The sequence below is a fragment of the Gymnoscopelus braueri genome, assembly GCF_963280865.1.
Source record: "Gymnoscopelus braueri genome assembly, chromosome: 24".
In the NCBI taxonomy this organism is placed as follows: domain Eukaryota; kingdom Metazoa; phylum Chordata; class Actinopteri; order Myctophiformes; family Myctophidae; genus Gymnoscopelus; species Gymnoscopelus braueri.
In genome coordinates, this window is record NC_137626.1 from 38,918,162 (window position 1) to 39,055,574 (window position 137,413).

At 40.6% G+C, this 137,413-nt stretch overlaps 2 protein-coding genes across 3 annotated transcripts; one reads left to right on the forward strand and one right to left on the reverse strand.

Annotated features, from left to right (window-relative positions):
- Nucleotides 1–16,125: 16,125 nt before the first annotated feature.
- On the reverse strand, nt 16,126–27,723 carry LOC308080930 (FUN14 domain-containing protein 1). Of its 2 annotated transcripts, none has more exons than XM_080423042.1 (5): nt 27,569–27,723; nt 24,837–25,002; nt 23,508–23,583; nt 22,186–22,314; nt 16,126–18,288 (listed from the first exon to the last, which is right to left on the reverse strand). In XM_080423042.1, exons 1-5 carry the CDS (start codon nt 27,591–27,593, stop codon nt 18,211–18,213), a joined length of 474 nt encoding a protein of 157 aa, XP_080279168.1. In that variant the 5' UTR covers nt 27,594–27,723; the 3' UTR covers nt 16,126–18,210. The 2 variants fall into 2 exon arrangements, with proteins under 2 accessions (XP_080279168.1, XP_080279167.1); XM_080423041.1 differs by having other exon boundaries at nt 22,180–22,314.
- A 1,903-nt stretch (nt 27,724–29,626) lies between these two features.
- On the forward strand, nt 29,627–120,920 carry LOC308080927 (lysine-specific demethylase 6A-like). Its single transcript, XM_080423034.1, has 29 exons — nt 29,627–30,274; nt 30,484–30,553; nt 60,425–60,533; nt 62,817–62,866; nt 64,229–64,287; nt 65,861–65,981; nt 66,704–66,758; nt 71,656–71,690; nt 74,347–74,440; nt 76,567–76,693; nt 78,889–78,987; nt 80,661–80,880; nt 89,245–89,376; nt 89,711–89,782; nt 90,108–90,215; nt 92,120–92,536; nt 94,012–94,910; nt 97,253–97,382; nt 99,623–99,728; nt 101,489–101,694; nt 102,840–102,901; nt 104,767–104,841; nt 105,628–105,776; nt 107,783–107,897; nt 108,383–108,570; nt 110,715–110,856; nt 111,831–111,957; nt 115,670–115,840; nt 118,633–120,920. The coding sequence occupies exons 1-29, from the start codon at nt 30,024–30,026 to the stop codon at nt 118,660–118,662; spliced, it is 4,419 nt and encodes a 1,472-aa protein (XP_080279160.1). The 5' UTR covers nt 29,627–30,023; the 3' UTR covers nt 118,663–120,920.
- Nucleotides 120,921–137,413: the final 16,493 nt, after the last annotated feature.

The window sequence follows — 137,413 nt, forward strand, 5'->3', positions numbered from 1 at the left end:
CAAGCAAGAAGATGTAGAGTGCAAAATAAATAAGATGCAGAGAGTAAAATAAGAATATGCAGAGTAAAATAAATAAGAATATGCAGAGAGTTAGATAAATAAAGAAGATTCAAAGAGTACAATAAAAAAATAATGCAGAAAGTAAAATAAATAAGTGATGTAGAAATGAAAACAGAAGGTAGACTACAAAATACGGCAGGTTATGCACTGCATAACCTGTCGTATTGAGTCTGCATAATATGCAGACTGACTGCCATGGTCAACTGTTTAAACAGCCATTTAGAATTTCTTCAACATGGTCCCTTCCTAAAAAGTTTAAGAAACAAGCAAACAAACAAATAAATAACCCCTTCTAGGATATATACTGTATATCTGTACTTTTTGCAGATGATACAAATTTATTTATTTCACATCCTGATTTTTCTGTTCTTATGGCAAAAGCTAATCACGATTTAGAAAATATTTCAAAATGGTTCACATTAAACAAATTATCTCTCAATATAAAAAAATCAAATTTTATTATATTTACATCAAAAAACAAAAAATATTGTAAATCTAACACCTGTCTGTCTATAGGAGATAACCCAATCACTCAGGTTTCATCAACAACTTTCCTTGGAGTAATTATCCATGAAAGACTAAGCTGGAAAAGCCACATTAGCCATGTCTGTAAAAGAATATCTAAATCTGTCGGCATTATTGGCAAATTCCGTAGTTGTGTTCATCATAAGTGTCTCCTAACCCTTTATTATAGTTTAATTTATCCGTATCTTATATATTGCAATATCATTTGGGGAGCTACTTATCCTTCACATCTAAACAAACTCCATATGTTGCAAAAAAGATTCTGCAGGATTGCTACGTGTAGTGATTGGTCTGCTCATTCTGCCCCACTTTTCAAACAACTTAATATTTTATCCATTTTTAATTTACATAAATACCAAACCTGTAACTTTATTTTCAAAATACTGCTTCAGCCAGATTCATTTTCTATGCCCTGTAAAGCCTTCTTCCAGTTCAACAGTGATGTACACCATTTTAATACAAGACAGGCAAATCATTTACATATCCCAAAGTTCCGTACTGGTCTGTGTCAATTTTCCATCAGGTATAGGGGGGCTCAGCTATGGAACAGCTATATTAAAATCTCATCGAAGGCTGCTTTGCCAAATCATTTTAAATATAAGCTAAAAGCCCATTTGATTAATCAAATTTAACAACTCCCAGAGACATCCACTCTTACGCCCACCCACTCACACACTTGCACCTACACCATTTTATACTAAAATGTGTTTTCTCTAGTATTCATACTGTGTATCTATTGTTGTATTTGTATTTTTGTATAATTGTATGTATGTTGCCAAATAATTTATTTTTGGTTTCTATTACTTTGTATTTCTTTCTTGTATTTCTCAAGTGAGGTGAGATTAACTTTATAAACCCGAAAGGGTTTTCTAAATCTCACCTGCACATCCAACACAATATTATGCTGTTGCTTTGTTTGTTGTGTTGTTTTAAATGTGCAAATAAATAATAAATAAATAAATAGATATATTAAGAAGCACTCAATGTACGTACCAAATTATACACTTTTATGACGTCCCTTTATGTTTTCTTTTGTGTCAACTGCTTTAGGCGGTCACTTCCTGTTTAAAACCTTTTTGGGCACCCCTTGTAGGATGCGTTCAGATCACCCAAGGGACATTTGTACCACATTTCATGCTTTTATGAGATTCTTTAGGTATCTTGCATCATCTTTCAACACTGTAGGCGGCCATTTTCAATTTAGTCAATAACTCACTTCCTGTTTCAGATTATTTTGGGCACCCCTTCTAGGATGTGTTAGGATGACCCAAGGGACATGTGTGCCAAATTGTATGCTTTTTGGAGATTCTATAGGCTTTTTGAGTCAATCGCCAACACTGTAGGCGGCCATTTTCAATTTAGTCAATAACTCACTTCCTGTTGAAGATTTTTTGGGCACCCCTTCTAGGATGTCTTAGGATGACCCAAGGGACATGTGTGACACATTTTATACTTTTTGGAGATTCTTTAGTTGTCTTTTGAGTCAATCGACAACACTAGGCGGCCATTTTCAATTTGGTCAATAACTCACTTCCTGTTTCAGATCTTTTTGGGCACCCCTTCTAGGATGTCTTAGGATGACCCAAGGGACATGTGTGCCACATTTTATGCTTTTTGGTGATTAGTTTGGTGTCTTTTGAGTCAACGGTCAACAGTTTAGGTGGCCATTTTGGATTTTGTCCATAACTCACTTCCTGTTTAAGATTTTTTTGGGCACCCCTTCTAGGATGTTTTAGGATGACTCAAGGGACATCTGTATCAAATTTCATGCTTTTATCCGCCGCGTAACGATTTTTCACTTAGTGCCCCCTACTATTTGGCCTTTGTGCACTGAAAACATTGACCAAGTGTATTTGGCTCTAAAATGACGTGTCTGATAAAATGAATATCAAATATCTAAATACTGAATCAAGCAACTTAAAAACTGTCCGGGGTGCTCCCAATAGCCTGAGTAGACGATAAAAGGACCCAAAATTAGTTTGAAAGTGAAATATCCCTTTAATTAACACTATGGATATTATTGTGTAAGAGAGGATGAGTTATTGTTGGTTATATTCTCCCTAGTTATAGTTATAGTTTTTGTTAAAATAACCGTTAAATAACTCAACTATATTCCCATAGTAATCATAGCTATGGATGTTTGCTTGGGCACACACAGGACTACAAATCTTACACCCACAATTGAGACAGTGCACCCACGCAAGGTCCGTTAGAACGATGTACTGCAGCTGTCCATGCAAGGACCTATGCCGACAGGACTACAAATTTTTTTTTTTTTTTTTTTTTTTTAATCTTTATTTATCTTGAACAATTTAAAATTACAAACAACTCCATACATCATCATCACAATTTTCAAAACATTTGTTCAAGAAGGGACAGAAAGAAGCAAATGCTTATCTAGTCCGGCCCCCTTCTTACCATGACAAATAACCTATTGTAAAACATGTTGTAATACAAATTGATATACCATAAAATGAGTACACAATTTACATACAATACATATAAATCGATCCTACTAAAAGTAATAAAAGATCATATAAAGTAAAGAAAATAGTCAATAAAAATAACAATTCATATAAAGCAAATAATCATAGTAACTTATTAAATCAGCAAATCAGTATAAAATTATCTGACCATAATGTTGTATAAATGACTGCTTATAGCATCGCTTGAACTGTTTAACATTTCTGCAGTTTTTGATACTTATATCAAGATTATTCCAAAGATTAATACCTGATATTGAAATGCACATTTGTTTCAGTGTTGAATGAATAAATATCATCTGTTTAAAATTATGTTTGTTTCTCAAATCATATTTTCCATCACTCTCCTTAAAAAGCTTTTGTATGTTTCCAGGTAAACTCTTATTCCAGGCTTTAAACATGATTTGTGCCGTTTTAAATTTCACTAGATCTGGAAACTTTAGAATATAAGATTGTAAAAACAGATTATTAGTATGATCAAGGTATCCTGCTCCATTAATTATCCTTACTGCTCGTTTTTGTAAAATACAAATCTTAGTTAAAGTGCTTTTATAGTTATTTCCCCATACTTCTACACAGTACGACAAATAAGGGTCAACCAGTGCACAATACAGAGTGTGTAGTGATTTCCTATCTAGAATGTGTTTGGCTTTACCCAGTATCCCTATTGTTCTTGCCAGTTTGGAGCACACATATTTTGTATGGGATTTCCAGCTGAGTCTGTGGTCAATTTGGACACCCAGAAACTTGATCTCATACACTCTTTCAATCTTTACCTGGTCTATTTCTACATTTATTTCTATATTTATTTGACGATTTCCAAAAATCATAAACTTGGTTTTACTCAAGTTTAGTGATAATTTATTACTGTCAAACCAGTGTTTCAATTTGAGGTAGCTCACTCTTGACTTCTGTTATGAGTTGATTTAAATCATCTCCTGAACAGAAAATATTTGTGTCGTCCGCAAAAACAACTAACTTCAGAATGTCTGATACCTTAAAAATATAATTTATGTATAATATATGTATAAAATGAACAATTTGGGTCCTAATACTGACCCCTGTGGGACACCGCAGGTAATGTTTAAGCTATGTGACTTAGAATTTCCAATTTGAACAAATTGTTGTCTATCATTTATGTAACTATGCAGCCAGTCAAGTGCTACCCCTCTAATACCGTACCTCTCCATCTTATTTAACAGCAACCCATGATCAATCGTGTCAAAGTCCTTTTTGAGGTCAATGAACACACCCACTGCATATTTCTTATTGTCAATACAACCTGTAATCTCTTCAACTACCTCCAACAAAGCCATAGAAGTTGATCTTGATGATCTAAAGCAAGTTATTGCTGTCTATGAATTTGTCCAGTCTTTTAACAAAAACTTTTTCCAGTATCTTGGAGAACTGCGACAGCAGGGAAACAGGCCTGTAATTGGTATAAAGATGCTTATCACCCGGCCGTCTTATATAAAGGAATAACCTTAGCCAGTTTCCTTTTCTCTGGAAATATTCCAGATCTAAATGACAGATTACATAAGTGAGACAGAGGATCAACGATTCCTTCAATGATGCTTTTTATCAGTACCATGTCAATATCATTTCCGTCGGTAGATGTTTTGTTAGCGAAATTTCTTACAATCTCTTTAATTTCCCCTTTGTCAACAGCTGCCAGAGAGAATGAGTTTGAGTCTCTCTCCCCCCAGTCCTCCACCTCAACTTTCTTCCCTGTTACCTTTATTTATTTGGCTAGATTTGGACCAACATCAACAAAAAAGTTATTAAACCCATCAACAATATCCTTCATATTTGTGATATTCCTATCCCTGTCCTCAAAACGGTCAGGGTATGTGAGATCAGTTTTTTTGTTTCTAATGATACTATTTAATATGCTCCATATTCCTTTAATGTTGTTTTTATTCTTGTCTAATAATTTTGAATAGTAATCTTTCTTACAAGACCTCATAATATGTATTAGTTTATTTTTATATTTTTTATATTTTAACTCTGCTTCTACTGATTTGTGCTTGATAAATAATCTATACAAGGAATTCTTTTTTGTACACGCATTTTGCAATCCTTTGGTCATCCACGGGTTTTCTGCATATTTATTCTTGTTAATGTATTGTTTAATAGGGCAATTCTTATTATATAATTCGATAAATACATCTAAAAATAATTTATATGCTATATCAACCTCTGTTTCCTCACATACCTCTTTCCAGTTATAGTTCAACAGTTCATTTCTGAATGCAGATAAAGTTTCAGCAGATCTGTATCGCCTATATTTGATTTCGTTTGACACCCTCTTCTTCTTATAATTACATTCATAAATTGCAAAAACAGGCAGGTGATCGCTGATGTCATTCATCAATATACCACATTTGTTTCTATCAATATTATTAGTAAATATGTTATCAATTAGGGATGCACTGTGGGTTGTTATCCTGGTAGGTTTAGATATAGTTGGAAATATACTCATACTGTACATTACATCAATAAAATCATCTGTACTTTTATGTTTTTGGGGATTCAATAAATCAATGTTGAAATCCCCACAGACATAAATAACTTTCTGCTTTGATGTGCTAAACAACATTTCCATATTGGTGATAAAGGTTTCAATATTTGAACCTGGTTTTCTGTACACACAGCTAACAATTACCTTTTTCGTTCTCTCAGTGTCAATCTCAATAGTGATACACTCCATTACATTGTCAACAGCTAATGACATATTATCAATAACTTTGTGAGCTAACCCTTCATCAACAAACAGGGCAACACCACCATACTGTCCAGATTCTCTGCTGATGTAATGAAAATCATAACCATTTAAAACAAAATCTGCACCTTTCTCATTGCCAATCCAGGTTTCTGAGACAGCAACAATATTGAAAGCATGTTTAAATACTTTCAAATATTCTTTTATGTCTTTAAAATTTGCATTGAGACTTCTGCTATTAAAATGAATAATTGATATGCCCTTTTCATATGAAATATTTGCATTAAACTGACTCTCTGTATAATAGACAGTTATCACTGATGGTTTCAAGCAGGTTAAGGTCTGGATCTAAGTCCTGTTCAATCTCCATCATGAGTAGATGTTAAGTACACAAATATTAACAAGCAAAACAGCAGCATTATTGGTCTCTATCAAACTTCTCTAGCTGGTCAATGCTTGTGATGCAAACCCCACCAGCGTTCTCTGCTGCACCATTAGATTTGATAAAGACTTTACAGCTGATGGTCCAAGTGGACTGGATTTTACCATGCTTTTTGAGAGCCCTTGCCTTTCTGGCAATGTCTGCATTTTTTTTTTGTGAGATGTTCGTTTATGTAAACATCTGAGCCCTTTAGCTTCCTACCCTGTTTCAGCAGATTGACTTTATGTTTCCTATTTGCAAATCGAATGATTATTGATAGTATTGTTGGCCTGTCGTTCAGCCTCCTGGATGGCAGCGTGTGACATGCCTCAATATTGTCAATGTCAATGTCAATGTCTTTATCAAAGAGGAATGCTTTTACCTGTTCCTCAGTTGACTCCTCGTGTTCAGGACTGCTCGCTGATGCAGGGCCTTTCACCGCCTGGACAAAGCTCCGTGGTTTGATCTTCAAACCTGAGATGATGACATCGTTCATCCTTGAATATTGCTCTAAACTGTCCAATCTATTTTCCAGGAAAACAATTTTCTTACGCCCACAATTGAGACAGTGCACCCACGCAAGTCCGTTAGAACGATCTACTGCAGCTGTCCATGCAAGGACCTATGCCGACAAAACGTTAGTCGCTGATTATGGACTCACAGGAGAGGTAAGCCTGTGAGTCCATAGGACACTGGTTCGATCCCTGTCCCCAACAATGTGTTGAGGTGGTCATCATTTGGGATTCTTAGTTTTACAAATAGTGTTTCTTGAGGTTAGGTTTAGGCGTTGTTTTACTGAGGTTAAGGTTAGTGAGGGTGGGTGTAGAAAAGAGTCATCTAGTCAGCAACCTTCCCCCTATTCCCATGGATTGGATCCACCCCTCTCACCTGCTCTCACTCATCACCAATTGCACACAGCCATTGACCATTACCATGTGCACGGAAGCTGTGCAGCGAAGCTTGTTTTTCGATTTCACCAAATCTCAGCTGTTTATTAGCGTTTTTGTGTAAAAGAATGTCGCCATGGTTACGGGGCTGCCCAGCTGTGGGATGGCCCCGCGAGCTATGGGACGAACTGCCTCCCGGGTTGCCAGATCATGTGCGCATATCCCCCCACGGATGCGTCGACCGGGTATGGACTAGTGTTAATGAATGCATATGCATTTTTTTAAGATAACATGAAATGCCTTTTTGAGAGTAGTTATTTTCAATGTATACCCTATTTCCTTGTGAAAATAGCCGATCTACAAGCTCACAACTTTTTGGATACCAACGCTTAGTGAGCTTGTACTAGTAGCTACTTTCACTAGTTTTGGTACAGAGGAGACATCACATTTCTCTATTGATAAATGCTTTGTGAACCACTGATCTTAGTTTTAGTGAAACAGGGGCTCGGTTCATGGCAGAAGGCAAGAGTCTATGATCTTCAACAGACACCGTCAGGCTGGATGAAGCCTTAGCTCCATCACTAGTGTGACAGTGAGTCCGAAGGTTGAACGTTCGATTCCTGTCTATGGCCATGGGTTGAGGTGTCCATGAGTGAGGTCCTTAACCCTGGATTGCTAGCCACCATCCCTCAGCACTCTGCTCAGCTATTGAGAATGCTCATTTGTTAGTTGCATGGGCTGCTTTGTCTCAAGTTCAATCCATTCTGTTTCTATGTCTTATTGTGCTATTGTTCCATATCGCTTTTTGCCTATCATGTCTCAAACCCGTTTATTGCTGCTTGCAGCTATATTTATTATTTTATTTCAGGCGAAAACCGGGACAATTCTGTATAGTGAATGTTGAAAACCGGGACAAAAATTTGTGTTTTAGAGATATTTGTCGCCAGCGGCGTAACGAGGAAACAGTGGGCCCAGACACGGGGTGGTCACCGTGGGCCCTCAGATTTGTATATATATTTCCAATATTTCCAAATATTCCGCATTTGATTTCGAGATTACAAGCTCCCAACGCGCCTCGATGCGACACGTTGTGAGCTTGTACATCGGCTATTTTCAAATAGCCGATGTATACAGTAGGCCTATTAATATTGTAGGTTTAAAGTGCTCTATAGTAGCTTCTTTTGGGCTTGTTTTCCTAGACCTGGTTGCTTATTTCTAGAGTAGGGATTCACACTCTTTGCAGCTTGCAGCTTTGCAGCTATACAAGCTCAAAACATGGCTCAAAACGCGTCGGATTAAAGACAGATATTATGCTTTGTTGTGTGCCGGTGTGGTGCTACACAAATAGCCGATCTAAAAGCTCACAATGCGTCGCAGCTTCTAGCTCTGCTATTTTCGGCGCAACAAAGTATACTGTTTAACAGGGAATATTTCATAGCAAGCTGACCCCCCCCACCCCACACACACACACACACACACACACACACACACACACACGTACACACGTACACACGTACACACGCACACACACACACACACACACACACACACACACACACACACACACACAAACACACACACACACACACACACACACACACACACACACACACACACACACACACACACACACACGAACACCCACACGTACACACACACACACACACACACACACACACACACACACACACACACACACACACACACACACACACACACACGCCTATTCAAATTCATTCAACATTCGTATTGAATCTGATGGACTTAAAACTTATTTTAACATATTTTTTGATACATTTCACAAGGGGACAATAGGCCAGTGGTTCTCAACCTGTGGGTCGGGACCCCTAGGGGATCCCCACATGATGTGGGCGGGTCCCCAGATGATAGTGGAGTGAAAATTTAAGGGCAAGTGCTTATCAGGGTGGGGGGTCCCCAGTTCAAATATGATTATGATTATTTTTTTTCACCTTTATTTATTCAGGAAGGACAATTGAGAGCCAGCTCTCTTTTCCAATGATGCCCTGATTACAGTGTACAAAGCATACAATTTAAACACAATACATTACAGGATAATAAACATTAGTACAGTTAGAACTCAGAGTATTTCTCATAAGTATTTTACTTTTTAAAGCGATCAAGTGAGATCAAGTTCTCAAATTTTAGAACTGATTGTAGAGAGTTCCACATGTGAGGGGCATAGTAACGAAAGGCTGTCTTACCCAGTTCAGAACTAGCAGAGGAAATTTCTAAAATAAAGTAATCCTGAGAAGTTGGTGATGGCCAACTTTGGGTTCTAATAGGCTGTTAAGATAGTTAGGTAATTTCTTGAGTAAGGCTTTGTAGATATAAACAGTGCAGTGCTGTTCTCGTCTATAGCCAATGATGGGCAACCGACCTTTTCGTAAAGCCTACTACAGTGATGGGTAAGAAACCCATCTCCAGTTATAAACCGGAGGGCTGAGTGGTAGACTGCATCAAGTGGCTTTAGTGATGAGGGAGCAGAATGCATGTAAATAATATCACCGTAATCTAGAACTGACAAAATTGTGGCTTGAATTAACAGTTTTTTTTACTGTTGGAGTCAAAGCAAGCTTTGTTTCTATAGAGAAATGCTAATTTTGGTTTACATTTTGTGATGAGTTCTGAAATGTGAGTTTTGAAGGATAGTTTGTCATCTATCCATATCTTTAAATGTGATTATTTTGGGGGGTCCCCAGCTCAAATATGATTATTTTTGGGGTCGCGGCCTGAAAAGGTTGAGAACCACTGCAAAGGCTATGTACAGTATATTGTCGCTGTCGGGTGGAAACCTTGTATTTCCAGATCCATACTTGAAACAAACATTTTCAGAAGTAGTGAAAATAGCAGATCTACAAGCTCACAATGTGTCTCACAATTGTAGATCGGCTATTTTCACTCTTATCGCTTGACACTCTCGTATGATGAATTAGGGTATAATGACAAAACAAGTTGACATTTAGAGATACAAGGTTTCTGCCCGACAGTGAAGACATTTTAAATCATTTTCCAATGGACCACCTGTAATTGTGCCATAGTCTGTGGCAGTGTAGGGCCTTCGTCCTACTCCTCCCGCCCAACACTCCCTGCTGACAGGTACTGCCCCCTGCCTGTTAGGAGTATGTGCAGTGACAGATATCACCCTCCCTGACTGGCAGTGGTGGAAAGTAACTAAGTACTGTACTGTAATTAAGTACAATTTTGAGGTACTTTAACTTTACTGGAGTATTTTTAATTTTCAATACTTTAACTTCTACTCCACTACATCTCAGAGGCAAATATTGTACTTTTACTCCACTACAATTATTTGAAAACTTTAGTTACTAGTTACTTTGTAAATTTTTGATTATTATTACAAAACATACATTACCCACTTCAGGCCTATTTAAACATTGGCTATTTGAAAATAGCCGATCTACAAGCTCACAACACGTCGCGATGCGACACGTCGTGAGCTTGTAGATTTGCTATTTTCAAAATAATTAATTAGTTTTAATACATAATGATACCTTGTGAAACATTCTGCATAATGAGTATTTTTTACTTTTTCGTCATAGTTGTAGTCGAGGAAAGGAACACTGGTCCGTGGTAGGCCACTGGTTGAGAACCATGCAGGCTCAGGCTGGGTGGTGTAATGACATCAGGTGCCACTAGAGGGTGCTATGCTCCTGCGGCAGAGCCCTGCAGTTTGTCCAGACAGCCTTCCCATTGGTGGAGCTATTGATGGAACCGATTGGCTGATGATGTGGTCATCGCATGTACTTGCAACACACACACACACACACACACACACACAGATGCACACTCACTCCCACACACACACACGCATGCACGCGCACACACACGCACACACACACACACACACACGCGCACGCACACACGCACACGCACATGCACACACACACACACACACACTCTTGCGAAGACACCTTTTTCTTTACCATCAAACAAGGATTTCTCTTGTGAAGACATACATAGTCTACATACATGCATGCATGCATGCATGCATATTGTGTACATACATACGTACGTACGTACATACATACATACATACATACATACATACATACATACATACATACATACATACATACATACATAGGCTACATACATACATACATACATACATACATACATACATACATACATACATACATACATACATACATACATACAGTACTGTGGACTTTCGGGTAAGGGTATCGCTGAGGACAGAAGCAAAACTAAAAAACTAAAATAGAGATAAATCAATCAAAATGAATAAAGCAACAAAGTGAGATAGCCTCCCCCAACAGTGAGAGAGTGAAACTGGAAGAGTGCAGTAGTTTCCATAGTAACAGGGAGGGGCGTACGTGGTTGTGGTCATGAAACCAGCACACACATGCACACACACACATGTGCACGCACACACATACACGCACGCACGCACGCACGCACACGCACACACAGAGTACGGATATTCACTATTTTCTTAGAGATGATTCTATCCATTACTTTTTCGATTAATCAAATCATCAAGAAGCACGTTTTTATTTTATTTTTTATGTATCGATAAATCAATCCAAAACATATCTAAGTGATTTTGTTCTAATAATAGCTTAAATTGATGAACCACTTAATCGCTATGTTATACTTTATTGTGGGATCGCTAAAGCGATCACACTAATGTTATTGCCACTATTTCTTATTATTATTATATCTTCCCACCGTTTTTTGACGGCTAACTAGTCCTTCATACTTTTAGCTACAAACTCCATTCCAACTCTACAACGTTCGGCCTACTTAGGACATATCGGCTACCATTTGAATTTTTGAAATCATTTGTACTTTTAGAGATATTTCACTTTTTACTTCTAAAAAACTCCCATTCATTTCAATGGAGAAATTCATACTTTTAGCTAGAAACTCCGTTCCAACTCTATAACGTTCAGTTCAAGTGACTAAAAATACTTTAAAGTAAATACCTTGAGTAAAAATACTTAAGAGTACTTATATTGAGTAAAAATACTTAAAAGTACTCAAAATGAGTAAAAATACTTAAAAGTTGAAAAAAATAGTAAAAATACTTAAAAGTTGAAACCTTTCAAACCTTTCAAACCTTTCAAACCTTTCAAACCTTTAGAACCTTTCAAACCTTTAGAACCTCTTAAACCTTTCAAACCTCTTAAACCTTTCAAACCTTTCAAACCTTTCAAACCTTTCAAACCTTTCAAACCTTTAGAACCTTTCAAAGCTTTAGAACCTTTCAAACCTTTCAAACCTTTCAAACATTTAACTCTACTAACACTATCAATACTCAATACCATCAACATTCTTAGCGATCCCACACTGTTTCTTCAGGAACAGTACCTTCTAGTTGTAGAATAGTATTGCACAAAAACGGCTGAAATGGTCGAGCTTGTAGATCTGCTATTTTGACTATTGATTTGATTATTTATTTTAATTAAATAGATTAGTTGGAGTTCCACCCCTACAAAGAGTAGAGATATTCAATTTACCTCTGCACATAAGCCTAATGATTTCAAATCCACACCTCTTCTTTTGGTATCCCATCATTCATTAATGTATGTTTTGTAATATTAATCAAAATCTACAAAGTTTTCAAATAATTGTAGAAGTACGATATTTGTCTCTGAGATGTAGTGGAGTAGAAGTAAAAGTATAGAAATTTGGGAATACGCCAGTAAAAGTACCTCAAAATTGTACTTAAGTACAGTGCTTGAGTACATGTACTTAGTTGGCTGGGGGATGTACTTGTATCAAGCTGCCTCATGCTACAGAAACAGGAGATAGGCAGTACGTGGTTCTCAACCTTTTCAGGCTGTGACCCCCCAAAATAATCATATTTGAGCAGGCGACCCCCCCACCCTGAAAAGCACTTGGAATTGAATGTGTTGAGGCATTACATTTTGTTTGACTCGGTTCCACCCTCGACTCGGTTCCACCCCTGCTCATTTTGCTAGGGTTGGATGGCTCAGGGTTGAGGACAGAGTACAGCAACTTGCTATGGGCCTGGTCTACAAGATTCGACACAACATTGGGATATGTTGGGATGTATTTTTCAAAATACTTCCAAAACGTAAATGAAGTCCACGATCATAACACCAGAGGTAGCTCCACTGATCATGTTCAACCCAGATTTGGCACAAACAAAGGAATGAACTCTTTCTCATGCTATACAACAAAAATGTGGAATGCCCTACCCAAAGGAGTAAAGGAGTGTAAAAGTAAAACCCTACTCACTTTCAAAACTGCCCTAAAGAATCACCTTCAGGAGGCTGCAATTCCAAACTGGCCCCTGTCAAAGTCTTAACCTACCCCCCCCCTCCTCCTCCTAAAACTGTCTATTGTACATATTTCTTGTCTTTCATACCAGTAACCTGTAAGCTGATTGTATGACGTTCTGCATAGTAGTGTATATTTGTATGTCTTCTTAAATGTCATCATGATTTCAGTGCATGGGGATCTCATTTTAAATAAGCCACTGTGCTTTTATGAGCGATCCAGTTTAGATGACCTTGTATTGTGAATTGTACTTCCATGTATTGTTTCCATGTCTTTCTAAATAAAGTATTCAATCAATCAATCAATCAATCCACAGATAAATATTGTGAAAATAGCCGATCTACAAGCTCACAACGTCTCGCGTTGAGCTTGTATGTCGGCTATTTTCAAAATGCTTGCTTCTTATATTATTTGACAATTTGTCCAATGTTTGATCAGTTTTTATAGTATAGTTTGTCGATTGCGTTTCATGCAGTAATGGTCTTTTTTTCTTTTCTTTCTTTCTTTTTCGAGGTATTGAAAAGGTCTTAAAAGTCCTTCAACTGTCACTTCACTGTCATCTTGGGGACACCCCCGGGGGTCCCGATCCTCAGGTTGAGAACCACTGCTCTAAGGGCCAACATGGCTCGGCAAGGCTTACTTTTTTCTCTCCCTTCTGGTCAGACTGAATTAAATACTCACATTTCCTTTATGTTTTATTATCCCTGGTGTCTCTTTTATGTTTATGTATTGCTTCTGTTATTAGCGATACCCTAACCAGATTGTCCTGCATGTATGTACTTCTATTATTACTATACTCATGAGGGCCAAAAGAGGGGACATTTTTCAAAAAGTGTCACTAATATATTTTTATGTTTCAATTCAAATATAGCGAAAATAGCAGATCTACAATCTGCAGAACAAGTCACACCTTTCACCAATTGTCGTTCAAAGAACAGTATACAGGGTTTAAAGGGCCATTTCACTTTATAAAACCCTTCTGGGCTCATTTCACATATTCACGTTCTAATCAGCAAAATGGTGGGAAACATACATCTCAGCCTTCGCTCAAAAACAAACCAAAACCGAATTTGCTGTATTATCATCTGGTGAGACACAGGGCATATGCAGTAGTAGTACCACTTAAACGCCATATGGGTGAGCGGACGGAGTACCTCAGGGTTCTATACTGGTGTATGTTCTGTTTTTATACTGGTGTCTTTTCTGAAAATAGCTGATCGACAAGCTCACAACGCGTCACAGCGCGACGTGTTTTGAGCTTGTCAATCTGCTATTTTCAGCGAAAGCTTTCCCCACGATACGGACGCTGGGGTTTAATTGGTTAGGCCTTATATACTTTGTCTTGCAACAAATACTGGAAATAACTGGTCTGGTCAACAGCTATTTTATTAATGTCTTCGCCAGAAGGAAAGGATGTTTTGCACCCTATCCGTCCGTGTGTGCGTCCGTGTGTGTGTGTGTGTTTGTGTGTCCGTCGCCCCCTCCGTCTGTAAACAGCTAATCTCCGGCACCGTTGGCATGATCGCAGTGAAACTGTAATTATTCAAATCAGCCTCATGGTAGCGCTATAACAGGCCAATTCGTGTTTTTAGCTATAACTGCACCGATTAGTGTAAAACTTTGTATGCATGCGCACTCCCTAGAGGCCAAGGAAAAACCTTTGCCCTGCATTTTTCACATGTACCTTTTATAGCGCCACCAGGAGGCCAACTTATGTAAACACATTTTTGGATATTACTCCTTCAGATCTTATCCAAATTTCACGCAAATCGGTATTTTTCATATTCCTTCCTGATTGGCTAAAGTTTGCAGGAGTGGCCTGTTTTGAACAAAATGCCTCAATTCATGAATGCACACCGATTGTCCGATTGAGGTGAAACTTTGCACGCGCATTTGCACTCGGTTGAGGAACAAATGCCACCCTTTCAACATTGCCCTATTATAGCGCCACCAGGCGGGCGATTTTTAGCAAAACATGTTTTTTAATATTACTCCTACAAATGTTGCCCAAGCATCAAGCAAATCGGTTATCTCTTAAGTCAAGTGATCAAGACGGATCCGTCCGATTTTTCACATTCCAGCCTGATTGGTGAATTCCGAACATTACTGGCCACACTAACCTACCTGATCTGGCGGAGATCTGTGCTCCGAGGAGCACCCTTTCTAGTTATAATTATTTTTATTTATTTTTGAAAATTGTAAACGTTTTGTAATGTTGTGAAATTGCTCAAGGGATGCAAATACAAAAAGTTGTTAATAAAGAGAACAGTCTGGCGATCAGGTGCAGGATAAAACAGAAGATCAGCACGAAGACTATGAGTCTGTGTAGACTGTCTCGTAATCCATATACAATAGATAGCATCGTTTCTTAACAGCTTTCACCAAACTTGCTTTGGCAAGGTTTTATCCTAGAAGAATCTACACCACTGGTTTTCAACCCTTTTCATATCAAGGTCCAAAAGATACAAATTGGTACCCTGACCTGAAAATGCATTTTCTGTCCGGGGACAATGAGTACTAGCGGCACATAGAGCTATTTAACATTAGTTTTAACCAAAGAAAAATCACTTACCGTACCTTTAAAGCTTCTCCCTTCAGATAATCAATATTAATTCAATATCCTAACACCAAACCAATTTACTCCTAACACTAAATATTACCAAGTCAGCATTGTGCACAGTGAAATCCTAAGAACAAAATAACTCAAACTAATGCAGTCAGTTAGTCGAAACCAAATCAGGCAGCTTTATTTCAAAATGGAGTGAACAAAGCAAATCAAGACCTTATCAAAACAAAAACACTACAAGAAACAATGTTAAAAAAAAGAAAAAGCCCAGTACAATAAGACACTATTAACACAAACTGAAAAGTACAGTGTGCAGTACAGAGGTAACAAAAAACAGACAGCGTATATCTGAGACATATTGCACCGTTAGAGAAAGGCAAAACGATCTAACCGATAAGCAACTCAACTTATTGATCTCGTATAATCTATAGATATATCCAATATAATACACGAATGCAGCATCAATGTTGTCTTGTTGCTACAGCAACCCTGCTGACTGTACAATGCCAAGAACCACTGGCTGGTTCCCTGGCGTTCTCCTTGACCAGTAGTTATCAAAGTGGGGTCCCGGGACCTCCAGGGGTCCTTGAGGGGGTTCCACGTGGGCCCCCAGCTAAATGATTGGTAATTAGGAACACAATGGACCCATACAGGTCTGTAACACTGAGAGCGGGCAAATGTTACGGGTCCGTTTGGTTCCATTTGTACACTCTCAGAGTTATAGGGGGTCCGTGGCTTAATGGATAGCAAACTGGGGAGGGGGGGGGGGGGTCGTTGACATTAAAAGCGTTTTGGGAATCACTGCCCTTGACGACAGGACTGGCATCACCTTTGGCGAGTAGCTTGTGAGAGGGGGATGGGGAGATGCTGGCGTGTGAAAGATGTTCGTCCGGTAAATAAAGAGCATGTGAGGATTTCGAGGGCCGGAAGAACAAACAAATGAATCAATCCACAGTTTAACATTGTAAGCTACATGCCCCACCGAGTTGAGGGCTGTTGTGTTTGCGTCGTGGTTTGCACATGTCGTTGCAGTTGGTCAGAAACCTAACATCTCAAAATGTCAACGTTTTCTCCCCCATATATTTATACCGTACTTAGTTGTACAACAGTGTTGTTTTTTTTCCATTTCCTGAAAAGTAATGGTTCTGGTTTCCACCCGACAGTGACGACATGTGTTGTATTATACTGTAATGTAAAACTGTCATTCGGTGCACAAATGTTCGTTCAGCCACCAGCCACAGCAGTTAGAAGATTCTGATACTGGCGAGCCGTTTGCTAAACTGCTTCTTTGGCTGGTAGAACACACACGTTCATAATCCTCAGTTCAGGATTGGCCCAACTGGTACCAAAGCCCAAATTCCATCCTGCTGCCATTTGTAGTTATTGTTGATTTATTTAGTGTCACTTTGTGGATTTATGTAGCTTTTTATTTAAAGGATCACTTCACCCATTTTCAGTCCATGTTCATATAATTGGTCCTCGCTAATGCTCATTAGAAATTAATGGCACCATTTCTGTCTACTCACTCTTTATATTGCCTGTCGTGTTTCTTTTTTTAAAACATTGTACACATTTCTATGGACCCGAGTCCGCTAATAAAGACTAATACAGATTGAATTGTCTCAAAGGAGGGCTGTGGACAGTTCATAAACCCTCCTACCAATGACATCATATTAGTGAGGACCAATTATATGAAGATACATTTGAAAATAGGTAAAGTCTCAAAAGCTAGGGGGGGGAAGAAAAGTCAGATTGGTGGAGAACAAGCAAGGAAACTTAACGTACAGAGAGGAACATGGTCTGGTGACGTCATACGGACAAATTCACCAGCCTGGCACATTTCTACATTATAACATCTCTCAGCGGAGACGTGGAAGAGAAGAGTGTTCCCTAAAACAATCCAAGCACTCCAGTCCTTCAACACCAATTCCAAAAGATATTTTAAAAACTAAACATCCAATTCCAAAGTCCTCCTCGCTTTAAACACAAGCCTTGGACCAAATAACAGAATGGTCAACGGAACAACAAAGTCACATCATTATAGCACTGTTACAACAAACCATGCTCAAAATGTTTAATTCCAAACGCAGTATTCAAATGGATTCCACATGTTTTTGGGGTAGTGAGGTAAACAATTGAATAACAATGACAGTGTGTCCTATGAGTGTAGTGAGCGGATTCACAGTATGAATGATAACTTATTGTGGTCTTCGGGGGTTTGATGGGGACGGACAGCGACCTCATGAGGCCAGGCCGAGTAGGAAGCCCCCACAAAAGCCACTGGAGACCACGATGTTCCTCTTTATGAAGTCTGTCGCCTGGGGAAGAGGAGAGGAAGACGGAAGCATTAGAGAAATGACAGTGTGTACAGTAACTAAGTACATTTACTCGAGTACTGTACTTAAGTACAATTTTTAGGTATTTTTTACTTTACTTGAGTATTTCCTATTTTCAATACTGCAACCTCTAGTGGCGTATTGCTTTATTCTCAAACTTTGTAATTTCAAGGTTCAAGTTTGATATGCATTAGGCCACGGACCCCCATTTGATACCATTGTTTTCATCTCATGGACCCCAATCTGCAGTAAACTCCTCACCACAGTGTCAATTTAACGGTGTGAGTGTAGGAATGGAACCAAATAGACCCTTACCTTACTGGTCATTGGTTCCATTCCAACACTCTCACAGTTATAAACCTGTAAGGGTCCATTTGGTTCCATTTGCACTCTCTCAGAGTTACAGACCTGTAAGGGTCCATTTGGTTCCATTTGCACTCTCTCAGAGTTACAGACGTGTAAGGGTCCATTTGGTTCCTAACTATCATTTGGTTCCATTCGTAAACTCTCACAGTTAGACCCGTAAGGGTCCATTTAGTTCCTAAGTAACTATCAATAATCATTCAGACACTAACCACCATACGGTGAACAACTCAAACCCCAGAAAGCTCACAACGCGTCACAGTGTCAGCTTGTCGATCGGCCATTTTCAGCGCAAGCCTTCCACACAGTAACAGAAAAGACACCAGTATAGGGTCGACCATATTGGGGTTTAAGTTGTTAAAAGTGAACAGTCTATGAAACAAAACAAAAAAAAGTCTAATTCAGAGGTTCTCAAACTATGGGTCAGGACCCCAAGTGGGGTAGTGGGAAGGTAATGGTGGTGTCACACACTGACAACTGAAGGGGGAAAAAAAGAAGACGACAAATGATTCTTCACATGAAGTCCATTTCATTTGTTTTTGAAAGGCATAGCCTGTGAATGTACGAACAAATACACGCTATATACAGTGGTGGAAAGTTACTAAGTACATTTACTTAAGTACTGTACAATTTTTAGGTATTTGTACTTTACTTCGAGTATTTCCAATTTCCAATACTTTTACTTCTACTCCACTACATCTCAGAGTCAAATATTGTACTTTTACTCCACTACAATTATTTGAAAACTTTAGTTACTAGTTACTTTTCAGTAATAGCAGTTCTAAAGTTCACAACGTGTCGTGATGCGACGCGTTGTGAGCTTGTAGAACTGCTATTTTCAAATACTTTAGTACTTTTACTTTTGGTACTTCAAGTACATTTTGATACCAAAACTTTTGTACTTTTACTCTAAGTAAAATTTTGAATTCCGAATTTTTACTTGTAACAGAGTACTTCTACATTGCAGTATTGATACTTGTACTTAAGTGAAACATTTGAGTAGTTTTTCCACCACTGGCGATATACGCAGAAACACCTTTTTGTAGCTTCCAAACGACATTGATAAGACAATCAGCATATCTCTGGTGTCGGGCAGAAACCAGCTATGTCCAAGATATTAACTTTCAAGAAATGAAATTGACGAGGCACAATACTGCCTCATTAAAAGTTGGTACGGTGACTTTAAACATTGGCAGATACTTGAATTTACTTATATTATCATCACATTACCCAAATACAGCTCAAGCTCAAGGTTTTTGACCATTAATGGAGATTTTTGTTGTCGTTAGGTGTGGTTTGAACGACGACTTTAGTCAGAAGCGCTTTTTAATACTTTTCATTGGTTCAATATTTGTAAAAACCTGCACACGGACATAAAGGGTGTTCAACAGTGGTGGAAAAAGTACTCAAATGTTTTACTTAAGTAAAAGTATCAATACTACAATGTAGAAGTACTCTGTTAAAACAAAAAATCTGGAATTCAAAATTTACTTGAGTAAAAGTACACAAGTATTGGTATAAAAATGTACTTAGGTACCAAAAGTGAAAGTACTAAAATGTTTGAAAATAGCAGATCTACAAGCTCACAACGCGTCGCATCGCGAGCTTGTAGATCAGCTACTTTACAAATAGCCTAGGTATAAAATAGGGCTAAAGTGGTTAATGTATGTTTTATAATGTAATACATTTATATCCACAAAGTAGTTTTCAAATACTTGTAGTGGAGTAAAAAGTACAATATTTGCCTCTGAGATGTAGAGGAGTAGAAGTAAAAGTATAGACAATTGGAAATACTCCAGTAAAGTAAAAGTACCTCAAAATTGTACTTAAGTAAATGTACTTAGTTACTTTACACCACTGGTGTTCAGTAGCACTGATTTATAAAACTTTAGTTTTTAAGTTTAAAAATGGAGATAGCTGGTTTCTGCCCGACAACGACAATATACTTTATTGCAACTCTGAAATTGCACTATAAAGTTTGAGGTTGGCAAAAACATGTCCACCATGAAAAAGGGGTGCTGGTCTAAAAATGTCTGAGAACCCCTGTCTACACTCTGTCGTACGACAGTGTCTCGCGCCTAAAATAGCTGATCTACAAGCACACGTGACAAGTGTGCTTGCAGATCTGCTATTTTTGGAATCGGCTTAAGCTTATCAGGGAGCAACGACCAGTGGGTGTATTATTTCAAATTGCACACTAGAGGGATGTATTGTGCAGCATGTTTCCAACTACACCAGGTGGAGACCACTGTACTGCATATCGCCTCTGTCGGTTGGAAACCTCATTATGTCAAAACACTGTTACTTTTCAGGATATATGCAGTTGATGCAGCGGCTGGTGGGAATTTTGAGTTCTCAAAATGCATATTTATGCTCAAACACGAAGTCTTATATAGTACATATGCACAGTAATAATCTGTATAGTTTACATATCCAGATTTAGGAAAATATACTTTTATTTGACAAAAGTATACAAATGATGGCATCCTGCCTGAGAGCAATTGATATCAAAAAAATAAAATCATGCTGAGTCAGTCAGAGTCTCTAAGAGTTCTCCACGGGCCTGAAAATTAAGGCCTGGCCCTAACTGGGCCGGCTCCGAACAATTGCCATACTTTTAGGCCCAAAAAGGTGTCGTTGGGGGGTCTCTCTCTCTCTCTCTCTCATCTCTCTCTCTCTCATCTCTCTCTCCTCTCTCTCTCTCTCTCTCCTCTCTCTCTCTCATCTTCCTCTCTCTCTCTCTCTCTCTCTCTCTCTCCTCTCTCTCTCTCTCTCTCTCTCTCATCTCTCTCTTCTCTCTCTCTCTCTCTCTCTCTCTCTCTCTCTCTCTCTCTCTCTCTCTCTCTCTCTCTCTCTCTTCTCTCTCTCTCTCTCTCTCCTCTCTCTCTCTCTCTCTCTCTCTCTCTCTCCTCTCCTCCTCTCTCTCTCTCTCTCTCTCTAAACAGGAATAAAGGTAGATTGCAAAGTTTAAACCCTTCACTTCTATGACATTGTGATGCCTATTTTATACACAGCTAATATTATACGCAATATGCACACAATAAGAATATTCACAAAATGTGATAACTATGGGGTGATTTTCTTCTGCATGCTGTTAGTAGGCCAAAGGAGATCTCCTTGGCCTACTAACAGCGTGCAGAAGAAAATCAGAGCTGATCGGTGTAGTGGGGCTGCCGTAGCTTAATGCAGCGGTTCTCAACCTTTTCAGGCTGTGACCCCCCCCAAATAATCACATTTGAAGTGGAGACTGCCCACAATAATCCTATTTTAACGGAGGACCTCCCAAAATAATCATATTTGAACTGGGACCTGTGAACCTGTTCACTCGGGTGAAAGAGAACGGCGCAATCTTTTATAAGACAATTAAAAAACAAAATCTTGTTTTTCTCGTCGACGGCAGGCTGCGCCTTAGCAGAGAAAAACGAGAAATCTCGTCGATGGCAGGCATTGAGTTAACCACAGCAACAGATTCAGAGGGAATAGATAAAGAAAACTCTCTTCTCCAGGTACCTTTACCTCCTCAATGAAGGAGTTGATTTCAGGAGCTGCTTTGTTGGCCTTCTTCTTCAGGTGCTTCTTGGCTTTGTTCACGTCTTTCTCCACCTTCTTCCAGTCCACCTGCACATACCCGCTGTGATTGGCTATCTGTGGGGGCGACAAAACCACGGAATGATGAGAATGACATCATCACTGCAATACATGACCAAACAAAGTGATGATTGATGAAAGAAGTACTCATTTTTTACTTAAGTAAAAGTTTCAATACCCTACTGTAGAAAGTCTGTACGTATACAAGTACAAGTTCGGTATACATCATTTTTAAGTTTACAAATATATAAAAATAGCAGATCTACCAGCTCACAACACATCGCAAAGCGACACGTTGTGAGCTTACAGTACCTCGGCTATTTTCAAATTGCCAAACTATTTAGGTCTGAAGTGGTTTTGTAATAAAACTCTACAAAGTAACTAAAGTTTTAAAATAATTATAGTGGCGTATAAGCACAATATTTGCTTTTGAGATGTAGTGGAGTAGAAGTACAATTGTACTTAAGTACAGTACTTGAGTAAGCGGGGAATATAGGACCTAACCTAAACCTAACCCTAACCATAACCTTAGTGGGGGAACATAGGTCCGGGGAACATAGGTATGACCCCCTTTCCACCACTGTGATTAACACATCTTTGCGGGCGTGCCCTGGGAATGCCGACTCATGCTTCATTCATGGTCGGTTGCACTGCAGCGTAGCGAGAAGAAAATAGCAGACCTGCAACGCCCTGAACGTGTCGCATCGGCGTCGCGTTCAGGGCTTGTAGGTCTGCTATTGCCTGCAAGCGGCACCGTCGTGCAGTGGTGTAAAGTAACTAAATAAATAACTCAAGTACTTCCACTCCATTACATCTCAGAGGCAAATGTTGTACTTTTTACTCCACTACAATTATTTGAAAACTTTAGTTACTAGTTACTTTGCAGATATAAATTACTACGTTATTAAACATACATTAACCACTTTAGCCCTATTTTAAACCTAGGCTATTTGAAAATAGCCGATCTACAAGCTCACAACGTGTCGCGATGCGACGCGTTGTGAGCTTGTAGACCCGCTATTTTCAAACATTTTAGTTCTTTTGCTTTTGGTAATTTAAGTACATTTTGATACCAATACCGTTGCACTTTCACTCAGGTGAATTTTGAATTCCGGACTTTTACTTGAAACAGAGTACTTCTACATTGCAGTATTGATACCTTTACTTAAGTAAAACATTTGAGTATTTTTTCCACCACTGCCGTCGTGTGACGAAGTACGAATCGGACTTTTTTGTCTAGACGTTCTTACCTGTAACAAGAGGAATCCTCCGCCCACGGCCGTAGCAGCGATCTTCCCGACTCTCTGGAAGAGGTAACCTGCACACCTGGAGGGGACAGAGGGGTCGGTTCTACTCTTTTATCCATGACGACGGAAACATTTCAATGCTATTCAACCCATTGAAACTGGGAGAGCATCCGTGTCCTCTTAGATTTTAGCTTTACGAGAGTGTGTCTCTCACGATTTAACCTATTGAATCCGGGAACGCATCCGTGTCATTTTTTGATTTCTTTGGGCTATTAAAAAATAACAGATCTACAAGCTTATAGTGCGGCACCGAGTGCCACGCTATGAGCTTCTAGATCTGCAAAAAAAAAAAAAAAAATCGTGAAAATGTGTGCAAATCTGTGTAACTCAAATCTTTGCTTCTGAGGTAACACTTTTTCACGATAAAAAAAGAAATAGCAGATCTACAAGCTCGTACAGCTGCTATTTTTGAATAGCCCAAATAAGGAAAATAAATGACACAGATGCGTTCCCGGTTTTAATGGGTTAAAATGAATAGCAGATATACAAGCTCAAGCTTGTATATCTGACATTTTTGAAGAATCGTGAATATTTGTGCAAATCTTTGAATATATGTATGTTAAAAAAAAAATTTTTTTTAAAGTACAATTATTTTCTAGTTGGTCTATGTCTCATAGGAGGGCTGCGGACCCTTCGGAAATCCGCCTACCAGTGACATCGGTTATTTTTTTAACAAGATTTTTTTTTAATGTATTTAGATTCGTATTAAGGCGAGAAGTTCAGAACAATGGTTCCATTATAGCACGATCATTCTCCAGGAATAGAAAGCCTGCATTTTCTATTAGCTTCTCCATCAATGAGGTCACTGGTAGGCGGGTTTCTGAACTGTCCACAGCCTTCCTCTGAGACACAGACTGAGTAGACAGAAATGGAACCATATTATAATTAGTGAAGACCAATTATATGAAGATACGTTGAAAATGGGTGACGTCATCCTTTAATGGGTTAACCTTAAAGCCCTGTCCACGCCAATGATTCACAACACAATTAGTGTCAACTTGAAGCATTATCCCAAAACTGCGCTGAGCTGCAACGGGTCAATTCAGACCGCTGCCATTTCTTGCAACTGGTTAGCGGATCCACAAGCTCACGTCGTCTTGTGAGCTTGTAGATCGGCTATTTTCGCTACTTTTGCGTGACACTTGTATGATGATGATGAAGTAGGACATTCATTGATAAAAATAAAAAAAGACAAAAAATAAATAAACGTAAAAAGTTAAAATATGGAGCTACAAGGTTTCTAACAGAGTGATGATGTGTTGTGGACCCTACCATCCAGTGACCCCTCCCATCATGATCTGTGTGGCCACGGAGTACTTCTCCGCGATGGGGCCCGAGTTGTTCCCAAACACTCGGCTCCACCACTGGTGTCTGCGGGCGTATTCTGTCAAGTCCACCACCTCGTAAACCTCATCTTCACTCTCTGGGTCGTCCTGACCTGTGGTGTGGTGGAAGAGGACACATACATACAATTATATGAATTCTGTGTTACAGACAGGCAGACAGACGCACGATAAATTATTCAGCCAGAGGGTTAGGGGCTGAATAACTGTATATATCACGGGTCGCATTAGGCCGGCAATAGGGTCTATGCACAGTGGCCATATTGGAAAGAAATTGGGCCTCTTCCTTAACCCATTTAGACCGGGAAAGTATCTGTGACATTTTAGATGTATTTGGCTATTCAAAAATAGCAGATATACAAGCTCATAGCGCGGCACCGAGTGCCTCGCTATGAGCTTGTAGATCTGTTATTTTTGGAAAAATCGTGAATATTTTAGCAAATCTTGGAATATATATTTTTTGAAGCGAACATTTGTAAAATATTTTGTTCCAGGGACCCCCAGAAGCAAAGAATTGAGTTACAAATGTCCGCTTTAAAAAAATTAAAGAAAATATTTGCACACATTTTCAGGATTTTTCAAAAATAGCAGATCTACAAGATCATAGCGCGTATGAGCTTGTATATCTGCTATTTTTGGATAGCCAAAAGAAAGAAAACAAATGACAGATGCCTTCCCGGATTGAATGGGTTAAGTTCCTTACTTCATTCATAGGTGTTACCACATCATATAGGATCCTTCGCCTTGTGCTTCGTTTCATGTTCCATTATGCTTAGGCCGGTCACAATTATTACATAATCGTCTAATCACAATTATTAGAGATAAACACAATTATTTTTGCAGAATTGTTATAATCGTTGCCATGTTGAACAATGTTCACACATTTTCAAGGCTATATTTAAGTTATTTGTCATATCTGCCCTGTGCATTTTTTTTATTACGAAGCCTAAAAGGCAAACATTAATTCATTTTTGATTCATAATGTTCCAATGTTCAATGCCAAACACACAATTAAGTCGTTAATCACAATTATTTGAGTGACAATTAATCGCCAACTTAATTTGTAATCGTGACCGCCCTAATTATGCTGTTACACCACAGCTATTACACCAGTATTAATTACAAAGGCTGGATATATAATATAATTCTCTCCTGGACATTAAAATATATAAATATATATATCATTTTTATTTATTTTTCTTCACCGCAAATCAGACACATTTCAAATCCTAGGCTCCTTAAATTAGCTCTCTCTTATAAGTAACGGTCAATTTCACAGGGGTACTGTGTGAGAAAATCTAATCGGAAAAGGTTTACAAAAACAAGGTTGTTAGGACAAAAAACCAACAACAATGCATGTGACATACATAAGACGATTCATCAGAGACAACAGCTGTCCATTACTAGCATCATGGCAAGGTCGCATGGCATGCACCACGATAATCATAAAGATGGACCCATCCCAACCCGTAAAAATAATAACCAATTTTAATTGCAAACTTCTATGAGGAGACGAGATCTCTAAAAATGCTTAATCGACTTTCCCAAAGTGTCACCATACCTGGGAGTAGCCTTTTTTTTAATGTATTGCTGGCGAGATGTTACGAATATGAATAATAATTCTGAAGTGCCTATTTGTGTTGTGTGCAGTAACCTTTGATTGCTCTTTACTCTGAAGGAAAAATAAGTGCTGAAACATCATTACGCACACATGTTCATGAATTGGAAAAGTATTACGGCAGTTATTGTTATCAGATGTCTGGAAAACTAATCATAACACATATTACACACACACACACAGTGTGTGTGTGTGTGTGTGTGTGTGTGTGTGTGTGTGTGTGTGTGTGTGTGTGTGTGTGTGTGTGTGTGTGGAGCAGTGTAGGCTGGGCCAGTGCGGGTGGGAAATTTTAAGTTTTTTTCGGGTGATATTAAAATAAAATAAAAATGTGTCTTCATTTTTTTTGGGGGTGGGCAGAAAAAACAAATGGGTGGGCCCAGGCCTACCTATGCCAACATAGACAACATATACACGGACACACTATAAATATATATATATATATATATATATATATACACACACACACACACACACCTGAAATATTTTTTCCCAAATAAAAACGAGTGTCATTTTTGGGCAGAAATTACAACAGGTCACACACACACAGACGCACACACACGTGTAGTCTGTTGTGCAGCTCTGCCAACGTTTAGTGATTACAGCCTCCACACACACACACACACACACACACACACACACACACACAGTGACATAACATTTTAGCTAAGACCCTACCTCATACATCACAACCCTCCCCCCCGCCCAATGTATCTTCGACAATACAACACAACTCGTATCATAAAGTGAGGTCCAGAGGACCCCCGGTGGATCCCTAGCAAAAAGGAACAGTTAGAAAACGCTTTAAGCCCTATTTGGATGTTCCGTCTCTTCGAAAACAGCCGATCTACAAGCTCACAACGCGTAGCATCGCGACGCATTGTGAGCTTGTAGATCGGCTGTTTTCGAAGAAATCGTCTCTTGTGGGGGTCCCTGGCACCAAATCTGTAATGAGGTTGTCCGCCGAGAAATGAACATCCAACTTGGGGAACCATTGGCGTGAGGATGTCTGATAAAGACCATAAAGAGGGTTTGTTGTCACTCACCTTCTCTGTGGTCCGCCGACGCCATTTTGGATTTAACTGCCTCTCTTATGTCACCAGGATGTTGACAATCAGTGGTGGGAAAAGTATTCGCATTTTTTACTTAAGTAAAAGTATCAATACTGCAATGTAGACGTACTGTTACAAGTTAAAGTCCGGAACTCAAAATTCAATTTACTTGAGTAAAAGTACAAAAGTATTGGCAAAATGTACTTAAAATACCAAAAGTATTAGGTACTCATTATGCAGAATGTCCTGTTTCACAAGTTTTCAAATGTATAAATATAAAATTCCTTTGAAAATAGCAGATCTACAAGCTCACAATGTGTCGCATTAACCACTTCAGGGGCAGGCTGAAGTGGTTAGTACCTCAAAATTGTACAGTACTTGAGTAAATGTAACCAGTTACTTTACACCGCTGTTGACAATATGGACTCCGCCCACTCTGCGTGACGCTCAGCCACGTCACTCAACGCTCTGATCTTCACAACACACACACATGAAATAAAGAATGATATAAATGCATACTAGCTATGTGAAGAGAAAAAACTATAAAACCAAAACAAAAATATATTCACCTCATAATATGAAAGTATGCATAAAGAATAATACGAAACGAAAAAATGTCTCAAAAAATATCTGTGTGTGTGTGTGTGTGTGTGTGTGTGTGTGTGTGTGTGTGTGTGTGTGTGTGTGTGTGTGTCACGATCGTTGTAACACACACACACACACACACACACACACACACACACACACACACACACACACACACACTGTGTGTGTGTGTGTGTGTGTGTGTGTGTGTGTGTGTGTGTGTGTGTGTGTGTGTGTGTGTGTGTGTGTGTTACAACGATCGTCCATAAAATGTCTTTATATCTTTGAATAATGAGATGGTGATTTGGCCCTATGAATTTTATTCATCACTTTAAGAAACTGATTTTTGTACAAGACTGTATGAAGGAGATTGTCATGTAAGGTTATTGGTTTACCTATGATCCTAGATTACTATATATATATATATATATATATATATATATATATATATATATATATATATATATATATATATATATATATATATATATGTGTGTGTGTGTGTGTGTGCGTGCGTGCGTGCGTGCGTGTGTGTGTGGGGTGAATTGGGAATACACATTGTAGCAGAATTGAATATAGGCTAATATGAATGTATGTATAGGCCTACTATATGGGAATAAACATAGTTGCAGGTAATATGAATGTATATATGGGCGTAAACATATAGCAGATTTGAATATGCTATGAATGTATTATTTAGGCTACTGTAAGGGAATAAACATGTTGTATTCTCGTAGAGTTAAACATGGCCCCTGTCAAAGTCTTAACCTACCCCCTCCCCGCCCCTCCTCCTCAAACTGTCTATTGTACATATTTCTTGTTTTTCATACCAGTAACCTGTAAGGTGATTTGAACAGAGTTGAATACAATACGAAAGTATGCACTGTGTGGGAATACACAGAGTTGAAGAGTATTATGTGAATGTAATGTGGGAATAAACATATTGCATTGTTGTAGAGTTGAATATAGGCCTAATATGAATGTAAGTATGTACCATATGCCTATATGGGAATAAACAGAGTTGAATAAAATATGAAAGTATATACTGTATGGGAATACACAAGAGTTGAATATAATATGAATGTATGTATGGATGTATGTATGTACCGTAGGCCTACTATATGGGAATAAACAAGAGTTGAATAAAATATGAAAGTATGTACTGTATGGGAATACACAATAATTGAATATAATATGAATGTATGTACCGACGTGTAGGCCTACTAGATGGGAATACACAAGATTTTAATACGAAATGATGCACTATATGGGAATACACAGAGTTCAATACAACATGAAAGTGTACTGTATGGGAATACATAGTTGAACTTGAATATTATGTGAATGTAATGTATGGGAAATAAACATAATAGCAAAGACAGTCATATGGTGGCATGCGGCCGCTCTCATTGGCCGAAGAGGCACGGGAGGGCGTGGCCACGGCGGCGCGTGGGTTCGCTCGGGTGACACAATTATAACAACTTTAGCTCCGTGGCTGCAAAGGATTTACATGGTCCAGAAAAATCACACAGAATTTCCATTCCCGGATTATTAACCGCTACTTCTTCGCTTTTCTTTTTTTTCAACCAGAGACACCATCAAGGACAATAGCAATATTAATTCGAATAGTCATTTTTCGAATTACTATTCGAAAAAATGTGACGTTTCGAGGAGAGCCGCTGCGCTCGCGCTCCTCCATGTCCCCGTCTGTAGAGAAAACCTTGTTGTACTTCAACACCGAAGAACCGCATCGGGTTTTTTTTCTGTTCTTTCTTTTAAACTTTCTCATCAGTTTTTTTAATCACGACATTTTAACAGTTTTTTAAAAAATACACATTTTAATTTCAAATTTAATTTGATTTCCATGCAATCTCGCGGTGGTGGTGGTGGTGTCGCCTCCTCCTCCATCATCGCCGCCGCTCGGAGTGTCTCGCGCTCGGCTCGCGCTGCCGTCGCCGCCGCCGCCGTCGTCGTCGCCGTTGCGGCTGCTGGTGATGAGGAAAAGAAAATGGCGGCGGGGGGAAAAGCGAGCAGCGGCGGCGAGCCACCCGAGCAGCAGGAGGACTTCCCGACGCTGACAGCCCAGGAGAGGGACGCTCTGGTCGGCGTGGACAGGTCGGCACGGCACGGCGCCCCCCCTCCTTGTTTTTTAACAACGCTCCATTTTCCAACCGTTAAAACTAGGGTTTCTTCCCCCTCTTTCTGCTCGACGTTGTCGACGCGTTGTGCCGAGGAAGGGGGGGAAGAAAACCTAGTTTCAACGGGTTAACTGACAGTTTGTTTCTTCTCTTTCTTGTGTTTTTTCCCCCCTTTCTTTTTTGCAGCTCGCTGTTCGGGTTTCAGAGGCTTCGTGAAGATGGCGCCAGCAGGACGAAGAAGGCCCTGCTCGTCAAGGTAAACTACTAACAGCCGGTAACCTAACGGCCGCCGCTCGAGCGGGTTTACGGAGAGAGAGAGCTCGCGCTGCTGCCTGGCGGCGCGGGGCGGCTTGCTTGTTGTGGGGCTTTAGCCACCGTTAGCTTAGCTTAGCTAGAGCACCGAGAGAGGAGCGGTTCAGACGGTAACAGGATAGGTGGGCACTACTAGGGGACAACTGGGCACCTCGACGTAAAATAGGCTATTTTGTCCAAAAATGGTTAAAAAAATAACATTTGAAAAATGTTCTTAAGCAATACATGATTAGAACATGCTTACACGTTTGACAGTTAAGGTCTAATGTTTCTACTATTGCTATACATTGCTACGAATCCCGTATGCCGTATATCCAGTCATTTTGGGGGCATAAACAAGAAGTTGAAGGATAAAATGAAGTATAATATTGATTTAACGTGCATGTTCACATCATGTATACTTACTTGAGACCATTTTTAAAATATTTTATTTTAAAAACATTTTGGACAAAATAGCCAATTTTACACCGAGGAGCCTAGATGTCCCCTAGTGCCCACCTATCCTGTATCCGTTCAAACACACACACACACACACACAAGCAGAAAGCAAGGCCCCCGTTGGTTCACCGAGGAGGAGGGAGGAGGCCTCCCGGTTCGACTCCCTGCTCGAATTAACGCCTTTCAACGGGGGGAGGGGGTGTCGACGTGCGTTTCTCCGGTCGGAAACGCGTTGTTTTCTAAACACGCACAGGGGAAGTGTATTAACGTATAGCCCGCACAGCGCAGCCTCCTCTCTGTTAGCCTGGACGGGGAGCTAATGTTGCTAACTGGAGGAGGAGGCTGCACCTGCGGCCGCAGCAGCCGGGGAAAGGACGCTCCTCTCCGCTCAGTTCATGTTGGGTCACCCCGGCCCCCAAGCAGCACCCCCAGCGCTTTATTATTCACTATGCTGCTTTGCAAAACGCAAATACACACACTATTAGCCTTTATACACTTAACAGACGTCACCGTGGCTTTGTTTTTGTGTAACACTGTGTGTGTGTTTGTGTGTCATTGTTGCACTATTCTATTAATGAGGAAACTTTGATGTTGTTGCTCTGCAGACGGCGTCCATCTCGTGCTGTTATTCGTGAATGCATCAGTGGGTGCATGATAATGATGATGATGTGTAGTAAACGGTTAAGTTATAATCCTGCAGGGTGGAGAGGAAGCTGGTTGTTAAACTGTCAGGGAGGAGGGTGAGGGTGCTTTCTAGTTGTCTGTGCGTTCTGCTTTGCATTGAGTCGGTGCTTTCTAGTTGTCTGTGCGTTCTGCTTTGCATTGAGTCGGTGCTGGTCGCGTTCAGGACCTGACCAGGTTGTTTTTGAACGAGAAAGTCTGCAAACGACTTGACATTTACAAGTAACGTTAATGGCTGGATGGCTGCCAGGGACTGGGTCGGTCCAAGATGGCGGGACATGGAGGAGTGACACCGGCAGCAACGATATTACCCTATTTGATATGAACAGGATCGACCCTGAAGCTTTCCCCGGTGTTTCCTTCGAGCCTTAGACCGTTGGTGTGTCATGCCTGTCATTCTCAGTAGGAGCCACAGTCATGTCAGTCTCTTTTGTTTACAGTATTGCATCGCTTCTCTGCTGTGTGTCTGTGTGTGATATTCAGATGGCAAGCTGAGTTTGAAATGCATTTGTTGGACCTGCAACTGTAACGCAACGAGCTGCAAACTTAACAACGGGGCAAAGCAAAACGTCTATGCATGTGTCCCGCAGCCCGGCTGGTGTTTGACAGCTCATGGTTTGAAGGGCTGGTCCAGCACTCTGGATGTGCTCGCTAGGTGGTGTGGGATAGCTGCATGAAGCAGTGCTGTAGCCTAGCACAGTGATTCTCAACCTTTTGAATTTCAAGGACCCCCAGTTTGATATGCATTAGCCCACGGACCCCCATTTGATAGAATTATTTATCTCTGGGACCCCGATCTACACTGTGAAATCCTCAGTGTTCATTTAAAGTAACTCTCAGTTACAGACTCATAAGGGTCCATTTGGCTCCATTTATACATGCAGAGTTAGACTCATAAGGGTCCATTTGGTTCCATTTGCACACACTCAAGAGTGACCTTGATTTGGTTGTCCCCAGAACTGACGTTGAGAAACGGTACTGTTGCAGAAACTCGGTGGATAACGGTGTCTGGGCCACGCAGCACAGCCATACTCTTTGACCACAAAACCACCTTATTTGCATCTGAGTTTGCACGCTTTCTCTGGCATTTTTGTTGTTGCATAACACACTGCATGGTTGCAATGGGACAGTGCACAGTTTGTTTGATTTACATTTTTTGTTACCAGGAAGTCTCATTCAGATCAGAAATCTATTTCACAAGAGAGACCTGGCCAAGGTAGCAGCCATATAAAAACAACACAAATCACAACACATTAAAATGCAACATATCTTCACTGTCGGGCGGAAACCTTGTATGTCCAAAACTGACTTCTTTAAGAAATGAAAACAAACAAAACAACCTGCGTTAGTTATTATTTAGTTACAAGCTCTTGTTAATACGTTGTATTTGTTCAATATTTATAAAACCTACAGACGTACTTAAACATGTTTATACAATTGCAAATCTACAGTCAAACGCTCATAAGGTGTTGTATCACAGCGCTTTGTGATCCTGTAGATAGGGTATTTTTGCTACTTTTGTGCGACACTCTTCTACGACCAAGTAGGGCATTAACTTACGAAACAAAAAGTTGAAATATGGAGATACAGATACAAGGCTTCTTCCCGACAACAATACCCTCATCCTAGTCACCTAGTGAAATGGCACAACAAGGACACACAGCCTCACACAGGCCTGTGTCCTGACATCATTAAAGATGTGTGCATGGTACATTATGGTTGGAGCTTCATTGTACCTGTTAAGTGTTTAAATGATTGGGTAAGATGGCTGAACTACAGAATGTGTATAAAGCTGGTGACATTGCTAGGTAAATGGTGGCAGGGAGGTTTCACACTGTCACAGCCTTGGATCTACTCTCTGAGGCAGGGTTCTTAAGCGTTTTTCAGACCAAGGACCCCTTAGCTGAGAGAGATGAAGCAGGGACCCCTACTACATATTGCATAAAATGGTGTTGCGGATTAAACCTTTCCATAGGTTGCATATATGGCTTCACAGACTTGTTTGACAGCACTCTCATCAGTGTTGTGTAAATGAATGTTTTTTGTTTGTTTACACATGATCTTTTTCTATTAATATTTTGGATTAATGTTTAATGTGTATTTTCAGACCTACTTAAACCCCCAATACTTTGACCATTGGCTCTGCACTTGGTCTGCTCTTTTTTTCCCTCTGCACCAAACCTCTTTGCCGAAATCTACAAGCTCGCTGTTAGGCGTGTGTAGTAGATCTGCTATTCTCGGCTAATGTTCCTCAGAATAGGGATTGTAGGGTTCAAGTGGTTAATGTAAAAAATCACACAAAGATTTGAAGCCCATGTAGTAGCTGGGTCCCCTAGGGGTCCCGGACCCCCTGTTGAAGACCCATGCTCTGGAGGAATGCTGTCTCTTTGGTGCTGCCCCTACTAATATACCTTATACCCTGGCCTGAAAGTTGTTAAACATCGGGACACATTGGCTGCATAATTGCAGATACCGATGTCGTGAAAAAAGTCAAATAAAGGTAGATATATGGCTCCAGTCTTTTTATGTCTTTGCATGAAAAAGTTATTACTTCTTGCTATTTTACAGCCCATTTACAGCTCAGACATCTAGCCATAGGCCTACAAATGTGGATATAGCTCACTGTATGATTAATATGATTACTTGCATGAGAATGTTAAGATTTGCTTCATGGAATGGCCTGGTAGTATGTGGTCCCTCGTTGGATCTTTGAGTGATCGTAGTGTGTGTGTGCTGGCTGGCTTGTTTTGTTGCAGTCTAATCCCACATTTCAGTATGTACAGTTACATTATATTCTCCATATTTAAATTTGTTATATTTATACGCAAGTTAATGCCCTACTTCGTTGGACAACAGTGTTGTGCAAAAATAGCGACCGATCTACAAGTGGATGTATTATCTCGCTACTTTAAACTTTAAAGTAGATGGCAACTATATCTATTCACCCAGCATGGTGCGACCTCAGAGGTGTGCACTGTGCACACGTGTGTTCATGGTTCTGTTCCACTTACTGACATGTAGAATTTTGATTGAACACAAATGGAATCGAAATTATTCAGATTGTAGCAGTTGTAGAAAACACTTTGACCATCAAAAATATGGTGAGAAAATAAATGCAGGGGGTTGTTTGTATTGCACCACCCCCCCCCCCCCCCGAGTGCGCTGTGAAATTTTGCAGGGAAATCTTCACTAGGTTGTAGATTGGCTATTTCCAGCGCAGATATTTGGTGTAGAGCAGGGGTCTCTTCCACGTTTTTTAGGTCAAGGACCCCTTAGCTGAGAAAGAGACTACACTACATATTGTATACAATTGTGTTGCAGATTCAACTAATTCATAGATGGTTGCATAGACTTGTTTGACAGCACTATCATCAGTGTTGTGTAAATTAATGCTTTTTGTTTGTTTTACACATTATCTTTTTTTTATTAACATGTTGGATTCATATTAATATGGATTTTCAGATATTTACCACTTAACCCCCCCTCGATACTTACATTTGACCGTTAGCTATGTACTTGGTTCGCTCTTTTTCCCCTGTACACCAAATCTCCTTGCCGAAAATAGGGAACTTTTAGATCTGCTTTTTAGGCTATTATTCCCCTCAATAGGGTTCAAGTTTAAGGTTAATGTAAAAAAAAAAAAAGTTCCTATCACACACTGACTTGGCGGCCCCCCCTGTAGACGCCCTGTTGAAGACTCCTGGTGTAGAGGAAAATCAAAGTAGGGGGCCTGCTGCCCTGCGTAGAACCCGGAGACCTCTGGTCAGTGAAGTGTGTAAGTGGTCAAGTGATGACTTTGATTTCTTCTGCGCAATGGAGCATCTGTGCTAGTTTTCAGAAGTCTTACCTGAAGTTTAGAACTACAAAAGTGATCCCAGGGCCCAATAGAACATGTAGCCTGCTACTAGGGATTGGTATTGTTAGGATATAGCTTGTTCTCGCTAATAGAAAAAAACAAGAAAGCAGAGAAACATGTATTTTTCTAAATCCTTTAACCTTATAGATCGGACGGTGCTGGATTTGTTGTGATCACGTTATTTCCGGGTATACTCTTCCCCCGGAAGTCATAGGATCACTCATAGGTTGGCGAAGAGCACCAGTGTTTTCAGCGTAAACACTGTAAACACTGTTTTGACATCATTGGCACTGGGCTTTGTGAAATATGTACGTGTTACACTTCATTGGCACTGAATGAGTTAAGAAAAAGTCAAATGTTTAGATGACACATTCTCAACTTAAAGTAATACAATGCAGGTCCACAAATAACGATTTTTAGCAGCCTCTGCCGGTCATTACCGTCGCTGCAGGTCGTTTGTTTATTCCTGCGTTACCCAGAATTCCATTTGTTTTCACCGGAAGACGGAAGCGTTTCAAAAAGTGTTATTTTCTTATCTGTGGATCGTTTCTCTTTGCCAGTGGAGCTTTAGTTACCGTGAGCTGTTTTTTCTTTTGCTGTTGTTTTTTGATCTTCAAATCAAATCCTACAATCTCTTAAAAACAGCGTGAGATTCCTTTTTGTTGTTAGCGCGGTAGTTCCTGGCCAAACAGGAAACCGGTGCATTTCCGTTTTCCGGCCGGATGACGTCATTTTCGCGGGAATGACTACCCTAGCCACCGTTTCAATATAAAATAGTTTAGAAAAGGCTTTCGGGGGTGAAATTCATGGAGTGGGTGTTGTATGGAGTTACATTTGTGTCTTTATTAACCAAACAAAAGAAAAACATTTGAGAGAGAAAAAATATAAACAGAGCAAAGAATAGTTTTGAATGAAAACAAATTAAAACAGCAAGCAAAAAATAATAATTTGTAAGCAAAGGAAATTATATAAACAGAACAAAAAACTATTTTTAATTAAAACAAATTAAAAACGCAATCAAAAAAATATATTTGCAAGCAAAAAAATATAAGATTTGAAAGAAAATAAAAAAGAATTGAGAACAAAACTTTTAAAATTCAAGAGTAAAAAAATAAGGAAAAACGGTTTAAACTACATAAAACAAAAATACTTAGTAAAATGTTTGGGTAATAAAATGTGTTGTGCTAAATAAAATGTTTTTAATGTTTTTTTTCCTCATTTGCGAATGAAAGTTGTTTTTTCTGATTGCAAAATGCCTTCTCTCTCAAAACCTATGTCTTTGGTCTCGATATTTTTTTTCTCTCTCTTGGATTTGTTTGTGTGAGGGGTTAAAGTTCAGAAGGCGGGTCCTACGCTGATAGATGTAAGACACCTCTCCATTGGTCACTTGGAGTCTGAGTGACAGCTCCCCCTTCCTTATGTAGCTTGTTGAATGCAGGGATGGAGGTGTGTTACGGCCAGCATGGTTTTTTGATTGATTGAATTATTAGCAGTTTGCAAAAAAAACAAAAAAACATGAAAGTATAATGCAAGGTCAGCTAAGAGTATTTAAAACCCAAGAAAGATGACTTGTTTCCATTGGGGTCCTTTGTACTCAATTCATAGAGACATTTAATGACAGACAGATATACACTACTATGCAAAACATCATAAAAACAAAAACAAAAAAAATATGTACATTAAACAGTTTGAGTAAACAGATTGATGGAATACTTTATTAACAGTAGGATACAGAGGTACAATTGTACAATGATTGTTATAAGTATAACACAAAAAGGCTTGTTTCCATTGTGGTCCTCTGGGACTGAGGTCAGAGCTCCATTCCAGCTCTGGATGCTACACTATTCGTTACAATATTGAGCATTTTAGGCTATTAGCAATTCAGATGATTCCCTAATGTTAGGTTTCTGTTCTACTTACAGTTTGTGATCTGTATTTAAAATTGTTGTATTGTTGTTACTGTTATAGTAGGCCAGTGGTTCCCAAACTTGGGATCGGGACCCTCAGAGGGGGTCCCCAGATTAGCTTAATGGGCAACATTGTTTTCTCTCTCAACAGTAAACAAACCAACCTATACAGTATAAGTGTATACAGGGTAACACATTTCTAAAGTGACAATTTAATGACTTTTAAGACCTTTTTAAGGCATTGTGCGCTTGTAGTTCGGCTATTTTCACAATATTTATCTGTGGAACCGAGTCAAACTAAATCTAATGCCTGGGTCAGGGTGGGTGGTCCCCAGTTCAAGTATGATTATTTTGGGGGGTCCCCAGTTCAAATATGATTATTTTAGGGATTCACAGCCTGAAACATTTGGGAACCCTTTGAAATTATAAAATAAAGCTACATTATTTTATGTTATATTCGTTATTCTAATTAAGGCAAGGCTGAAGTGACTGGCCTATTGGCCAGGCCCATTCCAGATAGACTGCTTTGGAAACGTTTCGTCTGATAGTGTGCTTCAGGCTGTGAATCCCTAAAATAATCATATTTGAACTGGGGACCCCCCCAAAATAATCATACTTGAACTGGGGACCACCCACCCTGACAAGCACTTGAAATTGTAGGCATTAGATTTAGTTTGACTCGGTTCCACAGATAAATATTGTGAAAATAGCCGAACGACAAGCGCACAATGCCTTGAAAAGGTCTTAAAAGTCATTAAATGTGTTACCCTGTATACACTTATACTGTATAGGTTGGTTTGTTTACTGTTGAGAGAGAAAGCAATGTTGCCCATTAAGCTAATCTGGGGACCCCCTCTGAGGGTCCCGATCCCAAGTTTGGGAACCACTGGCCTACTATAACAGTAACAACAATACAACAATTTTAAATACAGATCACAAACTGTAAGTAGAACAGAAACCTAACATTAGGGAATCATCTGAATTGCTAATAGCCTAAAATGCTCAATATATTAACGAATAGTGTAGCGTCCAGAGCTGGAATGGAGCTCTGACCTCAGTCCCAGAGGACCACAATGGAAACAAGCCTTTTTGTGTTATCCTTATAACAATCATTGTACAATTGTACCTCTGTATCCTACTGTTAATAAAGTATTCCATCAATCTGTTTACTCAAACTGTTTACTGTATATATATATATATATATTTTTTTAATGATGTTTTGCATAGTAGTGTACATCTGTCTGTCATTAAATGTCTCTATGAATTGAGTACAAAGGACCCCAATGGAAACAAGTCATCTTTCTTGGGTTTTAAATACTCTTAGCTGACCTTGCATTATACTTTCATGTTTTTTTGTTTTTTTTGCAAACTGCTAATAATTCAATCAATCAAAAAACCATGCTGGCCGTAACACACCTCCATCCCTGCATTCAACAAGCTACATAAGGAAGGGGGAGCTGTCACTCAGACTCCAAGTGACCAATGCAGAGGTGTCTTACATCTATCAGCGTAGGACCCGCCTTCTGAACTTTAACCCCTCACACAAACAAATCCAAGAGAGAGAAGAAAAAAATCGAGACCAAAGACATAGGTTTTGAGAGAGAAGGCATTTTGCAATCAGAAAAAACAACTTTCATTCGCAAATGAGGACATTAAAATAACACATTTTATTACCCAAACATTTTACTAAGTATTTTGTTTTATGTAGTTTAAACCGTTTTTCCTTATTTTTTTACTCTTGAATTTAAAAACTTTTGTTCTCAATTCTTTTTTATTTTCTTTCAAATCTTATATTTTTTTGCTTGCAAATATATTTTTTTGATTGCGTTTTTAATTTGTTTTAATTAAAAATAGTTTTTTGTTCTGTTTATATAATTTCCTTTGCTTACAAATTATTATTTTTTGCCTGCTGTTTTAATTTGTTTTCATTCAAAACTATTCTTTGCTCTGTTTATATTTTTTCTCTCTCAAATGTTTTTCTTTTGTTTGGTTAATAAAGACACAAATGTAACTCCATAGTGTTGTGAAACATTTGCCACTCACAAAACAATTTTTAGTTTTGTTGAAAAAGTTACCTAGTATTACTTTAAATAAATGTATTACATATAACCTCATGAATTAATATATTCTCTGACAAACAACACAATAGAAAGCGATAATAACGTGTTGACCTTGTTGTGCATCTTATTTATTGGAAACATACTAGAGCCTTAAATGAACCTCATGTTCACACACACAAACATGTGTTTGTTTGGTGGGCAGCCGTAGCTTAGTGGGTAGTGGCTACTGTTACCTGAGCTCAGAATGTTAGAAATTATATAAACTTTTTTTGATTTGATTTATTTGAAAAGCCAAAACCACATGGTCACCGCAGTTCGAGGATTACACAAGAAAGTCCTGAGACTTATTTTCCTCTTACAATTAACAGTCAATACGTTAAAATACATTACAGTACAAAACATGTAACTAACGTCACACTACAAAGACACAACTAACATACTCAGTACATAATTGTATGTTGTATTAAATGGTGTGCATAACATAATTCATGTAACGCAACTGGTTTGTAGGCAGTAATATCCACATCGGGGCTCGTTGTCTTTTGTGAAGAACGAGATAAGGTAAAACTAATATATTGTTTTCTCAGAGTGACAGGTCGACGTATTGCTGTGTTGCCTATTATTTTACCCGGGTTTTACCTTCTGATAGTTCTACTTGAATGTTGTCAGACATGAAATAATGACTTCTGGAAAGGTACATTAATCCTGCTAGTGTTTCAGCAGCGCGAGGCTAGCATCATAAATGAAGGCGTGTAAAGTGACAAAACACTTGAGCATGGATGGTCCAGTGCCCATGCTGGTTGAAAAGGCTGGGATCAAAATGCTAATGATATGGGCCTCTTTTGTCTGGTGCTGAAGACAGTCAGCTTGCACAGACTTGACATGATAAAACATTGTGTGTTAGCCACCTCCACTAATGGAATATACATTTTCACATTTGAATGCAATTTTTTTTCCCCCACCTTCGACATACCTGTATTCGAGATTCAAATATTTATTACCCAGCACTGGTAATCAAAGGTCACCGGTTCTCCTCCTGGCACCTGTCCCTGAGCAAGACACTTAAACTGTAACTGCTCCCCCGAGAATGCATGTGCCATTGATATAAACTCCTTACAAAAAGTTTGGCAATTTAACTTAGGTCGATTATTTCTCCCCTTAAATAATACCATTTGGTATTATATTTTTGTTTTATATCATTTTCATCGTTGATTAGACACCTTTACAACAAGGTATAACTTTGTAGGATCGTACCATCTTGGAATGAGCAACACAGCTAAAAGTGTGGGTAGCGCCCCCCCAAACATGTGGCAAAATCCCCCAGTGTGCTTCTGTTGGTAATCGCTCTCGTTTTGAGCGACCTGCCAGCACATGGCAGGTGTGTGCTAGTCACAGGTGTGTGACTGGCACCTGAGCATGGGGCCTGCAACTTTGTTGAGTTTTGTATGCTCCGAGCAGCAACACTGCCCCCATGGAAAGATGCCATGTTTGTCCCTTCAGGATAAGGCCTGTGCAATAAGGCAAGTGTAAGCTGATGTTCCGTTACGCAGAGTGGCAGCATTATTTGGTGTCAGCCCTGGTACCATTTCCAAACTTAGGACCAAGTTCTGTGAGACTGGTGAAGTCAAAGGAAGACAACACCCCAAGAAGACTGGTTCCTCACTCTTGCTTCACCGATGAACCATAGACCTTTTCCGCAAGATTAGAAAAACGGTACCACAGACAGAAGTAGCAGGACTCATGCTCAGGTGACACTCACACTCAAAATGAGAGTGATTACCAGCAGAAGCGTATTGGGGGATTTTGGCAATTATGTTAGGGGCCGCTACACACACACACACTCTCACACCATTGATGGTTGTTCTAATAATGAGAGGGCGTTGTGTCAGTGCAGTGTGATGTGTTGTGGTCTCAGAGACCAAAGACATTAAGGCTGCAACAACGACTCGATTAATCGATTAAAAATCGATTAATAAATTCGTTGCCAACGAATTTGATCATCGATTATTAATCGACAACGAATCGCCGTTTATATTTTTACAATCGCGGCTATTTTTCCAGTTTAATATACTGTTTTGTAAAGCGCTAGCCGTAGCTACAGCTATGGAATGAACCTTCTCGACTCCCTTACACTCTGACGCATGCGCAATAACGACCGCGAAGCAAAATGAAAACAACGACGGTGGCCCATAGAGTTAAAAAATAAGCGGCGGCCCCGTGCAATTTACAGAGATTGTTTCACCCACAACGTCTTATAGAAAAGTATTACTGTGCACTTGCTTGGCATGGGATTAAGTCCACAATGTAATGCGGGAGCATTTCAAGAGCAGGCACGTTGCATTATGCATAGATCACCTCGTTGTGGCCTCGTTAGCGTGTTAGCTCGCTAGCCGCCAGGCCGGAAGTGGAAACGTGATGAAAGGATACAGTAGGCGGGCTGTACACCGGATCCGAGCACTGAGGATCATAAAGCTCCCGTCCCCAGTCCCCACCGCGCCGACGTCGGTAAATACTAATAGACACCCATTAAACTACTGTAGGGTCTGGGTCTGCAAGGTAACAGGAAAGGTGGGCACTAGGGACATCTGGGCACCTCGATGTAAAATTGGCTATTTTGTTCCAAAATGTAAAAAAGTTTAATATTTGGAAAATGTTTTTGAAGTATACGTGATTAGAACAGGGGTCTTCAACGTTTTCGAGGCCAAGGACCCCCTAGTTGAGAGAGAGATGAAGCAGGGACCCCCACTACATATTGCATAAAATTGTGTTGCAGGTTAAACTTTTTCATAGATTTCATAGATGTTGCACTTTGATGTTGAATTAATGTTAATATGTATTTTAAACTGTCAATACTTAGTAAACCTGACCTTTCACTCTGTACTTGGTCTTTTCTTTTTTCACACCAAACCTCTTTCCCGAAAATAGCCGATCTACAAGCTCACTGCAGATTGGCTATATTTGGTTAAAGTTCTCCTCAGAATAGGAATGCTAGGGTTCAAGTGGTTAATGCAGAAAATAAATAAATCCTATCACCAACATTTGACTGCCCCCCTTTAGTTATTCTGAACACCCCTAGGGGTCCCAGACCCCTGGATTAGAACATGCTTAAACATTTGACAATCAAGGTCTAATATTTCTACAATTACTACAAATTGCTGCAAAACCTGTATATCCAGTCGTTTTGGGGAATAAACAAGAAGTTGATGGATAAAATTAAGTCTGATAATGATGTACCGTGCATGTTCACATCATGTATACTTTAAATTACTTAAGACCGTTTTTCTAATATCTTTATTTTAATATTTTGAATAAAATAGGCTATTACATCAAGATGATGTTACATCAAGGAGCCCAGATGTCCCTAGTTCCCAGCTATCCTGTATCCATTTAAAAGAGTATTGTTACCCTTTAGCCTAAAATGTGTTTTTTTTAATCAAATCAAGCAGTCAGAAAAAGAGAAAAGCTACCATAAGGTGGCTTTTATTTATTTTGATATGTATTTATGCATTTTATGTATTGTATAACATGTACTTTTTAATTAATTATTCATCTGTATTCTCTTTATTGTTAGATAGAACATGCCTAAAACAACCTAAAATCAAAATTATTAGGTAATTGCTAAATAAGTGCGATAATCCGATTAATCGTTAAGATAATCGACCGATTAATCGATTATGAAATTAATCGTTAGTTGCAGCCCTAAGCTCAGCCAGTGCTACAGAGTGATAACTGCATTAGTGGTGAAAGGACTACTGCACATCTAGGGTAATGTATCCATGCATGCTACACAGGAGCCCAGCGCTCGTATGTAAACACAGATGGACACACTGTCTGTGTTGTTGATGTGTGCCACTGACAGGTCCTGGCAGATAGTCACGTACGTCCTTGCATATGTGTAGCCCTTGTTTGTGACACTGACTGGTTATTAGCACATTAAGGATCCAATATGCAGAACCAAAATTCAATTATTTCCATGGGTACCCGATAATTGACATTTTGGATTTGGTTCCTACTTGGAACTGAATTCCGGTACCCTACCTGCAGCGCAGTAAGTCTTGTGGATAGTGTCTCATTGCCCGATGTATAGTCTACTCTATTTCATTGGTTCCTCATCTGCGTTTAAATTAATTAATTATATGCACCCTGCATTTCACCCAGGAGAGACTTATTATAAGCCCATATTTCGCCAGTGGTATTGATGCTGTCTCACCTGAATTGTCATCATGAAAACCAAGCATCCTGAGAATGAAGTTGTGGAGTCACAGGCAATTCATCACAACAGATGTGTGTTTCACATGCTGTGTAGTTGATCTGTTTTTATTTCTCCCCCTAAACCAGGGGTCTTCCAAGGTTTTTCAGGCCAAGAACCCCCTAGCTGAGAGAGATGAAGCAGGGACCCCCACTACATATTGTATACAATTGTGTTGCAGATTAAACTTTTTCATAGATGTTATAGATAGATTAGCTTCATAGACTGACTTGACAGCACTACCAACAGTGTTGCGTAAATTAATGTTTTGTGTTTATTTGCTTACACATCATCTATATGTATATGTTACATACTGCGAAAACAGCTGATCTGCAAGCTCACAACGACTCGCAGTGCGAGGTCTTGTGATCTTGTATTTTTGGCTAAAGTTCTCCTCAGAATAGGGATGCTAGGGTTCAAGTGGTTAATGTAAAAAAGGTTCTTACCACGCAAAGATTTGGCGGCCCCCCTGTACTAACTCTGAGGACCCCCTATTGAAGACCCCCGCCCTAAACAATTGCATGCATTCTTTCCCTGTTTATCAGCATCCACTGCCAGTGTTTGTTGCTCGACCATGTTGCTGGTGATTTTTTTTGAGGTGTGATGGGTTATGACTCACTCTCCTTCTTTAACGACTTTATCGGTTGTGAGTGACTGGCCTGGCCGACACTGTGCATTGGCTGTGTTGCAGCTCTGAGCCTGCCATCTATGCACAGTAACTGGAGGTTCAACATTTCTGACAGAACTGGGTCATTGTATCACCACTAAGGCTGAACGATTAATCGTTTTCAAACCGAAATCGCGATTTGAAACCACGCGATTAGCTAATCGCAAAGGCCGCGATTTTTTTATTTTTTATTTTATCATAATAAATCATTTTAATATTCATATTAATCCCAGAGCACCCGCGGGACTTGTCTCCTTCTCTCCAGAGTGGCTGCCTGCCTCTCTCTACAGGGAGCGAGAGGGCAGCGAGCCCCCCCCCTCTCTCTCGCTCTGTCCCTCTCATTAGAGTTAGGTCTCCGTCGGCTACGAGTATTTAAAGTTCGTCGAACGGCCGTGTTGCGCAAATCCCTGTTGCCGCGCGTAGCGGTAAAACATTATTTTCGGTGCGACACAAGTAGTGTAGTAGTAGTGTTGCTCCTATCTATGTTTGTTTCTGTAAGACACTTGAGCGTGGCCAGAGCGCTCCCCCTCCCCCTCTCTCCCCCCACCCCCCCCCCCCCCCCACACACACACACACACACACACACACAGAACCTGCGACGCGGCGAAAACAGCTAATCTACAAGCTCACATAATACTGAAGACACGGGCACGCAACTAGTTATAAATCACCGGGTTGCAAAATCACGTTTGGAATCTAGAGTGAAGTGATACGTTTGTGAGAAAGTGGAGTTGATGACGAGCACGGCTGCTTGCATCCCACCCGCGATATAAAACAAAAACACCCGCTGACTTTTGTCACATGTGCTGCAGTTCCCTACTTGTCCCTAACTGACGTGTGAAAATACAAGAAGCTTGTAAAGCCTTCCTTATGTCAGTATCAGTTCAAAACAGCAGCGCAAGCCCAGTACCTCCGTTTTTTATTGAACGGTCAAAGCTTAACAAGTGTCAAGTCAGACGAAAGTAAACCCTTGACTTCTGGTCGATGGACTTCAAAATAAGAGCGTTTTGTCAAGTTATGGAAAAGTAAGTGTCTTCTGGTCTGTGGAATGTCAAATAAGAGCACTGCTGGCCTATAATGTGCTGTTTTCACTACAAATATAAAATGACAAGTGTTAAAGGTAGGGTAAGTGATTTTCTTTTGTTAAAATAAGTGTTAAATAGCTTTATATTCTGATAGTACTCATTGCTATAGAGTGTTTGTTCAGTAACATGAGTCTCCATGTCTCTCCAGCTCTTTATTAAACAGAAAATGCCTTATCAGGTCAGGATATCAGGACGGAGAACTCAGGATACAGATTAAACAATTGAAATTGGAAGTGATGACCCAAATAAATGAGCATGTAAAATTGGAACTGGAACACTATAAAAATGAAGCTGATAGATGGGTACTCTCCTGATTGGCTGAAATGGTCTAACTATCAGAATATGGAGCTTTAACCCATAACAAAAGCCTTTTTGTTTTAACCAAAAAATATCACTTACCCTACCTTTAACCCATAGTCATATTCATAGCTATTTAGATATTTGGCATAAATATTGAGGTATGACTTTTTTCTCGTGCAGCCCCATAATTCGGAAGTAGAAAGTAAAAAATAAGTGTTAAAATTGAACAGTAATTCAAATTTAACCTATCATTTTATAAAGGACAATTTACTTTTCGGGCAAGTGGGCAAGACCTGTGGGCAAGTAGAAAATGACCTTTACTTGCCCGACGGGCAAGTGCCTCTGAGACCTTAGTGTCAACCCCTGTCAGTAAATATGCTTCTTTAGCCATAAGTGAAATACCTACTTATTTCACTGCTGTGAATTGTTTACACAAAAAAGGTAATTATTTGTTTGATTTTATTTTTATTTATTGAACTTCATTTCAGAAAAAGCTTCTCTTCTTGAGCCATAAGTTAATGACTTAACAAGTTCAATGTTGGGTTGTTTACAAAAATAAGCTATTTCTATTCCAGCTAAATGTTTAAATATATACATGGGAAAAAAAGTACTTGGAAGATACATGTTGGAAGCAATGAAGCAATTCATATCTTTTAGTTCTCATCCTTATTTATTAGAATCTAGAACAGTAAATAAATGGTATGCCATTTGGTAATGTTCCATTACTTCAAATTACTTTTTAAACGTACACAGTGAATACTAAACTGAAGCTTGACTTAAAAAAATGTTGAAGATTTTTTTTTTTTTTAAGAAAATTTAAAAATCGCAATCAAATCGCAATCGCAATATCAGTCAGAAAAATCGCAATTAGATTTTTTCCCAAAATCGTTCAGCCCTAATCACCACCAATGGTTAGGTGTCATTGATACTGCCTAGACTTGGAGCAAGTTGAATGAAGACATTTCTCCAGTCTCCACGTATCATCGCAGACCGTTGTTTCTGTTGAAGACTTGTGCACTCTTTTCGTACGCTAGCTTGTGTTGAAAAAATATATAGAAATAAATATACTACGATATGTATAGCACCTGATGAAGCCAACACGGCGAAACGCGTCGGCAAATAAAGCAAAAATGAAGCATTAACTGAGTCTGAGTCCTGTCCATCGTCATTGGAGTGTGCAGTCCCTTCCTAAAAGAAGCAGTGGGAAGGTTTTTCTTTCTTATATGCATTATCTTGCCAAACCAGCACCTCTACCCTGGATATGCACGAGAGCTACCTGACTCTCTCGACAGACAAGACAGACAGACAGTCAGTCAGTCAGGATTATGTACATATTTGACTGTGGGTGGCCCTGTATAGGACTAAACTGTCTTGGGTCATAAGGTTTGTTGTCATGAGTGTGTTTGGTTGTATGATAGGGCATACCACAATTAATTTACATTGGTTGGTTAGGTTTTCTGGCACTCAAAAGGAGCATATGGTTTACTTTGTGCACTAACTGGTTAAGTCACCAGGCACACCACCATTTTAGCATATTAAATGTTGGGCTTGGCCTGAATGTTTTAAATTCAAATTAAGTATTACATTTTAGTGGAATGTAAGTGCAATTGCATTAAGTCAGAGGACATGAAATATACATATATGCCAAATGTGCCCCAAATCATTGTAATCAATCAAAAGTAATCACAATTTGAAAAGATACATTATGGAATCACTCGCTTCTCGTGAACAACCATACTGTGTATTACATTATGGAATCACTCGCTTCTCGTGAACAACCAGAATCAGAATTTTGCTAATTACAAAACGTTTTTAAGCCGCATAACATTTACTGTCCAACACAAGCACAAGCCTAAATAAAATGCACTGCAAATGTAATGTATTACTAGGGATTTAACGTTTCAGTCAACTCAAGATTAGTTAGGATTCACGATACTGGGTTCACAAACATTATTTTTTTTCTTTTAAATACTGTATTTTTGTAATCTTACTTTTTCTATTTCAAATTAAATAATTAGTCAGGTTATGTCTAATGTATAGTCAGTCGTACAATGGTTTTTCACAAATTGAAAATGGCAGATCTACAAGCTCGGTCAGGTCATGTTTTTTTTGTAGATATCTGCTTTCTGGGCATTACAGTGATCAGTTTTCACTGAAATTCTCCAGAGTCTGTTGAAAATGAAACCGTCTCACCAGAAGCCAAAAACTGCTAAAATACTGATGAAATGATTTGAAATCAAAATCCCACAGCCGTCGCAGCAGCTATCTTTGAACTTCCCAAAGTGCAAAGATAACATATTACCCAGAGTGACTTGGAGCAATAAAATGCTGTGTCCACTGAGACTTTTTTTTCCCTGGCTGAAAATGCCGGAGCGCTCACCTGGGAGCGCTTCCAGGCGCCTTCAGTTGAAAATAGAGATGTACCGATACCATTCTTTCCTTGCCGATTCCGATACCCATAACTTGCATATCGGTCTATACTGAGTACCGATCCGATACAGTGTGTAATTTAAAAAGAGGACAGTGGTTCTCAATTTTTTTATGATGCAAGGTTGAATTTCATTCAAAAACACTGAGCTATTATCTTGGAGACTTTAAAAGTTATCATACAAGGTTCAGTGTGGCCAAGTGAGCTGAGCTGTGTGTTAAGTGGTAAACGTCTGTGGAGAATGTCTGAAGAGTGCAAACTGACTGTGAAATGTAGACTTAAGTAATCAAGTGGCAAGTGTGGGGAATTTGCCATATCAAGCTCTGGCTGGGGTTGCCATGGCAATCAATTGGCTCATTTGGGCCACGGCCAGAGCCTTTTCTGCCAGTTCTTGACAACCGCCTATCCGACTGAATCGACGCGTGTGCCAAATTTTAAGTTGGTTGATTGAACGGTTCTCGAGATACGTGGAATACAGAAGCACGTTCATACATGCATACTTACTTCCGTACAGAGATTCCGTGCATTTATTGTAGGATTTCATAGCTCACATTAACCAGATATTTAGCATCCTCCTATAATTCTAGTAACCTCTGGTGTCTTGGTGTCTTGGGGCATCTACAGCCCCACAGCATTACAATGTTGCACTCACAGAACGTGCTTCCCCAAAGTTACGTGTGTGTGTGTGTGTGTGTGTGCAAGGGGAGACCGTTTAGCGCCGTTTAGCGTTAGCCAAAAATGTCGAAGAGTAGCCTACTTACACATTACGAGTACTTACACATTACGTCGTCGCAGTCACCGCGGCAAAGTCCGTATTCCCACCACACTCACGCTGATATGTCCGTCATTTTCGTGCCAAACAAAACATTTTTACCCACACCAGCGTCTAAACAAAGCCTCTAAGCAGTGGCGTTCCCAGAAATTACATTTAGGGCAGGCGAGATTTTTTTCTCTACCTGCGCCCCCCCCCCCCCTCTCTCCGAAGGGGGGGGGGGTAGGTAGAGAAAAACCTAGGAAGAATGGGTTGGAAAAATGTCGGGGGGGAAATCTCGGGGTAAACGAGTTAACTCTTACCCTGCCAGAGTTTTTCAGAAAAGTCTGTAGCCTCTGCCAGGGTTTTGACCGATTTTGGTACCTTTTCGCATAGCCACAAAATATTTTTCTCTAGTATGATTGATCCCCAGAAAATTTCTAATCACAGATGAGATTCAGGTGTGGTGACGGGACGTGCAACAGGACGTGCAATAACCCCACGTTTGCAACTACTTTTGCCTGTGCACCTCACCGGGTATGGTCTAGTTCTAATAATTGCAGCAGTGTAAGCATTATCAGTCACATTTGTTGGAGACTTGGATCTCTTTCTAGCCATGGCTGAGACTCTAATGCAGGAACCGTACCTGCATTATTTTCTCTGCCACATTGTCGTCTGTTGTGTTTCAGCTCTAATTGTGTGTAAGCTCTTGGCAAGAAGTGGCTGAATTATATTTATTTATCTAATAACAAAGCACACGCTCATTGAGCTGTGCTGCTCATTTATATTGCTAGACAACTTTGACATCCTGAAGGATTTGGTTGGCACTGTCTCACTCTCATTAAACACTCAGCAGCATAGGTTTGCCCCCAATTAAATAATACTTTTTTGTTTCTTCATTTTATTTTGGGACGTATCAAGCTTAATTTTGTAAGTTTGATTTTAAGATGGATTTTTCTCCCAGAGATCTTTACACGGCATGTCATGACCATTATTAAATCAGAAATGCTTCATGGGACCCTGTCAGTGACAGTGTTTTCCATTAATCAACTAAACGGTGACACTACAGTTTATTTGGTCTAGGGTTGGGATCTGGAACCGGAATACCCTAATTTGGTCACAGTTTAGGAACCCATACTGTCACACTTGCATCAAATATTCTCCTGTGCTTTGCACCATAAACTCAAGCAAATCACCTCTCACTAGCAGCCAGCAGTGTTACCATGTTTGCTTGGGGCTTGCTTTGCTAGCGACTTTGGGTTTATTTTTCTGCAAAATTGCTTGTAAATATTGATGGTTGCAGTTGTTTGGGCTTGTTTTCAAAGTGTAGTTGCTTATTTGGCCTTGCTTCCTATTTTAACCAGTGGTTCTCAAATATTTTCATGGTTTGGACCCCCAAGTTAATATGTATTTGTCCCTAACCCCCATCTGAAAATGTTTTGTTCCAGGGAGCCCCTTACCATATGTATGTGTTGTTAGAATGTTTAAAAAATCTTCCACATATTCAAAAAAAAAATTAAATAGCCCATTAACTCTTACTGCCAAGAATGACTTATCACGAGACATCGTCATAACGCCTTGGCTGCCAAGAACAACTTATAACGACTTTTTGAAAAAAATTAATATATATATATATATTTGAAAAAAAAATGAATATATATATATATATATATTTCTACTTCTTTTTTGAAAAAAATGTTCAGAACCCAAGATATCGTGATCCGAAGATTTGCTGCTCCATTCACTTCTTGTTTAACTTATTACTTAAAAAGGCTGTATCTCGGCTCCTGTGTACTTTTTTTTTACTATGTATTTTTGGCCCAGACATGCTATTTTCAAAGGCAGACAATTAATGTCAACGAGGTGATGACCTCGTTGACATTTGTGAAACCACACAGTATATAACCTTCAGTGATTAGCAACCATCAAGGGATCGATCATAATGGAGATAAATATTCTGTGACTACTTGAAAAAGGTTTAATCGAAATAAGTCTGGCAGTGAGAGAGTTGTTGAAGGTGCTTGTGTGGCCTAAATAGTCGCTTCTTTTGGGCTTGTTTTCCTAGACCTGGTTGCTTATTTCTCTCACCAAATCTGGCAACAATAGCAGCCAGTCGTCTCCTCTGTGCTGCACACACTAGTTACTGTAAGGCTGAAACGATCCATTATTTTCTTGGTGATTATTCCATCGATTACTTTTTCGATTGATCAAATAACCGAGAAGCATACTTTTTATGTAAACAGACTTGGATTTTTTTAAGTTTTCTTTTTTTCCAACTATAATCAACTACTCAATTAGTCTGATTAACCACTTAAGCCCTATGTTATACTTTGTCGTACAACAGTGTCACATAAAAAAATAGCAATGCATCACATTGCGATGCATTGTGAGCTTGTAGATCTATTTGAACTTATTATATATTATATTATATTTAAAAAAGATTTTGGGAAGAAGGCAAAACATTCCGCACACTCCATTCCTGCATCTCTACTCCACTAATAGTATGGTTTGAACACTTTGCGTGGCAGATCTATGACAATTGAACTGCCAACGTTTGAACAGTGTCACTGCTAGTGCTAAACAAGTTAAGTTGTAATTGGATTGCTGGTTGTCGAACAGCTGCTGACGGGAGGGGTAACCTAAACACAACCAACTTAAATGACTACACACACACACACACACACACACACACAATATGAGCCTGTCTGTCTATGGGCCTTTAAACAACACAGAGCCAAACGAGATACAGGGTGCCACACATGCAAGGCTGCACCCCACGACTGACACAGCCCTGGGTAGGCAACCCGGCCTGGCAGGGCACTCAAAGGAGCCACTTGTATAGTTAATTGTGTATCTGGGAGAATAATGTCATGTGCATAGATGTATTAAACACAACAAGCAAAGACAATATCTATCTGTTATCAGCGATTATGTTACACTAATAGTTGAGGAGCGGCATTGGCTCATAATATATAGTTGTCATCTCGGAATCAGAAGTTTCTCGGTTTGATCCCCGGCTCCTCCTGACTGCGCGTCGAAGTGTCCTTGAGCAAGACACTGAACCCATAACTACTCCCGATAAGCAGTTTGGTGCCTTGCATGGCTTCCTCCGCTGTCGTGTTGGTGGGTGAATGTGAAATGCATTGTATAAGTCTTTGGAGAAAGGTGCTATAAAATGCAGTCCATTTACTACTAAATACACACATTAGTGTTATCCCAGGCTTATAGATACCAACGCTGAGTGGATGTTGTGTTTATGATGATATGATGTTCTAAATAGCCCCCGCCCACAATTTTTTTTCAAGGCAGTTAAACGTTATGGAGTATCAAAACCCTGTTTGACGGTCATTGTCACACGACTTGAGATTATTTGTGCCTAATTTGGTGGGAAAAATTCCCACAACAAACTGTGACATTTCTATCATTTGTGGTACCTCCTATGGGTGTCATTGAAATCACTTTTGGCTCTGCATTGTGTAGAGCAGGGCTACTCAACTTAAGATGGCTCAGGGGCCACTCAGCAAAATACCAAAAGTCCAATGGCCCGCAAGCTAAAAATGACGGTCCTATTTTGGATTTTTCAATTTTGTAATACACACTACACATTGTTATTGTTATAAGAAAATGTACATTTTGACATCATATTCTTTTCACTGTACCTGTTTATTTTGTGTGCATGTCCAGTGGCATCAGTTCAGCAAAAGCTAAGGTATGGCAAGGTTAGGGCCAACTCCCAGAGATTGAAATAAGGGACACCTATCCTGGGCGTGCGGCGAAGCCGCGCGGACGAAAACATTTGGGGGTCAAACCCCCAAAAAAACGCGAATGCATAGAAAACTATGCATTATACCTGTAACAATTGACGCACCTGTATGTATGTCTGTCAGTTTGTTTTTGATTTTTTTTTAGCAACCCATATATTTGAACGGAAATGTATATTTTTATCCTGTGCTTAAAAATGTATGGTTTGACCATGAGGGGCCGCAGAGACGCTGCGTTGGGGCCGCATGCGGCCTGAGTAGCGCTGGTGTTGAGGCCCCTCAATGTGTGAAATGCGTTCATTTGTGTAATCTTTCCGCTAAATGCGACCCTCCCTAAAGTTTACAAGCCAATGTCATAGCCAAAATGGAATCTGAAGCGAAAACATAATCCCTGCCCTAGACATTCCGGCCTGGCGGAGATAATATACAAGTTGACAGAACATCTCATCATGGCAACAATAGAAATAGGCAAACAAAACAAAGATCAGGAGTGTTGACAGTCTTGATGTTTTAGTCTTTGCATCCCATTTAGGAGTATAGATTTGTTTTCGTTTTCAGGTGGTGGTGTTTGCTTTTTTGTTGTTGTTTCTATTCAGAAAGTTGGACCTGTCTGAACAGGCAGGATACAACTTTAACCCATTAAAGACCGGGAACGCATACAGTGTAATTATTTTTATTTCTTTGGCTATTTTTGAAAATGTTTGCAAATCTTTGAATATATATATTTTAAAGCAAACATTTGTAACTCAAATCTTTGCTTCTGGGGATTCTACAAATGTCTTCTAAATCCTAATAGTAAAACAATTATGTTGCTATAATATCAGTGGTTCTCAAACTTTTTCATGTCAAGGACCCCCAAAATGATATGTATTTGGCCGTGGACCCCCATCTCAAAATATTTTGTTCCAGGGACCCCCCAGAAGCAAAGATTTGAGTTACAAATGTTCACTTAAAAAATATATACACTATATTCAAAGATTTGCACACATTTACAGCTTGTATATCTGCTATTTTTTTTATAGCCAAAATAAATCTTAAAATGACACGCAGATGCGTTCCTTCTTGGGTAAGTTATTGTCAAAAGAAAACTAAATGTCTTATTTTATGTTATACTTGAGGTCTAAGTCCCATTTTCCCTCCAGTGAAAATACAGCCACATGTCCTACATGTGTGTGTGTGTGTCCTCAGACACTTGGTCTGTCACCACCCAACACGCTCAGCTGTTAAAAGAGAAAGTCCCACTTTGTCTGGGCTGGTCAACATGTGTCGCCAGACTTGCCACATGTGCTGCTGTGTATTGTCTACTCTAGATGTGGGCTTTCAGTGTCTTAAGTGTGTGGACTAGAAGCCGTAGGCCAATAAAGCGCCACAGCTTAGCTTGGCATTTGGGGGAACAGCTGAGTTGGTTAGTATTAGTGTGAATGTCCAGTGCCTGGAAAGCCTGTTCGTGGCCGAATTCTTAACCCATTAAAGGAGTAGTTCACCCCAAATTTTCTATAAATTACACACCCCCATGAAGACTTGAATTCATGTACATTTCTTTTAGTTTTTGTCGCATTACTAAACCAGCAATTTGGTGACCATTGAGACTCAATGAAGACGAAGTGACACGCTTGTAGATCTGCTCTTTTTGAGAGCTACCGTTCTAAACAACTGTTCTAAATCCTAAGAGTTTTCTGAAAAATTTATGTTGCTTGGAAATGTAATGGATCCTCTATATACTGCTGATTCTCTAGCATTTTAATGTCACAGATTGTTTGATCACTGTACATTACTGTATGGTTGTTGGGTCTAATACAGAGATGAGGACATTGTATGTGTTTCACTTTTTTTGTTTTTGGGGGAAAAGACGTTTCAGCTATACAGTACTATAGTAATAGACCATTCACTAATGATGGCAGAAGCAAGCTGTTTGCTGCTGGATTTTAATAATTTACCTCGTAAAATAATTGTCAATTTTTGGAGCCAGAGCTCCAAAAAGCTCTGCCACATCTCGCCGACAAGGCCTGCATTATGCACTGGAAGAATGTGCATGCCATTACTATTTCAACAAACAAAATGCAGGCAAATCTTTTTTTTCACTTCCAAAGACAAATGGATCTATGGCATCTAATATCAATCTACTATGTCATCTACTTTAACTCCATTATCATCAGACAGGAATGTTTGTCTACTGCACGGTACGCAAGACGACACATAGTAGCACTTAATAGTCAACCAAGCACTTTTAAATAGCGAGCAGAGTCGCAGAGCTTTGCTCCGCAGACTGCAGTGTGTTGAACTCAAACTGACCGACCCCAACACCATATGGACGTTTTTACTGGTCCGGTGAGCTGTCATTTTCCCCTGACGTGTGTTTGTGTGTGTGTGTGTGTCTCTTGGGAAATTGATTTAAAAAAATGCCCCTTCCAACCGTTCTGGGCATGTAGATTGCAGATTCCACAGGCAGCAACGTTTCACCTGGTATCCTGTTGGCGTTATTAATGTTCTTAGTTATCGTGTGTGTGCGTGGTAGATCATATGGACTCGTAGAATGGTGGCGTTGTCTAAGTAGCAACCGTTTCTAAGTTAGGATTGGACAATAGCTATGGTCGGGTGGGACTTAGCGATCGGCCTATTGATTGACAATATCAGGAATGACATTGATCTTGGACACTTCACAGACTTGTACCAGTCAGGAAGTCAACTTAACCACAACTTGCCACAGAAGCTGGTTAAATGTTAAAAGTCTATATGTTGTTATACCTTTTAAAACCGGGAAAGCATCTGTGTCATTTAGATGTTGCCATATAGCAACATACATTTTTTTTCCTTTTTTTAAATGTATTTATTTCAGAAAACTTAGGTTAGGATTTAGAACGCGTTTTTAAAATCTGCCTCAGGTCTAAATGGATTAAACTAAACACTTTTAAGAGATGTTTTCTTAGTATGTTCCGGAGTGTGTGGTTAAGTATTTAAGTACTTGAGTAATATAACTGACACTCTGTGGGGCTGTGTCTGACGAGACTACAGTGTCAGCTGCCTCTCGCTGGAGTGGGGACAGACCCTGCGAGGAGGAGAAATGGCAAGGAAAACAGTTTGCCGTACTGTCGCAGTTGTTTCTAAACAAACGGTTAGCTTTAGTCGATAAGTATGTCACGTAGTTGTTCAATATTGATTAATATTACATATACAGCCTCTTTATTTTCAAATGCAGACTCATTCAATAAATAAGCATAAAAAAACTGCTTCACTTGAACAATGTGGTCGGAATGGCTCCGCACTCTCCTCCGTCCCGCGTGTGTGTGTGTGTGTGTGTGTGTGTAATTTCAAACGTGGCTCGTTCAGATCATTTGGCAGCTTAAAACTTGTGTCCAAGCAGTGGACACCACTGCCTGGAAGTGGAACAGATGGTTAAATAAATACCTGGATATTGCAACACGCTGTGGGGAATTTGTGACGGAGGTATCAAATAAATCTACTAAAGACAATTTCTCAACAAAGAAATATTGAATAGAAAAACGTATACGAAGGTGTTTCCTTTCTAGCTATAGGTTGTGTTTATGAATGGTCACTTTTTACTAGACAGAGATTTCAGAGGTTTGTGTTCCTCCTGGAAGTTGGCTTGTCTCTTCCAAACTACCGCAACTTTCCTCGGCTTCTCTGCCGACAAAATGAACTTGAAGCTGGGCTGAATGAATGAGGAAAAAACGCGGAACGCCCAAATGAGTTTGGGATGTCACAACATCTCGGCGGCACCGAACAGCCGAAATTAGGACGGTACCCTGAACCTCTGAATGACGTCATATTGTAGTTTGGACCAAACTGATATAACCCATTAAGACCGGGAACGCATCTGTGTGAATTAAAGTTTTCTTTGGCTATTCAAAAATAGCAGATATACAAGCTCATAGACGACCCGCTGAATTTAAGCATATTACTAAGCGGAGGAAAAGAAACTAACAAGGAGTGCCGCGCTATGAGCTTGTAGATCTGCTTTTTCTTTTTGTTTTTTTAATGGTGAAAATGTGTGCAAATCTTTGAATAGATAGATATTAGTGATGTGCGGGTCGGGTTTTTTCATGACCCGCCCCGCCCCAACCCGCGACGGAACGCGACCCGCCTCAACCCGCCCCGCGAACCCATATATAAATCTATGGCTCAACCCGCCCCGCGACCCGCGGTGGGAATATATATATATATTATATAGCGCTCTTTTAAGTACCCAAAGTCCCTTTAAATGTCTACAGTAGCACAACATTGTCATGGGCTGAATAAACAAGCATGTTGGTCAAAATAGGGTTTTTTTTTTTTTTTTTCGTGGAGAGCGGCTGACCCGCTCACCCTCAGCCCGCATAATTTTCTCTGAAATCCTGACTCGACCTACCCGCGCCGCGGGTTGACCCGCGGGTCCCGCGGGTTACGGGTCGACCCGCTCATCACTAATAGATATACATTTTAACTCAAATCTTTGCTTCTGGGGGTCCCTGGAACCAAATATTTTCAGATGGGGGGGTCCGCGGCCAAAAACATAATTTGGGAGGTCCTAGACAAAGGTTTGAGCACCACTGATATTATTATTTTCCAAAAAAAAAAATTAGGATTTAGAAGACATTTGTAGATTCCCCACAAGCAAAGATTTGAGTTAAAAACAATAGCCCAAATAAATCTAAAAATGACACAGATGCGTTCCCGGTCTTAATGGGTTCAATTCTGCACTAAGAGTGGAGTATTTATTATCTTTATTCTTGGTGCTCAGGATACAATATTGGTGGAACAAACAATTTCATCCAGTCAGGAGAGAGAACACATTTATCAGCTTCAATTTCATCTGCTCATTTTTATTGATTTTCTTTTTCATCACTTCCAGTTTCACTTGTTTATCCTGAGTCCAATATGGGTTTTCTCTCCTGATTTGATGAAATTGGTATAGGACATGCATTTTACTAAAGAACTGGAGAGACAGGGAGACCCCTGTTACTGAACAAACACTGTTATTATTAAACTATATTATTATTATATAGTAATGCTTACTATCACAATATAGAGCTATTTAGCACTTTAACAAGACACACACACACACACACACACGGTGACGCACACACTCTTACACCACATTTGAATGCAGGGTAAATCAGAGGTAAATTTAACCCGGTTGCAGACTTGGCCAGACAGATATGGAACAGCGATTCATGTTGACGTTGTTCCCTCCTCTTTTAACACAGTAATGACGTAATGCTACATGGCTAATCATTGCAGTTATTGACATTCTTTGAAGTCACTATGTAAAGAGAGAGATTTGAACTCCTGCCAAAACAGAAACTGAACTGACAAACTGTTTGTCACAATTTCACAACACGAAGAAATCCCACGAAACCATGGCAAACAAGGAATGACAGAGCAGCTATTGATTATTGCCCCCCAGTAGTAGCTCTGAGGACCCTTAGGGGTCCCGGACCCCCGGTTGAAGACCCCTGGTCTAGGAAAGTCATAGCCAGGAAAGTATTTGATTAGGACGTGCAGATGTGTGACACATTATGGAAAAAGCAATATAAATTGTTCTAGTAAGGTGTTGGGGCACCTAGAGCTGCCAGAATGGCTTCAGTGATGCGATGCAGAACATTCTTATGCTTAAGTTATGATCCTTTGTACAATGATGTAGCGCTGCAAAAATAGCAGCTCTACAAACTCACAATGTGTCGCATTGCTTACTGTAAATTGCTCTGGATTAAGAGTCTGCTAAATGCCTAAATTGTAAATTGATGTGCGACACATTGATCTTGTAGATTTTGTTCCTGTTTTTTTTTTGCCAGATTCTTACCAATAAGTTACTGCTTGTGTTTAGCATTCATTCATTAGCACTCTGTTTCCCAAACAATGGGTCGATGCCCGTGTTTGGGTGGCGGACCAATTTTTATGGGTCGCAAGTCCCCCTTTTTTTTTCCTACATACACATTTTTTATATTATTATTATATTATATTAAGATTTTAAAAAGTTTAAACAAAAAAATAACAACTTTTCATGAATTAAAACTATTCCAAATCTTTTCTTGAATAGAATAATTATTTTATGAATAAAATAACGAAAGCGAAGCAACACATTGTGAGCTTGTAGATCTGCTATTTCCACTAGTTAAGGTACCGGGCAAGCGTCTAATTTCTCTTTTGGGTCTTGAGCTAAAACGTTTTGGGAACGACTGCCTTAGAGGATGAGTCGTAAGACAAGACACAACAATAGCAACATTCATGAAATACTCACACTGTTGAAACCTGCCATTACTGACACTATTTAACCCATTAAGACCTGAAGCCCATTCTACAAATGTCTTCTAAATCCCAACAGTTTAAAAAAAACTTATGTTGCTATATCAGTGGCTCTCAAGACTTTTTCATAATTGTCAAGGACCCCCAAAATGATATGTATTTGGCCGTGGACCCCCCATCTCAAAACATTTTGTTCCAGGGACCCCCAAGAAGCAAAGATTTGAGTTTAAAATGTTCGCTTTAAAGAATGTTCGCTCCAAAAAACAACCAAGCTCAATCTGCATTTCAAGCTTGTGGATCTGCTACTTTGCTTTTGTGTGACTGTAGTATGATCAAGTATGGCATTAATTAAGACAAAAAAAACAAGTTAGAATATGGAGATAAGAGGTTTCTGCCCGACAGTGACGATATGACCATATTTGCGCAATAAAAAAAATGATAAAACGCAACAAAAGAGCTTTAGAGCTTATTTCCATTGTGGTCCTTTGAGTGCAAACGTGTGTGTAAACTAGGGCTGGTGAATTAGTATTCGAATATTCCTCGAATATGGGGAAAATATGTATATTCGAATATGAAAATAAATATTCGAATATAAAACAAATATATATGTTTTATTGGATCCGAGCACTCAATACATTGTTTTTTGTATTGTTTCTGTCAATTTAAAAAAATAATATATATATATATTTTTTTAATAATAATACTATTCGAATATATTCGAATATCTGCCAATTTTTAAGACCAATATTCGAATATCATTTCTGAGGAAAGTTGACAGCCAACTGAGCCATGCGTTTTTGTGAAAAAATGGTATCCATAATAAGTACATTCATACACATTTAAAGCAATATGACAGTTTGAGTTTCGGATTGTGTAGTTGCATATATACGTTGATTCTTTAACATAATCCAATGATCCAATGGATTTACTATTTAGTCACACTCTCTTGTTAATACTTTCCTTTGGTTTAGTATTTATAAGACTCAAAGACTTACATTTAACACTGACACGTTGTGAGCTTATAGATCTTCACGCTGCGGCACGTTGCACGTTTGTAGGTTACCTTTTTGTGTTGTTTTTGCTACTTGTGCCTGATGCTGACGCAGTTGTACGGTGGAGGAAACAAATCAAAACCTACAAAGTTTAAATTCAGAGATAAAAGTTTCTGCCAGACAGCTGTGACATGCAATCCTCAGTCAGAGCGTTGCTGGCTGCCACTTAGAAATTTGCCCTCGATCGCTCTTTCTTCTTTCAGTCTGTGGGTGTCTCTCCCTTGCTCCCCCTTTCTCCGTCCTCTCTCTCTCTTTATCTTGCTTTCACGCATGCACATCGAAACATCCCCTGTCAGAAAGTGTAGTTAATGTGTTTGTATGTGTGTGTGGTCCGCAGGCTGTTCGCTGCTATGATTCCCTCATCCTGAAAGCCGAGGGTAAAGTGGAGCCCGAGGTATTCTGCCATCTAGGACACTTCAATCTTCTCCTGGAGGATTATCCTAAAGGTGAGTGGAAGACTATTCTCTCTCTCTTTATCTCTCTCTGCTCTCTCTTTCTCTCTACGTCCGCGTTTCCTTCTCTGCTGTCTCTCCCGCTCTATGTCTGTCCCCTTTTCTTTATCTTCTCTCTGTCCCTCGCTTGCTTGCTTTCTCTTCTCTCTCTCGCTCTCTCACTCTCTCGCTCTCTCACTCTCTCGCTCTCTCTCTCTCTCGTGCTCTCTCTCTCTCTCTCTCGTGCTCTCTCTCTCTCGTGCTCTCTCTCTCTCGTGCTCTCTCTCTCTCTCGTGCTCTCTCTCTCTCTCTCGTGCTCTCTCTGTATTCTTGAATCCTCTCTTCCTCTGCAATCCAGGCACTCTCTCTTGCATGCTTTCTTTTTCGGTCGCTGCTTTTTTGGCTCATGTTCTGCTATTCTCTTTCTCTCTCTCTATGCCTTTTATTCCTCCCTTCTTTTTGTCAATAAATTGTACTTCCTTTCTCACTCTTTCTCTATGAATAATTAAATGTTCTCTCCTCACACGACCTCTTTATTCTCTCAAATGTTTTCCCATTCATACGTTTTGGTTCCACACACACACACGCGCACACACACACACACACACGCATGCGCGCACACACCCCGTTCTGTACCCGCACCTAGAAAGGCATAAACCCAACCATAAGCTGGTCGGGGATGTTTTCTTTGAAGTGAGAAAGTGTAGCCTTGTTTTCCAGGTTCTACTGTAGTTGTATGGAACCTTCACAAACACTCTGATAACATGCTGTACAATAGGGCTGCAGCTATCCATTATCTTCTTAGCTATTAGATCGATTACTTTTTCAATGAATAGTACAATCGGTAGGCACTTTTTAAATTTGTTTTATATTTTATAAACAAATCCACACAAAAACATTATAATTGTTTTATAATCAACCAAATCGATTAGTCTTATCAACCAACAGTGTCACAGTGTGACGATAAATCCATGAACATGTATTAATGTTCAAATTGATACATTTTTATAATCGTTCTTTAGGGGTGCAACATTTAATTGACCTAATCGATTTAATCAAACACACAATAACACCTGTAGTAGTAGTTTTCAGTATTGCAAAACAAGGCAAACAGCATGGCTTCATTGTCGGCCTTATTAGACCACTCTTTTCCAAACAGTGGGTCGGGACCCATGTTTGGGTCGCGGACCAATTTTTATGTGTCGCGAGTAAATGATAAAATGATGATCGATAGCAGCGTCCCTAAATGTGAATAACAGTGATGGAACTGCTTTTATTAGACTAGATAACGGCTGCGGTTTTCCTCTGACCACTGGTAATAGGGATGCATTGAATGATGCATTAGTTATCAATACAAATTATTATTCAAATTGATGAAATGAGAAATTAATCATGAGGCCTTTTTTTGCATGTGACACCACCATAGTACAGATTGAAAATGAGGCTTTAGCTGTAAATGTTTTAACACAGCAGTGCACTGTGGGTACAGATCAATATGTTTTGCCAGCGCTCCTACTGTTGGAGATGTTTCTGATCTGGTGGAGTGGCATGTCCGCCAGCAGAATTAACCCATTAACTCTTTAACTGCTGTTAAAACATTGTCTATAGCTGCCCTTGCCAGCGATATTGAGGGTTTTTACTAACCTTTGAAAATATTATTCTTCACAACGATTCACCGGGCGATCACCTCAAAAGACGTAGGGGGGTCTCGGAGAATCGGGCGCCATGAGCTTGTATATCTGCTATTTATGAATAGCCAACCAATGTTTGTTTGCTTCTGGCAAGACTACGTTTTGATTTGAACAGCCTTATGGGAATCACAGTTAACAGATTGTAATGACCAAGTTAGATACCACTGGTGAGGGCAAAAACAAACACAAATTAACGTTACACTGAAACCAGAACTTTGAAAACAGCAGATGTACAAGCTCATGGCACGTTGTGAGTTTTAGATCTGTGTTATGAGGGCGTATACATTAACCATAACCTGACACATTATTTAATTTGTTATAGAAAAGATAAGAGAAATATAATATGTCATTCTACAAAAGAAAATTGGAGAAATTTGAACTTAGAAAAAATCTGTCATTACTAGTCTGGAGTCTCATTTAGTAAAAAAAAAAGTAATAACATTGTATTGTGAACCCAGCATTGTGAATCGTGAGTTGAGTAAATCTTGACACCCCAACTAGTATTAGTTGTCATGGCTGATTGATTGAGTGTGTGTTGTAAACATTGATTGACATGAGGCCAGTTGAAAACATCTAACACTCTGTGTCTTGTCTCCTGTCGTTACAGCATTATCAGCATACCAGAGGTACTATAGTTTACAGTCTGACTACTGGAAGGTGAGACATGAGCACACACACACACACACACACACACACACCTTGCTCCCACACACTCACGCTCATACACACATAATTTCAATATCAGTCATCATTTCCTTTCTCACATGAACACACGCGTGTAGACACAGACACACACACACACACACACACACACACACCCCTGCCTCTTCGCTCCCACACACGCACACACTCACAGAGGAAGGGTGTATGATCCAAATTGGGTTGTAGGAGTATGGTTTCCTCTTTCATATAGGAGTCATTCTCAGTTTTCCTCCAGTCATATTGACACGCTGTGGCCAGATATGAGTTCTAATATAAGTCTGGTGTTTACACACAGCTGTGCAAAGCAAACAGAGCTATTTATACATCTAGAGGTTGTTCTTTTGGTAACAATGAATAGAAGCTATCATCGCTGTCGGGCAGAAACCTTGTATTTCCATATTTCAACGTTTTGGAACATTAATGCCCTACTTTTAGTACTAGTAGCTCACAACGCATCTTCTTGTGACGAGCTTGTAGACCGGCTATTTCCCCAAATATGTTTTGAGAGTGATTAAAGGGATATTTCACTTTCACTAGAGGATCATTTTAACCTCTATTCAGGCTTTTGTGAGCACCCCGGACAGTTTAAGTTGCTTGATTCTGTATTTAGATATTTGATATTCATTTTATCAGACACGCCACCTTCCTATACAAACCCATTGTTACTTCAAACTCTATTTTAATCATGATAGATTGATCCTGTAATATTTTTTGTTGGTAGAAGGCACATCACAGAACCCATGCAATGAGCAAACAAGAAGCATGAGCAAAAGAAAAAGTAGAAACCTAATGTTATACAACAGCGGTTCTCAAACCTTTTCATGTCAATGACCTCCAAATTATTATCTATTCTCAGAAGAGAAGATTTGTAAGAATTAGAAAATTAGAAAAATATTCCAAATCATTCACATTTTTTAAAGAGTTAAAAAAATATATATATATATATTACTAAATTAACAAATCTACAAGCTGAAACGCCTTGATGCATTGTGACAGTTAAAGTGGTTAAAGACTATAATGCTATATTAACCAATTTTGCTAAGACTCCTTTCAAACCACTCTAGGACCCCTGGGGGTCCTCAGACCCCACTTTGAGAACCATTGTCATAGGACCTTTAAATATACAGCAGCAAAGTCAAATTAATTCTCTATGTAGTGCTTTTTTAAATTATTATTGTACTTTGTTTCCCCAGCATTCTTTCACAATACTTTGTAAACAATGTTTGAAAAAGTGCAAATTAAAACAATTAAGTGTATTGTCATTATATTAAATGTATTTAGATGTGTAACCATTTGTCGTGTTGCTCTCTTGTGCAGAATGCTGCCTTTCTCTATGGTCTAGGGATGGTGTACTTCCACTATAATGCCTTTCAATGGTGAGTCACTGCAACCACATTCCACACCTAACAAACATGTTGGAGCCAGTGGTGCAAAGTAACTTGATATTTATATTTACTCAAGTAATATACTTGACTACAATGTCAATGTACTTTTGTTTGTGTGTGTGCGCACGGTAGCGTGTGCGTGCACAGTGCTATGATTATAAACTACCAGTCTTTATGTCCAGAATGATTTTTTACTTTTACTCAAGTACATATTTGAATAATAACAGACTATTTAAAAAAAGAGATTGTGGTATTGCCACTTTTACTTAAGTAAATACTTGTTCCACCTCTCGTTGTAGCCAGTGTTGTAGTGCTGATTTTAAAGCTTGGCATGCATTATTTTAATGATGTCACGAGCATGAATATGTGCACGGACGGCGAGCAATTGTGAATGTGCACAGACACTCTGACCAGGCCATTTTTATTATGATGTTAGATAGAATTTAGTTTATGAGTGCAAAAGTAGTTTGTTCGAAATTTTCATTTCCTTAGGCTTTGTAATGTTTTTCAAGGAATGCCTATAGAAAGGTAGAATAATAGAATATAATGCAAGTAAACAGTGGAAAAACTTAAATGTGTGTGTGTGAGCGTGCAATGCTGATTATGGCTTCTGAAACACGTTTGATCTTTCACTCAAAAACCATTCTGAAGCTCAGTTTAAGTTTTCAACCGTATATTGTTAAAAGCTAGCTGCCGGTCCATGTTCAGTTGTTGTAATTATTCCATGAAGACACGCGTCGCACAGACAGCAAAGTGGTGAAATGAACTCCCGTTGCTCTGGCTGGAGCTCATGGGACCAATGTTAACATCACTGTTTGGAGAGACGGGGTGGTGAGGTGTCAAGTGCCGCTAACTGCTGTCTATTGTTTCTTTAAGTACCAACAACAGAGCTGCATGCTAGGCCTCTACAGCGGTAGTGTGCATGCAAATCACCCAGGCATTCACAGCCCAGTGTTCGCAGGTCTGCTTATTATAAGCGACTTTGGGCTTGTTTTTCTGTAAAGTCGCTTGTAACTATTGGTGGTTTATTTGGGCTTGTTTCTAACGTGTTGCTTATCTCAAACATTTTCATGTCAAGGACACCCCAAATGTATATGTATTTGTCCACAGACCCCCCCCCCCCCCATCTAAAAATGTTTTACCAGATTTGTGGTGTTAAAATGTTTCAATTCTTTTTCAAAATGTGAGCTTGTAGATCAGCTATTTGGGGTTAAAGTACCAAAAGAAAAAGCACTCATTGGGCAGAATGTCCCATTTCACAAGTTCAACATATAAAACATCAAAAAAATATTTTGAAGTAGACGATTTACAAGCTCGCTGTGTGTCGCATATGTATACGGCTGAAGTGGTTTTGTAATAATAATGAAAATCTACAAAGTCACTAAAGTTTTCATATAATTGTAGTGGACTAGAATATAAAGTATTGAAAATTGTAAACACTCCAGTAAAGTCAAAACAATCCTCAAAAGTGTCCTTGGGTGCAGTACTTGAGTAAATGTACTTAGTTACTTTACACCACTGCTTTCGTCTACCCCTCTCCTCTCTCTCTCCCCTCCTCCTCCAGGGCGATCAAAGCGTTTCAGGAGGTGCTGTACATTGACCCAGGGTTCTCCCGGGCCAAGGAGATCCACCTGCGCCTGGGCCTTATGTTCAAGGTCAACACCGACTATGAGTCAAGCCTAAAGGTATGCGCTGTTTATAGATAGATAGTTAGATAGTTAGATAGATAGATAGATAGATAGATAAGTACACTGTCAAGAACTGCTCTACATGTCCGGTTTATCCTTTATGCCTCAAATCATGAACACTTGACGTGCTATGAGCTTTTGGATCTGCTATTAAGCTCAGCCTGTAGATTTGCTGGCATAGGATAAAGAAAAATGTTTTTATCACATTTTCAAATGTGACAAATTTAAACTATTTTAGAAAAAAACGTAAAACACAAATCTTGTGCCTTGTCCATGTTCATTTCAAGGACCCCCATTGATATGCAAGCTATTTATTTAAATGTCTGGGACCCCAATCCACAATGTAACATCCTCAGTGTTTATTTAATTTAGTTTATTTAAATGAGCAGTTTAACCCTTAACAGCAAATCTTTTAAATCTTGGCACTACATTCAAAACGGCTATTGTAGCTGAAAAGCTACAAGTTTGCATGTCTGAATAATGCAAAAACAGAATTATTTGTTTGCATGTGCTTTTTTTCCTCCCCCATATATTTTCTATTATAAAAAAGTGCGGATCGTATCGTATCGAAATCGTATCGAAGTTGTGAGCCCAATATCGTATCGTATCGTTTCGTGAAATTAGTGTATCGGCACACCCCTACCTCTCAAGCTGTGGTTTAGTTGTGTCCCGTATTGCTACCTGCTGATTTGACTGTTGTTTTTTTTTCCTCTCTGCAGCATTTTCAGCTGGCTTTGATTGACTCCAACCCCTGCACTTTGTCCAAAGCTGAAAGTAAGCAACTTCACTTCTCTCACCCCTCAAACAAATTGTCACTGTCGGGTGGAAACCTTGTATGTCCAGGAACAAAGAAAAGAAAAAAGAACCTGTGTTCCCACGGATTCAATGTAGTTATCATTTAGTCAGCTCTTTTAATCTTTCAAAAATAGAAGATTGCATTATAGACTTACACTTGTAGATTGGCTATTTTCACTACTTTTGCACGACACTCATACAACAAAATATAAAATAGGGCAATCATTAGGCCTGTCACAATTATTTGTGACAGGCCTTATTTTATATCGCCTAGTTGCAATTATTTGAGATAATCGCAATTATTTTTAATAATAATAAATCGTTTCCATGTTGACAAATGTTCATAGATTTTCAAACGTTTTCAATAATAGTATAAATGGCAGATCTGCAAGCTCACAACGCGTTGCGATGCAACACAATGTGAGCTTGTAGATCGGTTTAATATAAAGTTATCAAATATGTAAGTTATATCTGCCCCATGCACCTTTTTGTTCACGAAACCTAAAATCCAAACAGAAATGTATTTTCTTTGTCATGAAGTTTCCAATGTTCCAATGACAGAAATGCTATTTAATCGTTAATCACTATTATTTGACCAACAATTAAGTAAAATTGCATAATCGTGACAGCCCTAGCAATCATTTATGAAAACGAATAGAAGATTTGTGTGCGACAGTGATGACATACCATTTCTCATGGCATGAACTAGGCCAGGGGTCTTCAACCTTTTCAGGCCAGGGACCCCCAAACTGATGGGGTGATGGAGCAGGGACCCCCTACCTCGTAGGGTAGGGGGTAGGCTACCATATATATCATATATTTATGTATAAAATTGTGTTTTATATAAATAAACATGAATAAATGGTTGCCTGCTCCTACTCACAGGTTGACCCAGTAGGTGTGCAAAAGGACCTTTCTCAGGGGCGTCAATTGGGTATGGCAAGGTATGGCAGGTGCCATACCTTGGTGCCAGAAAAAAAAGAGAAAGAAATCATGAATTGTAGCCTAATGCAGGTGTAAGACCATTGTGTTATAGGTATAATGCATAGTTTTCTATGTATTTCGGGGGGTTTTGGGGGGTTGACCCCCTAAAAAAAAGGATGGGTGTCCCTTATTTTAATCTCTGGGAGTTGGCAACCCTAACCTTGCCATACCTTAGCTTTTGCTGAACTGACAGCACTGACCTTTCTCTACAAAATATGTATAAACATACCAAGTTATTGTGCATTCAATACTAAGCTATTAAAATATGTCATGTTATGTTTAAAGATAAATTACATTTTTGAAAAAAATTATTAAAAAAACGTTCTGTTGAAGACCTCTGAACTAGGCTGTTAGCAGGGAGACATGTTTGCTATGACAATGAAGTGTTCTAGTCATATGATGCACATCTTTAAAAGCCGCTGGGTTTACCACTGGAATGTTTGCCATGATGAAGGCCCGGTGGCCCAAACGTCACTTTTGTTAAGTTTTGTCCTCGGCGTGTATAAAATCAAAACAATTGAACTCCACAACAGTGTGTTGTCAAAAACTTGAGATTCATTCACAGATGAAATGTGTTTTATGAAAAACCACAAGTGCTTGTGTGAAGGCATACTTTCAGACCTTAGCTGTAGGAATATGGGTCGAGAATCGATTCTATCACAGGATTGGTTCCTGAAAGTTATTGAGAATTGGAATCAATAAGGTTTTGGCTTATAGCGGGAACTGGCGTGACTTCATGTCGGGAGAAAACGAGAGTCATGTCGTTGAAATCAAACCACTGGCACAAACATGTAGTTCTAATACAGCTTTTTTGACTTCTGTTGAATTGCCTGGCAAATACAGGTTAAAACAAGGAACATTGAATGGCTTGCATGAGCATGTTCCTTCAATGTTGCACATCAGTTGAAGCCAACATGCTCTACATTTGATTGTCTGTGGAAATTAAATCTGCCCCAGATTAGCACCAATTTGCCAACAACTGCCAGTAATAGAAAAGGGTCGATGAGGAATCCATCCCTACTTGGCTGACGTGTGTGTGTGTGTGTGTGTGTGTGTGTGTGTGTGTGTGTGTGTGTGTGTGTGTGTGTGTGTGTGTGTGTGTGTGTGTGTGTGTGTGTGTGTGTACTATCTTCAGTGAAAAAATATCTGATCTGCAAGCTTGTACTCTAGATCAGATATGGGTTAGGGTTGATGCATACAACTGGTTAACTTAATGGAGCATAACGTTGCTGTCAGGTCCAAAACTGTTGCCCACAAGGGGCACGGTGGCGCAGTCGGTAGTGCTGTCGCCTCACAGCTAGAAGGTCCTGGGTTCGATTCCCGCTGGGGGCGTGTCTTCTCCTCCGCGTCATCAGCGCCCATACCCTAGGTGGGGTTGGCGAAAGGGCCTTTCTGTGTGGAGTTTGCATGTTCTCCCCGTGTCTCCTAGGGTAGTTAATACCCTCACCTGTAGTAATCCTGGTCACTATACTGCCTCCCCCTGGTCAGCCAGGGCTCCTGATGGAGGGTAAGGGAACTGGTTGGAATAACGTGTTCCTTCCACACGCTACGTCCAACCAGGGAAACTCCCCCCTGTCAGGTGACAAGAAGGTCAGTTGGCTCTCATGCATTGAAGGAGGCATGAGCTCGGCCCTGGCCTCCCTAGGCTGGTGGGGGGAGTGTAGTGCCCAGGATCACTTAGCAAATTGGCACTGGGTGAAAAAAAGGGTTACAAAAATCGAGGGATAAAAATTTAAAAAACAAAACTGTTGCCCATCAGGAAATGGGAGAAAAAAAGAAAAAAACAACTGTTCCAATGTAGTTATTATTAAGTCACAAGCTCGTGTTAATACTTAATAAAAGACCTACGTAACCACTTTCACTTAGTTATTTATTATTTTTTATTGTGATCTGCCATTTTCACTCCTTTTGCATGACACTGTTGTGTATTGAAGTAGGGCATTAATTTGCGGGAAAAAAACAAAACATAAAAAAATATGGAGATAAAATGTTTGTGCCTGACAGCAACGATAAATAAACTCCTCAATACAGTATGTGTGTCATAAGCACAAAATGCGATGCGTTGTGAGCTTGTAAATCTGCTATTTTCAAATAGCCTTAGGTATAAAATAGGGCTAAAGTGGTTAATGTATGTTTTATAATGTAATGATGTATATCTGAAAAGTAACTAGTAACTAAAGTTTTCAAATAATTGTAGTGAAGTAAAAGTACAATATTTTCCTCTGAGATGTTGTGGAGTAGAAGTAAAAGTATTGAAAATTGGAAATACTCCAGCAAAGTAAAAATACCCCAAAATTGTACTTAAAGGGATACTTCACTTTCGGGCCGGGGACACATTTAAAAAAAATATTAAAAATAAATGAAAAAAGTTATGGAAAATTCATGGCCCCCTCACACATTAGTAGGACACTCTAATGCGTGAGGGGGCCATGAATTTTCCATAACTTTTTTCATTTATTTTTAATATTTTTTTTAAATGTGTCCCCGGCCCTAAAGTGAAGTATCCCTTTAAGTGCAGTACTTGAGAAAATGTACTTAGTTACTTTACACCACTGCCTAACAGTGTGACAAAGCATTGTCATTGATGTAGCAGGTGCAGTGTTGGCGATCAGTCCATGTGGAACGCTCATATTATTTGATATGTCGCTGCCATCTCTCATCTCACCAGCCTCAGCACCTGTTTCCACGGTGACGCCAATATCCAGCGTGTCTCTTTCTCTCTCTCTCTATCTCTCTCTCTCTCTGCTTAACCCTTTAAGACCGGGAGCGCATATCTGTGTGTCATTTTAAGATCTCTTTGGACTATTAATAAAATCGTTATTTTTGTGTAAATCTTTGAAATATATGTATTTTCAAAGCAAACTCTGTTACGACTTCTGGTGGTCCCTGGAACAAAAATATTTTTAGATGGGGGTCCAAGGCCAAATACATATCATTTTTGAGAACCACTGATATTATAGCAACATACGTTTTTTTTCAAAAAACTGTTAGGATTTAGAAGACATTTGTAAAATCCCCAGAAGCAAAGATGTGAGTTACAAATGTTGGCTCTATATATATATATAGATAGATCGATAGATAGATAGACATATATACATAGATATATATACATAGATATATATAGATATAGATGTATAGATTCAAAGACCCACGATTTTCCGCAATATAAAAAAAAGCAGATCTACAAGCTCATAGTGCAAGCTCATAGCGCTATGAGCTTGTAGATCTGCTATTTTTGAATAGCCCAAAGAAATCTAAAAATGACAGGAGATTCCCGGTTTGAATGGGTTAACACACTGCATTCCACCTCCTGTTGGCTCACGCACACACATACACACACAGCGAGCCCTCTCTCTCTCTCCCTCTTTCTTCCCCTCCATCTGGTGAGAGTCAGTCAGGCAGCTCAGATCACAGACACTGCAGCGTTGGAGGCAGACAAAGAAAGCTTGTGTCCTACCTGCTCCCTTAACGCAGACACACACACACACACACGCGCGCGCGCCTATTCCTACCCTCTGATGATGACACGCTTCTCTTTAAAGGACCGACAACTCAACGCAAGAGGCCGGCCGACGCCTGATCTTCTCAACAAATTGCCGCTGTCGAGCGGAAACCTTCCATCTCCGAAACTAGCCGTTTTAAGGAAAAACCTTTTGAAAATGGCCAAAAATAGACGACCTAAGCACTTAACGTGTCGCGCCGTGAGCTTGTAGATCTGCTATCTTAGCTACTTTTGTGCGACAGTATAGCGTATACAAAAGATGAAATATGGAGATGCAAGGTTTCTGCCTGATGGCAACAAAAGGTTTATTTGATCTTTTATTATTTTATTTTTTCATCAGTTTTTTCTGCGTTTAATGTTGCTTCTTGTTCTGTGTGCTTCCCTCCACAGTCCAGTTTCACATCGCTCATTTGTATGAGATTCAGGTAAGAAGCTGCTTGTTTGTTGCTTTGGGGTTAATGTTGTTTGATTTCTCCTGTGTGGTCGTTTTCTACGTGGACGTGGTTAGCTGCTAGCGTGGGTTAGCGCAGTGGTTCTCAAAGTGGGGTCCGGGGACCCCCAGTGGTCCTTGGGAGAGGGGCGTTCCAGGGGGTCCTCAGCTAAATGTGTAGATACGGCATCACAATCATTTTGATCCAACAACACTTGATCCATTTGTTACGTTGGCTGTTCAAAAAATAGCACGTCACTTTGTGACACTGCGTGCTTGTACATTTGTTGTTTTAGATTTTTTGTTTTGAAAAAAACGCGGCCAAATAAATATAATTTTCGGGGGGTCCTTGACATGAAAAAAGTTTGAGAAGCACTGGATTTAGTACACATCACAGGGTTGGTGTGGGCGGTGAGGATAGCCTTTCTCGTATAAAGATGTTTTGAACCAGGTACTGCTGACAGATGGATAGATGGGGGGTTCCTCTCTCGTCCTGTCTGTTCGCTAGGGTTGCCACGGAAACAAGAGACTATTCTCCCCTCTCTCTTTCCTCTCTCTTATCGCACTGTCGTTCTGACCCTTTTCTCTCTCCCTCTGTCTCTCTCTCTCTCCTTCTGTCTCTCTCTCTCCCGGCTTCTCTTTCACTCACTCACTCACTCTCTCACTCTCACACTCTATACACACACACACACACACACACACACACATCAGAGGGATGGTACTGTAGCTGGTGTTGATCTCTCATAGCCTCTAGGGGGAGTGTCAGCGCCTCAAGACTAATGTGTTTTTGTGCTGTGTCAGAACCCAAAGCTGCAGTAGAATCCTCTCTTTCTCTCTCTCTCTCACACACACACACACACACACAAACCACTTAGCTGCCTTCATGCGGAAACATACATCCTTTTTTGCTGTTTATTTTTTGAGTTATTTTGTTTTTAACTTTTGACTTATTGGACATCAGCCCAACAGAGGGATTTCAGCAGGAGTATCTTAGCTGGCATTCAGATAAAAGGGTGATTCATACTTTACAAGCTCACAACATATTTTTTAGCTTGTAGAGCTGCTAATTTTGCTGCGCGACACAGCATGCGATCGGGTATAAGGCTCAGTTAGACGGTGCACAACGAAGGGAGACTGCCCCTCAACCCACTGGGACGTTAAAATGTCAAATGGGTGTCATTTCTGACATTCTTTCCACCTCCCAATAGGCTCTGTGCACAGCAGCCATATTGGAAAGACATTTTACCTCTTCCTTACTTCCTTCACAGGTGTTACCGATGATTCTAATGAGGGCTCTTTTCCATTTATTGATTCTCAAAGGTTTTAATTCCAAGGATTCCATAACTCTGTACAAATGGACCGGGTCGATTTGGTTCCATTAATACACTCAGTTACAAATTTGTAAGGGGCCATTTGGAATCCCCTCAAGGAACCATGAGGGTCCTTGGCTTGGACCACACTTTAAGACCCACCGGTGTAGCGGAGTGTTTCCAGTTAAGTATCATTCATAGTCGGACGTAAGGATACGTAACTAGCGCCAGCGCTCCTTGCGTCGTCGTTTTTGTCTCCCCCTCCGTCACTTACGGCTCCAGGATTTCCGTCCGTGCAGTCGACATTCACCGTCAGGCCGACGTACGTTTGTTTGTACGTTGGCTGTAGTACCAGTGGAACCCGTTGGCAGTATAAGGAAAAAAAGTTTTCCTCTGGCCCTCTTTCTCCAAAAAAAAGACCCACGTTGGTTGGTGGAAGTACTTGAGTAAATGTACTTAGACCCGTCGATCCACGGTCTGTGACAATATATAGCATATATAGCACAGTGCAGTAGGGGTCGAAACTCACGTTTTGTAGACAACCATTGTTTTTGTCTAGTTTGTGGACTAGTTTGTGTCTTTTATTGCGTTGTTTTGGCTAGATGCTACAATGGTAGCTTCATGTTGTTAGCTGCGCTGATGCTGTTGCCAGGTTTTGTGAGAGAAATAAGCAACCAGGTCTATGAAAACAAGCCAAAAAAAGAATCGACTAGGATATAGCAGATCTACAATATATGTTTGAGAATCACTGGTTTAAATAATAATTGGCCCAAATAAGCAACTACACTTTAGAAACAAGCCCAAATAAAACCGCAACCACCAATACAAAATTGCTTGTTTGTTTACAAGCAACTTTACAGAAAGATAAGCCCAAAGTCGCTTATAATAAGTAGACATGGCAACATTATGGGTACGGCGGTACATACTAGTGGCCATCTAGTGGATGGATATGTGTATTACGCCTGTACACTTTAAAATAAATAAAATAACCCCTAAATAACGTGAGCGACTATGCATGCGTCTGTAAAGAACGGACGGAATCCCTCACCCCCTGACGCACGTTTTAGACCCATCTAGGGACTATGAACGGGCCTTTAGCCAGCATGCACAATATCAGCACCCCGACTCTGTTTGACCAGAATGGAACACAACCTTAATTTACACCATTGGTAAGACCTGTGATGGAAGTAAGGAAGAGGCCCAATTCCTTTCCAATATGGCTGCTGCACATAGAACCTATTCTGTCCAACACCAAATCTCAGCTTTCTGTCACCATGGGAAGGATTAACGTTTATTCTTCCCCCTTCCTTCAATATTTCTCTCTCTCTCTGTCTCTCACAGAAGAGATATCGAGCTGCCAAGGAGGCATATGAGAGCCTCCTGCAGACCCAAGATCTCCCCGCACAGGTGAAGGCCACTACCTTACAGCAGCTAGGTAAGAACGCACGCACGCACGCACGCACGCACGCACGCACGCACGCACGCACGCACGCACGCACGCACGCACGCACGCACGCACGCACGCACGCACGCACGCACGCACGCACGCACGCACGCACGCACGCACGCACGCACGCACGCACGCACGCACGCACGCACGCACGCACGCACGCACGCACGCACGCACGCACGCACGCACGCACGCACGCACGCACGCACGCACGCACGCACGCACGCACGCACGCACGCACGCACGCACGCACGCACGCACGCTAACCGGTAGGGCTGTATGTGTGAACATACGTTCGACTCAGTTGGAACTGTCATGCCACAGACCTTACGTTTCCAGCTCCCTTAAGTCGGCGTAATGTCTGAAATCGATCCAAACGGCTCTGTGTGTGAATGGATGAGGTGATACTCTGTTGAACATTGAGCGAGTGGGCATGTCGATGACGCTTCTGTTGTCGAGGAGAGAGAACCTCCCCACCTCCTGAGGTGTTTGGAGAGAGAAACATTAACATTTGGCTTTTTTATTAGCGTTTGAGTTGGAAATATTGACAGATCGAACTTCCATGATCAACGGCTCATAAGTGAAACATTGTTAAAAATCAATCGACGCTTCTTTACTATAATAATGTAGACAGCGAGCTACAACCTGACACTGGTCTGCAGTGTTAATTTTGTAGACTAAAACTGACAAAATGTTCGCCGACTACCTTTTTCGCACTGACGAAAACTAAATAAAACTAAGCTATAAAGACTAAATATATTGACAATTTCGTCAACAAATAAAAACTAGACTAAAATGTTAGGGAGGGACTAGTGGAGAAGAGTTCCAGTTGAACTGAAAGACAAATAATTTTATGTTTGGTTGCACTTGGGTGTTGCGCTCTGAAAATAGGCGATCTACAAGCTCACAACTTGTAGCTTGTAGATCGGCTATTTTAAGAATTCAACCAAGTGTAAAATCTGCCATTATGACGCCATCAAGGCACGCCAAAATACATTTTTGTCGACTAAAACAACTGTAGATTTAGTCGACTAAAATATGACAAAACCAAATTTAGTTTGCTGTCAAAATTAACTGGCTACAACCTGACAATAAAACATAAAAAAAAAATATATATTGCATTTGATCCTTCCATCATCCTCACAATGTCAAGTGAGAGTATCTAACGTGTGAGTCTACCCAGACACCGCCCTACGCCTAATCAAACGTGCGCTGAAGTCTGACATCACTGCCGCTAGAGGCCGCTTTCCTCCTGGGTCATTTTATTTTTTCTATTGAAATTCCCTATAGAGAAATCTTAGATTGCGTCATATTAGAACTGTGTTCCAAAAACAAACAAATCAGCAAAGCGATTTGACTCATTTGATGGCAAAAAAGTATATAAAATATAAAAATAATATAAATAAATAAAAATAAAAAAGTCAATATCATAAACCACACAGTCACATACTGTACCTACCTATGACGTGATCTAAGATTTATCTTTGGGGATTTTCAATAGGAAAAATACTTCCGTGACCCACAGTAGCGGGAGTGATGTTAGGACTTCGGTACTCTTTACAGTTACTAGAGGTTCAGGCCCCGTACACCTATTTCACCCTTCAGTTGACGTGGTCTGCCGGCCAGCCAGTGCCATATTTGGTCACGAATATCAACCCAAACTCCTTAAATGAAAGTGATTGTTCTAGAGACTGATTTGTGCGTGCCTGATTTTATTGATTTATTGACAACAAGCATATGTCATGTCCTAGTGACATGAGCGTGATGACGTGGTCCGCCGGCCCTCCCATTAGCCAATTTTTTAATATAGGAAGCATCTGATACGGACATTCTCCGGTTGCATGCTACATGTGTGAAAAGATAACGCCATACACACACTCACAATGTCCCCGAACCTGATTCCCTGGACATTTTCCAGAGTTCATATGTGAAACTGCCCGTTGTGGCGCGTTGTGAGCCTGTAGATTGGCTATTTTGAGCGAAGAGATTTGGTGTAGATGGAAAAAAAAAAATACAATTGCAAGTTCCTTTTACTAAGACTAGAGGGTTTAAGTGGTTTAAGTACAAATGACTGTTACATGTTGTTGAATGCTGTGTGTTGCTGTGTGCAGGCTGGATGCACCACACGGTGGAACAGCTGGGGGACAGAGCCAACAAGGACAGCTATGCCATCCAATGTCTGCAGAAATCCCTGGAGGCCGACCCCAACTCTGGACAATCTTGGTACTTCCTTGGCAGGTGGGTTACGGACCTATCGACACAGTTTGGTGGAAACCTTGCATGTTCAAAACCGTTACTTTTCAGAAAATGTGTTCCAGTGGATCCAATGTAGTTATTATTATTATTAGTAATAGTAGTAGTATTAATCTAGCGCCTGCTGCATAGTTTGTTTGGTGTGCACTGTCACATAAAGTTGTGTGTGTGTGTGAGGGAGAGAGTGAAATGATGTATAACTTTACTGTGCTGTAATTGAAACAGCTGAGTGGGACATACACTACTTGAGCATGCTCAAAAACGGCAGCATAAGCTGAGCAACTGCTGTCTGCAATTTGGTCATTCGCGTAGGGGAATAGGTGTGTATGTGCGTGCGCGCTGTGGAGGATATAATATTTAGGCTGTAACTGAAGGATCCAGCCTTTGACTGACTGACATTGTTACAGCATTGTTTGGCTGGTTGGCCTAACAACAGACTAGCCCCTGGGGTGTCAAACTGGCGGCCCAAGGGGCCAAATGCGACTTGCAAAAGGGTCCGATACTTTTACTCCAAATTTGAAAACTTTAGTTACTTAGTAGATATAAATTATTGTATTATAAAACATACATTAACCACTATAGCCCTATTTTATACATAGGCTATTTGAAAATAGCCGATCTACAAGCTCACAAGCTTCACTTTCAAAACCTTTGCATCATGCATGTCACACAAACAGAATGCGATGTGTTTTGTTGATATAACAAGTTTGTTCATATAGAGTCCTATCCACAAATCCACCATTTAACTTCCACAATCCACATTATCAAAACCATTGGTGTTGTGTGCCGCATTCTGTTAGTGTGACAGGCATGATGATGCAAAGGTTTTGAAAGTGAAACTGGTCAAAGTCACTGGCCACCTACTGTAGCCGCTCTACCCCCAGTCTGTCCGCTCTACCCCAGTCTGTCCAACTATCGGAGAGAGACCCCCGCTTTGCAGTCGGTGTGTGTCGTTCACTGACAACACCGACAGGTATTACTGCTGCCAACACTCCTTTCTCCCGGGAGTCTCCCTATTTTTAACCTTTTCTCCCACCGTGCTGGTGATTGGCCATTTCTCCCGTTAATCTCCCAATTTCACACGCAAAGCATGTACAAACAACTCTGCCTGACAAGCATCACTTGTCACTGCACTCGCTCAAATATGCTCAGTTTGTTGCTGAACAGTTCAAGTTCAAGTCATCAGTGTTGATTTAATTCGAAGAGCAAAATACAGATTTGCATGCGGATGATCCTTTCATTCAGTTAAACTCAGAGTCTGCGAATGAAACCAAATGGACCCTTGAGGTCCATTTGGTTACATTTGTGTTATTCAGAGTCAACACTGTTGATTTTACATTTGCACGCACACACAAGATGCCAGTGTTGCTAGATTATACATTTGTAACAAAATAGCAAACACATTTATTTCACAAAATAGGTGTGTGTGTGTGTGTGTGTGTGTGTGTGTGTAGAGAGAGAGAGACAGAAATGCATGCTATGTAATCTTCAAACTAAATTCGTTTTGAAACATTTATAGCAGTTACTGAGACTCATTGAGAGAGCAGGTTGGAGGAAAAAAAATCTGTTCTTGAGAGATTAGCACTTGCACAACAGACTGGCCCAGCCCACATGGAGTTGCATTTTACTGGCCTATGACCTGAAATGAGTTTGACCTCCCTGGACTAGCCAGTTGCAGAGCAAACTGGTGGTCCTTGAAATAAATGAAAATAAGTTGATGAATCACTGTTTTTGAATAAATAGTACATGTTTTAATGTTTTAATTATTATTTAAACCAGTGGTTCTCAAATATTTTCATGAACACAAAAACATTTTGTGCATTTGTGTTAGAATGTTTAAAAAATATTCCAAATATTCCACATTTAATTGCAAGAGTTTTTGAAAATAGCCGAGTTTGTAGATCTGTTATTTTCAAATGGCCGATGCATATGTGTTTAAAGTGCTCATGTGGCCTAAGTTGCTTCTTTTGGGCTTGTTTTCCTAGACCTCGGTTGCTTATTTCTCTAACAAAATATGTCAACACTGCCTGTAAAAATTAGTCCTCATTAACGTCGGCCAACAGTTTGTGCTCATCTAAATGCCAACAGACTTGTAGTCTGAAGTAGTCTGTTTGGTGGAGAGTCACCTTAAGTTTGTTTTGAGAGGACTAGTTTGATAACATCATCTCTGCTTCCTCCAGGTGCTATTCGAGTATTGGGAAGGTCCAGGATGCATTCATCTCCTACCGGCAGTCCATTGACAAATCGGAGGCCAGTGCAGACACCTGGTGCTCTATAGGGTAAGGCCTGATTTATACCTACCTACGCCTACGACAGTGTTGCCTGCTGAAAATAGGCCCACTACTGTTGTGAGCTTGTACACTGGCTATAGAGCATCGCAGTTCCCGCCCCCTCCGGGTGCCGGAAGAAAAAACTCAATGCATTTTTCCCATTGACATTTCCAAACATATTTATATCTATTAATTTAAGCCTCGAATCAAGCCATCATGACATGACATGAATCATGACCATAAAACGTTTGATTCTGTGATAAAAAAAAATTTAAACGGCAAAACAAGGGTATTTATTAAATATAGTATATCATATAATTAAATATAAAATAAAATAAAATCACAGAAAAAAAATGTTTTATGGTCATGATTCATGTCAAGTCATGATGGCTTGATTCGAGGCTTAAATTAATAGATATAAATATTTTTGCAAATGTCAATGGGAAAAGTGCATTGAGTTTTTTCTTCCGGCACCAGGAAAAACCAGGAAGTGGGCGGGAACTGCGATGCTCTATATGCAGCACTTAACTCTGTCCTACTATGCTATAAATGAACTAACCATAGGAGCTGCTTGGTGTAAAAAGGGAGTGATCTTGAATAAAGGTGCCTATAGAAAGTCATCATACCCCTTTTGAAATATGTACTTTATTTGTTGTACGCTTCATTTGCAAATGTACCAATGTATCAAACTAATGAAACAAAAGGCTACAATGTAAATATATAACAAATTAATTTAAAAAATGAAAGACTAGAATAACAGGGCTCAGTTATCAGTCCCTGATTTACTACTGCATAGAGCCACCTCCCTAGAGGCACTGTACTGTATGTAGGAGGACTGGGAGTGTTTTGCCTCTCATTTGCAAAACACAGTCTGAACGTCAATCACTTGAACACTATCGCCTATCTGGTGCTAACATTTGGCGAGGAAGAGGCCTTAGTATACTGTAGGTTCTGGGTGACTATGGTCATCACATTACAGTATATAGGGTTAATTTCAGTATGGCATGAAAATATATTTTGCTCCTTTGTCATCACCAGTGATGATTTTGAGTCTTTTTGAATAAAATTACAGTTTAGATTTAGTCACATTTTAGCAATTTGAGATGTTTTAGTTTTAGTCAACTAAATGTAGTTGATTTTGTCGACAAAATGTTTTTTTTGGCAGGCCTTGATGGCGTTGTAATTCCTGATATATACTTCTTTATATAGACCCTCCCTAACATTTTAGTCTGGTTTTTATTTGTTGACCAAATTGTATATAGTTCTAGACATAATAGCTTAGTTTTTGTCAGTGAAAAAAGGTGGTCAACGAACATTTTTAGTCGACAAAATTAACCCTTTAAGACCTGAGGCCGATTCTACAAATGTACAGTAAATCGCTGTTGCTATGTTAGTGGTTCTCAAACTTTTTCATGCCAAGGACCCCCATAATTATATGTATGCGGCCTCCGACCCCATCTCAAAATGTTTTGTTCCAGGGACTCCCCTGAGTTAAAACCCTTTCAAAGAATATATATATTCGAAGATTTTTCTAAAATAGGAGATCTATAAGCTCGCTTGTAGATCTGCTATTTTTCAATAGCCAAAGTATAAAATAATGCTTTTTAGCTCAAAATCTAAATTGACACGGATGCTTTCCCGGTCTCAATGGATTAACACTGCTCATCACCCCCCCGGCGCAGGGTTTTGTACCAGCAGCAGAACCAGCCCATGGACGCGCTGCAGGCCTACATCTGCGCCGTGCAGCTGGACCACAGCCACGCCGCCGCCTGGATGGACCTGGGCACGCTGTACGAGTCCTGCAACCAGCCGCATGACGCCATCAAGTGCTACATCAACGCCACGCGCAGCAAGGCGTGCACCAACACGGCAGCGCTCACCCACCGCATCAAATGTCTGCAGGTGGGTGCCCGGCCGCCGGACCGAGAGGCGTGGCGAGGCTCGTTTCTCTTTAGCATTTCAGGGTTATTGCGACGACAATGACACCGTTGCAGGGTCTTTGGTTGTGTTCACTCGGTGGTTCTCAAACTTGTCAAGGACCCCGAAATTAATGTGTATTCGGCGGCATCTGGAAATATTTTGTACCAAGGTGTTAAAAATATCAAAGAAATATTCAAATATTTTCAAAGACTGTCAAGATTTTTCTGAAAATAGCTGATGTATATAGGGCCCTGGGGGTCCCCGGACACCACTTTGAAAACACCCACATCAGACCACGGACCACCATAACTGAGTGTGTGCAAATGGAACCAAATGGACTCGTAAGGGTCCATTTGGTTCCATCTGAACACTCTCAGAGTTATAGCCACATCCATTTGGTTACAACCACATAAGGGTCCATTTGGTTACTAACTATCCATCATTTATCTGGGGACCCCCTGGAACTCCCCCTCAAGGACCCCTGGGGTCCCTGACCCCACTTTGAGAACCACCCGGTGTATACCCTTAAATACATTTCCCCTGCAGGAAATAATCAGTAAATGAGATCCCTAACGTTCCCTCATTAACACTTAGATTATGAAGAAAGTTGAGGATGAATCATTAATGAAGGGAAACGACTAAATGCAGCTTTTATTCTGACGCAAACGTGCGCGTTGCTCTTCTGTACCTAGTCTGAGATCAGCAGGTTGTTTATCATTGCACATCTTTTAGTCGCTTTGGTTATTACACCCAGAGCCTTTGAGAGAGAGTTACGACCAACAGACTTCCATTGTAAACAAGGCATATTCATGTAATATTAAACAATGTATTGCCCAAACCAAAACCACCTCATAGATATTACTATTGCATTTGTTTTGGGTGTGCTCAGTGATAACTAGAAAAGGGTGCTCCTCGACAGGCTGGGTGGCCTACCCAGGGCTGTGTCAGTCCCGGCCACAAATGTTGTAACCCAATTACAAGCAAACGGTATGCATTATCAAAACCCTGTTGGACAGTCATTGTCACTTGACTCACAAGACAATTTGCACCGAAGAAACTTCGTACGAATTGTTGCCATGGGGCGACCAGTTAGTTCCAAACACTACTGTGTGGTTCCAGTGTTGAACGCTCTCTCGATGGGTGTTTATGAAGCACGCTCACTACATGAACCATGTCGTCGCATCTCGGCGAGATCAAAGTCTTGTAACTCTCTTTCAATGGGGTCTGTGTACATCTTTCCCAAAAGACAATCAAAATAAATGCACTGCACCTCATTTCCTTACAGAACAGTTATGTTGCCTGTGCATGAGCCTACACCAGGGAATACCTCATTTATACTTGGCTATGCACCGGTGTTGAGCACCAAAAATAACTGATCTTCAAACTCACAACACTTTGCGAGGCGTTTGAGTTTGAAGATCTGCTATTGTCGGTGTGCAAGAAAGTATAAATCGGGCATAATTCACCCCCCTGTCTTCATAATGTTCAGCAACCAGTATCTCTCAGGATGAACACTTTTTGAACACCCCCCTCCTCCCCCTTTACCCTTTGTTTTGCACAAGTGTTTAGTTTAAAACCAACGCTGCCATTCTCTGTATATCGTCGCTGTCGGGCAGAAACCTCTTATCTCCATATTCTAACCTTTTGTGTGTTTTTTTTGTAAATCAATGCCCTACTTGATCGCGCTACCGTGTCACACAAAAGCATCAAAAGTAGCAGATCTGCAAGCTCCAAACGCGGCGCGAAGCGACACGTTTTGAGCTTATAGATCTGCTGCTTTTGAATGCTGGAAAGTAACACTTTTGGATATATGAGGTTTCCACCCGACAGAGACGATGTCTTATTTATGACCCAGCATTACATTATCAACCATTCGTTTTAGCAGAACTTCATGGCATTAAGGCAAACTCACCAGCTTGTTTTAATGGTCCGTTGTGTTTTTACTGTGGTTGATGTCAGGTTTCTAGACGTCCTTACCGATACGTAAACATTTTGATGGCGCTAGCAGCTAGACCGTCTCCCCAGCAGTCTGTTTGAAAAAACAGCCTGTATAACCTCTACCTATCTGCCATTACTTATCATGTCCTTTTTTTTGTTGTTGTCGAGGTCATCGTTTAAAACGGAAGTTACGACTGTAACAACGGTTCTGTGAATCCAAAATGACCGCCAGAGGCGGTGGTTTTAGCTCATGCTGCGTTCACACGGGCAGCTACAGAGAAACAGGCTACCATTATTTTTCAATGGAAGCCAGTAGGGCTGTGCCGATGCACTAATTTCACGATACGATATTGGGCTCACGATATCGATACGATATATGGCACTTTTTTATTATGAAAATATATGGGGGGAAAAAAAACGTATGAAAATATGTTTTTTTTGGCGGGAAAAAAAGCAAATGCAAACATACTTTTTATTATTGCAAAAGACGCCAAAACAATACATATCGTAACAAAAACGTATCGCGATATATCACTGGACGATATATCGGCCCTAGAAGCCAGCGACATAAAGATGCAAAGCTACAGGCTGCCATTCATTTTTAATGGAAGCCAGCGTCATGACGATACAAAGCTACATCCGACATTTGTAGCTTTCGACACAACGGCGAAAAAAGCTACAAAAAAGTTGAGCTGGTTTCAACTTCATCTACAAAGATACAAAACTACAAATACGCTGTGTATCTTTTGTATCTGCCAGTGTGAACGCAGCATCAGAGGGGAATATTCAGTGTTTGAAGTGCAATGCCACTTTGTTGTGGCGTTAACTTGCTGTGATGCAACGGCAAACATTGCTGAGATATCTTGTTCCATTACTCTGTTGATTAGACATTGATATTCCAAATAGTCTCCTCATTGACATACATTGCACAGTGAAACGGGTCTCAAAGGCACCTTTTTAGCACATAAACGGACACAAACAAAGCAGATTCTGACAACATTTATTAGTTTTTCTTTTTTTTAAGAAAAATCTACGGTACTTACTGTTGCTTTTACAGTTTGATGCTGGGAACCCACCAAAAAGTCTCTCACGCGCCTTATTGTTCGTGGCATGGTGGGTTTCAAGCCTGATGTTCCGGATCCACTTTGGGTCTTCTTCCGAATGCAAATATCAAACTCCAACACAAAGTTAACATGAAGGTTTTTGTGATGTTATATATTGTCAGGATCAGCCTTCGTTTATGCACTAAAATAGTGACTTTGAGAGCTGTTTCACTGTGCAAAGTAAGTCGATGAGGAGGCTACTTTTGGAAAGATTTTTCTAAAGAATGGAGCAAGATACCTCCCCAGTATCTGGAGTTACATCATGACCACATAACTACACAACCCAAACCTCTACCAAAGAGTCATTGTATTTTAAAGCACTGCCTCTGGCGGTCAACAGGGATGAAACGGAACCGTGTTTTTTTGTTTTGTTTTTGTTTTTGACTTCACGCCGTTTTCCATTCCCATAGGCTCAGTTGAGCAACCCCCAGCTCAATAGCCTACAGAGTAAAAATAAAATGCTCCCTCTTATTGAGGAGGCATGGAGTCTACCAATCCCCGCAGAGCTTACCTCCAGACAGGCACCACAGCAGGTGAGACAAACACCAGATAGAGCCACCAGCACCGACCTAAACCCGACCCAAACCTTCCTCCCCTCTCCGCTCCTCTCTCCTCCCCCCCCCTCTGCTCCTCCTCCTCCTCGCTAGAGCCCGACCCATGCCAGGTTGTTGTGTCCGATCCTCATTTCAGAGGTTCCTAGACCCCAGACGACCAATGTTTTGACCAATATTATGTCCAAAGAAACACAGGGGAAAAAAAGAGAAGGAGGACCCAAAGGTTAAGTTTACTAAGTATTGAGAGTTAAGTGGTTAAATGTCCTATTGACGTTGAATATATGATATATATCAATGTATTCATTTTGATTTCCCTGCATATAGCTGGATTAAATGTTTTCAAATAGAAATTTAAGCAAATCTTACGTTTTTAAAATGGATTTGAACGTTTCTGTTAATACAAACAAATAATTCAAAACATTGGTATCAGTGGTCTAGGGCTTTCAAAGTTGGGATCATCAACAGAGCCAATAATCTGGCATTGGTCAGGCTCTGTTTCAGAAACACATTTTCTATTTAAAGTGCTGACACATACTGATTTAAACACACACATTCACTTTCATACTTAAGGTGGGGTAAGTGATATATATATATATATATATATATATATATATATATATATATATATATATATATATATATATATATATATATATATATATATATATATATATATATGTATATATGTATATATATATGTATATATATATGTATATATATATATGTATATATATATGTATATATATATGTATATATATATATATATTTTTTTTTTAATAAGAGTTAGATAGGTCTATATTGTGATAGTGGTAATCATTGGTAGAGTGTTTGCTCAGTAACAGGGGTCACCCTGTCTCTCCAGCTCTTTAATGAACATGAAATACATTTTCAGCCAATTTCATCCAATGAGGAGAGAGAACTCATACAGGATACATGATAAACAAGTGAAATTGGAAATGACTAAATGAGCGGACAAACTTGGAACTGGAACGCTATGAAATTTAAGCAGTTACATTATCTTTGTGTGTTTCTGTCTCCCGATTGGATACAAATGGTATCCTGACCTGCAAAGGTATTAATATGTCCTGTTTATTAAAGAGCTGGAGAGACTGTTAGACCCCCGTTACTGAACAAACACTCTATGACAATGATTACTCACAGTATAGAGCTTTAACTTGGTTTCAAGCCACATCACTTAAACCCTCTTTAAGTATGTGTATGCGCACGCACACACACACACACACACACACACACACACACACACACACACACACACACACACACACACACACACACACACACACACACACACACACACACACAGCGATGGGTAGCACTTGAACTGTACAGCTGTTATGTGTGAAAGCAGACGTCTAAAGCAGTCTGACGCCACTAATCGACCAACTGCGGTAGATTTGTGTCACTTAGCTTCACCTCGGTGTGATGAACTTAATTATTTTGGCTAATAATTTAACCAACAACGTCACCGTTGTTTATTGCCGTGGTTCTCAAACTTTATCTTTAATTTCAAGGACGCCCAGTTTATTATACATTAGGCCACGAAGCCCCCCTTAACTCTTGACAGTGTACAGATGGAACTAAATGGACCCGTACCCGGGTCCATTTGGTTCCATCTGTACACTGTCAAGAGTTACACACCTGCAAGGCTCCATTTCGTTCCCAACTATCAATCAATCATGCTGGGGACCCCCCCTGGAACCCCCTTCAAGGACCCCTGGGGGTCCCCGGCCACCACTTTTGAGAACCACTGGTTTACTAGTCGCTGAAACGCAATTACAAAAAAAGTAAGGGTGGAGGGGGACAGCCACAAGGTCCCCACAAATGGCTGTAATTTGCGTCTGCTGGTTTGCCATGTCTGCTGTGACCACGAGAGGCGGTGCAGATAAGTGTTCACCCAGGCCCTACGTACCCCCCCCACCCCACCCACTGCCCCCCCTCCCCCCTCTGTCTTCTCCGCAGCTAAGTAGCAAAGGCCAGCCTCACCCATCACGGACAATCCATCCAAACACACTACCCTACCGGTGTGGAGGAGTCATGTCTTCCCCGTTCAGCTGTCGTTTGTTTTCAAACCCGACCTGGCATTCTGAGTGAATGAACTGTTAAGTAGTTCATTGGCAAAAACGTGTTTATTTTTGTGTTTTTTAGAGAGGAAGGGATGTGTATGTTTGTCGTATGCTACTCCCACCCCTCAGTGTGATTGGACGTGAGCTGGGAGAGGGATTAAAAACCACTTGGAACACTAGCGTCACTGGGTTCTGGGTTGGACATTTCGCCAAATAATTGGCGATATACAAGCTCACAACACGTCGCAACGCCACATGCTGTGAGCTTGTAGATCGGCTATTTTCGGAAGCGATGTTTTATTTAGCGTGGCCCTTGAGAAACTGGTCAAATATGTATAGAGCCCATGGGAATACAGGAATACGGTCAACTACTGTAGCTGTAAGTATAGGTTTGAAGTGGCTAAGCCATCATATACTTTGCCGTAAGATGCACAGCGTCAATAGCAGATCTACAAGTTCCCAACGGAAAATATTGTGAGCTTATAGATCTGGTATTTACGTTGTCAGACAATTTCTGCCTATTATCCATAAGTCGGGACGCCAGGTTGAAAGTGGTTTTAAAGCATTGTAATCTCTGGGTTTGTTATCCTCATTCCCATTGGCCAGTCTACTCCCTTCCCGTCCACAGTGATTGGTGAGGTTGCGCTACCGTAGAGTAGATCCAGGTCTCCCATTGGCTCCCGTCCGCCTCCCTCCTCCACTTGTTTTCTTCTTTATTCTTTTGTAGTATTTGACCTTAGACGTCCTGCAGCCGCAGGCAAAACCCCCTCAACATCGCCCCCTAGTGTCAACACCACCCCCTCATTCATTCATTCATTCATTCATTCACTCATTCATTCATTCATTCATAGTAGCGGCCGTAGCCTCCACACCCCCCATCACGACTTCCATGTAGGTGTGTGCTTGTGTGTTTATTGCTGTGCTAAGTGACATGATGTTGGAACATGTTTTTTTATGTATTTTACTATTTGGTTACGTGACGAAACGACATGGTAAGATGTCTGCGAAGCACCATTGCTCCGAAATAATGAATAACAGATGTTAGCAATAGCAGGTTATAGAAATTATTTACGAAAATAGTTCTGTGCTAACCACCATGTCCACAGTAAGTCTCAAGTTGCATGGCGTGATTTGTTGATGTATGGAGATGGATACATTGATAGGTAAGACAGACAGAGATCGATACCAGAGCGACATGCAAGTGTGAGATCTGAAATTCTGAATAAGCAGAGTAATCATGAACTCTATTGAATAAACAACGAGGAAATGATCACAAGTGCAGTGCCTCAAAGAAAGTAGGATGCAAGGTAAACAATGAGCCTGGCATCTAGGCATACACGGCCAGACATGCGTTTATGGTGTTTAAAGTTAGCTTAATATTGAACGGATGTGAAGGTGAAATATCCCTTGGTTAGGCCTGTCACAATTATAACATAATTGCCTAATCACAATTATTTGAGATAATCGCAATTATTTTTGCATAATCGTCATAATCATTTCAATGTTGAAAAATTTTCATATATCTTCAAACATTTTTTTAAAATTGTGGAAACAGCAGATCTACAAGCTCAAAAAGCTCTTGTAGATCATCTATTTCCACTGTTAATGTTTTTTTTAAAGTATAAAGTTTTAAGTATTTGTCATTTCTGCCCCGTGCAACTTTAGTTTCAACAACAGAAACACAATGACATTGTTAATCGCAAATTGTTATTTGCGCGACAGTTAAGTAAAATGTCCTAATCGTGACTGCCCTGCCCTTGGTAGCACTAGCTGGTTAGCTAGTTAGAAGTCCTGGTAGGTTGTCGTTGTGTGAATGGCATAAAGCTGCACACTCCTAGCGTGGGACTGCTATTTAGTTGTCACGTGTCACACCTGTCCTCAAAGGTAAGCTTAAAGTCACCAGCGTCTGCAGTTCAGTGCAACCTTTCACCTTTGCATAGGTTGAGTGCAGCGGCCATCGCCAGTTGATGAAGAATGTGTTTGATACTGTATATATGTATTGAATGTACAGCGAGGCTTGTGCAACAAAGTGGTTGGTGAATTTCCACGCAGCACTGCGCTCTCCGATTTACACCGAGAAATAATGCCTGATTTATGCATGGTGGCGGCCCGGTCTCGTGCGCCGAAAATGGCAGATCTCAGAGCGTTGTGAGCTTGTAGATCTGGTATTTACGGTGTATTAGGCCATGTGTAAATCAGGACTAAGCTTGTGCTGTGTTGTGTTTTAGTTGTTTTTTTTTGTGTTTTTTTGAGGTGCTAATATGATGTCACAGAAGTCTTCTCCTTTCTCTCTTCTTCTTCCCCCATCCTGTGCTTTGCTCTGCCCTTTTTGTCGTTTTCGTGCACTCCCCCCATTCCTCTCCTGCGCATTCCTATACTCCTATCCTGTCCTTTCTCAAACACAAAACACTATTTCTATCTTTCTTTCTCATCACCCTTTCTTTCATTCTTTCTCATCCCCCTGTCTGTCTTTCTCTCTCATCACCCTTTCTTCTACTCTTTTCTTTCCCTTCCACCACCTGCTGTTCTTCACTTCCGACCTTATCGTCCCTTTTCTCCTGTCCCTCATATCATGTACTCCTTACTTTTCCTCACTTTGTCCACTCCTGTCTGTCTTCTCTTTTGTCCGCTGTCTGTCTGCCTGCCTGCCTGTCTGTCTGTCTGCAGGCGTGTAAGCCCCACCATAGTGCAGAGGGAGGGGGGTCGGGTCAGACCCTGCCCCCCCACGTAGGCACTCTGGGCCAGACAGACGACCAGTCCAGCCCAGCCAAGAGGAGGAGAGCGTCCAGTCCAGCCAAGGTAACGAGTGCAGTATAGGGTTGGGATCCGGAACTGGTTCCATCACATTTGGAACCGTTTCCGGAACCAGTTTATCACAATGTCAGAGCTGGTGTATGTGGACTTCTGCTATTCAATTACAATACCAGTGGTTCTCACACCATTACGGGTCGTTGATAAGAAATTAAAAGAAATTATATATATTTTTAAAACAGCATCTGCATCTTGATAATTCAATTAACCTATATGCACAAGAGTAATTTGGTTATAGGTTCTAAATATTGCTTTTGAGATATTTTCGGTTAATTGCCCATCCCCAATTTAAATATTGAACACCTGGTTGTGTTCTCTGCAGAGTGAAGCATGGACCATCAACCCAGCACAGCAACCAGCTCCCAACTGGTACCTCTCCCCACAGAAACTACAGGTACAATATTAGTACAACTGGTACACCCCACCCCCACACATAAACTACAGGTACAATATTTGTCTCATTTCGACATAACTCAGTATGGGGTTAGTTCAAAATGGTACCTGCATTTTATTTTTTTAATGGCATTTATTAAATAGTTGACCTAAAATGTTCATGTCACAAGTGTTAGGGTTAGGCTAATCTCTCGGCAAGTCCCTTTAGAACGTGTAGAGCATACATGGGCAACTGGCGGGCAAATTTGGCGGTCCCCCCAGATTGGGGTTAGGCTAACCCTCACAGGTATAGTAATACAAACATGTGTGTGTGTGTGTGTGTTCAGCTGCTGGAACAGTTGAGGAGTAACCGGGCCAGTCTGAAGCCCCTCCAGCTACAGATGTTGGAACAGCTGGAGGCCCAGCTCACCATGATGCAGCAACACCAGCAGCAGGTATTGATTGATGTATTGATTGATTAAATAGATTATTACTCAGAAATGTAAACGGCAAGGAGGCAGAGTAAGACATTTAGGCTAAAAGGATAACACAAAACAGTCCTGAGGACTTATTTCCATACCAAACAACTATATGTACAAAGGAAAAACGGTGGCAGTGAAATGTCACCTCCCATCGGTGGGAATTAAAATCTACCTCCCCATGTGGTCTTCTGATGTTTTAAAAAAAAGTTTTGAAAGAAGCCAGTGAATCACATCTTTTAACCCATTCAAGCCGGGAACGCATCTATGTCATTTTAGATTTTTTTGGCTATTCAATAATAGCAGATCTACAAGCTTGTAGATCTGCTATTATTTTGAAAAATCGTTGAAATTTTGTGCAAATCATTGAATATTTTCAAAGCTAACATTTAAACTCAAATCTTTGCTTCTGGGGGATTCTACAAATGACTTCTGAATCCTAACAGCTTTTTGAAAAAAATCTCAAAATAATTTGTTCATGGGACCCCCAGAAGTTGTAACATGAGTTAAAAATGTTCGCTTAAAAAAAGTATTCAAAGATTTGCACAAATGTTCACGTTTTTTCAAAAGTAGCAGATCTACAAGCTCATAGCGTGGCACTCGGTGCCGCGCTATGAGCTTGTAGATCTGCTATTTTTGAATAGCCCAAAGAAACCTAAAAAATACAGATTCTTTCCCGGTCTGAAAGGGTTAATGGATGGTGTCAGGGCATCCCACATTGTGATGGCTGAGAATTGTCCCATGATTGTTCTAAAGTTCTAGTACAGATGGGTACACATCTGTACTAGCACTGCCATATTTACTCTTTAGCTGCCAGAGTTTTTCAGAAAAGTGTCACGCCACTGCCAGCGAAAACGAGCGATTTTACTAACCTTTGAACCTTTGAAACAATGTTTCTCATTTTCACGTTAAGGACCCCCAAATTGATGTGTATTTGGCCACGGACCCTCCGTGTGAAAAGATTTTGTACCAGGGACCCCCATAAGCTTTGTGTTTCAAAATGATTCCAAATGTTTCAGTCATAACATGACCAAAAAACAGGAATGTGTTTAATGTGACTATTCGACGATTCGTTTTTATAGGTCTTTATGACCTTATTGGAGGGTACAATTGCAAGTGTTTCAGAACTTTCAGGGGACAGGCCTACTACTAAGCTTTGTGTATAGATATTTCCTAGCCTGGAATCCAGACTGATTTGCTCCGTTAGGTGGACTTTTTTTTTCTCTCACTTTGCCTCTCTCTGTCTGGCCACAGTCCTATGTGACTCGTATTTCCAAACGTCACCGATTTCGTAGGCACGTCAGGAAGTGACGATGGAATATAATTTTCGGCTCAGTTGACAGTGCTAGTCCATACACATGTTTATATGCTCAAATATACACATAGATGCTCTCATACATGATACAAAGACACACACACACACACACACACACACACACACACACACACACACACACACACACACACACACACACACACGCGTACATGGATGCTGGTGCCCACACACACTTGAATAATGCATGGCTGCAGAATGTGTCTTTATGGAGGGGACATACATAATTAAAACGGATGTATAAATGTACAGTATAGTATATGCACTGTACGTCTGTCAGTCCTTGTTCCCTAGGGAAACACTGTGTTAAAATTCCACGTAATCGGTATCGATTATCTTCTTCGCATGATAATTAAGTTGTTAATAATAATCAACTTAATCGATTAGTCAGTAATCTTTTTTTACATCACAAAGCCAGTACCAAACTGTTGCACCCCTACTTTATATGCTTTTTTGTCGCCATGCCATCAGTGTTAACTCCAGGTAACGTGACTGTGGTTGTCTTTTCTCCACCCATCCATCCATCCATCCACCCACCCGCCCACAGATGAGACAGAGCGCCTCGGCGGGAGGCCAGCTGAGACCTTCTCTCCCCAACGGCCCCACCTCCAACTCGCTCCCGTCTCCCCACCCCAGCCTGCACCCCTCCCGCCCCCACCTGGGCCCCCACCACCACCGGACCCCCTGCCCGCCTCAACCACTGGTCAACGGGCCGCTGGGGCCCGGGACACACAGACACTTGGACCCTCTGTCTCTGGGCGGCAGTGGTACCATCACTAGTAGTAGTAGTAGTGGAGGTGGTAGTAATCATCAGACACTCGGACCCAACGGAGACGTGCCTTACTTGCAGCCTGCCAGCAGCAGCGTTGGCGCCGACGCAGCACTGCTACCTCACACCTGCACAAACCCCCAGACCCAACAGGACGCCATGACACCACGCACCCTGCACCTAAACTCCTCTCAGGTGAGCCATGACACCCGCACCTAAACTCTTCTCAGGTGACGTCTATCCACTGGAGGAAAAACAGTTTACCGCGATCGGCCATTTTGTTGCTATCGCCCGTTGAAAATGGCTCGTTTTCACACAAAAGGTGAAGTTTTTGGGGATGACGCCACATCCGTCCACTCCTTCTATCAGAATGTGAGGGATCTTTCCTAAGTTGCATTAGAGCGCCCTCTTGTGGAATTTAAAAGAAAATAAGTGTTAATAAAATAATCTAGGACAGTGGTTCTCAAAGTGGGGTCCAGGGACTCACAGGGTTCCTTAGGGGGTGGTTCCAAATAGACCCTTACATGTCTATAACTCTGAGAGTGTACAAACGGAACCAAATGGACCCTATTTTGTACACTCTCAGAGTTAAGGGGGCCCTTGATATTAAAACGTTTGAGAACCACTGATCTAAAAAACATATATATATTTATATATAAACATTAGTGCAACATACACTGAAGCATTCAAAATACAACATAATTTATTACTGTAAATGTCATAACATGTGATAAATGATTTGGTATGGGAATGGCATAGACTGGTATACTCACCGATACCAGAATTTTAGGCGTTTTAGTGGCTTTTCCTATGTTCCAATGCACACTTAAACGATTGAAATGCTAAATATTTTATGACGCATAAATCTAATCATTTCATTAGTGATTTTACGTTTCTCTACTGTCCCAGACACTGTATTGTTGGGTGCTTTTCTACGTGTGGAACCTGGACAGAGGTGATGAAAAAGCAAAACAAAAAATTCCACTACTACACAGTGAAAAAGCACAATTGCAGTTTTTTACAGAATGTCTTTAATTTTGATGCCAAAATGGTGTTTGCGCATTGAACAGCTGTTGCAATCAGGCCAATGACCCAGTGACCCATAAATTACTTCATGTATGTTGATTCTTTGTCAACGGTGAGAGATAAGATGAGACCTTTATTGATTATTTTAAAGACAGTACTGCAGTTTAAAAAAAGAGACTGTCACAATTATTACATAATTGCCTAATCGCAATTATTTTGCATAATTGTCATTATCATGTAGATTTTTTTCTGAAATAGTGGAAATAGAAGATCTACAAGCTCAATATGCGTCACCGTGCGTTTTGAGCTTGTAGATCTATTTCCACTATCCCATGTTTTTTTGTTTTTTTTTAATACAGATGATTGGAAAACCAGTCAGATTGAAAAAGGAGTGCTCATTTTCTTTGAGTCGGTGAAAACAAGTGCACCTTTTTTCAATCTGACTGGTTCCAATGTTTCAACGACAGAAATGCAGTTAAATCCTTAATCACAATTATGTGTGCGACAATAAATCGTCAAGTAAAAGGTCATAATGGTGACAGCCCTACACGGGGGGGCACGTAGCAGGACGGTGAGTGAAAGAAATGGCTTTGGATTCAACCAACACACAAACCATCAACTAACTGACAAACTCTGTCCTCCAGGGGCTTCAGAAGGGTTCTTCTTCTTCGGTGGCGCACACGGCCGGTTCCAACGGGGATGGCTCTCACCCCCAGACGCCCTCGCCCTCGGCCCTCCTCCCCCCGCACTCTCACAATCAGGTCGGACATTCCACTGGCGCCGTGTCGCCGCGGCGTCAACAGCAGCAGCAGCAGGCCCTCAACCACCACCTCCCGTCCCCTCCCTCCCTCCCCCACTCCCATACCTCAGGAGGAGCGGGAGCGCCCCCTACCAAAGACGGCGGCAATGGCGGTCACCAGACGCCGCCGGCCGCGGCGGAACCGCCACCGCCGGAGGGCGTGGCCAATAATCACGGTGTCCAGGCCGGCGACAAGCTGAGCCTCAGCGCAGACAATCCCAGGCTCTCTGCCCTGCTGGCGGGTGGGAGGGGCCCGGCGGCGGAGGAGGGGGGCGGAGACGGACGCTCGGAAGGGGCGGCGTCCGCCGCCGCCCCCCACAAGAAACTGAACAACATCCACCCGGCCGCCCTGCCCCCCTCCTCCTCCACCCCCCACCACCACCACGCCCCGGGCGGCTCGTCGGCCGCCTCCTCGCCCGTCTCCGCCATATCCACCGCCACGCCCTCGCCCAAGTCCATGGAGCACAGCCAGCCGCTGGGCGGCGCCCCACACAGCCCCTCTGCCACCACGTCGTCCACGTCTGCCGGAAAGCCCTCGTCCTCTGTGCCCGCCATCAACGGGAACGGGGGCAAAGGGGCCGCCGCCCTCTCGGAGGACTCTCAGAGCCCGCTGAAGGCGGAGCCGCCCGCCGCCCCCCCGCCCCGCCTCAAAGCCACCCCCAAGCACGCTCCCGGCTCCTCCTCGTCGTCTTCGTCGTCCATTTCCATCTACCCCAGCTCCACTGACGTGCTGAAAGCATGCAGGTAACGCACTCACACACTAGTCATTCTGAGTGTTCATTTAACCACTTAAACCCTATATGGTTGACCGGAGTCCCTCAGGGCTCTATGCTAGTGTATTTTCTGGTTTCTGTTAATGTGGGGAAAGCTTTTGCTGAAAATTGGTAGGGTAAGTTATTTGTTAAAATAAGTGTCAAATAACTCTAAATTGTGATAGTACTCATTGCTATAGAGTGTTTGTTCAGTAACGGGAGTCTCCACGTCTCTCCAGCTCTTTATTGAACAGAACATGCATTTGCAGGTCTGGATACCAATTGTATCCAATCAGGAGAGAGAACTCACACAGGATACAGATTAAACGAGTGCAATTAGAAGTAATGACGCAAAGAAATGATCAGACAACATTGACATTGGAACACTACTCTCTCCTGATTGGCTGAAATTGGCAATCCACCGAGAGACTGGGGCACCCCTGTTACTGAACAAACACTCTATAGAAATGATTACTATCACAATATAGTGCTCAGAAAAAGGTTTTGTTTTAACCAATAAATATCACATACCCTATCTTTAACTCTGAGAAGGTACACATGTACCCTAACAGGTCCATTTAGTTCCATTTGTACACGTTTCAAAACAGATAAATTATTATTACTGTTGGGAAACTAGCCCTCAGTCTGGGTCTTCAGAACTGGACTCTGATTATTGATGGAATACTTTATTGACACTATTTAAAAGGCAGAACGACTGGGTTGTCAGGCTTGCTTTTGAAAAGGTCTCCACCCAGTGGTGTGAGGAAGTCACTACAACATTCAAGAGAGAAATGCTTACATAACCGTAAACAAATATCAAAGGCTACTGGGCAGCATAGTGTTGCTATGCAGATATTTGTCTCCCATCATACTCAGTGGCAATGGGAGCACTTAATAAACTATTTGTTTTCTGATTGTCAAAACGGGTTAAACAATGCCACATAACCCAAAAGTTGAGGATGCACACAATAAATACAGACTTATTTCCAAGAATGAAATCGCCATACAATGCTTGCACCTTGGATACAGAACAGTCATTCTGTTTCATATCTCCCTGACAGCAGTTTACTGTATTCTGTAGTTAACACATAAGCTGCCATGGACGCAGATCTGTGTCCTATTAAATAAAACCGTGGGCTGCCAGAATAATCTAGAACGCAGATCTGCGTCCTAATGTTTAATTTGGTTAATAGACGATCACGCTGTTTTATTTACATTCCGAGATCAGTTTCGTTTTCCACTCACCTCCGCTTCACCCGGAAGCAATTTCAGCGATTTCCGTTTCCTGGTTTCCGGTTTCAGCTTGAAAAATGCGCTCTTTAGGCCAAAACACGTTTTTTCACACGGTATAAAAAACGAACGGAGAGCTCCACCTCTATTTTCTTTAGTCTGGGTGACGAACATCCGGTTGTGACGTATTGACTGTTTAGCCTGTTTAGGGGGGGTTGAGCGAGTCAGCGAGTGATCGAGGTGTCAATTTGCTGCTCTCTGCTGGTCGATCTGTCGTATGTGTTTAAAACCGCAGACAGACAAACTTAAATTAATTTAAATAACAAAACAAAAAAACACCAAATCGCTGGCAAGGGGGTGAGTACATTATGAATAAACTCTGGCAGTCAATGTGTTAAGTATTCTACTCCAGTGTTTCCCAAACCTTTTCATTTCAAGGACCCCCAGTATGATATGAATGATACCCGTTTGTTTGTCTCTGTGATCCCAAACTACACTTTAAACTCCTCAATTTAACTCTGACAGTGTACAAATGGAACGGGTCCATTTGGTTCCATTTGTGCACTGTCAGAGTTAGACCTGTAAGGGTCCATTTGGTTCCATTTGTGCACTGTCAGACAGGCCTATTTCTTTCCTAACTATCAGTTTCCCCGGTCCCCAGACTCCATATATCATTGGTTCCCAAAATGTTTAGCCCGTGACCCAAAAGAGACCCAGGACCCAAACGAGTGAAAATGGCAGATCTACAAGCTCGCAACGCGTTGCTCCTGAGCTTGTAGATTGGCAATTTTCACTACTTTTTGAGTTTTTATTTAATGGAATTCTTTTGAAAGAACGTTACAATTAGTTTTTAACTTAAAAACATAATTTTGGGATGTAGGAAATAAAAAAAATAAAGGGGCATTTAATTGCGACCCACAAAAATTGGTCCGCGACCCACACTTGAGTCCCGACCCACTGTTTGGGAACCAGTGCCATATATTATACTAACCAATATTATACTCCACTGCTATGCGAATTTCTGCTACTAATACTATCAATACTACCACTACTTCTAGTACTACAGTTGTAAAAGAGGCCTGTTTCTGTGCATCTTGTGTCCAGGAACCTGGGGAAGAACGGTCTCTCCAACAGCAGCATCCTCCTGGATAAATGTCCTCCGCCCCGCCTACCGCCTCCACCCTCGCCTGTCCTGCCCAAGGACAAGCTCAACCCACCTACACCCAGCATCTATGTAAGTTCACCCAGCATCCACCTACTACACCCAGCATCTATGTAACTCACACGATCACTTATGCCCAGCATCTCGTGCTGTCAAAAATATATTTAAAAAAAAACGTATGAGTAGCGATTCCGAAAATTCTAATTTGAAACGGTTTCAATATACCACTGTATCGATACTATCGGTAAGGTACGATCCCTCGTCTCTCCCACAGTGAGTTGAGAGACGCATACACTGCTGGAGTCAGAGTGTGTGTGTACACATGCCAAATTATTTCTACATCTGCACCAACCGCATCAAATTGTTATTATTTTCCTGACGTTAGTTTTCAACAATGTTACACACCACTGTCGTGACTGTATACAATCCATATCTATGGTAACAACAAGACGGAGCTTGAAGCTTCATTTATTTTACTTTCGCTTTCAACTTGCTTTGTTGCCATGTCTGCGTTTTATAAGCGACTTTTGGGGTAATTTGGTGCTTGTTTTGGGCTTGTTTTCATAGACCTTGCTGCTTATTTCTCTCACAAAATATGGCAACACTGGCTGAGGCCGGTACAAAGACCCCTTGCCGGTAACGTGCAGTAGGCGGCTAATTTGTGCCATTTGTAAAATTACGTAATATTAAAATACAAACGCAAGCACGGCGAGATTTCGTGCTTTTTAAAAGCTATAATAGGCCTGTAGATTGATATCATTAATGTAATTCCCACATTTGTTCACCCACGGTTTATCCAATATTAATTCATTATTATATTTGATTGACCCAAATCCACCCTAACTGCGGCAACCGCGGCTAAAACCGCGATCCGCACATCTCTACTCCACGTCAGTGTTAATTTTGTCGACTAAAACTATGGCGAAAAATGTTCGTCGACAATTTTGTCAGCAAATAAAAACTAGACTAAACTGTTAGGGAGGGAGTAGTGGAGAAGAGATCCAGTAGAACTAAAAGATCTACAAGCTCACAATGTGTCGCGCTGTGACGCGTGTTGAGCTTGTAGATCAGCTATTTTCAGCATGCAACCATAAAATCAGCCATTACGATGCCATCAAGGCTGGCCTAAATAATTTTTTTACGACAAAATCAACTGTACATTTTGTCGACTAAAATCTTATGTCTTAATCTTAATCTTTAGTCGACTAAAACTAAATATAATTTTAATCAAAAGACTATGACTAAACTAAATCAAAATTTGCTGTCAAAATGAATACTGGTTTAGAGACGCTTACACTTCTGGAGTCAGAGTGTGTACACATGCCAAATTCTAATACCTTAATTTCTGCTCACTCGCCCAATCCACACACCAGTGTTTTTTTTTTTTTTTTTTTTAGGGGGGGCATTGTTTTAATGCCATCCTACTACTATATTACTATTATTATTATCCTCCTGCCCTTATTTTTATGGCGTTTTAAGGGAAGCGCTTCTGGCACAGCAGCACAGCACCACAGCAGCGTCTCCAAGGATCCCCATTGCCCAACAATAGGCTTTTATTGGGCATACTTTTGACCCCCTTTTGATAAAAAATTAAGTCAGGAGGATAATAATAATAGTAAGATGGGCCATTACTATGGCATTAAAACATTTTTATTTGTATTTTTTTCAACTATTCGACTAGTACCAACAAGGTCGACTAGTGGTTATACTAGTCGACTAGTCGACTAGTTGGTGAAAGCCCTACACCAGTGTGATCCGGAAATCATTAGCCTCCCAAGTATTTATACTATATACATGGATTAAAAGTTCTCAGTCGCCACGACTGATTTCAGTCATTTGGATTCCATACAGTAAGTCAACATGTCTTTCTCTTGGCATCCTTTAAAGCAGGGGTCAGCCAAGGACCCCTTAGCTGAGAGAGAGATGAAGCAGGGAGTGGGACCCCCACTACATATTGCATAACATTGTGTTGCAGATTAAACTTGTTCATAGATTCCATAGACTTGTTTGACAACACTATCATCAGTGTTGAGCTATTTTCAGTGTGTGTAAGTATAATCAAAAACCTTAATTTTGCCGCGCTGTGAGCCTGTAGAGCTATTTTCAGTGCAATACATGACACGCAAACAAGTATAAATCGGGAAAAGTCAAGCCCTTACAGTAGTAATGGATATTAAGATTAAAGAGTGTTTTTAATTGGTCAAACTAGCAATGGAATACATGTTCAGAAGCACCTTCTTTAGAATGTGTGTATGGTTGTGTTTCTGTGCAATAAACGTGACACTGATCGGACCGTGTGTGTTTTCTGTCAGCTGGAGAACAAGAGAGACGCGTTCTTCCCACCTCTGCACCAGTTCTGCACAAACCCCTCCAACCCCGTCACCGTCATCAGAGGTCTGGCCGGGGCGCTCAAGCTGGGTAAGACACACACAACCCTAACCATAAGCCTAAGACACACTCAACCATGACCTTGACCATAACCGTAACCTCCAACCCTGTCACTGTCATCAGAGGCCTGGCCTAAGCACTCAAGCCGGGTAAGAAGACACACGCATGCCCCGTCCCTCTGAAACTCACTCCCAACTCACATCAAAGCTGCCTCCACCCTCTCCTCCTTTAAAACCACCCTGACATGTCAGGTGTGATTGCTCTGTATTTGTACTGTATTGTCTATTTGTATGTAGGAAAAGGAAAAAAAGGCATACATGTTCTTTCTATAAGTGCACTATTACCTATTACCTAAATACACAAAACCACCCTCAAACCCCACCTCTTCAGACTTGACTAATTCGATTTCCCCTGTTTAACTATAAAATGTTAACCATTAGTTTATCATTTGTTTTAATATAGTTATTTTGTTTTTTAAAGCAGCTTTAGGTATCTTGAAAAGTGCTTTATTATTATCATTATTTTAAATCCAATACTTACACAACCATAACCCTAGGACGCACGTAACCTTAACCTCCAATCCCGTCACTGTCATCAGACGCAAGGCTGGGGCACTCTATCATTTATTTACTTTAGATTCAGTTGCTAAGCAGTGTCAACCAAAATTGGCCAAATGTGCGTGTTGCTTGGCAACCATATATTGAGTATTGAAACTAGAAGTGTATTGTCAGTGGAGTGATTGACAGTCTCTCTGCAGTACAGCCTTGACTGTACACCAGAGTAGGGCTACAACCATCCAGTATTTTCTGTCGTCTATCCATTACGATTCTGTCCATTACTTTTCCCATTATCCCAAGACCTGAGGCCGATTCTACAAATGCCTTCTAAATCATTCTCACTTAAAAGAAAATAGCAGATGCACAAGCTCACTTGTGCGGCACAAAGTGACGCGCTGCGAGCTTGTATATCTGCTATTTTTGAATAGCCAACTGTAAAATCTAAAATGTCTTCCCGGTTTGAATCCAATATTTTAGATATGCAGATTATTTTAAATATGTTTGTTGTTTAAATAATCAACAAATCCTTTAACCACTTAAACATTGTTTTATACTTTGACACATAACGGTGTCGAACTAAAATAGTGAAAATAGCTGATGCTGTACCTTGTGAGCCTTGTAGATCAACTATGTTCACTATTCTGGACATTTCTTTGAAACTTTTCACCTATAATGACCAAAATATAAAATAGGTATAGATTATTGTTTGTATTATCTCTCTCTGCAGTAGAGTCTTTTCTGCTCTCAACCTATTTGTACCTGAGTCCCGTTCTAAAAATGCCTTCTAAATCCTAAGGCCATTGTGTCTCCTAAAACCTCAGTTTTTGGAAAAACTAAAACTAGTTCACTAAAACGTTTGGCTTTTATCCCAAAAATACTTTGTAATTTAAAGTACTAATTTGTCAACATCTTTTGAAAATAGCAGATATGCAAGCTCGTAACGCTTCCCATCTCAATGCGTTGTGAGCTTCTAGATTGGCTCTTTTCGAATACATGAAGTAGAAAATATGGTTGATGCATATTTAGAAATAGTGTCATATTACTAAGTAACTTGTAACTGAAGTATTCAGATTTTAGTGGAGTAAAAAGTACAATATTTGCTTCTGAGATGTCGTAGAAGAAAAAATGACATATAAAGTAATAGAACTTCAAAGTTGTAATCAACTGCAGAGTAATAATTTCCACCACTAAGTCATAAAGCATGTTGACGTCCCTTCTCTCTCCTCATGTCAGACCTGGGTCTGTTCTCCACCAAGACCCTGGTGGAGGCCAACCCAGACCACCTGGTGGAGGTCCGGACGCAGCTGTCGCAGCCCGCCGACGAGAACTGGGACCTGAGCGGCACCAAGAAGATGTGGCGCTGCGAGAGCGCCCGCGCTCACACCACCATCGCCAAATACGCACAGTACCAGGCCGCATCCTTCCAGGAGTCCCTACGGGTCAGCAACACACACACACACACGCACGCACGCACGCGCGCGCACACGTTTCTGTTAGTATAAACAGACTGCATTGTTTTAGTGCCTTTCTCCAAAGCGCTTTACAATGTATTTCGCATTCACCCATTCACACACCGAAGGCGGAGGAAACCATGCAAGGCAATAACCTGCTCATTGGGAGCAACTCGGGGTTCAGTGTCTTGCTCTTTCACAGCATTTGTATACATACATATATATATCTCTGTAGTAGTGGTGGGGAAAAACGTTTATTTCAGTGAACAAACGATTTTGTTCATGTTCGCGGCAATGATCCGTTCAAATGATTTGTTCACATTCACCATTCAATAGCGCTATTGTCCAGTGAAAAGCAACTCGACCACACTGCTGTCTGTCCGTCTGTCGCAGGAACAGCCCGCGCTCCCGTCCTGTGTACAGGGGGAGGGGAGGGGACGGGGTGCATGAACGAAAGCGTGAATGTAACAGTTTCAGGAAGTGAACTAGTTTGTTCCTGTTCACGGCAAATAACTAGTTATTTTGAACGAATCGATCATGAACAACCCACTCACTATCTGGGAGGGGTCCCATGAAAAAGAAGACAATAGAAGTGTTGTTAGTCAGACCCCCTGGCTGGGCAGCCCAAATCCATTGATATCCTTCAAAAAGGAATGCCCACCTTGCCCTGAGGCTTGCACAAGCAGTCTTACAAGCAGTTGATAGCATAACAAACGGTGTATTTTCAATTAATGCATATTAGTAATGTAATATTTTCCATTTTCTGTAACTTTCATGTCAAGGACCCCCAGATTGATATGTATTTTGCCACAGATCCCCATCTGAAAATGGTTTGTGCCAGGGACCCCCAGAAGAGAAGATTGTGCCAAAACAAATTCCAATATTTTTCCAAAATAATAAGATAATAAGCTCACATCGTGTCACTTTGTGACGTGCTGTGAGCTGGTACATCTACTATGTTTGAAGAGCCAAGGTATAAAATATAGATAGTGGTTAAAATGATTGTGATGCTACATTAACACATTTAGCTGGGGACCCTATGGAACCCCTCCATGGACCCCTGGGGATCCCCAGACCCCACTTTGAGAACCACTGGACTAAAGGTGTGTGTGTGTGTGTGTGTGTGTGTTCAGGAGGAGAATGAGAAGAAAGCGTTGAAAGAGCCCTCGGACACAGAGCCTGCGACAGCAGAGAGGTACGAACATCTATACCAGGGGTGCCCACACTTTTTTAACTTGAGTTCTACTATTGAAATTGCCAGCTCAAGGTGATCTACCACTCGCGCGTGCATGAGTGGTAGGCATGGTGGTAGGCATGGTTGGCGAAATTTGCACGGTTTTGGGTGGATTATTATTTATTTTTTTGGTTTTTGGTTGGTTTTTGTTAGTTTCTTTTCCGTTTTTTGGTTACTTTATTTCGGTTTTAGGGTCAGGATTAGGTTATTTAATTATTTTTGCCTGATTTTACCGATTTATTATTTAAAAAAATGTAATTCATTTTATTTACCAACCAACAAATAATTATTATCCCATTAACACATCCACCGCCAAGGGCTAATCTCATAATGTACTCACCAGTGCCAAGGTTTTATTGTTGTTTTTTGTTTTTTTCAGGTCGCCATAGGCCCCGTTAAAATCCTTTAGATTGCCCGATCCAATGTTTGTAAACAACGGGCACATGTCCTGGTGTCTACTCGTCGAGACCGCGTGTCAAACGGAGCCGCCATGTTTGAGTTCTGATCGTTTATGTTAACATGGGAAATGCGAGGATGAAAAACTACATGTCCTGTACAGCTTTTACAGGGCTTTTTGTGTACGACTTAGAATGAAGGCAGACGGGAAACAAAAAACGTGATCGCACTTCCGGTCGATTTCGGGTGGTGTTACACTGAAAATGGCCCCCCTGGAAAATTGAAAAAAAAAAAAATCGAAAAAAAGGAAAAAGCACCACAGCCCGTAGGGCTACGGTCTCGGCGCTTAACAGTTGGATTTAACGGCCCGTAGGACTACGGTCTTGGCGGTTAATGTGTTAATGAAAATAAATTTAAATTTACCTATGGGGGCTAAATAACAACATTAAAGGCGGTTACACACCGGCGAATATGCGAATATAGGCCTACGCAAAATTCGGACTCGTTCCGAATAATTAAAAGACGCTTTTTTCGCTCCGCGAAACTGGTGTGGAAGCTTGCATTGACTTTATAAGGTTTTAAAAAAAGACGTATTATTCGCATGAAAGAAATCGCCCCGGTGTGTAAGGACCTTAAGGCATTAGGACTGTTTCAATATTTTTCCTGGCGCCCCCCCCATTTAGTGCCGCGCCACCGTTTTCTGCCACAGCGCCACCTTTTTTTTTTTTTTTTTTTCAGGGGCATTGCAGGTGGTCTACCTGCGCAGCCTCTGCGGTCTACTGGTCGATCGCGATCGACGTAATGGGCACCCCTGATCTATACTATATACTTGACTTATGCTCACTGGCGCTCACACACTACAAAGCATCTGAACTAGACCCTGAAACATGGCACATCTTTGGGTCCGATCCCGAATTTTGGGGCATCCTAGGCCACTGAGTATTGATGTTTTGACCCAAACTTTGTGAAATTGTGCAAAAATATTCTAATACATTTTAAAAACTTTCTATCAGGGAAAAATTTACTTGTACATAATGATAGGGGGAAAAAAGTATTTAACCACTTAAGCCCTGTTTAAAAATGTCAAAGATAGCGTATCTACAAGCTCACAAGGTAATGAGTAGTGAGCTCGTAGATCTTCCATTTTTGAAAATCTTTGGAAACATTTTTTTACATTTTCTCCTATAATGAAAATGCCCAACATGGGGACACAAAGTTGAAAGTGGTTATAATTGGTATACATCTGTTGCATAATTGCTAATACTGATGTCATCAAAAAGTCAAATACTGGCTGATATACTGTATGGGTGTTTGACTCCAGTAACTACACCCAGTGTGGGCCTCCACTAATGTCTGTTTTAGTTGAAGCTAATATTCCTCTGAGCTGTTCTCCCAGAATGTAACGCATCTCTCCTCATTACTTTGTTCAGTGTGGCGAGGAAGAGGAGGGGTCCATTAAAGCACATAAAGTTTGGAACCAACATCGACGTGTCGGACGAGAGGAAGTAAGTCTCACTTTACCTTAAAGATTTAAGTGGTGATTTGGTGACTTGAATGGCTTTAACGATCGCATCAAGATTTGTTTTGAATAGTTGTGTAGATCTGCTATTTTCGCTATGTTGGAAAATATGGCATGCCCCAAATTTGGATACCAGGGTTAAAATGGTTTACCATTTTGACATTTTTGTTATTTATTCTGTTGGTTTGTCTGACCTTATTCTGTCATCACCGCAGTCATTTAAGTGAATTTGAATGAAAACAATATATTTACGTAAATAATGTTCCAATCCAACGTTATTTATAAAGCACATTTCAAAACCACAGAAACTCTATACAGTGTCAGTCAGTTAAAAAGCATAAAGCATAACAAATAAAGCACAATAAAATCAATAAAAACTAAGTAAACACAATTAAAATACAATCAAACATAGGTACAACTCTCAATCTGGGTTAAAAGCCAAGGAAGCCAAGATTTTAAAGGTTTTAAAAACAGGTTATGTGGGGACCAGCCTGACATGATGGGGTAGCTCGTTCCTCAGTTTGGGAGCTACAACTAAGAAGGCTCCCCCTGTGCTTAAGCCTCGTCGTGCGGACGACAAGCTTCAGCTGATCTCAGTGATCTGTTACACGCGAGTTAACCGGCACGTGCGTAGGTCCCATCAAACTGAACCCCAACGCGTTGACCAATACCAGATGGTCCCTGGATGAGGAACTCTCTGGTTAGCAACCCAGCCGGTTTACAAAAGCGGGTGGTGGCTGAGCTCGGTGTCATGTGTCCTCCCGTCCTGCAGGTGGAAGCAGCAGCTGCAGGAGCTCAGTAAACTGCCGGCGTTTGCCAGGGTGGTTTCTGCTGGCAACCTGCTGAGCCACGTGGGTCACACCATCCTGGGCATGAACACCGTGACGCTTTACATGAAGGTCCCTGGCAGCAGGATACCAGGTCTGTATACCTTTGTGTGTGTGTGTGCGTGCACACACACACACACACACACACACACACCTTTGTATTACTACCTCAACATTTTAGGACGGCTGTTATGAATGCCATTTTTATTTTTTTGTGCAATTTTTAGCTTTTTTTACCATCAAAGAACCATTTTTCTTGTGAGGAACAGGAAAATGGTCCTCACAACATCCATTTCTCCTATTCTACTATACTTGTGGGGACGTTTGGTCTTCACAAATAGTAATACAAACACACACACACACACACACACACACACACACACACACACACACACACACACACACACGGCATCCTGGGCATGAATACCGTAGAGATAGCTGTGCACTACACCAAAACAACTGAAGTCAAGGAGTGTGGTTGGCGCAGTGGTAAAGTGCCTGCCCCCACCACTGCAGAGGTTGTGGGTTCAAATCCACCGCGGTGCATCCGGCTTTGTCGTGTGTCTACACAAACACAATTGGCCCCTGTTCAGGGGGTGGGGGGAGGGTCAGCAGGGAGTGTTGGGTGGGAATAGTAGGATGGAGGCTCTACTTCCTCCCGGTGGGGGCTCTTCACTGGTAGGTGAGTAGGATACACAGCAGTGACAACACACACGTGTGTGGGGCGGAATTAAGTGGCATAAATTGGGGATAAAAGGGGGGTAAAAAGCTAAACATAAATAAATAAATAAGAAGATCAACCTTAGTCGGTTGGGGAGGAACCCAAAAAACCTCAGACAAACAAATGTCATTTCATACTGCCACTGAACACTGTGTTTCGTTCGCACTCTTTGGCTCACGAGTGGTGACTCACTCGAGCAGTGTACACTGCAGCCAGCAGCACTGGTGGGACCGAGGATTAAATTAATACCTGGATATCACGGCAGTGACAGACTCGCTGTGGGGAATTTGTGACGGAGGTATGGAGGTTTTGCCCTTTGTACCGATATGTTGTGTTTATGAATGGTCACTAGAGGGAGATTTCAGAGGTGTTTGTACCTCCTGGAAGTCGGCGTGTGTCTCTTCCAAAGTAGTGCTGCTTTTCAGTGGCTTCACTGCTGACAGAACAAACTTGATGCTGTATGCTGAAACGATGCGAAATGTCTGACCAACACCTGACCAATCACAGTAGCCAAACTAGTTTGGGTATTCACAACTTCTCGGACGCACCGATCACCCGAACCTCTGAATGACGTCACATTGTAGTCTGTTGCCAGCCGAACAAACGTCTGTTGTTCTTGTGTAGTATGCAATGCATTGGGCTTTACCATGTCTTCACACACACACACACACACACACACACACACACACACACACACACACAATAGGCCCTACGTGTGACGCCATCAACATTTTCTTTTTAACTGAAGCCGATCAGATCGGCTATGTTCTGTGCGTAACCAAGTATAAATCACCAAATCTCTAAAAGCATTTGACAATAGGCTCTATGCTCAGCAGCCATATTGGAAAGAAATTGGGCCTCTTCCTTACTTCCTTCACAAGTCTTACCAATGATACTAATGAGGGCTCTGTTCCTTTTAGTGTAGGACAGTGGTTCTCAAACCTTTTAATTTCAAGGACCCCCATAACGCTGAGAGTGTACAAATGGACCGCAAGGGCCCATATGGAACCAAATGGACCGTAAGGGCCCATTTGGTTCCATTGTTACTCTCAGAGTTACACATCTGCAAGGGGCCATTTTGAACCCCCTCAAGGAACCATGAGGGTCCCTGAACCACACTTTAAGACCCACTGGTGTAGCAGAGTGTTTCCATTGAGCCAACATGCACAATGTCAGCACCCTGACTGGTTGACCAGAATGGAACAGAGCCTTCATTAGTATCTTTGGTAACACCTATGAAGGATGTAAGGAAGCGGCCCAATTTGCGCATAGAGCCTATTGTGCTTGTGGAAACTGTGTGAGCCATCAGTGACTTGTTGTAATAACCATTGTTGTTAGTGGTCATGTGGATGACAGCTGTCCTCTGGCTCCCCCTGCAGGTCATCAGGAACACAACAACTTCTGTTCGGTCAACATCAACATCGGCCCGGGAGACTGTGAATGGTTCGCTGTGCCGGAGCCCTACTGGGGGGTGATGAGCAACTTCTGTGAAAAGTGAGAGAAATGCACCGCAAAATGACAAGCCCAAACTGTGAACTATTTCATATGTAAAAAAAATAGCTGATCTAAAGGCGAATAACCACTTTCTACATCTACAAGCTCACATGTCTCATCACACGGTGTGAGCTCGTAGATCTCCTGTTTTATTCATTCAAAAGTTTTCAAATGTCCAGTAAAATAAATGCATTTGTTTTATTTAAACACATTTATTTTACTGAACATTTGAAATCTTCTGAACATTATCACCTATAAGGATATGGACAAAATAGGGCCGCAACGTGTCACAACGCCTCGCATCATAACATGTTGTGATCTTGTAGATCTGCTATTTTCACTATCTGAAAGTGCCAAAATAGGGATTGAACATGAATTGATCATTGTATTACATGATCTATTATTTATCTGATAATTGATTAAATAGATGATGTTGGATTAACTGTGGCCCCTCTATCCATATTCCTGTGGTGCTTTGCGTCCAGGAACAACATCAACTTCCTGATGGGTTCGTGGTGGCCCAACCTGGAGGACCTGTACGAGGCTGATGTCCCGGTGTATCGCTTCATCCAGCGTCCAGGGGACCTGGTGTGGCTCAACACGGGCACCGTGCACTGGGTGCAGGCCATCGGCTGGTGCAACAACATCGCATGGAACGTTGGACCCCTCACCGGTACATGTATATACTGGCTTTATACTTTGATTACTGGTCTAGCACAGTGGTTCTCAACCCAGGGGGGTCCCCAGATGACAGTGAAGTGACAATTTAAGGACAATTTAATACCTTTTTACCTTTAAAAATACCATTACTGCATCAAAAGTAATCAACAAACTATACTATTAAAAAAAACTTGAAAATAGCTGACCTACAAGCTCACAACGCCTCGCAACGTGAGGCGTTGTGAGTCAAACAAAATGTAATGCCTCAACTCCTACATTCCAAGGGCTTGTCAGGGTGGGGGGTCCCCAGTTCATATATGATTATTTTGCAGGGTCACGTCCTGAAAAGGTTGAGAACCACTGGTCTAGCACAGTGGTTCTCAAACTTTTCAGGCCGTGACCCACCCAAAACTCATCATCATGTATTTATTTATTTTAGAGGTATTAAAAAGGTCTTAAAAGTCCTTAAATTATCACTTTAGAAATGTGCAGATACACAGTTTTAAAACCACTGGTCTAGCACACACAGGCTGGTGGATAAAAGTAGATCCATACTGTAAGATTATAGTCTATAAAGCAAAATGACACTTCGATAGAGGTTTGGGTTGTGTAATGATGTGACTTAGAAAGTGATAATTCAAAATGTTCTCCTCATTGACTTACAGTGAAGCAGGTCGCAAAGTCACTCTTTTAGCACATAATTCAAACTAAGCTGATTCTGACCATTCAACACTAGATTTACCTACTGAAAATCTTGTCCCCCTGTGGCTCTGGGGTACCTAACGTGGCCCCTGATTACTGCCATGCCAGACCCCTGAACAATGCTTGTGCCAAGTTTGGTGTGGATCATGTTACGTTTGTGACGTCCACCGTCCAAAACAAGTACTGTGAAAATGAGGCTAATCAGGCTATTGCCATCATGGTCTGTGAATAACTATAGAGGCGCCGCTGTTTGTCAACACGATGTTGACTTGTTTTCACAGTCCGTTGCTTTTCTGGGTGAGGCAAATATCAATGAAAGGACATGTGTTGAGTGCTGGCTGTTGTTCGCATTGTTGTCAAATATCTACCGACAGGTGTAATGCATTCTCCATGAATCTCCAAATCATGTGAGTGTTTGTATTAACCCATTAAGACCGGGAACGCATCTGTGTGTGTAATTTTAAGATTTATTTGGCTATTGAAAAATAGCAGATCTACAATCTCTTTTTAACCCATTAACTGCCAGAGGTATTTTCATATTTTTTTAGCCAGTGCCAGAGATTTTTAATTGAAAAAAAAGTACTCAGGAGCCGAGATACAGAATTTTTAAGTTTTAAGTTGACAAGGAAGTGGATAGGAGTCTAGATCTTCGAAAAATCATATCTCCTTGGTCTTTGGGTCAAATTGGAAAAAAATATATATTAAAAAAAAAAAAAATTAGTTCACGTAGATCTACCCGATTGGCACGTGGCGGCTTTAAATAGGTTCGCGTAGATCTACCCGATTGGCAGTGAATCAGTTAATTTGCCGTGCTATTTTTTGTAAAAATCATGACAAATTTTAGCTAAAATCTTTGCTTCTGAGGGGTCCCTGGAACAACATATCTTGAGATGGGGGGTCCACGGCCAAATACATGTCATTTTGGGGGTGACATGAAAAAAATTGAGAACCACTGATATTATAGCAACATACGTTTTTTTAGAAGACATATGTAGAATCCATCAGAAGCATTAAGATTTGAGTTACAAATGTTCCAAAAAATATATATATTCAGATTTGCAGATCTACAAACTCATAGCGCGGCACTCGGTGCCGCACTATGAGCTTGTAGATCTGCTATTTTTGAATAGCCAAAGTAATCTAAAAATGACACACAGATGCTTTCCCGGTCTTAATGGGTTAAAGAGGGTGTTTTCTCAGTGTTATTCATGTCTGATGAAGAGCATTGAGCTCTTGTGGGTGCAGTAAAGACTATTCTCTTATTCTCATTCAAGTAATTTTACTTTTATGCTCAGCACCTGCTTGCTTTGGTTTTGTATGTGCGTGATTTTCCTCATCGACACAACCCAAACCTGTAACTGTAATACTGTGTTGTTTTGCTTTAAAGAGAAAATTAAGAGGTTCCTTTTAATTGATGTTAAAACGTGTGTGTGTGTGTGTGTGTGTGTGTTGCAGCCCACCAATACAAGCTGGCTGTGGAGCGCTACGAGTGGAACAAGCTGCAGAGCGTCAAGTCCATGGTTCCCATGGTGCACCTTTCCTGGAACATGGCGCGCAACATCAAAGTGTCCGACCACAAGCTGTTTGAGATGATCAAGTAAGTCACATTTTCAGTCAGGCCAAACTGAGAGCTAGACAGCCATTCTAAAATGACAAAAAAAGCTCGCCATCTCCATATTTGGGCCAGGCGGCAAGCTTTCGATCTTTAAGACCACCCCCTCCCTCACATCCTTCAAAACCCATCTCTTTAGGATAGCCTCTCCCAGTTGAGGCCTAGTTAGTCTCCCCAACCCATGCTTAACCTTTTATCGAACAAGCACTTGTTTCTTTACTGTTTTTAGTTTTTTTCTTAATAAAGCTGGTTCCTTCCTTTCCTTATGTAAAGCAAATTTGGGTACTTAGAAAAGGCCTATATAAGTCTGAGCTATTATTATTCAATTTAAGTCAGTGCCAAAGTATTGAAAACGCTGCCGTTCTCATTAATGGCCAAGCTGGTGTCACTATTAGTGTCTATTGGTATTTGGCCAGACTTTACACTTGGTTTTATTACCTAAGTAAACATCTTCATAAATACTATGTTTTCAGTCGCTATGAAGTATTCAATTTTGCTATATTATTTCAATTATTATGTGTGTTCTGTAAATTATACTCCAATTATTGTTTAAATTAATTATAAAGAAGCTTTGCTTCTACTGAGTGAAGACCCACCCAAGATGGTGGGTTTGAATTAGCTGAAATAGTGGTTTCAAAACGGGTCTGTACAAACCAATGGGTAACGTCACGGCTCCCTTCGTCCATCAATGTTTACAGACTATGATTTGGACACAGTTCCATAGCAATCAGAGTCAAATACAAAAATATATATATATATATAAAACATGAAATCTGTGTGGAGCTACTAAGTTGGTCTGCTGGCCAATGCATAAGGAATTTGGTGCTGATCGATCCAGCGAGATCATGCAACAGTGTTTTGAGCTGGAGAACTTGCGTACAGCTTTAATGTTCTTAATATAATCCTTGAAACCCAATGTTGTTGTTGTTGGACTAGTCCCCTGTCTCTTCCATCGGTAGGTATTGCTTGCTGCGGACACTGAAACAGTGTCAGTGGGTAAAAGAAGCCTTAACAACAGCTGGGAAAGAGACGGTGCTGAGGCCCAGGAACAGAGACGAACCAGCCCACTACTGTACCATTTGTGAGGTCAGTATGACACCTTAACCCAAGGGTTCCCAACCTTTTCAGGCTGCTACCCCTGCCAGTGTTTTTTCTGCATGGTTTCGGGTAGAGATGTCCCGATGCCATTTTTTTCCTTCCCGATCCGATCCCACAACTTGCGTATAGGCCGATACCGATCCGAGTGCTTAAAACAATAATAATAATAAACTCTATTTTGAAGTCCACCAACCGGAAGTCAAGGGTCTCCGTTCGTATGACTTGACACGTGCTAAGCTAAGCTTTAAACGTTCACTAAACGTCAGTAGGTAGGCTACTGGCACGGCTGTTTTGAGCTGCTTTCTTGTATTTTCACACGTCGGTCAGGGACTAGTAGGGAACCGCAGCACATGTGACAAAAGTCTGCAGGTGTTTTTGTTTTTGTATATATCGCGGGTGGGATGCGCCCGTGCTCATCTCACGCACACCCGTAGTAGAGTTAAATATTCATATATTTATAGTTTGTCTACTGGGAAAGTGTGTGTGTGTGTGTGTGTGTGTGTGTGTGTGTGTGTGTGTGTGTGTGTGTGTGTGTGTGTGTGTGAAAGAGAGAGACGGGGGGGAGACAGAGCGCTCTGGTGTTTAGACCGATATCTTGTGTTGTGTTTATAGCGAACTAAAGACGGTTGCGTCCTCCTCACTCAAACGTCCATTTGCATTTGGCAACTTGAAGGCAAACTCCACCTGTCCAAAAGTTTAATTTACCTGCCACGGGCAGTCAGGCAACCTTTAGTGTCAACCCCTGGATCGGTGCATAGACTGGCGTACTCGCCGATTCCGATATGACCAAATAAGGAGTATCGGACACATCTCCGATCCAGGTATCAGGTAGCCTGGGACCAGACGAATCTGCCAGTGCAAAAAAAAATTGCCCTCTGCAATTTGGGTCTGGTACGGCTCCATTGTGAATCCATTTCCTGCTCCAGAAGTCTGGGGTGACCAATCAGGGCCCAGTATTCAAATATGGGAGACTGTGATTGGTAGTTGGTTGTAGTTGGTCTAACCAATTGCGTCCAGAGCCATCGTTTTGATCCCGCCTCCAACTTCCTGTTGGAGGCACCAGACTCATATCCACGCAGTGATATAGTCTGGCTACGCGAGGCTAGGTATCGGGACATCTCTAGTTTCGGGTTTCAAGACGTGTTTGTGTGGCCACATGGAGGACCATGTATACATCACGGGAGAAGGAAAGAAACGTGTACACGTGATGCGGAAGTCTTCCGCAAGGAGACGTGAAACTCTATCGAGCCTACACTTCATGTACACTCGGTCAGAGCTGCTCCATGCACACTCGGAGAGCCCACTCGGCTCCTCCACTCGGCTCCTCCAAAAAGCAAATGACCAATTGGGACCAAACTATTTCCGGGTATTGGGAATATTTTGGGTATTGGAATTCACCTTAGGAGTGACAAGGAAGGTCATGATAAGAAATGACTACATTAGAGGGTCAGCCCAGGTTAGAAGGTTTGGGGATAAAGCAAAAGAGGCGAGATTGAGATGGTTTGGGCATGTGCAGGGGAGAGATGAGGGGGAGAAGAGGTGGTTGATGGATGCGGTGAGAGACGACATGCAGGTGGAATAAGTCACAGAGGAAGATGCAGAAAACAGAACCAGATGTAAACTGATGATCCGCTGTGGCAACCCCAAAAGGAATTAGCCAAAAGAAAGAAAATGATGTTACTGCAACAGTGTTAATTTTGACAGCAAATTTTGATTTAGTTTTAGTCAGTCTTTTGAATAAAATTCAGTTTTAGTCACATTTTAGTCATCTGAAATGTTTAAGTTTTAGTCTAGTTTTAGTTGACTAACAATCATGAGATGTCAATCTACAGTTGATTTAGTCGGCTAAAATGCATTTTGGCAGGCCTTGATGGCGTTGTAATGCCTGATTTCTACTTAGCTGTGTGCCGATAATAATCTATTATATCGACTATAGATCGACTATTTTCGGAGCATGACACCCACACACAGCCAAGCGTAAAAGGACATGTCTTAGTTCTACTGGACCACTAGTCCTTCCCTAACATTTTCCGTCTTAGTTTTAGTCAACAACATTAACACTACTGCATTCCCTATTTCTTGACATTGTGTGTTTGTTTACATGGCCGTGACGTTAAATACGTCAAAAACCAAGCACTGAGGATTAATATGATTTAGGTGTGCACACTTATGTCCATAGCAACAGTCGGTTTTTCATAGCAACAGTCTGGTCTTCATAGCAGCAGTCTACTATCAAGAAATAACACACCACTGAATGCTGCGATTGACTAATCAGAATCCTGTATTCAACCAAGCCGTGTAATAATCTGATAATATGTATTTGAATCCATTAACTGACTGGTGTGTGTGCTCTCCAAGGTGGACATGTTCAATCTATGATGATCATGTATATCTTTGCTGTCAGGCAGAAACCTTGTATCTCCGTACATCAACTTTTTTTTAAATGAACCCTTAAGATTCTACAAATGTCTTCTAAACAGTTTTCTGAAAAACGTATGTTTCTATATCAGTGGTGCTCAAACTGTTTCATGTCAAGGACCCCCAAAATTATATGAATTTGGCCGCAGACAAACAAAAAGTATTAACAATAGCTTGTGACTAAATAATAACTACAATGGATCCATTGAAACACACGTTATTGTTTTATTTGATGTTTTTCCATTTCCTGAAAAGTAAAGGCGGTTACACACCGGCGAATATGCGAATATATACGCAAAATTCAGACTCGTTCCGAATAATTAAAAGACGCTTTTTTCGCTCCGCGAAACTGGTGTGGAAGCTTGCATTGACTTTATAAGGTTTTAAAAAAAAACGTATTATTCGCATGAAAAAAATCGCCCCGGTGTGTAAGGACCTTAACAGTTTTGTACATACAAGGTTTCCACCCGACAGCAACTCTGTGTGTGTGTGTGTGTGTGCACGCAGAATATGAGAAACCAACGTTGTGAGGACCAGTTTCCTGGTCCTCACAAGAAAAATGGTGGTTTTATTACCAAAAAAAATTGGATCTTTAAAGGTAGGGTAAGTGATTTGCAATTATTCAAATAATTGCGAAATGGGTCTATGTTCTGATAGTGCTCGTTACTATAGAGTGTCCTGTCCATATAAGGAGTCTCCATGTCTCTCCAGCTCTTTATAAAACAGAAAATGCATTTTCGTTTCAGTTTCAGTTTCATTTCCAATTTTATCCAATCAGGATAGAGAACTCAATCAGGATATAGATTAAACAAGTGAAATTGGAAGTGATGACACTAAGGAATGAGCAGGAAAAATTGGAACTGGAACACTATAAAAATTAAGCTTAAAAATGGGTACTTTCTCCTGATTGGCTGAGATTTTGACACCTACCAGAAAATGTATTTTCTGTTTATTAAAGAGCTGGAGAGACGGGGAGACTCCTGTTACTGAAAAAACACTCTATAGCAATGATTACTATCAGAATATAGTGCTTTAACCTTTTAACAAAATACTTTTTGTTTTAACCCAAAAATATCACTTACCCTACCTTTAAGCTTACAACGTGTCGCAGCACGACACGTTGTGAGCTAGTAGATCTGTTATTTTTCGACCTTAGTCTCACAGTTAAAAAACGGCGAACATGTATTAAAAATAGCATTCATAAAATCGTTGTCAAAGTGTTGACATCCTCACAAGTATACTAATCCAAACCTGCGTGTGTGTGTGTGTTCTCTCCATGCAGGTGGAGGTGTTCAACCTGCTGTTTGTGCGCAGTGAGCTGCTGTCTAAGAAGCAGTACGTGGTTCACTGTCAGGACTGTGCCCGCAAAGCCAGCGCCACTCTGGACACCTTCGTGGTGCTGCAACAACACAGGATGGATGACCTCATGCAGGTCTACGACCAGTTCACATTAGTAAGTTGTGTAAGTGTTTTTTTCACTGACGAAAACTACATAGAAACTAAGCTGGGATGTCTAAAACTATGACTAAATACACATGTGTTGAAGGACAAATAAAAACAAGACGAAGATGTTAGGGAGGGACTGGTGGGGAAGAGATCCAGTAGAAATAAGACGCATCATTTTTTTGTTGCGCACAGGTTTGGTGCTCGCATGCAGCTAAATCAGGCATTACGATGCCATCACGGCCCGCCAAAATACATTTTATCGACTAAATCAACTGTAGTTTTGGTGGCTAAAATCTTATGATATTTAGGCAACGAAAAGTACACTAAAACTTCAAGATTTGACTGAAATGTGCTAAAATGAACACTGGTAAGTTAACTAACTGATTTACCATTAGTTCACATTAGTAAGTTACAGTGTTCATTTTTTTAGAGATCCAGTAGAACTAGACGAGCCATTTTATGCTTGGCTGTGTGCAGGTGTTGTGCTTTTCAGCATGCAGCTAAATCAGGCATTACGACGCCATCACGGCCCGCCAAAATACATTTTAGTTGACTAAATCAACTGTTGATTTAGTTGACTAAAATATCATAATTAGTCAACTACAGTAAAACTAGACAAAACTAAAACATTTGAGATGACTAAAATATGACTAAAACTAAACTGAATTTCCAGTGACATCCTGCACACTTCCGACTAATATTGAATGAGAATGACACAGAATTGACAACTGACAATAGAATCATTCTAGCAAGCTGCTAGACATTTAATAGAAAAATACACAGTAGTACAACTGTAAGCATAATATTATTCACATCATCACATGTCAGACAGACAGTTACATTAGTTTCTCTTTTAGCATTCACAATTTACCCACATTTATATCAATAAGCACTAGTCAAAGCAGCTGAGAATTATTAGATTTCCCTCCTGGCCTTCCTTCCCAATTCTGAAATAGGGTTGCACATAACTTGTTTGGTCTAGTTCTCAGGGGAGCACCCATGGAGATGTTGCTTGGTACACACACTAAATTTTGCTTTATATATTTAAAATTTGTTTTATATAAAAATAGGTATTCATGACCAAATAGGAGGTTACAATGTCGGTACTGATTTAGAGCACGTTACATAGTTGAACAGAGCAACAGAGAACATAAGTGCAACAGAGCCATATGAATATTTTTTTTACATTTAAAAGCAATGAATCCATTAAGAGAACTACATATGACGGCAGACTGCTTATTTCAATTGACGACAATCCATCAGACTGCAGACTGTGTGTGTGTGTGTGTGTGTGTGTGTGTGTAGGACTAGAGTTCTGACTGTAACGCTACTGGATCAAAGGGAGATGCAAAGGGAGAAGAAAAAAGAGAAAAGACGTTACTTTATACAACATGAGCCAGATGAAAATTGACAATCACCTAAAGTTTTACAGGAGCATGGTTTTCATATTGTAAATATAAACATATTGGCCAAAATCTTGCGGTTAATCCTTGTGGGTTCTTGTTTATACCAGAGTTATAATATTGTTTATACTTAGACGAGCATGACAGCTTTGTTTCAACAGAAACGGACTTCCTCTAAAAACGGCGGATTGCAAAATAAGAGCGACTTGTAATGATTAGTCAACACTAATGCTATTGTTTAGTCTACTTACAGGAAGTAGATATTTGACATTTGAAGTACGCGATACCACAGCAAGTAACTGAGCGGCTGCGATATGCAAGAGCATTTATTTTCGTTTAAAAAGAACTTGGGGGGCCTCTGTCTGGCGCGAGGCCCCCCAAGTGTGAGGCTGTGTGCGACCGCACTGTTTGCACCACCCCTAGCGGCGGCTCTGAAGCTGACCAGTACAACAACAGTCTTATACTGTTGTACTGGGAGCTGACCAGTACAACCACAGTCTAATACTGTTGTACTGGCAGCTGACCAGTACAACCACAGTCTGATACTGTTGTATTGGTGGCTGACCAGTACAACCACAGTCTGATACTGTTGTATTGGTACCAGTACAACCACAGTCTACTAAGGCCAGTGCAACCACAGTCTAATACTGTTGTACTGGGAGCTGACCAGTACAACCACAGTCTACTACTGTTGTACTGGGAGCTGACCAGTACAACCACAGTCTACTACTGATGTACTGGTAGCTGACCAGTACAAGCACAGTCTACTACTGTTGTACTGATAGCTGACCAGTACAACCACAGTCTACTAAGACCGGTACAACCACAGTCTACTACTGTTGTACTGGTAGCAACAGGTTTGTCTGCCTGAAAACAACAACAATCTATTGTAATTTCCTTTCTGATTATTGCTTCAAATGATGGGGGGGGGGGCACACATTCCAGTATACAATGTCTTCTTGTACTGAAGAAGCCATTGCATTACAGTTTTCCTTATAGGGATATTTCACTTTCAAACATGTTTGGGCTCATTTAAAGGTCTACTCTGGCTTTTCTGAGCCAGATTAGACCATTGTTACTCTGAAAAAATATTTGAAAAAACGAAACGCATTAGAAGAACAATATCAGTCACCAGAACCAAGGACATGTGTTTTCAATTAATCTAACATGGTTAAAATGGAGTTTGAAGTTACAATGGGTTTGTATAGGGAGGGGTGTGGCTGATAAAATGACTTAAAAACTGCATGGTGTGCTCACAAAAGAACAGATGTTAAAATGACCCCAAACAAGTTTGAAAGTGAAATATCTTTTGAAAGTGAAATATCTTTTAAGTGCACTGGTTCTTGGCAGCTGTTTAACTGCATGTGCTGATTAATGTTTTGTCTGTCTCCTCCAGGCCCCTCCTCTTCATACATCATCATCTTGACATTAGACCACACCCCCATCATCTTCTTCTGTGGAGCCATCGAAAACCCAATTTACAGAAAGTTGTATTTTTTAAGAAAACAGACGGACAGAACTGACAAACATAAAAAAAAAAAAAAAACACCCAGAAACAAACAGCAACGGACCATTTCTGATATTCAGGAAAGCCAAGGCCGTCTTTACTACCCCCACCCTCTCCCCAACCCCCTCCACATGGCTCGTCTCCATAGCGACGGCTTGGAGGCAGCAGCGGCCAGAAGCGTCTGTGTGTGTCTATGCAAACCCCGTTTCCAAGTGCTGTGGGTACCCCCAACCACCACGGGGGGGCGCCGCCGAGCACTCTTAACCCAATATCGGACTCTTAAAAGCCTGATAGGCTCTCTGCACAGCGGCCATATTGGAAAGAAATTGGACCTCCTTCCTTACTTCCTTCACAGCTGTTGTCAATGATGCTAATGAAGGCCCATGTTCCATTTCTGGTCAAAGGGTGCTGATGTTGTGCATGTTGGCTCACTGGAAACACTCTGCTTCACCAGGTATCCTTGTGGTTCCTTGAAGGGGTTCCAATTGGCCCCTTACTGGTGTGTAACTCGGAGAGTGTACAAATGGAATCAAATGGACCCGTAAGTGTCCATTTGGTTCAATTTGTACACTCTCAGTTAAGGGGGTCCTTGAAATAAAAACGTTTGAGAACCACTGAGCTACACTAAATAGAACAGAGCCTTCATTAGTATCATTGGTAACACCTGTGAAGGTAGGAAGAGGAAGAGGCCCAATTTCTTTCCAATATGGCTGTGCATAGAGCCTATTTATGCTCGAGCGTGCAACGGCGTATTGCGGCGAGAGCGGCCCGGAAAATTCGCGAGACCTACGGGGCTCACAATGCTCACATTTTGAGCCCCGTAGGTCCCGCGTATTTTCGGTGCGCGACGCCATCGTGCGACAGTATGAACCCGGGCTGAACTCTTCCTATCCTCCTGAAACGACTACAATGTTTCTGCCCCGCCCCCCACCCCCTGATTGAATGGACGATTTGATCACAAACTGTCTGGTGGGGGAAGGGGGGAGGGCTGGATTGTTGATGCTTAATGAAAATGTTTTTTGTAGATAATGAACTGTCACAACTGGCAACAACAAACCTGGAAAATACTACTGACTTGACAACCTCTGTCTCTCTCTCTGTCTCTCTCTCTTTCACTCTCTCACTCTGTGTCTGTCTCTCTATCTGTCTCTGTCGCTCTCTTTTTCTCACTCTTTCACTCTCTCTCTCTGTCTCTCTCTCTAGTATTCTGTATCCTGTTAGCCACTTCCAGTCCCTATTTGGTGCATGCCTTGTTATAGGCAAGGTGTTTCAAAGATGATCCAAATTTACGAACATTTACAAAACAATTCTCAAACTTTTTTTTTTTCCAAAACCATGGAAATAGTCGATGTAAACGCTTGTAGATCGGCTATTTTCACCACGAGACAGCATCGTATGAGTACGTTTGAAACAGGGCTTTAAGTGGTTAAAAGGGATAAAATATCAACTTCCCCCTTTTTTGTTTCATTGGATTCTCCCAAGATTTTCTCCCTTATTTTTGTCCTCCTGAAGCCCGATTTATGCTAGACGACCAACAAGCTCTCAACACGTGTTGTTAGCTTGTAGGTCGTGCGACAAAGTATAAATTAGGCTTTAAGGGGCACTAGCCTGGTCTTCTTCTATGGTAGATAAGGAGCACTAGCCTGGTCTTCTATGGTAGATTTTTTTTGGACAGTAAAAATCTATTAAAAAATGTAATGTGAAGAGTTTAGGTGATTATTTTTCTTTTTTTTACAGCTTTGTTTTATCTCTGTCTCGTTCTTTTTGCAACTACGATGTTGAGTTTTTGGTTTTTGTTTCTTAGGTAAAAAAAAGGAAAAATTTTGAAAAAAAATGTACTAGCCAAGTCACAAAGAAAAATGGGTTGCACACGGACTTACGGAATAAAAGTTTAATTTGTGATTTTGTTTTGTTATGTTTCTAATCTTGATGTAAATTTACACTATTTATAAATACATATTTATTGCTTGAAAATATTTGTTGAATGGAATGCTGTTATTTTTTCCAGAGTACCTGCCATTAAAATTTGAAGGAGTTTTGTAATTTTAACACGACTCCTCTTACATTTTCTATATATGAATAAAAACTGCTTAGCGAGCATTGTACAGAAACGGACATTTAAAAATTGTTTTATTGTTTGAAGAATGTTTTATGAGTCAATAAACACAAAAGTTGTCAAATTACCCTCGAAGTTGGCAGTTATCTGTGTTGAATGTTGGTGCATGAAGTCTGATTGTATTGTATTTTTTTTTCCTGTTCGCTATAAATTACATTTACCTAATAGAGCCTGCTTGCTCAGGGGATAAATTGAATCTTGACCATCAGGTCAAAATGGGTGTCAGATCCTGTGTGTAGGCGAGACATGACCTTTGACATGATGTAAATGTCTCAGAAGAGCAGGGAGCCAAATACAACCGCCCCAATTTTATAAGCAGATACCATGCAAATTGGACAAAATACACTTGTATTCATAAAAAAAAGTTACATAGTGCCGCTTTAAGTTGCGTGCTGGTGTTGCTGAAAATAGCCGATCATCATAAGCTCACAGCGTATTGTGAGCTTGTAGAGCTGCCATTTTCGGGGGGTGACGCAGTGCTCAACCAGGTGTAAATTGGACATTACATTTTTGATTGAATACTTTATTAACAGTTTGCAAATAGTACAGTGGTACGATTTATACGATGGTGCTAAAAAGATAACACAAAAAGCCCTAAAGGCTTGTTTCCATTGTGGTCCTGTGTATTCAATTCATCGAGACATTTAAAGACATAATAATATGCAAGACATCAACACTAGTAGGAATGAGTTTTTTTTATATGTACAGTAAACAGTTGGGGGGTGTGGGGGTCATTTCTGGCTTAGACTATAAGCCAGGTACAAATCGCACATCCTTGAAATTTTTTTTTTAAATATTTTTAACGTCAACGTATTGTATTGAAATGTAGAAATGTTCCAGAAGAATTTGAAAACATTTGAGAATTTTTCAAAGAAAATAGTGAAAATGGCTGATCTATAAGCTCAACGCGTCTCATCGTAACGCGTTGCTGAGCTTGTAGGTCAGCTATTTTTACTGGCGATTAGATCGTGTTAAAATATAGATAAAGATGAACAAATACAAAAAATAAAGGGATACAAATCATTACAGGAGGCATTGAAAGGAGCAAAATATAAGCCACAGTAATACTTAACTACACAACTGAAATGAGGTATTGACACAACACAACTGAAATTAAGCACACATCAGTCAATATGTTGAAGGTGAAGTACATAGTGTGTAGTTACATAAGAGAAAATATATTTTTGTTCGTCTCCTTGAACATACCTACCAACTTTAAACGGTAACATATAAACCTCATATTCCAAAACAGTTACTGAAATTCAAAGTATCAAAAGTAGCAGATCTACAAGCTCAAAACGTGTCGCTTTGCGCCACGTTTCGAGCTTGCAGATCTGCTACTTTTGATGCTTTTGTGTGACGCTGTAGTATGATCAAGTAGGGCATTCATTTATGAAAAAACTACGGCTGTCAAAGTTAACTCGATTAATCGCAATTAACTCACTGTTATGTTACACATTGACTGCCAGAATTATTGCATATTTTTTTAGCCAGTGCCAGAGTTTTTCATTGGAAAAAAAAAAGTACTCAGGAGCCGAAATACAGCATTTTTAAGTTTTAAGTTAACAAGGAGGTGGATAGGAGTCTAGATCTTCAACTAATCATATCTCCTTGGTCTTTTTTTTTTTTTTTTCACTTCACGTAGATCTACGCGATTGGCACGTGGCGGCTTTAAAGCGGTTCGCGTAGATCTACGTGATTGGCAGTCAATGTGTCGCGATTAATTATTTTAATCACAATTAATCGCATATGTTTTTTATTTTAGTCATTTGGCCTATTCGTAGTTTAGAACACAGCTCTCTATGTCAGTGAGCATGCTGCTTATGTTTTGCTGTTATGTGTTGTGGATTTCCATGGTCATTGTAGATGTTACAGTAGCCTACCTTTACTGTTGTTATCCTCTCATCCTCAACTCATTAGGCATTACATGTATTTCTTCAGCTACTTTCAATAGGGAGCTAAATGCTACTAGTAGATTGGAATGTAACATTTGATGGACTTTTTAATTGATTTCCACAAATAAATAAACATTATTTTGCAAATAGCAAGCACATTTTTCCACTCCCATGTTAATAGGGGTATACAATACTTGAAAAATATACCTCTACAGTACATTAGAACAGATAAGAAACGGATGACTTATTTGCAATTAATCGTAATTAAAGCACTAGAAAAAACACAAAAAGTGAAAATATGGAGCCCGACAGCAACGATATACAATATTGACGTGTATATAGTGTAACTGGATGGATGGATGGATGAATAGATTGATAGATAGATGGATAGATACATAACATCTTTGTTCAAACAATAGCAGCAGCACTCTTAATGTTCCCATCTATACACCATACCAATATTGCCAGTAGGAGGCAGTGTGACTCCACATAGAACTGCTATGTCACTGTTAGCTCTACATGTGTGCGCAGCACTTTATTGTCTCCGCCAGGCCAAAAGGCATGACTATGTTTTGCACCCTGTCCATCTGTCCGTCCGAAACTTTTCTATTTTACATATTCCATCCTGATTGGGATTGGCTTCCAAAGTTTGGAGGAGTGCTCCGTTTTGAACAAAATGCCTCAAATCATGAACACAGCGTGCGATTTCTGTGAACGCACATCCCCACTAGGTCGAGGAAGAAATGCCACGACTTGAATTTGAAAATTGAAATTTTCAGATCAGCCTCATGGTGACGCTATAACAGGCCGATTCATTCGTGTTTTTACCTACAACTGCACCGATCTGTGTAAAACTTTGTATGTGCACTTCCTAGAGACCAAGGAAAAACCTTTAGGGACCAGTCGAAATTTACAGAAGGGGGTCCCTGGAGGAAAATAGGGGAGGGTCATGCCTTTCTAATTTTAGTACAAGGGAGGTCAGGTCAGCTAATTTTACTTTGAATCCAAGGGAGGGTCATGCAATTTTGAATTGATAAAATAGTCCGTTTTTATATACATTTTTAGTACAGCAGAACAGTGGTCAATGACCCCTCTCTATTTCAAATGATAGGAAGGATTCAAATCCAGTAACACCTTGGTCTATTTAGAATCAATGACGGTCGTTAACAAGCCATCAACGCACAGCAAGTGTGAACGACCCAGTCAAATCTATTCAGCGTCTTAACGATGGTGGTTGAACAATTAAGCAACACTTCAACAGGTGTTATCCCAATTTCCAACACATAGATATCCTCTTTTAAGTGTTTTTGTTGCTCATAGAATTACGTACACCAGGTAGGTCACAATGACCAACTTATAACTGGCTATTCATAATCATTTGAAGTAATTCTGTGCATGTGATTAATTTGGATCTATATGGACACTGGACAGTTGTGCATAGTTGCCAGCCTAGCTCCACAAGTAAAACCAGAATCGTCAGGCCATAATTGATTTGACGCATGTCACATTAACGAGCATCAACGAGCATCAGCTGACACACAACACCTCCCCTCTGCAGTGCTTTAAACTGAAAGTGACTGGAGTCTGTTTCATTTCTCTACAAAATATCTTGAATATGATGGAAGACATGATTAATAATTACTGTGATTATGATAAGCTTTACATTTCGTATCATACACCATACAGTAAGAACTCCTATAACTTTCATCGACAAAAAAAAGAAAGAAAAGAAAAATAATTTAAAAAATATTACAAAGGGAGGGTCATGGCATTTTAGATCAGGGCACATACATTTTCTCCAGGTACCCATCTTTAAAAATCAACCTGTCCCTTACCCTGCATTTTTCACATCTGCCTTTTATTGCGCCGACTTATGTTAAACACATTTTTGGATATTACTCCTTCAGATTTTCCAAATCCATATCCAAATTTCACGCAAATTGGTACACATGATCTCTATAATCATGTGATCAAGACGGATCTGTTTGATTTTTCATGTTCCATCCTGATTGGCTAAGATTGACATCTAAAGTTTGCAGGAGTGGCCCGTTTTTAACAAAATGCCGCAAATCATGAACGCAGTGTCCGATTGCGGTGAAACTTTGAACGCACATTCGCACTATGTTGAGGAACAAATGCCACCCTTTCAACATTGCCCTATTAGAGTGCCACCAGGAGGCCGATTTTTACAAAACTATTATTTTATTTCATCATGCAAATCAGTACACATTATCTCTATAGTCAAGTGATCAAGACGGATCCGTCCGATTTTTCACATTCCATCCTGATTGGTGAATTCAGAACATTGCTAACCTACCTCCGAGGTGCAAGCTACACCACAAAGGGTAGGAAGACTGATGGATCAGTCAATGCACATGCTATCAACGTATCCCAGAAGAGAAAATACTGGCAGTATATGAATAGAAAAGGTGGATTCAACAGACCACTGGACTTCATTGCTTGAACGGAGGAATGAGTCGCATAATACTTCAGAAATAAACCTTTGATAGCTTCTCCTCCTCATGAAAGTGTTTGGTTTTGCTCCGAGGAGCACTTTTTCTAGTTTCTCTTGTGGCAGAGCCACAATACGGACCAGTACAAGTGCAATAAGTCACCGTTAAGAGCCACTGTTGTTGATGCATTACAGTGGGTCCAGGAACCCAGCAGACAATGTAGCTGTAGAACCACAAGCCACACAGAACCTACACTGTATGCCAGGTCCATAACCCACCAGAACCTTTTATTATTTTTATTTTATTTTAAATGTTTTATGGTCATGATTCACAAGGAGCCTGGATGGCTTGGTTCCAGGCTTAAAATAATTTACATACATATTTTTGGATATCTCAATGGGGGGAATGAATGGGTTTTCTATCAGTGGCACCACAAAATGTCCGCCACTGCTATGCCCTATAGCAGACGGGCCAGTTCAGCAGCCTGCTTCCCGCACATTTGGGTTTGGTTGCCCTTTAAATCAAATTGTTACCGTGCATTTACCCCAGTCTCATCATTCCACCTCATGTCATGTGAACAAATATGGCCACCAGCAGAGACCCAGTAGCCAGATGTAGCTGCTTTCTTCCCCACAGGATCTACACTGACTACTGAGCAACTGCTAGGCACACAATGGCTCCTCAGTGACCACCTGTAGCCACGATGGCTGTATTCCCCTTGCGCCCAAGACAAACAATGGAAAATGAAAAGCAAGGCACGCCATCTCTGTCAATATCTGTGTGACATACTGTAGGTGGCCACCTCTCAATGGGGTGACCAGAAGTAGGTTGTGAGTATTAATTCCAATGGGAGAAGTGAACATGAACATAGTTAGAGTCCATCAAACTCGATTATAAAACATAATCGATGCAATAATAGATTTTAAATAAGTACAAAAAATAGATCTTCGAGCTCAAGCTGATAGATCTGCCATTTTTGCGCTTTTTTGAGCAACATCAACTAGAATTTTGGCGATCATTTTGGCGATTTGTTAATAATAAAAATATATATTAAAAATACGATACATTCATGATTGATTGATAGAGTAATCGATAGTTTCAGAACAGTCTGCTGTCTCATTAATTAAACATTTGAATCACATTCAGCTAACAGGATGTCCTCCCAACTGAAAACCAAAGCGTAGTGGTGCTTCGCTTTTGACGTGAGTCTCGTCCAGCGTCCATTTGGGAGGGGAGATGGTTCAGCGTCTCTCTCTCTCTCTCTCTCTGATTGGTCGGTTTGCTGTCGGACGCAACGTCCTAGGCGGACCTGGAAGAAAAAAAGGAATCAGAACGAGAATGAGGCTGAAGCAGAATTGTTTTACTCACACATGATGATACTGGTATATGTGACAGGGTGGAAAACGGGACATTATTATTATTTTTTGTTATTTATATTGATGCACTGTTTCATCATCTTAACACCCTTTTAACCTTTATTGTGATGACTGCACTGTATTATTTATGAATGGACATGTTTTCCCCCCGGTCCCCGAGCCACTTGGTATGCCCCGATTGACAATGACAGCGAACAGCTGTGAGATTGACTGACACTAGGGCGTAGTCCCCACGGCCCAATCCCACAGCAGGTCACGTGATCAACAGCCAACCACGACGGAGAAGGGAGCGGTGTCTCTGTGAAGTAAGAATAACCGCTCAGTTCAAAGAGGCAGAGGAGCGAGAAGGACAGGGAGCAGGAGTGAGTGTGTGAAAGGACCGGTGCGACACAGAAAGTCCCAGAGCGTAGCCGAGGTAAAGGGCATGAGAGACGGGAGAGTGCGTGCTGCCAGCCACCGAAAGCAACGAGCAAACATTTGGCAGACGGCTCCATTATAGAAAGACCCGAGAAAGACTGTGTGTGCAGAGGGGAAGGAGAGGACGACAGCAGCGACGACCAGACCATATAAAGAGCGAAGCAGGACCTGGAGAGGAGCGGACGAAAGAGAGGCTAAAGTGTTGCGACGCGCAACTCCATCAGTAGGCAGCGAAAGCTGCCTTCGGAGTAAGTTTCTATCCACGCAACACTCGTATTTGTGATAGCCACCACTGCCAGCAGCCCACAGTACCTTACCTGTAAACAGATGAACTGGCCTATTGCTTCTGTATTTCCAGGCGGTGATAAAGAAACAGACGAACAATTGAAGAGTCCTGGCTTGGCTTCCCTCCACCTGTTTTCCCCCAGTATTCGCACACTTGTCTTAATTATTTATAGCGTTTTTTATTGTATTTTAATAGCACCTGCACTTTACTTATCCATAAGTATTTGATGCACATTTTGCTATTGATTTGCACAAAATTGCTATTTTGCACACTCTGCATATTGGCCGAAGAGAACCCCCGGTGTTGCATTTGAATGGCCTAAGTCCACATAGTACTGAACGCACTTTATATAGCACCGCACTTTACTTTTGCCTATTATGCTATTTATTTGCGCTCTTGCTATTATTGTTGTTTCGCCCATTGTTTTGCATTTTAGTTTAGTGGCGCCATAGGAGGTTAGGGTTTATATTTTAGGACTGTATTATTTTGTATGTGTTTTAAAGGCACAGAGGCCTCTTGTATCAGGGACGAATCTCAATAAATGTATTGATAGAGTCATTTTGGTCTCTTATCTGAATTATCATAATGTGTCTAGGGTCCTTAACCTGGTTAAAATGTCCTATTAATTATGGTCTCATAATGGGCCTGTAATACTGTCATGTTAAAAGTACTCAGTACTCTGTACTCTCAGTCTCTCTGTCTGCCAACCAAGGCCATGTAGCTGCAGCTGCCGTAAGTGGCTATCTCCAGAATGTTCCCAATCAGTTAAAACATGTCTTGTCAACGCTTTGCGCTTTAATGTCAAATGGTGTGATCTAATGTCCTAATGACCTGTATCTCTATACATGACCTATATCTCTGTATGACCTGACATCGTCACTAATTTACTCTGTCAGCTGTCACCCTGTCACAGATAAACCTGCCACATGTCCTATAATATCGAAGGGATAACTTGTTTATGGAACCATAAGATGTATACAAGGATACCCTAAGATGAACAACAACTTATTATTCAGACAGCCAGACGCCTTGTCCATCTGATGACTTCCTTCTACGTATGAGGGTCTTACAACCAATCAGAAGAATACACCTATATCTGATGCCATGGATGTCCAACTCTGTATAAATAACATTGTCTGTTGTTAAAACTTCAGTGTGATTATTATTCTTGTCTGTAACTTGTACTGTCTCTGTGTACACGCTCGGGCAATATAGACTGATCATTTTTGACTTACCAGGTGTCTGACTATCATTTCTTTGAGTGTTGACTGGACGGGTATTGGGGGGTCTTAGTACCAAACCATCTTTTTACATCTTATTATAAAGTTAATTTCTTATCAGAGCTTTATCAATTGGTCCTTCGAAAACGGTTAGATAGCCATTCGAGATTATAATTATTATAATTTTCTCTCGACCGGTCTGTTTAGAATCAGCTTTAAAAATGTCTTTATTTTGAATTCCTTCTGGGTGACGATTCAGCGGCGAATTCAGATTCAGTTTTTTTACCCTCTTCCTTTTTTTGGACCTCACTTCCTGCATTCAGTCAACACTCCAGAGAGCTGATCTGCTCATCTCCGCGTGCTGAGACGGTTCTTATCAACCACCCTGCAGCCAGACACTTTGGGTATGTGACAGTTCTGTATTGCTCACACAGGAGACTATTATAGTACTTGTTATATCTTGTTTGTCTTGTAGTTTATATGTGCTGTTTGTTTTGTTGATCTTGTTGTCGTAATGTACTGATTTTCTGATTCCATACTGATATTTGACCTAAGATTAACCCAGTCAGATATAGCCACCCTTTCACACTGCCTATTTGCTATATGTGGGTTAATGTTACACAACGGGTCTCATATCAACCCATAAGAGGAGAGTGTTCCAGTGTCACTCTCCAATCCTGGCTACATTTACCTGCTCGCCACAGGTAATACCATGTATACAGATCTGTGTTTTCTATGTCAGTATCACCCTTACCATCCCTCTTAATACGAAACATTACCAGCCAGCTGCATACCGAACATTACTAACATGTTCGACCCAGACGACAATTGCCAGGTTGTCATCCCTGTCACCCTTGCTTCAGAAACTTCAGTACATTGTGTTGTTCGTTTGTCTTGTTTGGTCAGTACATATTTTGTTTGTTTGTTTGTCTTGAATTATGAGTTACATCCATGCCATTACAACGGTTCTGTCCATATAAACTATTATATAGTATCATAATATAATCTCCCCTCATATAAAAGTTGTCTCTCTCTCTCTCTCTGTCTCTCCCTACCCAGCCCTCCCAACCCTTCATGCTGCGGGCCCGTTATCACCTCGACCTTGCAAACAGCTGCCTCGCTGTTACTTGAATCTTTTAGACCATTTCAACATTGACACACACAGAAACTTTCAGTGTGTGCCAATCAAGAGGGGAATTATTATATAGTATTATAATATAAATATAGTCCAGATACACCATTCAATTAATTGAGATCTCCTGTGTTCCTTCGACTTCTCTGTGTTCCTTTGTTTCAGACAACCTAAACCAGCTACGCCATCTCCTCAAATCAGCCCTAAAAACAGCATTACACCAGCACGGGACAGTTGGTATAATCTCTATTCCTTATCTCCTAGGATTATAACACAGCCTGCTGATTTGCGTATTTTTCAGAAACTAGCCATTTAAAACCTTCAATTTCATCCCTGTTTCCATACAGTAGAATACAGCCGAGCGTATTTTATTATTATTATTATTATAATTTTAACGTCACGTCATGGGCAGTCTAATACCAACCTTTACTTCATGCATGGCAAAACCAGAACGGCCAGTTATGGCCATACAGGGTCCTACTGTTCGCCCCCTTACACCACCTAGACAGGTTTCCAACACGAATCAGGCTAACATTACACACCCTCCAAACACCGGACACACTGCTGGACCTTCTACAGCAGGTAAAGGTCGGGCTCCGCGAGATTATACGAGAGTCCAGTGTTATAGTTGTGGAAAATATGGACATACCCAGGCAAGGTGTTACAACCTAAACCAGGAACTTCCCTTTAAAATGCACACACGGACATCCCACCCCAAACTGTCCTGGAAAATTAAACGTAATCGCCCCATACTAATTATCGGCGACTCGAACTTGGCAAGAATGCCCATGCCACATCCAGGGTCAAACATACAGATACAGGCGTATTCAGGGGCAAAATATCCGCATTTCTCTCAACTTTTTGCAAGGACACCGGTAGACCACCACGCCACTGTTCTTGTCTTATCTGTAGGCATCAACCATCGGAATGAAAAATCCCAGCGGACTTGTTCCCAGCTAGATGAAATGTACAGGGCAGCTCAGACCACTTTCCCAAACGCCTCCATATACATCCCCATGGTAAATTTCAGTAACACACTGCCACCAGATCAGAGGAAGGCATTAGGGTTGCTTAATTTTCACATATATTCCCACTATCGCCATCTTCACACCCTCCCTGAAGCCGAGTTCGAGACTCAGGGAGATCAGATTCACTGGACCCCGCTGACTGCCAGTAGAATATTTGCCCATTGGGGACGTCAGTTAACCCAGTACACACTCGATGCTTTTGTTCTTTTGGGGTAAATTTCAGTGACTCAACCAGTAACCTCTACACCCACTCACTTCATGAAATTCAAATTATAGGTTCATATGTGTCAACAAAATATTTATGAATGGCCATCTTGAAATAATCTGATACCTATTCCATATATATATTTTCCCAAGTATTAATCTCTCCTTATGTGTCTTGTTCTCATTTTTCTATATTCTATGTCTCACTTTCCGTCTACACCAGAAACTTGGCATCATGGCGTGAACGGCTTCCCAGGCGTGGCCCCACCAGTGATAACCAAGGGTGTCCCGCTGTATCAAGCCAAATCACTATCTCCACGACACCCAGAACACACCAGCGTATTAATTCCATTTGATTATTTGGCATTCATTAGTTCAGTTTCTGATGGGCTGATCTTAAGTTAAATCTGTTTAATGTATTTTTTCACGTTAGAGGTTAGCTGAGATCTTATTTTTTTTGGTAGGTAAGGGGGTTCTATTTATGACGACGGGGAAATCTTTTCTGGCATAAACGGAATCCCACCCTTTTGTTTATTTTGATCTACCCATCATTTTTTGACTTCATGTTAAAATTCCACCCTACAGTATTTTGTTGTAAAAACCTTCTCTATGTCTGCTTTATGCCTCACAGCATCACATACCCCGAAAGAAGGCAGCCGAGATCCATTCAGATCCAAATTACTGATTTTTTTTGTGACCCAAGACCGTACGGGATCAGAGGTCAGTGGATTTCAGGGGGGGATCACAATGAGAGGTAAGGTGCATTTTAACATCTTACGCCTCCTGTGCTCCTTCTGAAACTCCAAAAAGGAAAAAAATAAATACGATTTACACATTAATATGAATCCTGGTACAATTTGCTCAGTTTATAATAATAATTCATATCCATTTACTTAAAAAGGAAGATATTTCGTTAGATTCCCAGAGTACACTAAAATACTCATTGTCAATTTACCCACTACTAAGTATATTAGATAATCAAATTCATCATAGGTTCTCTCACTCCCTAATATAGCCTCTCATTTCTCCAGTTTCTTATCTGTTTACATTCTCTTGTTCAGCTGTTCTCATAACAAAGTAGGCTATGGTTAATAATTGCTCACAGAAGTGTGAAAGAAAGTACAGAAAGTGAGTTATGTCGAAAGTAAAGAGAAGTGTGAAAGAAGGTAAAGAAAGTCAGTTATGTCGTAGTCAGTTATGTCGTAGTGAAGGTAAAGAAAGTCAGTTATGTCGAGTAGGGAAAGTAAAGAAAGTGATCAGACAGAATGTAGAATGCAAAGGATTTCATTTTATTTTATTTTTCACCAGTTTGCTGTCTCAGAAAAGTCTGTGACCAAATTGTTATGAGAACATTCTGACTTTGTGAGGGCCATTGGGCTCAATATAACTTTAACCCATTCCTTCCAATTACAGTAACTCCCTTATAGCAATATCTATCTATCTCTATATATATAATATCAGTTTTATTACTGTCAGCCCATTATTAATATGTTTTCCTTTATTTTTGCCATAATGTCAGCACCATCAGCATATGAATGAGTTTGTTCATCTAATTTAGTAACTTTAACTGTTAAGCAAACTCCAATATCCAAAATCCCTTGTGGAGATTTCCGTTTCCGTTAGGGTCTGTAACAGCCACGTTGCTATGGCAACTCATTCCAAAATGACCTCTTAAAACTTAATTTCCCATAATTCCTTCTGGTATGAGACTCCATTTCCCATAATTCCTTCAGCAGGAAGTGTTAGTGGTATGTTAGACACGGTTCCATGGCAACCTAACCCTGTAGAGTCACTATTGAATTCCATTTAAAACATAGATCCGTTAAATTTACCCTAATAAGATTCAATTTGTTCTATATCAATATTGGTGAACATTAACTATAATATTAAGTTTATTATCAAGTCATTTTGATTTATTTTAAAAGTTTTGAAAATATTTTATCATTTTAACTTAAGATTTTTTTGTAAGCTTGTAGATTTGCTAATTTTCAGAAGCTATTTTTCTGTACTGATCTCATTTCAATATACTCTTCAGAACAAAGATGTTTATTCCTTATTTTTCATTGTTATATTTTAATTTTAAAAGTTTTAATAATAACTTTTTAAAAACATTTTTAAAAAGGGAAAAATTAATTTTAATTCTTTTTTATTATTATTATTTTTTTTTTTTCATCCCCTTTCTCAACAACAAATCATCTGACACACACTATATTATAGATATATGGGTGTCAAATAGAGGGGAGTTTGATGAATATTTGATTTAAATATGATATGATTTAATGTTTAAATGCTGTGTTTTGTGTTTCATTTTCATTTTGTGTTTGTTTCATTTTAGAACGAGAATGTAAACCACCCCATAAATCCAATTCCTGGACAACTATAAGATTTCAACTTATGTCTTGGATAGACAGATGTTTGATGCCACATGCCTACATGCAATCAGGAAGTATTTCTTGAGTTTTAAGATGATATCACGTAAGTTTTTTCCCAAAATAAAGTGTAAAGTGATGTACAAATTTACATAGTACAGAAGTGTCCCGTTCCATTTTAAATACTTGTATCTTGATAAGAGCACAAGGACTGCAGCTCCACAAGGAGGAAGGTAACTTTTCTATTTCTGAACGTGTACAGAAACAATCAATGACCCGAGACGTAGGTCTCTTGTCAGATTTCAATATGAAAACTTACAGACTGGTGAGTTGTCCCTCCCTACAATCTCTCTGCTGCCATGCCATTAAACTGTGCTAAAATTGTCTGTCTTAGTTAAACCAAACATGTTGAAAAGATTTGCTTGGGACGGTGACATTAGCTGAGATTTTTTTTGAATTATAATAAAGTTATTTGCAAAGTTGCAAAGGGAAAACTTGTGGAAACGTGTGGAGTGTCTTGGGAATTCATGAACTATAGCCCTGTTTTGCTTCCTATTTGAATAAATAAATTATACAGTCCTTTTGAAGAAGTATAAATGTGTATGTTATCTAACTAAGCATTTATTTTTGGCCTTAAGTCATTTAAATCTTTGCCTGTCTGTGATTTGGTTTTGAATAATGTCACAAGGTACAATCAGCTTGACCTTTGACCCTATCCAAATCATGATAAGATGTAGGATTGATAGAGTCATTTTGGTCTCTTATCTGAATTATCATAATGTGTCTAGGGTCCTTAACCTGGTTAAAATGTCCTATTAATTATGGTCTCATAATGGGCCTGTAATACTGTCATGTTAAAAGTACTCAGTACTCTGTACTCTCAGTCTCTCTGTCTGCCAACCAAGGCCATGTAGCTGCAGCTGCCGTAAGTGGCTATCTCCAGAATGTTCCCAATCAGTTAAAACATGTCTTGTCAACGCTTTGCGCTTTAATGTCAAATGGTGTGATCTAATGTCCTAATGACCTGTATCTCTATACATGACCTATATCTCTGTATGACCTGACATCGTCACTAATTTACTCTGTCAGCTGTCACCCTGTCACAGATAAACCTGCCACATGTCCTATAATATCGAAGGGATAACTTGTTTATGGAACCATAAGATGTATACAAGGATACCCTAAGATGAACAACAACTTATTATTCAGACAGCCAGACGCCTTGTCCATCTGATGACTTCCTTCTACGTATGAGGGTCTTACAACCAATCAGAAGAATACACCTATATCTGATGCCATGGATGTCCAACTCTGTATAAATAACATTGTCTGTTGTTAAAACTTCAGTGTGATTATTATTCTTGTCTGTAACTTGTACTGTCTCTGTGTACACGCTCGGGCAATATAGACTGATCATTTTTGACTTACCAGGTGTCTGACTATCATTTCTTTGAGTGTTGACTGGACGGGTATTGGGGGGTCTTAGTACCAAACCATCTTTTTACATCTTATTATAAAGTTAATTTCTTATCAGAGCTTTATCATGTATGTTTACCCCTTTTTATCCACTGTGTTGGTCTCAGTTCCTCCTTGGTTTTATTGGTGTTGTGTTCTCCTAAAGTCTAAGTACTTACCCAGTTATCTCGAACCTGTAAAAAGCCTGTTAAAACAAAGAGAGTTAATCAAGGAGTTCTTAGGCTCCTTTAATCCAAACCTAAGTGGCGTAGTCTGCAAGGTTAATCAATTATTCCATTGGCATAAGCAACAATTACGCACCCCGCACTTTATTGTGCATCTGATATTTTATTGTTGCCAAAACCATTTGTGAATAGATTGAAGGGTGTCATTTATCCCACCAATAAATTGACACAGTTACATGTGACTCAGTCGGCAGTAGCTCACATATACGCTATATACGCAGTATACTCAAATCGAAATTTTGAAAAAAATAGTACACCCTCTGTAACCACAAGAATTAGCGTACCTCACACGCTGGAGGAGCTTGACTTCCTGTTCCTCCTGTGTGTGTGTGTGTGTGTGTGTGTGTGTGTGTGTGTGTGTGTGTGTGTGTGTGTGTGTGAGGGGGGGGAGTTACCCGCGAGGCGGGCTGAGCCGAGTCAAGACATTTTCACTTTATTGGCGGGGCGGGTTTGGCCCCATTATAACTAACCCTATCCCTAACACTAACCCGAACCTCACACTAACCTAATGGTCGGAATTATGAGCAGACCCCGGTCAAATAATATATAATGACATCTTTAAAAATGATTAAATATAATTTTTTGACAGACTGAAAATAAATCTGTTTATATTATACGGATATACTCCTTTACTATTAGGCCTAGATCTAATGCTGATTCATTAGGTAAATGCATATTGTTAAGTAATTGACGTCCTGCGAACGGATGCCACGAAAGCGGCAAGCGCCAAACGGGAAGCGACCACAACAACAACAACAAAGTGAACAGAGAGGAGAATGAATGACGAGGTACTGACAATGGAAGATCAGGTGAAGAATCAAAGAGTGCAAGAGAAATTACGGACAGGAGAGTACACAGTCAAAAGAAAAGAAGGTCAGGCTGCTAAATCTCAAGTTTGGGACAAGTTCTGTGATGTTGTGAATGCAGAGGACAACAACAGCATCAGTTACGTGAAGTGTAATTCCTGTGATAAGGTATATAAACATGACAGCCACAGCTCTGGAACATCCAACATGAAGAGACATGTCTGTGGAGGAGCTAATAAGAAGGATTCATCACAAAGTGCTATAACCGGGTTCCTACAAAATACAAAACTTCCAGTACAAGCCAAGTCTGATGCATCTGTTGTGCTGTGAAGATCTGCGGCCCTTTGATATTGTATCAGGCGATGGATTTCGTGGACTAGTCCAGGGTCTTATAATATATATAACATAGGTGCACGTTAGGGGCATGTTAGCCTGCCCCAGCGCGTCTGATATCTGGTCAAGAGCGGAGGATTCAAAATCTCCGGTGAAAACAACCGGTGAAAACAAATGGTTCACCGATCTGTGCGCCCGCCCCCGCCCCACACCCCTCCTCCTCCCCCAATGTGCAGCATTGAGAGCCCTAACGTCACAACATTTGGAGCGACGTCCACTGCACTCTGGTTGGTTCCTATGCCAGGAATGTGAACAGCTTGGTCCAGGCTCTTATTTTTGAGCAAAACGCCAAAGCGACGGCCAAAAAAAAGAAATCCTTTCAAAAGAGGTGAATAACGCTCAGGATTGTGGCATTGCAATTACCACCGATATGTGGACTGATGATTATAATAAACAAGCCTAGAATGCATTTACGGGTCACCCAATGAAGATTGGAAACTTAAGAGTTGCGTCATAACGGCAGCTGAATTTGACTCAACCCTCAGAAAGAGTCTAAGACAGCCTTCAACCTTAACGAGCGTCAAAGAGCTGCATGACTTCGGGATTGACGCTGATCGCTTATCAAAAGTCATGTTTGTGAGTGACCAGGGAGACAATATTAAAGCTGCCCTCTGTAGCTACAAGTGGACGCCATGCACAGCCCATGTAATCAACATTGTCCTCAAACACACATTTGATGTCAAGGCGGACAGCATACATGCAAGATGTCAGTCTTGTAATTGACAAATGCAAGAGCCTTGTGACTTATCTCAAGAAATCTAGTATCGTAAACCTCCCTCACGCTGTTATACAGGAGTGTGAAACCAGGTGGAACAGTAAAGTTGCAATGATGCAGTCAGTGAGCAAACATTACTGTGAAATTCAGCAAGCCATGGAAGAGAAGGATCAGCAGGACAGACTGGAAGGCATTCAGCTGGACTTGTTGAACACAATCACTGAGTTATTGTTGCTCTCTGAAACTGCGAGTGAAGAGTTGGAAGGCGACAAGTATCCAAACATTGAACTAGTGGTGCTTTGGTTTTACAAACTTAAGAAAACTGCGAGCCACACTGCAGTGATCCGGAGTACATGGTTTATATTCGAGCACGGGCAACTTCATTTATGATAGAAGTGGTATTTATTTTCTATTTTTATATGTAATGGTGCTGCTGAACGCATTAAAGCACAGTTGAACTTGAACCACTGAAAGCATTTGCACTTCGATGCAACACATTGTGAGCAATGTGATGTATATATATTAAACTTTGCTTTGTTTTGTTGGTATTTTTAACATAT

Excerpts from the sequence above, each read along its gene's own strand:
- LOC308080930 (XM_080423041.1), bottom strand. The coding sequence starts at position 27,593 with ATGGCGTCGGCGGACCACAGAGAAG. Across the intron at positions 23,584-24,836 it reads ATGGGAGGGGTCACTGGATG|GTGTGCAGGTTACCTCTTCC; the intron begins GTAGGGTCCACA and ends TGTCCCCTCCAG. Across the intron at positions 22,315-23,507 it reads GAGGATTCCTCTTGTTACAG|ATAGCCAATCACAGCGGGTA; the intron begins GTAAGAACGTCT and ends TCGCCCCCACAG.
- LOC308080927 (XM_080423034.1), top strand. The coding sequence starts at position 30,024 with ATGCAATCTCGCGGTGGTGGTGGTGGTGTCGCCTCCTCCTCCATCATC. Across the intron at positions 78,988-80,660 it reads GACACCTGGTGCTCTATAGG|GGTTTTGTACCAGCAGCAGA; the intron begins GTAAGGCCTGAT and ends CCCCCGGCGCAG. Across the intron at positions 97,383-99,622 it reads CACCTACACCCAGCATCTAT|CTGGAGAACAAGAGAGACGC; the intron begins GTAAGTTCACCC and ends GTTTTCTGTCAG.